General features: G+C 39.8%; 1 protein-coding gene across 1 annotated transcript; it reads right to left on the bottom strand.

The window, feature by feature from the left end:
* Nucleotides 1-9,880: 9,880 nt before the first annotated feature.
* LOC131465137 (uncharacterized) lies at nucleotides 9,881-89,568 on the bottom strand. The gene is made up of 5 exons (XM_058637503.1): nucleotides 89,266-89,568; nucleotides 79,805-79,926; nucleotides 73,344-73,391; nucleotides 18,633-18,838; nucleotides 9,881-12,548 (listed from the first exon to the last, which is right to left on the bottom strand). Exons 1-5 carry the CDS (start codon nucleotides 89,321-89,323, stop codon nucleotides 12,326-12,328), a joined length of 657 nt encoding a protein of 218 aa, XP_058493486.1. The 5' UTR covers nucleotides 89,324-89,568; the 3' UTR covers nucleotides 9,881-12,325.
* Nucleotides 89,569-144,179: the final 54,611 nt, after the last annotated feature.

Raw genomic sequence — 144,179 nt, forward strand, 5'->3', positions numbered from 1 at the left:
CCAGTGACGGAGGAGATAAACAGCTCCATGTGGCCACTGGCCAGATCAACCACTTGGTTATGAGGCTATTCAGTTGCTTTATTCAACAAACCAGAAGAAAATGTTGTTGTTTAGACTCATTTCATGTGAACCTTTGGGTCGTAGATTAACATTTCACTAACAAATTAGAAAAATGACATCATTATAATAATAAAAAAAACCCAAACAATAATAATACATTCATACCGTGCTTTTACCGAATACTCAAATACATCGGAAGATAAAGTAAAAAGATGAGATGCAGTTTTGTCACATTTATAATGAGATATGTAATTAATTTAAGCTGCAGTAAGTAGGATTTCTAGAAATATAGTTAATAAAGAATGATTTTAGTTGGAGGCTCTCTGTAATTCTCATCTGTATAATTGATGTCTGTTTTCCTAAATTCAATTCAATTCAATTTTATTTGTATAGCGCCAAATCATAACATACATTATCTCAAGGCACTGTACATAGACAACAATAATAAATCATTTCAAGTGTGAAAGTCTGAGACAAAACGAACAATTTGCTCTTGCTGGTTTGGTCATTCAGGTACTAATATAGAATAGATAGAAACATGGCGGACAATCACAGGAACATACAGCAATAGCACACATGCAAGCCAACACAAGGCAAACGACAAAGCATGGATTCCCAAGATGGCGGCCTTGGCCCTCTAGTGGGTCATGAAGGTACTGCAGGTGGCCATTTAAATTTAATTTAAAAAAATGGATGGATTATTATGGATAATTCATGAAGAAGCCATGATTTATATGCTACACTGGAAGTTCAAATGTTATTTTCCAGCAGTTTTGGAAATATGTGATCCTATAATCTTGTGTGTTGATCAGAGTCGGCTAGTTTTGATGGATCACGGAGATGAAACTATGCCTTAAGTATGCCTTGCAGTCTTACTTTATTATAGGGCCAGCATAACATGTTTTGGTTCACTATAAAACTCTTATTTCTATTAAAGGTGTGTACTTCTAGCTGTTTCATAGAACAGCCAATAGGAGGCGCCTGTTCTCTCGCTGAACAGTCCTGTGTTTGGAAACTGTCTCCAGTCACGTGGCAGATTTTCCCAAAACTGAGTCTCGTTCTCTCTCATATTTCTTGATTTATGAAAAAAGGTTATTATGAAATTGAAGATCAATATCTCCACAAATACGTTGCCAAGCCCAGTTTTAAGTCACAATTAAATATCAATATCATCATAATGTCTTTGGAATATTTGTTTTTAGCCAAACCACTGCTGCGTTAACCCTCCCGCTATTGCTATGTGTGTTTTCATTTACTGCATGGGTAGATCTGTTGAACCTGGCAGTGTCAGCGACATGCTTTGCTAACGGAGCTACACGGCACCAGACTGACGTAAATGACACACACACACACACACACATACAACAAACCCACAACATGCCTCTCGAGCTGCAGTGTCTTTGATGAGACAAAGAAAATAGAATGTGAGCGCTGCGTGAGAGCAAATCTCAATAGATTAATTTGAAGTGTTCAGTGAATTGTGATTCCTTTTAATTAATGATAGAATTAACTGCTTTGTTAATGCGCTCCTGGAGGAAATGAGCTGCTGGCAAAGTCTGCAGCAAACAAAAGGAGGACACATCTCTCTTGACATTTACACAAGTGTAACTTTGCCAGTGTCAGAGTGCAGCCGCTCATGTTGAGGGAAATTTGTCTTGAAGGAATATTTTTCCGGAACTGTTCACATTAAAAAAAAAGAAAAAAAAAGGATATGAATATTTTTGAACAGGGAGACGTGAGAATGATGCCTTTGACCCGACTAGCAACATTTTTGCTAATCTCTGTGAACAGCTGTACTGCAATGCCTCTTTTGTTCTCCACATGGACAACATATTTTTGACGTTATTGATCAATAATGCTATAATAATCTCTGATTATATCATTGTAATGTAAATAAAGTAATCCGACTGCTGCACCTCCTTTAGACTCGTTGATTTTGGACGTCGAGAGAGACAGGGCGTCTTCTACTAAGCAGAGACACACACATGTGTCTTCTATCACTGACAACAACTGCATATGCAAAGAAACCTACAACGGGGAATAGAAGCTTGAAGGGGAATGAATCAACAATAACACAATGTGGGCCTTGGGTTATGTGTCATCATCTGGTGGAAGGAGCTCAAGACAATGAGCCTTGGTGACTAAATGTTATTATTCAAAAACCTGGAAATAGTACTCAACAATCAACAATCCTGTAAACCCCAAGTTTAAAGGGGCTATATGTACAATACGCAACTAGACTTTAAACATAGTACTGCAATCAAAATTAAAAATACTGGAAAGTGTTGTCCCAGTCACCTGCTTCTCCGGAGACTTGTTGCCAGAGAGTTTGAGGATCAAATACATATTTATATAGTGCTTTTCAAGTCTTGAAAACTGCACTCAAAGGTACAGTTTTGCCATTCACCCATTCACTTCAATCAAACCCACAACCTTCAAGTTGAAAGATGACTCTCTCTCTGCCACTGAGCCAGCGTCGCCCCGTGAGGGTGTACACTTGTAGTGTGTAGTATAGATTTTAAATTGTGAATAACGGCTTTACCATTGTCATCAGTGACGCCAGTGTTTCATTTCCAGATATTTATGACTTAATAAAATACTTTTCTTACATATAGGGTCTTTAAGTTGCTCCGACACCTTTCCTCACTAAATATTGAATGTTTGCTTACAGCTGTTTGCCTGTCTTGCAACACATCTCTGACATCTTGAGTCTTGAGTCTCGTCTCTGAGTGGATTCTGTGTTTAAGAGCTTTTTTCATTTTGACAGCGTTGTACTCTGCGGATGATTTTGTGCTCGGTAAAGAAACAGAGACAGAAAATCATTGAGATTTCACAAACGCTGATATTGGAAGTGGAATTGAGTGAGTGTTACATGCCACATCTCTGCAGCTGCTTTTAACACATACTAAATTACTCTCGGTGTCCACGCCCATACTCGATATAAATCCATCAACGGTGAGAGTATGTGGTGGTTCTAGGTCTGTGTAAGACGATAATACTTTATATTTTTTCATTTTCATTTAATGGAGAATTGAAAATGCATCTCTCTACTGAGTTCTGATGTGCATCCAACTGTAAGAGCAGACGATAGTGCTCTTTAAAAGGGCATGTGACCAATGTAGCCCCAGATTACATTTAAAGATGTGGTAGGGTATTCAGTTTTGTTGCTATGTTCTTCAGGTCTGTATTGTGGTTGTAGAGCTACTGACACAAAATCTGTGCTTATTTCACTGTGGCCGCTCACAGCAAACTGGGAAACTGAAGCTCACTCCCTGAACCTCCCTGAAGTACATCAGCGATTCTACGTCGCAGGGTTGGTGATCCACTGCTGCCTTCATCAGTAAGTTGTGCAAGTGTTATTGTGTGACCCAAAATGACCAGATGTTGCCTTTACTTGGTAGTTGGGGTGTGGGCTGTGCCCGATGTCCATGTAGCATTTTTTCTGTCGCCCGATCAGCTGTTTGTGGAGTAGAGCCAGTCTAGCTCCACCCAGACTGTATTGTACCATTTTGCTATGGTAACCCAAGGGAAGGGTGCCAAAGAATGGAGCGGTTGGGGCTTCATGTCCTGGTACTATTCCGAATGGAAACACAGTGTCATATCAAACCTGACCGTTCCACTCAGTAAAAACACGGCTACAGTTTATGTAGACCCCACTGCCCACCCACTCACACAGAAATAAAACAAAACATCTGTAGTGTTTTCTGGTTTGTTGTGTATCTGTCTTTTAAAATAGTATTGCAGAAAAAAATGGAGCTGTGTGAGGAAGGAAACAGCAGCAGCAGCAGTCAGGCAGCTGTTTAGTGAGAGCTTGATTGCTGCTGGCAGGGCACACATTTTCAATATCACATCAACACATTGAGACCAAAATAAACTTAGTTACGAGTAAGGTGAGCTTTTTTTTTTAGTAGAAGTGCTGTGTGTAACTTTTAGGTGGGGTTATTAGCAAACATTTAGCATGCTCAACGTTTAAGTATATCATCACTTTAAAAAAAAAAAAAAATATATAAAAAGCCATTAATAACAACTTCAGGATGGAGGTTTGCGCCACCATGTTAGAGTTTTGGTTCAGGCTTTAAAAAAATAAAGAAAGAATTGTGACTTGTCCTTTCACATTTCAAGATGGTTCACCTTTCAGGAGGAGCAGGAGGGAACCATGTTGGTGTAAATGTCACCTTGTAGGAGGAGTGCTACCTCCACTGACCCTCCATAAAATAATAATAATAATGATAAAAAAACACACTTAACAGCTGCATATTGTGTTTAAGAGCAGGGCACTGGGGCAGCCATACGGGCATAATATCAGTTAGCAGGCGATTTTCTGCGCTGGCCTGTCAGGCATGATGTACGTAGTGGACCGGTATCTTCTCCACCAGAGCTCAGATAGTTTTGATTTTTTTATTAGCATGTCCTCAATCATAAATCATCCCGCTGAAGTGAGGCCGATCCCTTCTCTTTGCACTTCATCAGATTACAGGTGGAAGACAAAGTTATCGGACACCTCGCCACATGTCTACCGTTGAGCCGCAACACTTTGTCCCATGTTTTGCACACACGGACTCAAATTCTGCTTAAATTCAAACATTAGAATACAATATACATATAATTATGTAAAATGACTACAGTGGCTGGGAATCCAGGGCAGCACTCCGTCCTTCATCTGCGTTTATCAAAGATGAAGACAAAAAGCAGTCGGACAGGCGCTGAGTACTTCTTGCAGTGTCAGGATGTGATGTCGCTTTAAATAACCTCGGAGGACATCATTTTTTTTGTTATTGGGCATCTTGTGATGTTATCTCCTCAAAGGAGATGCATTAATGCATTGTTTAAGATCAAGGTTGTGTCCATTTGCATCACAATAGGATTTCTTTTTTTTACTCCTCAGCAAGAGAAACCGAACAGTGGCCTCGACTGCTGTGGAGTCGCTCTGCAGCAACACACATTTATTTTCATGTCATACTCACTTGCCAGTGTGCGCAAAACTGTCAGAGTCTCTTAAAGGCTCTGGATGCTATGTGTAATCCCTTTAACACAAGGCTGGGCAGATATCCTTATCATTGTTGTAATGGCGTGCTCATGCCACCCTACATCCTGTGAGCTTGCACGAGGCAGCTGGTAATTCCTTTAATTTATTCAACTCGACCCGCGGTGGATCGGGCCATGTTGACGGCCCCCGAATACACGGGCAGATGCTCGGCAGCCTTTGCCCTACAGAGGCAATCTCAAGGTCACATGTGACTGTCGGTTAGGACTACCTGCCTGTAAGGACACGTGTAGAACTGTTGTTTATAACTGATCAACGCCGGATAAATCTACTCTGCTTTGAACTAATGGCCGTCTCACACAGGGGAGGCATCGACCAAAGTGCTTCTCATTCACTTTGAATGGAGCAGCGGCAAGTGTTGCCAAACTGCATTATGGATCCATTGCTTGGCTTTGTTTGCGTTGTGTGTGTCAGAGGTTGACAAATGTTCAACTGTCCAAGCGGCAGCACCAACACTGGTTGATCAAATCACGTTATGCAAATATAGTGACAGGTGCGAGCCAATCAAATCCCATTTATGTGTTTATGCTAAAACACAACACAGGGCTCTTGTACAAGATAGTAGTTCTCGCCGTTGCCAGTGTTTTCTGTCACTGTAACTTAGGCGTTACAGTGAGGCGACTGCGGCTCAGTGGTAGAGTGAGTTGTCTTTCAACTGGCAGGTTGTGAGTTTGATTCCCTGCACTTCTAGTCCGCATGCTGATGTGTGTCCTCAGGCAAGATGTTTAATCCCACATTGCTCCTGATGGCTGTGAATGGGTAAGAAAGATGTACGATGGAAAATGTGCTGCACTGTACTGTATGAATGTTTGAGTGAATGGGTGAATGGTGTGAAGCATCTGCGAGTGGTCATCAAGACGAGCAGTACTCTGTTAAACGTCGAAAACTACCACCAGCACCAGATACTAAGCAAGCATTAAAGCATCATGTACATGAATAAAGCACATTATTATTATTATTATATATAATATACCTAATACAATTAGGTACAAGTGAAGAGAGTAACATGATCTCTGACTGGGTACTAGCATACAAGAACACGGAAGCTGGTCTACTACTGCCTTATTCTGTAAATGTGTGACTGAAGTAAATCTGAACAAAGAATTTGAAAACAAAAGTTATAGTATAGTTATAATATAGTGGAGCAACTTATCATTATACCCCCAGTATCTAATTCTCACTCATTCCAATGAATTTCAACAACTTGAACCTCTGTTACATTATGTTATATTATATAACCTATCAAAAAATAACCTATAATTGATAGGTTATTTAGTTACTGAACTAAATAACCTATCAAATCTAAATCTATCAAAGTCAATATCAGAGTAAAGTACCACAAAAGATACCTTTTGGTACCGTTGCTGATTCAAATGTGAATGGCACTCAACCGTATTTCTGTTGTCATAAGAACAAAGGCTGCCTTTGTTTGTTTAATATGTAAATAGCAGCTGCATTTTGTTTAATCCTCCTCCACAAGTAGGCAACTCTAAAGCAGATCTCCCATCACTCACAACCTGGGACATTTGGCACTCTGACACAGAGGTTCAAATCTGTGTGCTGATGCTTCAAAGCAAATATCTGGTCCACATACGTCTGAAGCCCTGCAGGTGCATTCAAACTGAATCTGAGCAGAGCGGGAGCTTTATCGCTCTCGATGGATATGGCTACTCATTATGAGGTGGACTTTGTCTAATGAGCTTTGATTTCATAAAGGCCTCAGCTGGAGTCAAATCTAATACGAGTGCAGGGCATTGAAATGTTTCTAAACATGTTTGGTGCAGGTTTGAAATCAAATACTTCTTTGACAATAATGTTGTTGCTTCACTGGTCCTCCTCCACATTAACATCTACATGTTTAAAATGAATGTTTTATAATATGGAATGTAACTGTGTCAATGGAAAATGTCAAGTTGTACTTTAAAACATACAGTATGCATATATATCTAAAAAAACAATCTGCACTGGAACTAAAGGAACTTAATAGAACAAAAAAAAACTGTAATAGCTCAAAAATGCCTTTTTTGTTCTGTATGAATTATTGCAGTGTATTTTAAACCTTTACTCATTTACTTAATACAACATTTTTTATTAAAACTATTATCTATGTCATCTTGGTGTTGGAACAGTGGGCTCCAATTTGAGTCTACACTCCTGCTCCACTAAATGAGTATTTGATGAATGAATTAACCAGTCACTCCAAACCTGACCTATAATAGGTCACAAACTATTAAAACGTTCAGTATTATTAATGCCCACATCATATAACTTGTCCTAATGTCTTACACACATCATATTTGCAATACTATCATCGTAAACACAGTTGATGACAGTTCAGAACAACAACATCATCATCACGCCGGATGCTCTTCCTGACTTAAAACCCTCTTAAATCGGGTTGAAGGGAGAGGAACTTGCAACCCTCCAGTTACAAGCCAAATTCCCTTTCCGGTTGTCCATGGGCTGCCTGAAAAACACTGTATTCATTAATAATGTTAAATTGAATGAAACAAATTTATGCTAACAGGCTAACATGGAAAATGCCAACATATAAACAAACAAAAAGCTAACCGGCTAACAGAAAAAGCTAGCATGCTAACAGAACACTCAAGCTCAAAATGGACACGGAACTCAAATGTTACCCTTTTATGTTTTGATGTCCGCAGGTTGTTGATTAGTATGTTTCCTCTCATGCTATGAACTTTGTGTCATTGGAATGATGCAGATTTACGGAAAGTGGCCACAACATGCTGAAAACTTCATTTTGTACCAAGGTTACAATGTGGTTAAGAACATCATGTGAAAATACGCTCATATTGTGGACATCTGCCGCTCAGATGGTGAAGTAGGTAGGCTATTAATTACAGGAGTGGCGTCCAACCTTCAGATCCTCTTGTCCACATTACGAAGTGTCCTTGAGCAAAATGCTTTGCCCCAAATTGTTCTCTAAAATAATGGTAATGTAAATAACACTGTATTTTCACATTGTCCTGTCAGAGAGGATGATGAGGACAGAGGAAGACACCAGGCCTGTCAGCACTCAGAAGCTGCTGTGTTGCAGGATGGTCATGTGACCTTTCAGTTTGCCATTTGCGGCGATGCCCTGTCGGTGGGTATAGATGTAAGAGAAGCCACTGGAGGGGTGCACTCTCTCTTTCTACTTGCCCACCTGCCTGTCTTACCACAGTCTGCTACACCATGTGGAGCCCCAGATGTTGTCAGCAGAATAATCCACACTCATACACTCATGAAAGTGTCCATCTGGCCCCTCATGCACACATTAAGCCCTGGAACCACACAGGCACGGGGACACTGGGAAGTCTCTGCAGGCCTGGTACTCTGGCATTTACCACATACAGCAGTGAGATATATGGCTGCTGCTGCTGCTGCTGCTGCTGCTGCTGCTGCTGCTGCTGATGCTGCTTTACGTCCACTGCTCTGTCAGAAGAAAGCCTTGAGCTGGGAGTTGCTAATTCTACGTAAAAAGCTTTTGAAAGACTATGATGTTGTGTAGTCACTATTTACAAGACTACAACTCAGTTGCTTTTATGAATATTGCTATATTTATGTCCAAACTTTAAGGTCCATCATGCAACTTTAGGAGGGTTGAGCAGTCATTTAATCTACCACGCATAAATATCTTACCATAAGTGTGTTATTGCTGTAAAATAAACAGAATAAGCCTTTATATGAACTTTAGTCGAGGGCCTTGTACAGCAGCCCAAATGTACAAACCAGCTGTTTTTAAAGCAGAAGCAGAATAATATCTTTTCTGGTATGTTTTATTTATTTATTTATTTACATTCTATCATTTTTTCTCTGGTGGGATCCGATTTGAGGATAATTTGTCAGAATATTTTTCTGACTATAGATTCAAAACAAGATGAAGCATTATCACATGAGGTGTCATCAAAATGTTAACTTTTACTCCGATGCAAGGATAATAAGTAAAAGTTATGAATTAACACATTTATGTATTCCATTTTTTGTAATTTGCATAGAACATGGAACAATTTGACATCTGAAAAAGACAAATAAATTGCATTTGTTACCAATTGCAATTTTGATTTGAGAATTTAATTTTCACCACTGTCCTGTCTCAGGTCATATGGCCGGGTAGTGGGTAGCAGTCCAAGTTACTGTATGGAGTTTGCGTGTTCTCCACGTGTGTGTGTGGGTTTTCACCAGGTACTCCAGAGGCTAACTGAACACTGGAAAATGAACAGGATGCCAGTCTATCTCAGGACCAACGACATACAGAGACGAGATCTCTGTGAACTGCGACAATGGTTTGGTGTATGGACGGCATGAGCTCTAAGTGAGAGGTGAAACAGAGATGGACTGGACAGGATCCTCCTACAGGTCGTCCTCTGAAAGATCAGACTCAGGAGTATCTTTTTACATGAGCTGAGCCTCGGGCACATGCAGATGAACAGGAGAAGCTCCAACATTGAGGCCCCGCATCACAGTGTCAAGTATTTTGTGCGACTGGTCCTTACACTTTAATAATCTCCTGACCGTGGCTCTGGAGTGGAAGCCTAACTAAGTTATTGGTAATACCCGTTTGTTCTACTATTTCATGCTGTGAAAAAGGTCTATGACGCCAGTTTTATTCAAGACCTGCTTGAGCATTACATGCACATGTATGAGTTAAAGTCATTGACAGCTTGCTACTGATTTGAGAGACAGAAAAATAACAAAACTGGTGGATACTTTTGTACAATACTGTTTCTGACTGAAATGAATTCAACATAGACATAAGACTGAGGCCTGCCCCAGTTTTTATTTGTTTCCACAAACAGTATAAAACCTTTAATACTGGTGTATATCATTATTCAGTCATTTTAACACATTTATATATACAAGACAGTTTCCTATGGACCATAATATCACTCCAATTGTATTTGTATAGTGCCAATTCATACCATACATTATATCAAGGCACTTTACATGGTATGGTCAAGATCTAACAACCTTCACACAGGTCAGTTATTTAAAAAAACAACAAAAAAAAACAGCTCCTGTGGAAATAAAGTTGACCATGGATGCTGTTGATCGATATTGTACAATATTCACCTTGTTGAATGTCACTGCAAAACAAAACAACATTTACTAATGTAAAAAACAATGCTTATCTGGGCTTTGAATGCTGAAATAAATGATAAACAAGCCATTAAATGGGAGGCTTAAAAAGGCTCTAAATCAGATTATTGTTTGCAATCAAATGTTGTAAATAAAGGTTATTTAATCAATTTGTTTGAGTAATTTGTTATTATTCAAACATAATGGGATAATGTGAAGGCCTGAAAGTCTTGAAAACACATCAGTATTTTTTATAATGAAGACTAAAGCAAAGCCAAATTGTTTTTATTTTAAACATCAGTGTCTGCACAGTGTGTGCATTTGTCAGTGTGGCTGATCACCTGTGTAATATAATACTGCTCATGCCACATATGCTCACTAGTCTACCTGTATATTAAAGGTGCAGAGTTTAACAATTAGGTGATATTGTTTTCACTTAAAATGAAACAATTATACTTAATTTTAAGTGATTGTGTGAATTGTTTTTCATTTTGGACAACCACGTTTTTACAATTGCCCACAATGTACAAACTGAACCTGGTTTGAGTTTTGATGCTCGCTGAAGGCTACATAGGTTCTCCAACACCCTTGAAAGAGAAGAGTGAGGTAAGTGAGACAGATATTCAACTGTAACTTCTCCTCTAAATCACACACTGTATCTTTAATCCACAGCTTCAAATAGTTTATTTGAAATGCTGTAAGTTTGGGGTTTAGTGGGCGTTGAAATTGTCAACACTAAAAGAAAATACTGTCTTTAACTAAACGTTCCAGTTTCTGGAACTCAACTGTATAATTTCCTGTACTTGGATTAAACATGAAAAACATTAGTCCGCTGTGAACCAAACTGAAGACGTGTTTAGTGCAGCACTGCGTCTCCCTGAAAAACACACTGTAAATGCAAACTGATAGCTGTTCCATATGAAAATAATCCACACAGGATATGATTTTAACACGACATGAAGGCTACTTGTTGGCACGTCCTCCGTACGATAACGGTTTTTATGTTTTCAGAACTCGTGGATCACACTGGGAAGCTTTTCTCTCATTTTCTGCAGCAGCGGCGGCGGCGGCGGTGGGACAGACGTTGCTCTCGCCCCCGTCCTCGTCACCACTTCACAGGCTATTCAATTAGCAGGAGAAGCATGGGAGATGGAGCCATAATGGAGCTGATGAGATGCACAAGGACAGGTGACACTAATCAGAGCGGCGCCCCATTGTCTCTGTGTGGGCATCATTAAGGAAAGAGAGTGATTTCAGCTTCTCTCTTTTCTTTTTTTTTTTTTGCTCTCTGAGCCTGATCACACTCATGAATGCTGTGTGCATTCTCCTCCTTATCCTCATTTTGTAATATGAGAGAATACGTTTGCTTAATAAAGTGCAAAGTTTTGACATTGCAGAAAAACTAGAGCATTTAATATCTTGGAAATATGTTATTTGCTAAAAAACATAATTTACTCCTACAGCCATCTTTAGCTGGTGAAGTCACAGGAATGGTATTCAGCTCTAATTCGTTTGAGGTTGAACATTTTCAACTTTGGTGACGTGACGCTAACATAACCAATTAGTGTTGAGATTCTCCGGATGATGTCACGTACTTGGAGACAGTTTGGTGTGAAAGCAGCATAACACTGTCGTTACAAGCTGCTACTGTAGCCACATATCATGGCATCAGTATTTGCTGATGCAAACATCTGGTGCTAAACGTTAAGAATGTTGAGTGCTAAAAATGTCTGACTTCAATAGCCAAACATCAAACGACGATGCAGCAGCGTTTGGCTACAATAGTAGCCGCTAACTGCTACATTAGCTGCTAACAGCAAACACAAATCCAATGGCATTTGGCTAAAATAGGAGCTAACAGTTGAATTAGCTGCCTCATCCATTTATCAAGCGTAAGTCAACAACTTGTACCCACAAAGAGAGCCAAACTATTTTCATGTGTCACCAGTAAAAGAAGGAGTTCTACTAGCAAAAAAGTGTACCACAGGCGTATTATTCAGTGGTTCATTGTCCATTTTAAATGTAAAAGCTCATTAATGCTACACAGATGTACTGATGGGACTTCTTGAATGGCTGTGAGACACAGCTAATACACAGGATTCCCTCCGGCCGTGTATTCTGTAAACTCTGGGCAGTGGTTTAGAAAAGGCTGAGAAATCCACTCTTCAACACGTCCACTTTCCTTGTGTCCACTTGACTGGTTGAGGCCGCTGCCGGTGCATGACCTGCTGTTGCTGAAGCGCTGTTGGAATGATCCCAGCGGCCCGGATGATCTCTGTCTTCCTCTGAGCTCCTGGCCTGGACTGTGAAGGAGCTGTGCTCTGCCTGCCGGTAACGACTGCTGAGGTAACTCGACAGACATCTGAGATTAAAGAGAAAACAAAACAGCCATGTTTTCAGTGAGAGTGAGCCTTCATACTTTAGGTTGGGTCTCGGCACAGGGACTGCACACATGACAGACTTTGTGTCAGTACCAATTCTTTACACAGAAGTCGACAAACCTTGCCTCTCCAAATATATGGCGGGAGTGTAAAACAGATCACACCTGTGTTAATACTAAGACTTATTATCTTCATATAAGAAATTCAGTCGTCCAGCAGAGTGTATCTGTCTTTGTGCCATCTCGTCTGTCAAGATTCATTGGGGTTCAGCAAAAATATTCCCAAACCTTTGTCCAACATTTGATGTGTAAAAATTCAAATCTCCTCCAACATTACTGTGACATGAGTCGTGAGTTTCACGCTAACCTTATAACTTTTGAAAATCCGTTGGTAGAGTATGAAGATGACGAGTGAAAAACCACAACATCCTCAATTAAATCTGTTAAAGCGGAACTTTGCAAGTCTGGTCGCTTTCTCATCTTTTTCTCTACGGAGTTCCCCCTCCAGTTTTTACAGAGGACACACTTTTTACGACACCACTGTAAACATCCATCCATCCATTGTCAACCACTTTATCCTTACTGTTGCAAAAACTCACCGCTGACGCTCCCCTCTCCCGGCCACATGCATTTCTTTTCAACAGAGCCTACGCACAGAAGCCATGGAGCCATGTCCATGTCAGTTGGCATCTATTTTGCATGCTTCTGTGTTTTTTTAATTCTCTGCATTTGAAATAAACTGGTTCAATGTTTTACTCCTGTGTGGCCTTTCCCCCAGTTTTGTCTGATTCTTTTTGCTGGCTCTGCCATGAACATCAGCTTTGAATAAAAACCTTGGCTGTTTATCTATTTACTTATCCTTTTTTAAAGATATATTATTATTGCTATTATTACTATTATAATAGCAATAATAATAAAAATCCACCAAGTAATACACTTGATTTCTTCATATTGTTGAATTAATACCCCCCCTGAATGTGACTGTATGTGAGGTCATTTACTTAAGTGCCAACTTTGCTACAGGCTACCAGAGGACCATAGAAAAGAAGATGCTCAGTATCTCCACGTGTATTTTTCCATTTATAATATTGAATAATGCATTATACCTCACTGATTGAACATGTTTACAACACAAAATCCCTCTCCCGACTGACTGACTGTCTCAATGCATAACCTCAGTCCACAAAATAATCGTCTACTGAGGCAAATCAATGCCTCAGATCAAAATTGAAGCATTCTGCTTGTTTACAACATCTATCATTTGTTCTTATCCAGTGTGATCTGAGAAATTTTCCCTCCCTTAATATAGGTTTGATGGGACAAAGAAAAAGCTCAATTCTCGGAGAATTGGAAAACGCATTTCTTTTTCGGGCTTTGTGGTAACTAAACTGTCAACAGATAAGAGAGTCCATAGTATCAACTTGTGGGTAATTTATCTTACAATTGTGCCAGTGTTGTTTTCACTTGCAGGAGCCTGTAAATATAGTTTGAGGCCTTTGCTTAAATGTCACAGTAAAAGTCTTTTCTCAGAAGGAAAATGTAAAGTACGAGCGCGAGCACCTGAACGTGCAGTGTTTGTTGTCGCCGCTTCAAAACAAAGCCCATTTGCTTGCTTGTGTGGACTCACATCTGCACATCAAGTCCGACAAGCGACTCGTCCTCGGGCATTTCCACAAACTGCTGCAGACAGCAGCGTGAGGTGAGAGGGCAGCGTAGGCCACTTTGTATCATGTCAGCGCTCGCGGTTAGACGCCATCTCCACAGTGTCCCTTGTCACCAATCACATCCTTTTAAACCACCCAGGGAGCTTGACACCCCCCCCCCCCCCCACACACACACACGCGTGCATACACACACACACTCCCTTATCTGTCAATGCTGCTTAAATAATGTAATTAATGACTTAATTAACATTTCCATAATCTATTTTAATAAATCTAACACGGCATAATGAGAGTTTCTAACCTCCAGGCAATGGCATATAAAAATTCACAGTGCAGAGCAGCGTGGTCAGGGCAGCGTCTCAGCATTGTGGCTCCTGCCATGACAGTACAGGAAGGAGAGGGTGCATATTGTGCGAAAAATGTCATGTGAATATGTCCAGTAACAGGAAAAAGATGCTTCTAGATGTTGAAAATGTGGAAGAGAAGCCAGAAATGTACAGCGTCTGAAGACAAAGTCAAAGTAAACAGCTGTAGAGAATATCTACCTGCTGAAGGATCATGTGATACTTTTTAGGTATGTTAGTATGGACTGTAGATTGCTCTACAGGCATGTCTGGAAAGGATGCTGTTTTGTCCAACTATAGAATCTTCCAAAAAAAAAGGGAACCAATCACAGGTGCTGGAGGTGGGCTTTTTTAAACACACCAACATGGCGACAACCAAGGATATCTTTCAATTTGGCTGCTCCTTCCAGTTTGGGCTTTCGGCACCGTCAGCCATCGCTCCTAGAAAATTGCAGCTAGCACGTTTGCTGACACATTTTCTGTCGCTCTGCATTCATCATCCAAATCATTGGTCTGATTTGGTGACTACACCCTTTCCAGATGTCTATGGTTAAAATGATGTAGGATTTCAATCGTCAAATAAAGTCTCCAAGATTCTTCTGATGCTACATCAACATATTACAGAGAGAATGTCCTCCCTGTCGAAGCCTGAGCAGGAACTACTAAGTCTACAACGTTCGACTTTATGGGATACAAATGCACATTAACACGACCTACAGTATTTACAACAGTGGTAACAAATAACACCGTTTACCAACTGTGAGTCAACCTCGAGAGCAAATCCCCAGTTTGATTGATAGCTTGTGCCATCCAGTAGGTTGCTGGTTGCAGGTAGCCTCTGTGAACTTTCAATATCTGACATGGCACCAGTCAAATCGCTTCAAAATGGGGCCGTGTTTTACAACTGGAAGACTACATTTATTTCTTATATACCGTCTATGGTATGGGCAAAGATTATTATAAGATATTACTTGCCTGGCTGCCTTTTTCTTCAAAAACATGGTAGGGATGGAAAACACCACCCCCACCCCCACCCCCTTCTACCATTCAACAGACATTACAGGATGTTACATCAAGTGCCACTATAAATGATCACAAGTAAACAACACAGGTCCAAGCGATAAACTGTCTACTTGTTTATCTTTGTCTCAAAGCCCAATTCCACAGACGAGCTGGGTGCATGGTGGTTGAGAGATGAGGAGGTGGTTGTGCCTCAAAAGAACTTCCCCCCTGGGGCTGAAGAGTGACTGAGATTCACCCTGACAGAGGGCAGCAGGAGGATGGCACATCCCGGGCAGCAGAGGCACCATGGGGCACAATTCTGTGAGGCCCACCAATCTCTAATAAGGGCACCCACCAACCGTTCTCCTCTACCGCTAATAATGTCCGCTTCGATTGACAGCAGACCCGTTTGGTACAGGAGAAACCTCCAATTTAAGCCAATGAATGTGCAGTATTTATGGTATATAATGACAGTATGTGTCACATATTACATAATGTACCTTATGTGGTACATATGTATGTGTTATATATATAACACAAAGTACTTGTAACGTGAAGCATAAATGACTCATACTGACATAGGATGGTGAGAAGGCCTCTTGCACTGGGAACCTTCCTGTGAATCTGGACAAAGGGTTTGAAACACCAAAGTCCCAAAATAACCTAATCTAAATTAGGTTACAAAGTGACATAAACATCAGTTTCCAAATGGAAACAGCTGTCTAACAGTGAGATGAAGTGGTGAACATAAGACATCATAGCATTAAGCTGACATTTTACCAAGTAAGCCTTTGGTTATGTGGCTAACATGTTTTTTTTCTCTGTTGTCCCATGTTTTACTGAGCGTGTGTGTCTAACTTTAAGCTTTAATGCTTTAAAACAACATAACAACAGTCATCACGTTATGATTCATGGACATTGACAAGTAATTTATGGCTGTGACTGTTGGAGAGACAACGCGACTGAACTCCTTTCAACTCTTAACAGCGAGCGAGTACCTGCAGCCAACATCTGCCAAACAAGCAGCTCCTCCGCTGTAGCTCCTGAACGTGTTGTAAACAAACCAATTTCCTGTCATAAAGTTACAGCTCATTACTAGTGTGGATAAGGGCTTCAACAACATAATGATGCAGAAGCACATTACCAGTGAAACCATATTTATTAATTACCAGTCCACTCGCCACATTCCTCGCAAAGGCGGTTAATGAGGGGAACAAAAGTTACGAGACTTGTTGAGTTAATTACAAACAGCTTCTCATTTTAGTTAAGATAAATTCTGGAGGAAGGAGAGAAACAGAACACGATGTTTTTCATTGACCATTCGCTTGAAAAGTCATGGGACGATATGAAGATGTATTTTCACGACTAGTCAGACCAAAGTAATTGAAAATGATGAGGTTTCTTGGTAAGGCCTGGGTCATATGTGTCTTTGTGTCCATAGAGCTCTGCTATCGGTGATGTACAGTAAATGCCATCATTACGCCAACCACAAGCACATTTCGGGAGCATGAAACACGATGTGGATGTCTAAGTCATTTACAGTCAATATGACACCATCATATTGACTGTAAATCAATAGGTAGAAAACATTTTTAAGCAACAAACTTGGCTTTAATAATTCTTCTTTGAAACACAATATAATCAATTGTAACCACAAGTAAAATCCACGATGCTTTAGCCAGCACCAAACATGATCTATGTATGTCACGATCTACATTTGTGCATTAGATAAAGGAAAATAATATCACTTGATTTTCCCAAAGAGTTCATGGTCTCAATCTCTAGTTTCAGCCCCTCTTCAACAGAACATGATGTCCATTTTGTCAATAATAATGTCAATTATGTTCCCATTTAGGCACTCGGTTGGTGTAGTGGTTAGCACTCTTGCCTTTGCAGTAAGAAGACCCAGTCGGCACAAGGGCCTTTCTGCATGTTCTCCCCGTGTGTGTGTGGGTTTTCTCTGGGTTCTCTGGGTTCTCCGGGTTCTCCGGGCTTCATCCCACAGTCCAAAAACATGCAATATGGGGATTAGGTAAACTGGACACTCCATATGTGACCCTGCCATTGACTGGTGAACTGTCCAGGGTGTGACCCCGCCTATATCGCCTTATAACAGCTGAGATTGGCACAGCACCCCCTACGAGCCTCATGTGAAGGATAAAGCGGTAGAAGATGGATGGATGTTCCCATCAAGAGGAAATTAGTGGACACCAGTGTGGTGGACAGTTGGTATCATCCATTAAGTTCATGGTTGTGACATGAGTAACATTCTTAAAACATTGTGTCATGGTGGCACTTAAATGGCAAATCTAAAATGTTTTGCAAAGAAAGAATGAATGTCCCTTTTTTCAATGACATCACTCTCTCGTCTGCGGCTGACGTCACAACAGACGCAGCGCAGCTTTGATGATTTCGGGGGAACTCTCTTCCAGTCATCAACGCCCTCAAGCTGCCCCCAGATCTGTTTCCAGTGATGTGCAGCCTGAATGAGTCACTGCTATAGGCAATCGCAGATTACATAACCTGTTTTTGTAATCCGATTACAAATACATTACCTATATTTGTAATCTGATTACAGTCTCTGCCATGTGCTGCTTTCTCATCACAAAGTAGATATTGTTTATGCCAGGAATCTAATGTTTTATTTACAAGGTGGTTAATAAAAACAGGCTGTTCATTTACTAATGGTTGAAGGAACCACAGGCATTGTTCCAATTAGCAATATCAAAATGGGAAAGAGGACTAAATGAAAACAAGAAGGGTGGCGGGTGTTGGGGGTCGAACAACAACATGTTTTCAGAGATGATTATCTGGGTGACACAGACACTCGTGCTATGTCTTGTTTTGAAACGCACATAAAAATGAAATATTTCCTGAAAATATTATTTGCATTTGGAAAATGAAAACACATCCAGGACCAGAACCATTATCATCATTTTCATTATTGTGCTCATTAGTATTCTGACTGTGTTGTGCAGAGATCACACCAAGGGCACTCTGACTCTTAAAAAGTACATGAAGGTTAATAAGTACGGGGTAAAAAATGAAATACTTACTTGATTAGCATGATCTCTGTCAGCAGACCGAAACAGGCTGCTGCTATTTTAAAGGAGCTGGGAGGAGGAGGGCTGATGAAGGCGGTCATCATGCAGTGAACGACATAAGGCACCAGACCCAGCAAAACAAACACGGTGATCAGCACCAGCCACGTCTGCCACCGGAAGCTGACCGACCACCATGGAGAACTCCACTGGAGCTGGTACTGGATAAAGAGAGAGAAACAGGACATGGATTTATCTTCATACCAGTGATTTTCAGAACCAGGAATCATTTATTTTGAAACACAATAAAGTCCATCGTAACCACAAATATATCCACTAACCTTTAGCTAGCACCAAATGTGTCACAATCTACATTTGTGAATTAGATAGAAAAAGAAAAAGGAAAATTAACAACAATTATTAAAATTAAATGTGAGTTGTCAAACAATTCCACATTAGCTTCTAATTGTGTTCATCAGGGGCTGACACCACTGGTTTGATGAGTAAAGATTTTTTTGTCTCAATCACCAGTTTCAAGTCATTTCTTTTGTCCATTATGTAAAAAGAATATCCCATTCAGAGGGAAATAGAACATAAAACAGAGTATGAACATACTCCTGGTGTCTATAAGACCGTAGACACTACAACAACCACAAAGACCTGCATCACAACATCACGAAAGGTTGAAACGCGCTCTCCACTGCACCCCAAGGCCTGGTTCATACTTTCCACACGACCTGACTGCAGAGAGCCTCTACACAAGGCCTCAACATGGCTGTGGATCGATGCAATACATAATAATGAGAGTCCATGTCTCAGTATACTTGAGGGCAGTAAACACAAAAACATGGACTGTTTCGGGAGCACTAAAATGCTAAAACACCAAAACACTTGAAACGCCACCCTTGTGTTTTTTAGTGGAGACGACCAATACGCTACTTTGGGAAAACGATGTCATAATCCCAGCCCTCTCTTGTGCTTGCATTTACGTCATCTTCTTCTTCTTGTTTTTGGAGATTGTTTGGTCTTTATGATAACTTTTATTTAATTTCCTTAGTTACCGTGGCTTTCTGTTTTCTGTCTGTTTCTGTGATTTTATACATTGAAATGTGTAATTACTTAAATTAAGCTTTATTACAATGATGCAGTGTTCACGAAAACTTGAAAATAACAACAAAGAAAAAGATCTTAAAGAGAAGTATATAGGGAAACTTCTGTTTCACATTCCTTTCCAGTTGTGGCAGGTTCTTGCCAGGAGTTTGTCCCCATTTCTTTGCCCTTGCAAATTTTGAGAGATGGATTGCACAGGTGTCGGGCACACATTGAGGGAGGGACGGATGACGACCGCTACATTACACGGACTGTATGACCTTGACTTAAGACGGTAACGAGGGCGTCATTATTTGTGATTGTCTGGTTACTGCTGTGTTTAAGTGCTGCAGACTTGATACATGCTGTATTTTGGGGTTTTGTTGCTTCGCTCATGGAAGTCCTTGTAATTGTAGCTGGATCCAACATTGGAGAGTAAACAAAGCCATTATGTCGGAACAACCTCACACCTGTTAAGTACCTTCAGTCCTCTTTAGCTCAGACTTGGCACTTAAAAAACCCCACAATACTTAACAGTTAACAAGAAAAAGAAAACACATGTAAACACACACGTATATATCAACAGTAAAGACACACATAGAAAAATGCACACATCGGCCCATACTTAAAAACACAGCATCAATGAAAGCACCCAGTCATTAAGTCAGCATGCAAACACTGCCTTAAATCCTTGCCAAATATGGCTTTGCTCTGGAGACAAACCAAACCACTTGAACAGCGTTTGATTAGTGTCTGGAATTCATCTGCAAATGCACACTTGCCTCGTCCTCTTTCATGGCTGCTATTCATTAATTAGATTCTTTGTGCAACTGAGCTATCCTCAGTGTTTAAGGTTACATCAGGCCCCAGTAAGTGGCTGCCTGATAACAGAATGCATCCATCTTCATTACTCAGCCCTTTCTGTCGAGGCTTGCTCCTCCACAACTGAGCTATGTCACTAGGTTCTAAGCAACTGATCCATTTCATTGCATTCGGATCCTGAACTTTTGCCTCCTTTGATTTTAGTCACTCTGATTAAATTACTGGGTTGAGGTTTCCAATTCATATCGGGTACTTTGTGGTCGTTTGTCCCTGGAGGTGGATCAGTGGTGTAGCCAGATGAAAACCATGAACCTTGTTTTTTTTCTGTCTTTAGATCACAAGCTCTTTTCGCGAATGCACACTGTCAGATAAACATAACATCTAATTAATACCTTTGCATAAAAGCAAAGAAAAATGGACAGCTTAAATAGACAGCATCTTCAAAGGTCTTTTTTTTTTTCCACAAAACAAAGATATTCAGTTTACCGTCATTTAAGAGCAAAGAAAGCAGAACATGTTTTTATTTAAAGGGGTAGTTCAGGTCAACCAGTGGCAGTTGCTGGTCTTTGAAAGAGGGGATCCTAATTTCAGGCCCACTTATTTATACATGAATTCTATTCAATCGCTTCTGATCAGCACTGGGAACCTGTTTGTAACATGGACACTGTCTCTAACTGCTAACATGGCTGCCAGCTGGGACACAAGGAAAAACAGAATTTAACCACAGCCTTTTCTGCCTGGAAAATGAACTTTGTTGCCCTCATGTACACCGCACACTGCACACACCAAATTCCATAGAGAAAATCAGTAATTATAGATTGTGGCACAGAAGAGTTGTTGATCCACGACCGTTTGGTGCGGGAGAGTGAGAGTGAGTGAGAGTGAGTGAGTGGTTACCAAACCTCACCAGAAAAGTTGTCTAACAGCAAGATGAAGCAGCAAATATATTGTTAAGATATTGTAGACTTAAGCTGGCGGACATTATTATGTGAGCTTTTTGCTAAATTCCTAAAATATGGGTGAATTTCAGGCTGGAGTCCCAGAATCAGCGAGCACAGAGGCTGATACAACCCTCAGTAACCCTGAAGTTAAATGACCCAATTTGATTGAAAAAAAAACCCCAAAAACCTTACAATTATTAACAATAAAATTGTATTTGTAATTGTAAAATTGATAAAAAAAACAAAGAAAAAAACATAAAACAACCCCCTGGATCATTTGATTTGAGCAAAAGGAGCCGTATTAGTTCGGGCTACTTTTCAAATGAATACGGTTGATTAAACCAAAAAATGTTAACTATTCCAGGATGATTTTCAACATGTCTCTTGACAGTCTACAGCTGCAGATCACATTCAGGTCATTACATTATTAAAAACTAATCTATTTCAATTAATTTGGAACATGGCAACTAAGAATTCAGAAATGATTACATCTGAAATTAGATTCTTCTCAAATTAATTATTAAATGAATGGCATACATAATCGAAAAGCTACTGTTGCATTAATGAATCTTCTTTTGCGTCCGGTTGCGTAATACAAACCATGTTTCCTGTGTTTCTGCTGCGAGCAGAGAAAAATCTAGAAGCTTATTCCATCCTTTCTGCCAAAGAAAGCCCAGACATTAAGATAAATGTCTTCACAAACCAAAACACCTGTTTTCAATCTTAGAGGAAATATGAATCCACTCAACTCCCCTGGTAACAACAGAGGGAATGCGTTGCCACACACTGAAGGCCTTCTTTTGTTATTAAAGGACATGAACCTGATAACAGTGGTCAGTGCTTGTGGCTTTTTTGGGGGGGCAACAGAAAGCAATTGGACACTCTTTGGTGACAATCCTGAAAAGGTGCTTTTAAATGAAGCTGTTAGCGTCACATCCATCAGCAAGATCTCCGCTTTTAGTCCTTTCAAGGTCAAGCCTGTTTGAATCAGGTTAAAAGCAGCTTGAGATGTGTATAGTATTCCCTGAGCCAAATGAATTATCTGTGAAGAAGCTGAGTGATGTAACCACGAGGAGACCATCGCATCTGTCTTATCTCCATGTTACTTTGCATAGATGCAGATTTTTTAAGTATTTTGGAGGCAAATGATTCAGAGGAGGAAGGAGACGCCAGTGATCCGTCTGTTCCTAGAAAAAACATGATTAAAGATGCACTATATGAGGCTATGTATCACAGAGCCTGGCAGACTTACCTGCCCCTTTTCAGGAAGCAACACTGTCTCATCAGAAATTACATTTGCTCTCAGCCTAATCTTAAATTCAAATAACACGTGGTAATCCAAGCACCACAAACGAGAGGAGAGCTATAACTTATGAAGTCAACACTCCATACATTAACCACTGGTTAAAAATCACAGTGTGTTAATTACATCTTGATGTTTTATGACTGTGACCTTTAAACACTAAACCAATCAATCAATACAGGAAAGGATGACTACTGGGAATATTTAGATCCACAGATTCTGAAAGTAGGGCACTATTTATCCAAACACAATCATTATTAATCGCTGGACAGTCAACCCAAATACATTCTGCATATTTTCCACACATTACAACTAACACATACACATACACACTGTCCAGTGTGGAGATAATTCATTAGCTGTCACATTAGCACAGCAGAAGGGATGAAGGGAAAAGTGTAGGATTATGGCCATGATGTCGTGGTCAGACATGTTTGACCTTTCATTTGAATGACTGATATAAAATCAAACACCAGCAATAATGAGACAAAGGTCTGAGTATGTTCTCCACTGACTCATTATCAACATCCCCATTAACAAAATGCTAAATGGGCGCTTTTCTAGTCTTGATGAACACTCAAAGCCGCTTTACACTACAGTTCTGCCGCATTTAGGTGCAGCTCGTTTTCTGTCACACGTCTTTCAAACCCATTCACACGCTGACAGAACAGCTATCACGAGCAACGTGGAGGCAGGAAGTGTAACGCTGGATTCAGATGTTTACGTCATATCGATGTGTGACAGTGTGCAGGTCGAATGCTCGGTGCTGGAGGTCGCTATCAGAGGTCAGCAGAGCAGTGTCTCTCATGACTGACTGTGTAACAAGAGCTGCTAATGTTGATGAAGTGATGGTTATGTGACGTCTGCCATGTCTACATTGCTAAGTGCACTTGTTGTATGGTGTACTGCACCACGCTGATGTCTTGAATGAGCCTGTCAGGCCCACACTTGTCATTCCACTCCAGCAGGCTTCAATAGTGAGGGGCTCATTACTGCCACTCGCAGGTCAGTCATGTAGGTCGGTGCGTTTCCAGAGGTGAGACCTTTTCTCACCCATCCTCCCACCAGTCAGAAGGGGCCCCATTAGGGGGGTTGATGTTGTGGTGAGGTGGGGTTTTAGGGGCTTAATTGATATCATTGCAAAACATAAAATTATGAATGGCTCTCAGGGGCCCACTTGTCATTTATGTTTTTTGGGGGCTCAATTACGGGGGTTTGGATGTAATAATAATTGGTGAGCTGCATATTAGGGTGCTTTATGGTTGTTTTGGAAAATTTAAAATGTACCTGGGGGGCCCCCCCTTTTCTTCGGGCCCCAAACATTTGCCTGGTATGCCTGTCCTGTTGGTGGACCTCTACTAGCGCCTGTGTTGGTATATTTGCCTCACCTGATTTGTTTGGCTGACGCTTGAAAACTTTAACGTGCGTCAACTAGTGCCACATGCAATGCACATGGAAGAATCAGGAGTAACACGCGGAGAAGAAAGTACAACAGAGATTAGAGACAATTCACTAAGATTTCTTTCACTTCAATCTCAAAGTGATTTCAGATTGTTGCTTTTGGTGGTTCTGGCCATAATGTTGAGCTGGAAAAGGTGCACACCTAAGGTCCAGACTGCCAGTTTAAGAAGAAGTCAGCACATTCGCCCCAATGTCATGTTGACATTTCTGTAGATTGGAGCTGGAGCCAATAAAAACCCTGAGTCTGTTGCCGTCATTCGATCTGGAAGTGAATGCCGATTGCATCTATTCACACAAAAGCCAGATGTTAGTAGGGTTTTCAAGGGTGGAAAATGGGTTTAAGTAATGATACGGTTGACTAAGTAATGATCTAGGCCTAATATTTCCCATGTGCAAATGTAATACATATAGCAATTACATGCAGTAAAACCATATGACATAAATACATTAACTATTTCTAATAAGGTATTTCTAATATACAATTACTATGAGTATGGGGTAATATCAACACATGGCTGAGAGTGCCATCATTGAAGAGTCATGAGCGCGACGTCCGACACAAGAATGAAACCGAACAACGGCGAACTGTAGATCAGTTAATAAGACTTAACAATCCCGAAACATTCGTTCATCTCCAACATTAAGCAAGGACATTTCTAAAATCTCAATATTAACAGAGGAGTCTTTTTAATCTTTTTAATTCACTGATTCTAATGATTCAGTATGAAAAACAAAGTGTCTGATACTGAACAGAGTCGAGTTGAGTCGAGTAGTGCATTTGCTGTATGTCACTATGGAGACACACACACACACACACATACAGCATATCATACTTCTTTTACCATACTGTATGTACACTTTTCAGTACGTAGATATGGGACATTGGCCTAAACACTGCTCTGTCACATTCACTGTTTGCATACAAAAACATATATAGTTTGGTACATTATCTGCATGTTTTTACAATCTTGCGTCTCGGTTTTGGAAAAGCAAAGAAACAATCACACCACCCAGGCTCCAAAGCTTGACAGAGACAGGGAAGCCACAGCCAGTGTTGGTTTGTTAAGGTATGATGACATGCACAGTTCAGGAGGAGGTTTACCCAACAGTCAAATTCCCCTTCAGATGTCAACACAACGTTATAATTACATTCCTGAGGTTTCAGTGCTGTTTCCTGTGTGGTTTGGGTCGGAGTTTTCGAATATTACTGTTTATCTTCAGTGAAATTTGGAAACAAACTAATTTGCTATTAGTAAAAGTGGCTGCTAAAATATGTGCAAACCACATATTTCTTTAAGGAATGATAATGTAGCGTACATGTACCTGCTTCAGTAGAGATCTGTTTTTATTTCCCCGAAAATGCCTCAGTCCTTAGTAACCTTTGACTGATTATTGGTGTATTGACTAACTTTAGTTAGATATCCTGAGTTCGGGTGCAACACAAATTAACTGCGTAATATGGAAATGCCAAGTGGTTCGCTCCTCAGACAGTCTCCTGTGTGCCTGCTGCTTGTTTGCCAACAACAAGAATGAAGTTCTACTTAGAGGGACCAGACCAGAAAGTCTATTAACTTATTGAGATTAAAAGCCTGATGCCTTCCCACTCACACACATCCGTCCTCCTCCTCCTCCCCCTCCTGCCCGACATCACACCTCCAAAGGAGAAAGGTGATTGATGAGAGCCATCAGGCAGCCTGGAATCTCGTCTCTCATTAGACTCCTTATGCATCTAAGCTGTTCCAACACACGCCAGGAAAGCAAGGCAGGGGGCAGGGAGTGAGGTGGTGTCCATGCACTGACTTTTCAGAAGATAAGTACTCACACTAAAATATTTACCTTGTACATTAATCTCTGGGAAATTAATTTGCCATTATACCTTCAGCCTGAGATTTCTTTTTATTTTTTTTAATTGAGAAGTGTGCTTTCCACTCCCTACTCTTCATGCTCAGTGATCTCTCTCTCTCTCTCTCTCTCTCTCTCTTTTGACTCAATCGTGGGACTGCTTAGAAATTAATGTCCCAGAGGGAGTGCTATTTGGACAGTCAGGGTGGATCCTATCATCGACCACTGGGGCTCTCTCCGGGAGGGTTACCATAGAGAAAATAGTGCCGCATATTCTGCTAATGCAGACATGCTCAATCACATTAATGGAAGTGCAGGGCAATATTATGTACTAATTGCCAATGGATAGCAGCATTACTATAATGCGTTGCTGAATGTATGTCTGCACACCCCGAGTGGGGTCCTTTCTATTCAGATAAATACCCTCATTATACCTGAGACAATAACCAAGATTAACAGGCACAAACAATGTTCTATATCAAAACAGTTCCATTTCTGCTGCGGCTGAGTCCTGATTAGCTCCTGGGCTGCATGTTTCTGAGCATACTGAAAAAGTTTTAGAACCTTTAGATCCATTAAACTAACAAAACAATGCACTGTAAATAAGAAATAATATTTGTCCTTAAGTGGTTGGTAAAACAAAATTGGCCATTTGCGTGCCACATCCGCAGTGTAGATGGTAAGAAAAACATGCCTGTGTGGCATTTAAGCTCTTATGACATAGATTATTTACCCTTGGTAACAGACGTTGCTCAGTTGGGAAGCAGTGTTGCCTCTTTCCAGGAAATTAAGCCCATGTTGTGTGAAAGGATGTTTCAGCGTATGTTTCCAATCTCACTTGAAATTGCCATTTTACAGACATTTTCAGTGCGTCCTAAATGTTTACTTGTGGTGGCTGCAGTGTGACTCGTGCGGTTTAGATACAGATATTTTTAGTTACTTTGTGTAGATAAAATCTACCAATTTCACCCAAATGCCCCCCACGCAGACCCATATGTACTGGATTTTATGCATTTTACTTGCTTTGGCGAATAATAAGTATCGCACTCATTTCATGTCATCTTAAAAGGTGTTTAATCTATATATTTTTTACCCATTCGATTCAATAGATAAACACGGCAACACTGCCTTTGTTTCCATGGGTCACTGAATACCTATTGTATTGGGTCCCATACTTTCACATTTAAATCTGTACCAGCACCTTGAATTCGGGACCAGTACCCAATAGTAAATTTTTTTTGGTACTTCATTCTCTGTGTAAAAACAGAAACGTTAGTATTCAATTTTCAAGCTGTGAAACATCTCAATTTGATCATTTAGAACAATGTTTCCCAAATGTTTCACGTCACAAAACACCAGAATGGAGGCATTATTGGTAGTACCGACATCATTTGGTTGGTACCATATAAAAAGTACCAGCTTTGGTTGCCAACCCTATCATTTAGATTCAGCTTTAGTGGCAGTCTTTTAGCACACTATCCTGTGTAGCTGTCAAATGCATTTGTATGCATTTTTATACTGGCACTAATGTTAGCTTAATTAACTTGTTAACTGTGGTTGAAAACAGAAAGACAGACATGCATACCAAGTGTCGTTAGGTGGATGGTCAATTTCAGTGTCATGGCTCCTTGTGGGAAAGTGAAACACGGTATGGGGATGCTGTCTGTGTGTGTGAGGGGAAAGACAGACAATGCATTGTGTGAAAGAGTTTGTGTCTGAGCGGGGGGAACGAGGCGAGTTTGTCTGTGACGGTTGGGGTTTTGGTCATCTGCCATCGGATAAGATATCCTGACAAGGCAATCAGAGAGAAACAAATTCTGCAGCCACACGGGTTCAACTCTGTCGTTCTTCACCCTGATGAGCTTTTGAAAAATGGAGTGCAGTTGAAATTGGTTTTGTATGGGAGGCTTCATATCTGTCTCTTGTCAGGATTATTGCCACCTGTCTTCATTGGCTGCAAAGGTCTGTTAATTAATCTGCCTTCTCCTTCTTTGTGGTCAGAGAGGAGGGGGAGGGCGCTGAACAGAAAGCCGCCTTCCTTCCAAAGCACCGGTCTGTCAGGTGTACTAATCCAAATAAATACTCATGTAATTTAAGATAAGAGGACTGTGATGTTAGGCAGCATCTCTAATCAGTATCATTAAAATACTACATCATGTCTCTCCTCTCTAATTTTATGAGTGAAGTACTTTAATTGGATATTTAATTTAATTCAGTTAATGAAAGTCCTGGGAAATGTTGTTTGAGGGACACTGATATCTCTCGTGATCAATGAAGCTGCAAATAGAGCTTTTCAGATATCCTCTTCTGAGATTACATGTCTGTCTCCATGAGTGGTACTGAGTAGAGCAGATTATTAATGGAAACAACTGCAAAATGACTACTTTCAAATGCATACATATGTAGACTGAAGTGCCTTTTATTAGGGTTAGGGTTTATTAGGGTACACCTTGCTAAGACAGTGGAACCCCCTTTTGCTTTGAGAGTTGGTTTAGTTCTACATACATACAGTCACTGGAAACATTCCATGGAGACATTATAGCATCACACATTCCATGTAGATTTGTTGACTAAACATGATGCAAATCTCTATCTACTGGATTGAGATCTGGCGACTGGGGAGGCCGTTTGAATTCAAAGAACTAATTTCCATGTTCAAGCAACCCGTTTGGGGTTAGTTAAACTTTGTGACATGGTGCAGAAGATGGGTGGGCATGGTCAGCAACAATATTCAGGTAGGCTTTGTCCCCAATGTGTGGCCAGAAATGATGCCCCACATCATTGCACCACGAGCAGCAGCCTAAACTGTTGACATGCATGAGGATGGATCCATGATTTCATGTAGCTTACACCAGATTCTGACCCTTCCGTCTGAATGTCACAGGAGAAATCGATACTCCTGAGACCGGGCAACAATTTTCCAATCTTATATTGCCCGGTTTTGCTGAGCCTTTTCAAATGGCTCCAGTTTCTTGCTCTTAGCTGACAGCAATGGCACCTGGTGTTGTTCTTATTCTGCTGCTGTAGCCTATCTGCATCAGAGTTGGAGGTCAAGTTGTGTCATCAGAGATGGTCTTCCTTTTACCTTGGTTGTAACAAGCGGTTATTTGAGTCTCTTGGTTCATTCTCCTCTGACCTCTGGCAACTGTCATTCACTGGATAGTTTCTCTCTTCTGGACTATTCCTTGTGAATCCTAGAGATTACTCTAACCAGCCATGTCTACATGCTCCAATGCACTGAGTTGGTGCCATGTGACTTGAGCCTGATTAGATATTTGCCTTCAGAAGCGGTTGAACAGGTGTATCTAATAAAGCGGCTGGTGAGTGTATATGCAGTGAGATGGGTTCTATAGGGACGTGATCCCTGATAAAAACGTGTCAGCTGATATTAGTAAGGTAAGTGGAAGCATGCAGGTAGCAGCCCCCGCATTGATTAATTTGACATGGATAGATTAATATGCCACTGGATACAGATGCTGAGCTTATCAGAGTGTGAGTGCTATTAAACAACCGTCAGCTGTGAAGCTGCAAATGAGCAGGAGGAACCTGATTTACTAAGCTGTGAATCTGCGAGACCAGAGGCAAGGAAAAAACAGCTCAATGGACTTCCTTTCTTTTGTTGCACAAGGCCCAATCACAATCCCGCAGGAACTCGCCATTGGCCTCAGCCCTGCAAAGTGTCAAATTGATCAAGTGCTAGCAGGGATTGTCTGCTGCAGAGTGTCTGCACCTGTGCATTCCTCTAAGTGTCGAGATCCCAGCGATTCCTGACGTGAAGTTTGAACTTGGCCTGCTGTTTGCAGCTCAGACGTACCCAGGCATGCCCGGCTGAGAGCGGCTTGTGTTGTACACACACACTCCTGTCACTCTCCGCTGTTTCCCTGGAATGTAAACTACCAGTGTCACACTGCCATTATACACCAGGACGGCACATTTTTGTTGCAGTGCAGGTGCAGTTTGGGGTGCAGCTCTTAAGTGCTGTGCCAAGTTACAGCATGCAACTGATAGATGAGAACAATAGCTTGTTGGACTCGACTCCACGCACAATAAAGTTTTTCTTTCCCTTCACAAGTTTGAACAAAGGAAGTCATCAGATAATGTTTATGACATATTTCCCCTGTGAATGCATGCCACAGTACCTTTAATCAACAGCACTTTACATATGTTTGATTAAAGTAAAAAATGAGCTGTTGTTTCTCCAAGGACATCTTTTTATGTGAAGAATACTTTTTCATTTAGCAGATGCTTGAGTGCAGAACAGTGTTGTTGCCGCCCACAGGTATAATCAACCAGAAAATTAATAATCATTCTGCAGGACTACAATAAATCATCATGCTTTGGACAATTAATAATGGAGGCTTGGAAGCTTGTCTGATTACAATAGTTATGATGCATATCATCAAGATTTAAATTTAACATTTCACAATGGAATTGCAGTGCACCAGTGCACATTACTGATGTTTAAATTTGGTGCTGGGGCGGGTCATGGGGGTTGAGTGATGCTCTGTATCTTCATTTACAACTCAATCAAAAATTACAGTGCAGCTCTTTTGTGGCTATGAGTTTACAGTCGATGCAACTTCTCATGAGCTGAACCACATTACACACTGCATGTGTTTAAGCTCAATTTGCCTGAATCCAGTGACCACGATTGGGCATGTTTACAGTTGAAGAACACATTTGAAATTGCCAGTCTTGAAAGGCTGCTTGGATCAAGCTCCACATTAGTCTTCAAACAAACTAGTTTCAGGCAGCACAGAGGACTGGTCAGTGGTCGTGTCATGTCAATCACGTCAATGCAAAGTAAATAAAGTCTATTTCTCTTCAGTTGCTGTAGTTGAAATATTTATAATCCTTGTCTGTTGCTTTATGTGAGCATCCAAAATGAAAATGAGTAGTTATCGCTAGCATTAGCCCATTTGGATGTTGCAGATTAGCCCTTGGGTTGTTACATTCACAATGTGTAAATTTAACAGGTTATTTCCTTTTATTATCATTATTATTATTATTATTATTATTAGTAGTAGTAGTAGTATTAACAACACAAATGTTATTATTATTATTATTATTATTATTATTATTATCATTATTATCATTCACCTGAGTTACTGCTGATCAATGCGGTTGAGATGTAAAGCTGCATCGGTTAGCATAGCATAGCGTGCTGAGCGATCAGAAGGATGTGTGTCCTGAACATCACACCATGATTTCATGATCAAACAACTGTAGTTCATCATTCATTGTCAAACACTTTATCCTCCACATGGAGGTCGCCAGTCCTCGGCCAATCCGGAATTCGAACAGTGCAGCATCAATGCTAGCCTCGACACCGCCGTGTGGTGGACTTTAGTGATCAACACAAAAACAATCTTAATTTGTTTCCCATCTTTGCCAACGCAAACACATAAATTATGAGATGTTCCTTCAGTTGACAAACTGCCAGCATGACCTGGGTGTGAACCTCAGCTTGACATCTCACAACTTCTCCAGAACGCCAAGGTTTCCAGTGTCATCGCGGCCCAGGTGTGCAGACACACTGATACACACTGTGAGGATCACTAACACCGGGTCCACTCAGTTTTGACATCCAGCTTTCAAGAGTCACAGAGGAAAAGCATGAGGGTCCCATACCTGAGCGAGGTAGTCAGCCCATGGAGTGGACATAAACTTCCCCCACCTGACATGTGGTGTGAAGAGGATTAGTTCAAAGCACTCAGCCTTGGCTGACTCACACTTTGTGGAATCACAAAGTAATCTGGAGGCACATTCACTTAGGAGGCAGCTTGATGATCCCGGGCCAGTGATTTATTCATCTTCAGCACGTTGCGAGGCTATAAGAATTTGTCAAGTTAGAATCCTAATTAAAACTGTTAATCACAGATTCCTGTTTGTTCAGCACTCGAGTGAAATGAAAAATGTGATCAAATTATTCATTGCTCCCTTTCAGACAGGTAAGTCAGCATCGCCCCAAGTGTCGGTGTGCTGCAAAAGTTTACCAAGGCGTGTGGAGACGTTCACTCCTGACTTTTTAATTTACTTGATATATAGAAAATTATAAGTTGACATCAACAATTTAACCACCTGATCAGTTTGGATTTATCTATTTATGCAGATCAGCATAAGTTGAGACATTTACAAAATCAGCTCCAGGCAGTGGAAAGCAGTTTATGCAGTGAAGTGGATCAAAGTGAAGGCTGCAGCTTTAATACACAAAGGTAAAGCAACAGATTTTCTCAACACTAATATTCAATACTGCTCACATACAGACTCCTAAAAGTTTGAACATTTTTGTAAAATACATCCAACTTTTGACCTTATTCTGAATTAATTATCAGCAATGTCTCATTTCAGGGGGTGTATTTGGAGGCTGAACTAAAATAAGACGGTCTGGTCTACGAAGGATGCAGCTGGACATAGTACAGATCACTAATGGCATGTAAGAGAGTGAGGGTCATGCTATTGTTCAGGTTTAAGCTGTTTTTAAAACTGCATACATGTTTTCTGGATGTCTTCCAATGAAGTGATTGAGAAATAATGATACTGTACGGTCATTATAGCGTTGCTACAACAACAAATCTCAGACTGCCATTACTGTACCATTATTCAACTGGCCTGATTTTAAAGAATGTTCTTGGATTCCTTTTATCATTGTTGGCTGACGTTATCTCCTTTCAAAACATCTTCTCTGGCATGCAATGAATGCACGTCAAGGGTGAAACAAATTAATGGCATGAAATGGTAAAGTACATTTCGGTGCATCCTCACTATTCCCATTAAGTGTGACATGATGAAGACAAGCTGCTCTTTCACTTTTTGGCCGGTGTTCTTTTGCTGAATAAAACAAAAAAGAAATACCAAGGCACGACACTGAGGCACAGAGATTTGCATGGAAAGTATACACTTATAGACATTAAACTTAAACATCCATTCCATTCTGTCATCATCAGTGCACCAGAACATGGTCTGGATTTTGAAAAGACATTTCATTTCTTTCAGTAAAAGCATTCTCAAGTAATTTCATACAGTTCATTCAACCTGTTTGATGGAAAGTCCTGTTGGTTCATAAACGGTCCCAGCTGTGTGCATATCTGAATATTTTTAGTGGTACATCATCAACAACACACATTTCCATTGGTCAGATGTGAACCCATTTAGATGCAGAGATACTAAAAGATTCTCCACAACATTCCTTTACTGACATTTTGACATTTTCATTGACTGGATACCGGTTTATGAGCTCACAAGTGAATTCCTCTTGGTCATATTGTCCGACTTTGACTTGCTTTGTTTTGTTTCTGTAAACCGTGTCAAAGCTTTTGTAAACCTTTTCATAAATCACTTTACGCTCAACTCCTGTTGTTTATAATGTGCTATATAAATACAACTTGAATAGGTGTGCAAAGGGCCTTTAAAGAGCTCTATAGTCCAATAATGACTCACACCTACAATATATTACGTCCAGCACATAATATATCCAATGTTCACACACCTCATAATGTCAATATCCCTTTAAACAACACATTAATACTTCAGTATATGACCTCATTCAGGTTAAGCTAATCAGAAAATGCTGTTTACATGTCAGTGTTTTCATTAGAGTATTGTTTTTTATTGGGTTTGTATAGGAATGTTCATGTGTTGCTGTCCATGTAAACATAATCAATGCATAACTGTACTGCCAAGGAAGTGTAAGCACGCGCAGCCTTCAGAAAACCCTACAATGTTGACACAACAAGTAAATCTTGCATGTGTTGCTTTGGCTGTGACCTCGACATGTGCCGTGGTCCAGTCCTGATCAAACTGACTCAACCCCTCCAGGAAAAGCCCTACATTGTCTTAGTTTTCATTATGGGGAGAGAAACCAGCAAGCAACAGGGAGCCCGGAGAAACGGCCGAGGAACACAAATGGTTGTATCGCTGCCTGCTGTGAAGACCCTATTAAAAACAACGTGGACACCAGTGGGCCGTCAATCTAAAGGCCACTAGTGGGCCCCTTTGATGTACAGTAGCTGCCTGATAGCAACTTCAAAAATGGATGAAATATTACATCAGACAGATGTAATAGACAAAAGAGTCGGCTCTGCGCAAGTGTTAGAGGAAAATCTCCACCTCGTGATAGAGGAAAAATCTCCACCTCGTGTTAGAGGAAAAATCTCCACCTCGTGTTAGAGAAAACTCTCCACCTCGTGTTAGAGAAAAATCTCCACCTCGCGTTAGAGAAAAATCTCCACCTCGCGTTAGAGAAAAATCTCCACCTCGCGTTAGAGGAAAAATCTCCACCTCGTGTTAGAGAAAAATCTCCACCTCGCGTTAGAGAAAAATCTCCACCTCGCGTTAGAGAAAAATCTCCACCTCGCGTTAGAGGAAAAATCTCCACCTCGCGATAGAGGAAAAATCTCCACCTCGTGTTAGAGAAAAATCTCCACCTCGTGTTAGAGGAAAAATCTCCACCTCGTGATAGAGGAAAAATCTCCACCTCGTGTTAGAGGAAAATCTCCACCTCGTGATAGAGGAAAAATCTCCACCTCGTGTTAGAGGAAAAATCTCCACCTCGTGTTAGAGAAAAATCTCCACCTCGCGTTAGAGAAAAATCTCCACCTCGCGTTAGAGAAAAATCTCCACCTCGTGTTAGAGGAAAAATCTCCACCTCGTGATAGAGGAAAAATCTCCACCTCGTGTTAGAGAAAAATCTCCACCTCGTGTTAGAGGAAAAATCTCCACCTCGTGATAGAGGAAAAATCTCCACCTCGTGTTAGAGGAAAATCTCCACCTCGTGATAGAGGAAAAATCTCCACCTCGTGTTAGAGGAAAAATCTCCACCTCGTGTTAGAGAAAAATCTCCACCTCGCGTTAGAGAAAAATCTCCACCTCGCGTTAGAGAAAAATCTCCACCTCGCGTTAGAGAAAAATCTCCACCTCGCGTTAGAGAAAAATCTCCACCTCGCGTTAGAGGAAAAATCTCCACCTCGTGTTAGAGAAAAATCTCCACCTCGTGTTAGAGAAAAATCTCCACCTCGTGTTAGAGGAAAAATCTCCACCTCGTGATAGAGGAAAAATCTCCACCTCGTGTTAGAGAAAAATCTCCACCTCGTGTTAGAGGAAAAATCTCCACCTCGCGATAGAGGAAAAATCTCCACCTCGTGTTAGAGGAAAAATCTCCACCTCGTGTTAGAGGAAAAATCTCCACCTCGTGTTAGAGGAAAAATCTCCACCTCGTGTTAGAGAAAAATCTCCACCTCGTGTTAGAGGAAAGGCTCATTTTATTCTGTTTTTTTTCATAAATATTTGAGTTATGGCTTGAACATGTATTTGATGTGCGGCTATGAAAAAACTACAGTTTGTTAATTAAACTGTCCATTAAAGTGCAACCACAGAGGTTCTAAATCTGCTCATCACATGAACACGAGGCATCTGTTGAGGATGAACCGCCCCTTTTGTTCCACTATCTGTGTGCTGTCATCACCATATTAGTCTATGCTGGAATACAACAGTATGACATGTGATCATATTTTTAAAATCAGATTTTATAATACACTATTTATGTGACCATGTGATCCTTAAACCATCAGAAACTTAAATAATTTGAAAAGTAAAATGTGTCCAATATTTCATGTAAACAAGGCCTGTAAAATGTATGATTTATATATAGAATGTTAGTTTAAAAATATTTATAAAATAAATGTTCATTTATGAATTATAAGCATTGTTGTGGTTCAATAGTGGACAGAAAGATTCAACATTTAGTCCTTTGATTCTTTGCCATGAGGCAAAGTATTGTATTTTGTTTCTGAACCAAGACAGTGTGTGGACAGTTTGGTCCAGATATTATATTAAAAACAGAAAAAGTGGCTCCATGGGAATGAAACCTGCAATTGTGTCATCATTTAACCAAGAATGAGAGACGTTTGGAGAGGTTTCCGCTGTCTTCCATTTACATCGGAACTCGGAACTCGAACTGGGAGTGACAAAGTTGGAAACACAAAGGTATGTCGCTCCAGACATTGTTAACAAAACAGCATAGTAACATATTCAAAATGAAACTGTTACACAAAAACGACACAAGTGCTTTTAACGTGACTAAAAGTAGCAGTGTTCGTACAGGGGCAGCCATCTTGGAATCCCATGTCGGGGTTGGTGAGTTTGCTCCTTGTTGGAAATCCTGATGAGTTCCAACTACAAATACAACGCACCAGTTATGTTAAATTAATCTTTATTTTTCTGCTGGGTTTATTGGTGGTTAGCAGCTGGCTGGCCTAAAGGTGCATTACTGCCACCTACTGGACTGGAGTGTGGATCGGTGATAAAAAAAAGAGAGTCAAAATCTGGTTACACATAATGGATGTGCCATTATGTGAACTAAATGCAATTCTTAACTAATAAGAGTTTGTAATGCCTGATTGTTTTCATCTAATCGGGTGTTGGTGAATCGGAACCAAATCAATTCAGGAAATCAGTAGCAATGCCCAGCCCAAGAAAACAGAGTGACTTTGGTAAGATTAGTAAATTAAGTGTGTTTCTCAGTGACAGTAGACGGGAAGAACTAGATGATTGATTCCTTGATCTTGCTGTTGGGAGTTGATCACTCTGCCACTGAGCACAGCAGCCGGGAATTTTTAAAAACAGACGAGAAACTGAAAACATTTTACAAAACATACCATTTCTTCCTGTCAATCAAATTGCCATCCTTCACTTTTCAACTAAATTCAGGGATTACAAGTGCAATAATTCAAATTATATGACCCTAACTCAAAGTAAAGAATATTCGCAGAATAATGATCACATGGTATCATTTCAAAAACAATCCTACAAATGGGGGGGGGGCTCATTCTGCACAATAAAAGTTGAACTGAATTTCTGAATTTAATCATCTGAATGATTTCATTTTCAAACTGTTCCTCCACATGATTTAATTTATGAATCAGTCAAAGCAGCTGTCACTCAAATCCTCTTCATCTGCGGCAAATATCCGACGGCTGTCGGCTGAAGGTTTTCCTGCCATTATTCTCTTGTGTGACAGCCACAGTAGGTGAGTGGGCCCAACTCTAAAGGCCCATCCAGACATAAATGCAGAGCACCAGTGACCTTTAATTTCATTCAGACTGTGTACAAATGACTTCAGCGTAGCCCACTTAAGGAAAAAAAAAAAAAGCCAGTGAAAGAAAGTCTTTGCAAGATTGTAGCTACTCCGGGTTTCGGCACACTGGCATTATCTACTCCCAAGCTTTAATGACTTCCTGCCGAGAGGAGCCACGGTGAGAGGCTTGGCAGTCAAGACTAAGAATAGCATTAGACACAAGGTTATCTGGGCATTACACTCACTGTAACATGCAATTAACTCTACTCCTCCATTTTCATTACACAAGTATTCATTAATGTCAATTTAATTTTATGCATTGTTCTACATGACCAAAGCCTGATTACGAGGCCCTTGCTCTCCAATATCCCACGTTAACTGGTGCCGGCTTCACTCGCAGCCCGACTAATTGCAATTTAGCCCCAGACAGCACCTCCCTCTTTAGGCTCTCCTTTAATGGAGCAACTGATTCACAGACAGGTAACGATTGGAAAGACAAAGTGCTTCTCTGCCTCTGAATGGAAAACAAATGCTCTGCTGCTAAGCTGTTTTCTTTGTGATAGCACTGAGGTCTGCCCTTTGTATTCAGAGAGGGACAAGAGGTAATACGTTTCCTTAAATCCTATTTGTCTTCAAATTCTATCTCCACACGGACGTACGAGGACCTTATTAAAATCACACAGGGACGTCTGAACAGCGGGAGCATCGTACTGACAGATAACAATTTTGCAACATCAAGATTACGGCGCTGTTAGAAAGATTTTCATTAAAAACTATCTGAAAATATTCAAGGACAAAAATGAACTGCAACTGTTGGCTGTTGTTGTTTAATGTTACTTAACCCTAACCCACTTATCTCCCCTCTGGGTCATTGTTGGATTTAGCCTCCTTTATCATAGAAAATGACGGCCTCACCAGCTCAAGGTAACATCATATGGTCACATAGAGCAGAAAATGCCATCAGAGAGATAAAGAAATGACATGAAGGCCAAATGAAAGCATGGCTCTTCTCTCTTACAGGTGTCACATAGAACAAACCGGAACAGACCAGTGGCCTGTTTAAGCTCAATCTTTTCAATGTTTCGAACAGAAGGAACTTGGAAAGGTAGCATTGACTGTGTTGCTGTGGTGTAATAACGCTGTGTTTGCACAGGGGTTTCTGTCCTATGCTAAAGTGGCCAAGGTCAGCCCAACGGGAAAAGTGGATATTTATGTTGTCTGATTGATTGAACTCATATTGGTTACAAGGGCACAGGAAGTGGGGATCTCAGGCAGGGTTTAAATAGTTTGGTTGGTTTTTTTTTTAAATCAGAAATTCTTCTTTTTTGCCCTTTTTTTTTTTTACCCTGAATGATAATTTGCTTGTTCAAGAACATATTAAAACATGTTTATAGAATGTTAAATTATTACTATGCATTATATAACATGACATCAGCACACACAGGTCAAAGTGTGAGGGTCAGCGTAGGCAGAACAATGGCACAGAAAATAATTCTGGATTTCTTTGTTTCTAAAACACCAAAAGCAACCAAACACACAGAGTGAAGGTGCAGTCGGTGCCAAGTCACAGTAAAAGGGTTTCAACTAACGTGACCAGTGTGTTGAGTTCCCGCTGAGAAGTTCAGGAGCATGAGCAACAGATCTCATTTTCTGAATGGTCTCCATTCATAGTAAAATGATGGTCTGCCTCAGTCTGGTGTTCCATGCATGTGTCCCAGATGCCACATTGTAACCAAGTAGGTGGCAGTGGTTATGTTATAAGACAACTGACATTTAAATCAAGAGGAAGAAGTGTTGAGTTGTAAACGGTGGTTCTCCACCCAGAGGCTTTTTTTTTTTCAATCACTGATTTGCAAGTAGAGCTCCAACAATTTAATCTTACTCAATTAATCACCAACTGTTTTGATAATCAATACATTTTACATAAAAACAATTTCTCTGATTTTTCAGCTTTTTAAATGTGAATTTTTTCTGGTTTCTTTGCTCCATATAACAAAGAAATGATTAAAAACTGAATCATTTTGGGTTGTGGACAAAACAAGACATTTGAGAACGTCATCATAGGGAAACATTTCTTCAGTCAAAGCAGTCTTTTCAGTATAACTTTAAGGGACACTGAATTGACCCATAAGTATGTTTGCATACATATATAAACAATTTGATACAGCAATCATTGGGTGTTTGTTGCCTTAGAATAAGCCTTTTATATGTACTTTTGGCAAGGACCTTGCTTTATGGCGCTGCTTTGTATCTACAGCAGCATGAATGGACAAACCAAGCTGAGGAAAAGTTTCTTCATATTTACTGACACATTTGAGTAAGAGAGGAGGACCCTGACATCAGCTGCAATCTCGAGCCCTTTAACATTTAGATGAGGATGGTGGGAAATAGTTCATAAATTCTGCAGCATTGTATCGAGAACTTAAGGTGGAGATTTCAATCAAATGGACAGCGCGAGATGAAATGTCAGGCAAAATGAAGAACTAATTAGGATTCATCCTCTGAGGACTCGGTGTGAGTAAACCAAATATAATGGAAATCCATTCAGTCCGTGTCCATTGTTGAGATATTTCCCATTTGGAAAATGTTGGACTGAGGTACGGGCAGAGTGACATCAATGTCCCCAGAGCCATGTTGGTGGCGTGTTTAAAAAAAGGCTGCGTCTGACCTTTTGGGTCCATCCATCTGATGGTAATTAGGTGCTACAATCCAAGTGTCTATGAAAGTCTTAACACAACAACTGTTCGGGCTTTGGCTTCCATTCTGTCTCCGTCCTCCACAGCAGGCAGCGGCGAGACGCCCGTGTGATCGCTCAGTGTTTCACTCAGGAAATGAGTCTCATGCAAAAACTACATTATAAACCACAAGGTATTTTATTTTAATATACCTGACATGAAACACATGATTACAGAGAGCACATTTGAGGTTCACCCTGGGCCAATTGGACCTGTCTTTCATGCACTGATTCACATCAAAGACTCTCAGGCGAAATCTCCTTGAGGCTTACCGTATATGATCAAAGCACTTTCCTCTTTGTAAAGTCTATTTCTTCATACTTGTTATACGTAACCATACAAATGTGATGCATAATTGTGAGGGTAAAAGACATTCTAATTCTCCCAGAAGCATGTTTTGTGCACAACACAAGGCACGGTAATGTAAGATAATGATTAATGTACTTCATTGTTGATTGACCATTGAAAGAACTCCTCTTTTATTCCGCTGTTTGACAGACGCTGTAAGTGGTAGGGCAGCAATTATTGTTCATTTCTGGACCAAGAATAATCACGGCCTTGAAAAGAAAATTAGATAATAAGAATATAAAGTGTGAAAGGAGAGAAACACAGATGAGTGGAGTCTTCAGTCCCAATCAAAGAAGATGTGATTAGCACAGCCAAAAGGATTAGAACATTTTGTTTGAATATAACAGATATAATTACGTTCATGCGAAGTGAAATGGTGTCATAACAATATATCAGAATGAGGTGAGATATGTTTGGATTATGAGTGTGATGTTTTTCTTTTTCCTGCCTCTTTTCTCAGAGTGAATCATGAATCATCAATACTGTTGTTATTGTTGTTGCTTTTATAACAGCAAAAAAAGAAAAGAAAAATAATGATAATGAGATTAATGTTTCATTAACGCTTTCATCAACTTGCGACAATAAACTGAAGGAAAAACACTGTGATGATTCAACATCTACGACGTGTGGAACAGCTTCCACTGACCTGACCAGACCTTGTGAGCTAATCAACAGGAGAGCTCTCCATGAGCTCTGGAAAATTTGCTGCCGCCTCGTTCTTCTCATTATGCCACATTCCTCTCATTGTACATGTGGCTCCTTTTAATTTAACGTTAACACTTCACATTCCTCCCCCCTTCCAGAACGGCTTTATGATGAATTAATGCAGAGCAGCAGCTACAATCAGCGTCTGCAGATAAAAGAAGCTCCTCTAACCTCTGATGGATGCAAACATGATGACTGTCAAGATTGAAGAAGCTTAATTAGGTGCTTTGAATGTAATGACTTTTGTGAGGGCTGCTACAGATGATCCTGATTGTCTTTGTGTGTGTATTTGAACTTTTTTTAAGTGTGTTAGATCCAATGGTGTTTTAGCTCCTAGAAGTAATTGGAACAATCAGAAATCCTTGCTGTATAGATAGTGGTGGGCAAGATTTGTCGTCTAAAGCCCTCGTATACTACATTTTAACAACAAAAGAAGTAGTCACCAAGAATAGTCACCCGAGCCTCAACCTGGCAACCCTCAAACCGGCCGACACCCCTGACTCCCCTGCCCGACAGGCCTTTCAGCTGTGGACCACTCAAACCAGACATGCCTGTGCATCATTCTCTTCTTCTTTGGTAAGAATGCGTCCTATTCAATGTGTCATCCCTGTACCGCCACCCGATGGTGAAGTCAGATACGACAGGACCCTGACACACAAGTATACCGGCGTCCATGATACACGACACGCACTTTGGCACTTTGGAGCTTCCTCTGACATTACTTGAAGAATAATAAAAGATACTGTTCTACTGTATATACTGTACCTAGGTATGTGATCAGAGTGCATAGAAAATGAAACGAATAACAAAAAAAAGATAAATTAAATAATAATAATTAGAACCACCTTATCGCTCGCTCCATCTTCATCTAGTTTCGTTATAATAGTATTTGTGAGGAAGAGGAGGATGATGAGTGGTGGTTCTCAAACTTTTAATACCGAGTACCACCTGAGAAAATATTGAGCTCTCGAAGTAACATCATTATCACCGACATTAAAATACAGTGGTGTAAATAGGCCGAGCACAGTCAGCCACGTCTCACAGGAGGCACATTTGTTCCCAATAAGATCATTTGCTCTCTCATCATCCTCCTCTTCCTCACATATACTTCACACACTGATCTAGCGAAAGTAGATGAAGATGGAGTGAATGATAGAGTGACTCTAAATATTATTATTTAATTAGATTTTTTTTTTTTTTTTCATTTTCTACGCACTCCAGTCAAAATCTGTCAGCTCCACTCCGATCACATACCCAGAGGAAGCTCACATCTGCTGGTGCACATACCACAGTTTGAGAACCATGGACTTAAACAATTAAAATAAATATTTTAAAGGATATTTAACGTTTCCACCTGGTGACAACTGACCGCAAACTAAGAATATATTTTAGGTTTTTTATTCTTATAATTTAGCGGAATTTGTAAGTGACGCTCTGTGCATATCGTCAATGGGGATGCAAGAAAAAATTTATTTTAAGCACAAATAAAATGTACACCTGCTTAAGTCTATGATAGCATTTTTGCAGATGTATCTCACCATTCGACAGCTTTTTTGTAAAGTTTGTATTAAACTGCTCACTTATCTAGGAAGGACACAGGAGCTGCCGCTCTGCTGCAGGTTTGTGACACTTAAGTCAACCTGAAGAAAGGTCGGTTGTGATGGTGAAGTGATGACGGCGAGAGTAGACAAGCAACGCTTGTGTTACCGTGAGCTAAAAAACACAATTTTTCTCTATGGACTTTGGTGCAAGGAAGTGAGAGATTTACAAAGCAACGCAATCTTCTGTTTCTACTTGTGTACAGCTTTACACAGTTGTGGCTGTAAAACCCAATAATGCCACTCATGAGGTTACGATGTCTGTGCTCTTACAATATTAAACCTATGTCTCTCACACTGTGACAGATCAACACTATGTCCCATGCTTCCACATTTCTCCTTCATCCTCTCCGATGGTGCAGCGTGACCTCGAAAACAAAGATAATTTAGCCGACGTAAGCACTTTAATCATGGCTGCAAATGTTGATTTAGGAGGAAAAAAGTCAATCTCTCTGCTCGCTACTCATTCCATTCTGTCAACGGATGTCGTGCCATCGTCACCCTGACTGATCGGTGGGGATCGAGTAACAGCTTTGTGCAGCCCCCTCACTCCTCCAACTTCTAATTTCTTTTTGTCTTTTAATTAAAACCCAGTCCGTCTTCACCTCCGGCTGTAGTGTAAAGCAGTTTAAGGAAAATGAATGAAGTTCAGCCCGGCGGGGGTGTTAGAGCGCTCCTCGTTCTCACTCCTCATAAGATTCCAACTGACGAGACGAAAACGCTCCCTAAAAAGATTCAGCGCCACATTCCCTTGTACAGTGAATACACACATTTGATGTTTTGTTATTGTTGTATTATTAATTCACATTATTAGACACAGATGCCACTTAAAGTGTCCTGGGTCCTGGGCATTTTTCCCCCGTCCTTCTTTATCCATAATTTAAAAGCATCTGGATAAAACCAAACATTCTTTTTTTTTTTTTTAAATACATAGTATATATTTACAGTGTCAAACTATAAATAATGTACAACTGGTTGCCTTGTACCAGTGCAAGAGAAAATATTCAAGCCCCATTTTCAGGTGGTTTGAAATGTGACTATGTTGTGCCAAGCACCCAATAATACAGCTATGGCATCACATTTATGTAAAACTTTGTGAGAGCAGTAAAACATGTTCACTAGCCACTAATATTACAGCCACCACACACTCACAAGTGAAATCTGCTCGCGCGAGTCAACCAGATTTTTGACTGTTTGGGCGTGGAAACCAAGGAGTATGCTGCATACCGACGTGTCTGTACAATTAATGGACATATGGGCATATGATGCTAATGGTAGACTGCACTCTCAGCGTATCACTTCTCCGGGGCTGAAGTGTTGAGATGGCTTGTCTGATTGTCCATTGAGAGTTGTTTACATTTCTTCCAAAGCTCCATTTAGTTTCCCCTGACAAGGTGGAATAAGTGACTTGGCCATGATGGATGGAGGCACCTGTCCTAATGGTGGCTCAAACTGTGCCCACTAGTGCACAATACATTGATAAATTGACAACAGTTGGGACATGCTCTGCTAGCGAGGAGAATGAGGCTACCAGGACATCCGGCTGCTCACCGTGTTCCCACGTCAGCATTACGGTGCGCCTCATGATATGGAGGTCCCCGAACAGCTGCATGAGAGGAATGTACGCTCAGAGGGGAATTGCACGATTAATGTTTGATCTTTGTTGCTGCCACAGAGGGAAGATGGCATAAGATTCAAAGGTATACAAATCCACTGTGGAGCTTAAAATTCCTTATGTTGACAAAACCCAAATCTGTTTTGTAATGAAGAAAATCTGATTGGATCAATTGATTTCTTTTTTCTTTTTCGCAGCGATAAATCCTCAACCAAATCCTGCCTTTAATGCTACGTCAAACGACAATGCATAACTGCATTAAAGGGATAGTTCATTATTACAGGTATAGTGTCTTACATATGGATTGTGACACTATGCTTGCTCCATGGCCAGGACAATGCAGACTGAAAAGATGGCTGCCAGTATATATTTGACCCATGTTTTTCAAACTGTGGTACGTGTACCACCACAGTGTGAGCTTTCCTTGGTGGTACTTGAAGGAAAATCAGAAATACTGTTCTACTGTATATACCAGGGTATGTGATCAGAGTGCAGCTGAGGAATTTTGACCAGAGTAGTAGTAGTAGTAGTAGTAGTAGGCAATTGCTCGTGTCCGAGCAGTAGTTTTAGTGACAGTTCCGTTTGACCTCAGCTGCCGTCGCTCAGGGGGTGCCGATGTCTGGTGTGGCTGTTCAGGCCCAAGGCAGTGTGGAAGAGCCGGGGACATTTTGAGCAGGGCAGGGTGGGTGGTGGGCGAGGAAGGAGGAGCCGCTCCCTACGCTGTTGCCTTCTGGCCTCCACCTCGCAGCATTGTTCATTCTCCATGCGGTCTGTTCCCTGGGAGATAGTACACCTCCACTCAGTGCGGTCTTCGGCGAGGGTCTCCCAGTTGGCATGGTCGATGCCACATCGCAGGAGAGTGGCGTTCAGTTGGTCGCAAAATCGCCGTTTAGGAGCTCCTCGAGATCTTGTGCCGGATTCAAGTTGAGAGAACAAGATCTGGCGAGGGAGTCGGGTCGTTGGATACCAGAGGCAGTTTCAGGAAGCTCGTGGATCATGGCCCCAAGGTAAGAATGACCTTCACGCAGGCACTGCCAGTGTGTGGCTCTAGACTAGAGACTTCCAGCTGACCGAGCCTGTCCCCGTCATCCAGAGTACCATCGCCACAGGACTTAGCAGTTGAGACTCATTGGTTCTGACACGATAGCCTTCGCTTGAATTTGTTTACGGTGGATCGAAGGTTGCGATTCTGAGACCCATGCACTTTGCGCACCCGCCTTCTCCAACAACACCATTGAGTGTGGAGACGTGCTGGTTCTGGGTGGGGTGCTTGCAGCGGGCTGCCGGAAGACAATTACAGTCAAGGTCCGCCTTTAATCACGCCAGCCCGCCTGGCGCTGCTCTCATCCGCCATTTGCGAGACAACTGCTGTTGTAGAGCTGAAGGTTCCAAAACCCTAGTAACCCAAGGGCCTGCTCAGTTTTGTGGCGCCGACCGCACTCGCGAGTCACAGAGTGATGGTAGTAACGGTCACATGTGCACTTTTTATAGGTTTTAGGTTGGGGCGCACTGATCCCACGCACAACCTCCCCACTCAGCCTGGATGCAGTTTAATATCAGTCATACCCAAGACTGGAGTGCATAGAAACCATTAAAGTGGGATGTCAAAACAGTTGGAGACAGACTAACAGCATTTTGCTGGACCCCAAAGATCAGCTGCTATAAAACATGCTCAAAGCATCTAGCAGAAGAAGACGGAGCAAGGGGAACCCACAAGCAATGACTTTTGTGGTTAACTCTTGGTAAATCATGGACTCAGACTAGATTTACCAAGACCTAATCTGACATTTACCCTTCCAAGGACTACAATGCTATCTATCAAAGCCAGATTGCGTCCATTTGTTTCCCGCCAGGCTCTTGTAAACTTTCAGTGACTCTCTGGAGTAAGATTAAGGGAAGATAATAAGGACATTGAAGATGTCAGGATACTGCAGGTCTGGAATAATGTCCTTTCTGGCTGTTTCCAAAAGCACACTGGGGCATTATACAGACCAGGTACATCCAGTCTGTCAAGTTTTGTGATATATTGGTTGATCTCTATGGATTTACACTGCTGCCTCATTTCATCCAAAGTGTGCTGGCAGCCATGTTTTCACTGCATGCATGAAAAAGCTGACTTTGTGTTGGTACTTCTTACAGTCACAGTTCAAAAAACATGAACCATCCCTTAAGCACTAGAAGAGGCACTAAAAGGAGACTGACTTACATTTGTTGTGTTGACGGAAACATGACTTAAAGAAAGCTAATGTTCCTATTTTGCTTATTCCTGATTTGCTAGTATCTCAAGCCAGAACAACTCAATAAGTTGATAACATGTCATTTTTCTGTTCACAACTTGTAGCATTGCCACCCAAGTGGCAAAAATAAATGCATACAGTTAAATAAGAAAGTGTAAACATGTCAATGAACAAACAGTAAGATCTTCATTCTTTACACATTCAGGACTTAAATTCCCCTAATAATGACTTACAAACTGCAAACGGTTATTTTAAAATCTCCAGATAGTTATGTAATCTTTAATGCTGACTATCCCTCACATGACACATACTGGGGTTGATAATGAGCGTCAGTTACCTTTAATGAGAGTCATAAAGCTTCCTTTGGCATCCTCCCTGCTGTCTTTTTGCCTTTGTGTGATATGGAGTCCATAACAATCAGCACCGCCCTAATTATTTCTGGCACTCCAAACTTGCTCTGAAGGAGAAAAGACCAATTTGAGGCCTTTAAAATGCCTTAACCTTCTTGTTAAAGAGCCAATTAGCCAGCATATCTACCCATGAAGCCTGCCGTAACACTATTTCTGTCACTTCTTTGGAGAGAAACCCATTTTACACAATTAATGAGGATACTTTACAGCTTGCATTCTCAAAGCCTATAAGCTCTGCCATTGTCTGTGCGAGTTTGTCTCTCAGAACCTCCTGCATGTATGTCAGTGCACAACAACGCGGACCCAGTTTTAAAGTGTGTTCAGTCTAATTAGTACATAAACAACAGAACTTTGAACATAAATTCATACGCTGTAACAGCATTTCCACTAAACAGGCTGAGGCGAGTCATGTTGCGCCCGGGAAAAGTCGTGAAATAAGAAGGGTCACCCCGAAAATTACCCCTGACTATCACCCCTTCATACTGACAGAGTAACTTCTGCAAATCTAAATGAAGTAATGAAGCTATTTGGGGAGCCTGACTCTGCAATTACCTCACATCTGTAAGAGTTTACTCGGGTTACACTGGTGATTAGTCAGACTCCCCAGGCCTTATGTGATCAAATCCAGATGTGTTTGTTTACAGCTGTGGGAGCAAACACATATCTGTGTAATGAACAACAACAAAAAAAATAATAATTTCACACCGTAACTGATCTGATATATTTGAAATCCTATAGAGTTTGATACAGAAGCAGCACATATGGAGAGTAACGTGCATGTGCTTGTCATTCGTCTCATGAAAATGAATGTCATAAACGCTCTCACAATAAAGCTGTTGTCTATTTGCGGGTGTGAAGCCACGTGTTCTGTCTTGTCACATGCGTCGCTGCAACCTTCTGTGCTATGGAATACTTGAGTCAACACATGCCGCATCACATTTTATACATCTTTTTTTAAATATTCATATTTGACAGGCTGTGTTTTTTTGTCAGTTTAAACTGGATTACCAGAAATAGTAAAAAAAAAACATTGTTCTACTGTTAAATGGATACTTCAGTTGATTTTGAGCGTGGTTGCCCAGATCTATTCCTGAGACACAGATGCTCGCTCTCACTGAGAAGATGGCTGCCAACAGGACTGGGGGAAAAACAGGTTTTAGCTACTCAACAATAGACTCACCAAGTAAAATCTATACTCATTTATGTCTGTGGCTTTTTCTTACCATGTGACACCCTTATGTTGCTTTGTTAACTCCCTGCACCAAAGTCCATGGATGAAAATTTAGTGATTTGACATTACAGCACACAGGAGTTGTTGATCCACTGCTGCCTCCATCAGTAAATGTAGATGTAATATTTGATGACTTTGGAGTTTAACATCCTCCGTCCAGATTTATTTAAGTGATACAATCTTACCAAATGAGGCAGCAGAAGACCAGCAGCTCTTGTGTCCCTGAGCTAAAAAAGGTTGATTTCTCTGTGGACTTTGGTGCAGGAAAAGGCTGTCTAACAGTGAGATAAAGCTGCAAATATATTCTTAAGATACCATCAATTTAAGCAGACATAGATTAGTTTCACTGATGCAAAAGTGAACTACTGCTTTATCTCACCATTAGGCAGCCTTTTCTAGCTGGAAACGTAAGTTTGTAAACTGCTAACTGTCGTGCACTGAAGTCCATAGAGAAAATCTGCATTTGATATGATGATGGAATAGCATGATATCATTTTAAGTTCATATTGTCCAACCCTGCTGAATAGTTTTTTTCCAAAAAAGTTGGACTTTTTTCTACTTGACTCCTCCTGACCAGATTACATGCTTGGTGCCCCCAAGGTCATTTGAGTTGCTGTAAAAGCTATTTTGTCTCTGAAATGAAATACACTTATATTTACACCTGGGCAGAGCTCTAAGCAAATTATTTTCCAAAAAGAATTTTACTGCCTTGCTGTACGTTGCTCCCTACATTATAAATATAAATACAGATACAAAAAGTTTCATTCCCAGATGGAGTTGCACATTATTGTTGAAATTATACTCGTTCTAATACATTTTTTTCAGTAAGGATTAAAATAACTGCAGACAGCCGTCCAATGTAAATGTGTGGATGTGAATTTCGTATGTGTGAAATCAAGAGAAAGAGAAAACGTGCTTTTTGTGGAGGTGGTGTGTGTGTGTGTGTGTGTGTGTGTGTGTGCACATCCCCTCTGAGACTAAAATCATGTATAAGCCTATTAGTGGGCTTCCTTGACTTTTGACACTTTCTGTGTATTGTCATCAGCATCAGAATCAAAATCAGAATCAGAACACTTTATTAATCCCTAGGGGATTTCATCATCTTAGGCATTTTGAAAATAAGCTTGAGAGAAGCATTAATTCATCCTCCATGCTTATCATCAAGCAACATAACCAACATTAAATGTATGGTTTAAGCTCCTGCAATTAAAAAGCAAATGCAAAAAAAAGTATTAGAATTTGAAATTGAAAAAGAAATGCAGGACAAACAAACACACACATCATATGCATGAGTGGGGTGTCCCATCCTGGAAAACCAGCACTGCATCAATCAAAGCTGGAGTGGAGGCGATTGCCTATCATACTACTAATAGCTGCAGGGCAGAAGTTGCACAGCACAGAGCTGGACGTAAAAAAAAAAACAAAAAAACAACAACACTAAAGGTTGATCTATTTTCTTGTTTGGAAGTAATATGAGTTCCTACATACCTTCTTGTGATTTAAATCAAGGTCATTAACTGTGATGTGTTGGAGGATGCAGAAATTGGGACATTAATCCTGAGGAAATAGTTATCTGCCTTGAAGAGGTGTGATCAGAATGCAATGGGTCTGGATAGTAGTGGATGAAAAATGTGACAAGTCTATGTCACCAGACATTATCTTCCACAACTTTTGCACATAACTCCTGAACTATTCAAGATGTCGTCAAGGGAGGAAAATCTAGGACCATTCCTCTTGTTCCCATGAGCCTCATTTCCTCGGCTATTTATTGTTCATTGCTGAAATTGTCCTCGTGTTCTGGGCCTACTTTTCAAGAAGAGAGACACATAAACAACAAGCTTTACTTGTGTTTTAAGATAAGATTAATGGTGCTATCACAGTATGCATGAAAGCCGTGGAACAGGCTTGTATAAGAGAGGCGATTATTTTAAATTTACCCTCTTTTATTTTATCATATTAATCTCCATGTTTCCTCCTCTGCTCCCATTTTTGATTTGTTGCTTATGGTGTTTGCTATAAATACAAAACATCCTCTACGTTCCCTGCTGTCTTGATAGATTTAACATCAATTTCATCAGTTCAGCAGATTGATGTCATACTCAACCTCAGATAGCCTGAGGCCTCAGTTTTTATTTTTCACCGTTTCACTTATTTATGTATTTGTTGTCATTTGCTTCAGTTTTTAAAACTCCAGCTTCCTGCACCAGCTAGGATAGCTTTACAGATGCACATTCAAGTTTATTTGCTTTGTAACGGGTTCAAATGCCTCTGTGAGCTAACATGCCAGCAGCAGGCAGGTTGTTTGGACTGCTAGCCTAACGCTAACTAGCTTGCTCTAAGCTAATGCGGCTAAATGTGACGCAAGAAATATTTTAACAGATACAATTCATTGGTTAGTGTTTGAGATATAGAACAATTCTGACATTTTGAAAATTATTTAATGTAATTAAAGAGCAATTAGTAGTTTGAGTGAGTGAGTTAAATATGGCCTAAAATGAAAACGCCGTTTTACTTTCAGCATTGTGAGGGGACAACAGCAGAGCACTACTGCATCCCTCTGTGTTCGGCCTCCGTTAAATTCTATAGTTTGTCGCTGAACACTCTTGGTAACCTCTGCAGACACAGACTTTGGCTGACAGCTTAACGGAAGTAGTCACGCTGGCTTATTGAAACCAATAAAGAGACCATGCGTAATAGTCAATTATGACATTTTTAGCTACCAAGCTGAAGGTTTACACCATGACCAATAGAAAGTCACTTTGAAGGAAATAATAATATATTACATAAAGTAAAATATTGATTAGTTAATAAGTTGTCTCCTTGCCCTGTCACAGACTCTTCTTGTTAAGTAAAATAACAGAAAAAGAAATAAACCAAGCTAATAACCCTGATGCTAGTTTTCTTCTCTCTTTATTCACTATTATTACAGTTCCCACTAAAATATAAGCCATCTCCAGTTTTCATTAAGGGGAAAATTGCACTTATTAATGTAATATCTACCATGCTAAAGGTTTACACCATGACCAGTAATGAGTTAATGAGTTATCTTGAAGGAAACAGTTAAAGAAAATCAGGGATGTGCTAAATGCACCACACATTTTATTGAATCTCCTTCTTGTAGCATAAACTGCTAAACTATTGGTTAGTAAAAAGCATGTGTTGATGGAAAACATGTCTTGTGAATAAGCCGTGGCCTTCTTTCCCTGTCAAAGTCTTTTCTTGGTTAACTGAAGGTAACAAGCTATCAACAATCCTAAAAAAAGTCAATCATAATTGCTAACCAAAAAACCCTAAGAGGAATTAGCAAGTTTATTTTTACAAACATTTTCCATTGTAATTTACCACATGAGCTGTTATAATTTGCTTTTTAATTACTTGAGGATGACTCGACCAGTTAATAGAAATACTATGTCCCTCAACCTCCTTGTAGTTGTGATCAAGGCATGTTGACATGGGAATCCCTTCTCCAGTTATTGGAGAGTGCTCAGATAACTTGAACTCACTAAAGACAGAGATATTTAGGAGGCATCTCAGTAACTAATTCTTGACTAACCCCAACCAAATTAAAATTAGCTATCTTTTTTTTTTCTGCTTTAAAAAAATCCCATGATTTCATGTGTTGATTAATATTCACCCTTTCCAGCTTCTTGCTCTATTATAAAGGAGAGATGTTCTGTACAAGTATTAATTAGACTGGTGCACCTGCAGCATGTGGCAAAGGTGAATCCCTTTGTAGGGAATTGGTTTGGTGAATAATATCTCACAGGTTTAAAACTCTGCAAAGCTGCTCTTGTTCTTCTAACATCTTTACTCTACACATTGTATAGCCTTTATACCAGAGGATTCTGACCTGTAATCGGGTTTAGCTTAACTAATCTCCTTTGGTCAAAATCTGAGTTTTGACATAAAGAGAAATCCAATTTCATACAAACATATCTGATCTGATCTCTTCAGTCATTTGCATAATCTGTAGGAGATTGGATGATTCACCTTTTACATGTTCCCAGATGGGATCACAAAAGAATGAACTGATGCATCGGTAGGTTTAAAATTTGCCTTTTTTTTCAACATTCTTAAGTGTCTTTTGATAAAGTCTTAATTTCCTTACTACATCATTATTAGCTTTTGATACCAACGTGCCATCTGGTAAATGTTAAAGCACAAGCAGATAAGAATTCATAATGAATATGGCTGACTCCGTGACAGATTGTAATAAAGGAGAGGGGCTGTGACAATTATCGCAGAGACAGAGCGTGAGGGCATTTGACAATGTGGCAGGCCTGCACTTGCTAATTGCAAAGCTGCTTGTTACGTCTCCACATTCTCACCGACCGTCAGAGTTCCTTTATATGCAATCACATTTTTTTTTATGTTTCCACACCTAAAATCTGACTCTCCCTCGCAGTCTGTGTATTTAAACTGAATATATTAACCAGTTTAAATGGGGTTTAGCGACATATAATAGAGGACCTATAACACTTTTCCCACCTACACATGGTGAGAATGAATCCAAATCATTCTATTTCACAGCCATGTCAACTCCTCCCCAGCACCACCTGTCATCAGGATATTTTGCAGCAACATCAGAGGAAACACTTTGGGAGATTGTGAGAGCTGTGAGCTTTCATCAGTGTCCCTTAATTAAATCTCCCTCTCCCTAGGCTGTTCCATGATCTCTGTTCATAAAAAAAAACCCACACCTAATTAAAGAAGAACAACCAAATCAGGTTCTGCCTCAGTAAGTTTGTTTATTAAAATGGTATTAGAAAAAAAAACTTGAAATTGTACGAATCACATTAACAAAAAAATAATATTAAAAAAAAATATATATATATATGTATACATAAATTAATTAGACTGAAATTGCACTAAATCGAAATTCTCAAAATTAGATAAACACACCCTGATTGTGTGATTGGGAGTTGAATTACAATTGCATTATTCTACATTGTTTTATCTTTATCTTTTAAGATTCTATTTTAGCACCGTAGGGGCCTATTGAAACACTTGTTCAATTCTTTAGTATGTCATGTATATGCAATAGAAATTGACCATAACGTTGACTTGACTTCTGGGCTAAGGGTTCTACGTGTGGTTCTCAGTTAGTGTCCCCCAGGCTTTGACCCGGAAATAACAAAAGTTGTATCAAAGAAGAGGAAAACAATAGCGAGAAAAACAGCCAAATCCAGAGCGGTGCATTTTTTGACTGTTGAGGAGCTTGAATTTCTCAATTTGAATGAATTAACAGACATGGTACAAACTAGCTGCTAACCAAAACTGATATGGTTGTTTGACTTAATAGTTTAACCACTAACAAGTTAAAAGGGTGCATATCCCTGCCCACTGGTTTGGGCTCTTTGAGAGGCTTACGGATTACAGTTGTCAAGGCCTTGCAACCAAATATAGCCTATGCAAATTTTCTGCTGCTACATTTTAACTTCAATATTTCAATCAGTGTCAACATTGTACAGTCATCATCATACTCAAGTTAATTAGATCCAAAGATGTGATTTGCAATGATTTTGTGAAATCCAGGACTTTCCAGGACCAATTCCTTCAAATTCAAGGACTGAATGTGCTGACACATCTTAAGATGGGAGGGCAACCACTTGACCAATGGCTTCCACCTTCATTGATTTGCAGCACGCACTGCATCTGGCCAAATGATTGTCCTTGGGATCTTGGGCAAGCCAGTCTTTGTAATTTTCTTTGCTGAGCCAGAATTTGTCGTCACACAACAACAAAATGGACAACAATGGAGGACATCCAGCAGCTTTTTTCCTGCTCGCTTTGTGGCTGTTTGTTTCAACAAGACGTCAAGGCACTGAAGAAACTGTCGTGGGTGGAGACGTCTAGCTCCACCCTGACCATACAATTTTACTCGGGTGGCAAAATAATGGAACGGTTGAGGTTGGGTATTATAATACTATTCCTAATGGAAACGCAAAAAAGTGCACCAAACCAAACATTAGCATGTAGTCTAACACTGATGGAGCCCAGAATGAAACCCACAGCATTCTAGTTGAAAGACGACAGTACTACTACCACCGTTGCCCTGGGATAAACTAGAGTGACAATATACACTACAACACTGATAATTGTGTTAGCTTAAAGTGGGCAACTTTGCTAGCACAAATAACTACCAAGTGGAAACCACTTGTGACATCACCCAAAATAACCTAAACTCCGGTTTTGGAACACTGAGATTTCGCGATTTGGCTGAACTGAAGTTCACAGATGTCATTTGCTTTAATATTTAATAATTAATTATAATTTATAATTATTTTAATAATTTAATATGTAATTTAATAAAACCACATCATGAGATACTGAAGACCAACAACTTTACATGACATTGAGACCAATAACTCCTCTGCACAATGTTTACTTGTGTTAAAAGGGAGATAAGCTCAACTTCCTATTGACCTCCACTTAAATTAAGTTCTTTCTGTAACCAGCAAAGTCGCCCCCTGGTGGCTATATGATATATTTTTACTCCTTGATTGCTCCACCAGCAAACCAATAGACCAGTGGTTAAATATTGAGCTCTCGAAGTAACACCAAGTACTGGTACCACCAGAGGAAACTTGCGTACCACTGGTGGTACAAGTACCACAGTTTGAGAACCATGGCAGTAGTCTATGCATCCATTTTGTGTGGACCGCCAGCTGACTAACATAATAGCAGTTAGCTATAATGGTAGCAGAGTCCGACATGCTTCATTCAATAAACAATCCCCCTTTAGTATTTGTATACTGGGACAAAGACAGTAACGTAATGGCGTAGTCGAGACTTAACTGTTGATGGAAACATACGTCAGGGGCTGGTTTGTGCAAAGGCCGTGCACTGCCGTGCACTGTAATTCCTCTTTCTCACCGGCTCACAGTCAGCGCAGGCTAAAACTCATATGTCATTAGTAAATTACACAGGTGCCAGAATGAATTTATCATCTTGAGAGTGAAAAGCTTCATAATAACCTAAGGAGGTGCTTCTAAAACGCTGCTATCTTTTAAGCTAAATGAACGTGCCACACTGATACGAGATTATCCAGCTTTAGAGCAGACACTGTTGCCCCGAGGCCTGCAGCCAGTTTATGATGCACCATTTTATTCCCCCTCTCTAATCTTTTCAAACTCAACAAGCACAAAGTAAGAGAAGAGAGAGAGAGAGAGAGAAAAAAAATGTGTTGCATGGCTGCAAAATGTTAACACTGTTATTTGAAATTGAAAAGAGGAGTTGACAAAAATGGAAGTTCAGGGTTTAGTACCAGAAACTGCATTTTCACAGCTAAATTAGTTTTCCTTTCATCCGAATTGAACTCGTACATGGAAAAAAATAAAAATAAAATATGCAACACAGATCCTTCATCAGCATTTGGTGTTTGCAGTTCTCTTGAAACTAAATTCAGAGTTGGGAACTCCATTTTAAGGAATCTTCAGGATAGTCAGCTCACAATTACCTTTTTAACTGATAGAACACTGGGAGTATGCAGGATTTTTACCCTAATGTTACAGCTTCAGAGTCCTCATGATGGTTAAATTGGAGGCTGTCTCCACTCCCTCTACTGTCTGTTAGCAGAAAACCAGCCTCGCAAGATCAAGGCCGCTGACCCGGGGTCCTCAGAATCAGGAGATCTCACAAAGTCTCAGGCCTCGCAAGGCTTGGGCTTGTCGGCTCCGTTGAAAACAGCTGTGAGTTTTTACAACAGTGTATAATGTGAAAAACAGTGGATGGATGGATGTTTACTGTCTTGTCGGAAAAATATGTACTCCTGTACTGTAGGGGGAGCTATGTAGAGAGATGTGGAGGAATTGACCAGACATGCACAGTTCCATTTTAAAATGCAGGAAACTGTGTAAAATATTCACTCTTGTTACCCAAACCTCAACATTTCAATGTCCAGAAATGTTAAAGTTAATCATTTTAGGGTCATACAGTAGCAAAGGAAACTGAAAATATTTGCAATTAAACAATTCTATTCACATATATTGCAGCCCTAATGCATACTTTATTAGTTAAGACTTGATTTAAGCTGATTCTAATTAAGTGACCCTTTATCTCTGCAAATGATTCACTCTAGGCCCAAGAAAGTGTCAGGGGCTGTGTGATTAAACCCTGGGGGCTTCCTTTAAAAAGTAAATAAACAAACAAATAAATAAATGTTTGATGAGGGCAAGCACGGGCTAATGTAAATCCTGCTGGTGCTGCAGTTCCTCACACGGCTCCAATAAATACGTTTTACAACTCTGCCTCCTCTGAGGGATAATTGAGAAGTCATGTAGGAAATGGGGAAAATAAAAATATACATTAACTATAAATAAATAAATAAAAATCACAAGTAAAAACAAGTAAAAAAAAAAAAGATTGTTGCCATAGCTCCTACATAGAACTGCTCAAACCGTAACCTCAATTATGAGAAATCAGAAATTCAAAGACACAATATTTTGACATTGCGTTCGCTAATGTTAGCTTCTTTAAATGTATTGTGCTAAGTTTGGTATGGTTTTTTTTTTCGAACGTGACAAAATAGAATATATGCAAAACAGAATGATGAAACTGAGTAGAGTCAAATTTATCTTTGAAACTAAAGTAAATATCACCAAAGGTTTGGGGACGCTGTCATTTTCATCCGAATGTGAATTTACTAAACTGGAATTGGAAAAATACGTTGCATTGGCTTTTGTTTTTAAAACTTAGAACAGATGTGCAAATGTGCACTAAATGTGCAATATTCAACAAAAAAATCAAACCAAACAAGTGGAGATAAACACTATTTATCTTAATATATCTAAAGGTGTCTCTTGAACATGTTAAAATGTTTTTGAACCCACCCTACTGGGGGCCCCCTGGTGAGCAGACACTCAGGTCACTTATGCCTCGGGGCCGACACAGAAATATTGTTACTATTATTAGATCATTCATAGCATAGACTGCATTGATTAGGCCTGTACAGATGTTGTGTGTCGTTGTGTTCATTTCCTGCTTCTTTATCTGCGAGTCAGCTGGAAGGTTCATAAGAAGAGATGAGAAGATGAACAAAGTGACCAACAAATGTTGGTTTAACAGTCGATCATTCACTCTTCAGCCTGCGGAGGTACACGTGCATATTTCTCTGAGCGATGGTCCAGCAACTCAAACACTGTCGCGTGGAGAGGGATCATTATATATTTAATCAGGATTATGGGTGAACGAGTGGAACAGGTGACTGTGAGGGAGCACAGGACATTTTCAGGTCAAACCGATGCTAAATGAATGATTTAGATCTGTGCATGCAACAATATGATATGTTGTTTTTAACATTGTTAGGGGGGAAACAATATAATATGTGATCTCTTAAAATAAGGTCCATCATAAAGATAAACAGGATTGGGAAAAATTTGGCAATATTTAGCTGTCCAGATTGCCAACATGTAGTCCCAGTGATTTATTTTGGTGCCACAAGGAGGAGTCTGCCTCTTTTCAGTCATTCCAGGACCTCCCAATTTTTAATTCTCATTTTCACATTTACACTAGGCCAGTAAGTAATAGACTAGACTTTAATGTCCGGCTGCTAGTCCACAAATCACTAAACAGTTTAGGGCCAGAATACATTAACGGCAAATTAAAAGAATATAAACCCCGTAGGCCTCAAAGGTCTTGTTTAGACTGCAGCTCACATGGGATTTGTAAGCATATCAAGTCAGAATGTGATCTTCCTGACCAACTGTGGTCAGATCTGATCTGCATGTTTCCATATTATATCTAGTCTAGCCTATGTATTTCTAGTCACAGGCCACGCCCCGTGAAAACAAGTAGTAGAAAGAAAATAAACAAACTGGACGACAGAAATCACTTCCTGTCTCAAATGGTTACGTGGAGCCAGAGCACAAACTTTCTTCTGATTGCAAGGAAGCGACAGAAAAGGAGAAGATGCTGCCATCACCGCTGGAAAGGCAGTGCACCGATCTCCTCGTCCACTCACAATCCACTGTGTCAATCTTTAACACACTTCCAATTAACTTCTGTCTCTCTGGATCTATGTAATAATATATAGATAATAGAAGGATATTAATAGATATAATGTAACAGAACAAAAACTTAAAGGATTACTAAAAGTAATCAAGTATTCTGGCTGCCTTTTTAAACACACAGTACATACAGAGGGTATAAGAATGTGTAATATAGAGCATCTCATATTCTTTTTTTCAGCACAACCCAGACAATCTGATGAAATACGTCACAGTTCAAAGTTCACTTGGCTCGCCTTTATGAACAAAAAGAAAAGAAAAAGCTCTAATGTGTGACTTCTGCGCAATTCAAATTTAGATATATTACAAACAAACTGTATGTTAATACTCTGCATTATCATTATATAACTAATAATGTTTTGTTTTTTTCATAATTGCAAATAGAAAGTCAGATTTCAGCATGAACACAAATACTTAAACATACAGTAATCCACGTGTGTCAAACTTTGCCAAAACTCAAACAAACAAACAGGAGCACCAATTTACAGTGTGCACCTGAGCCTGGAACTCAGCTTGTCAGTGTCTTGCACTTGCACCTGTAAGTCCTCCAGAATGTGACTGTCTGCCGCTCCTCTCTGCTGCAGTTATAGGAGTTAATGAGAGCAGCTTGACAATGTGAGACTACCTGGAGCCTGAGGGCCTGTCGGGGAGCGAGTAAACCATTAGCCTTTGCCCTGGGGTGAAAAAAAACACACAGCTAAAAAAGTTGAGAGTTCTGCAACACCATTTTATAACCAAAGTCCCCAGTTTACGCAAAAGCCTGACATACACTGTTGATACACTTTAGCCTCTGTCATCGCTGATGGAGACCTGGAGAGCAGATGTGCCGCGTCCCATTCTGTACGGATAAATGTCAGACTGACTGAACGTGATACAAACTCAAGTATCTGCTGATACCGATATCAGTCATTTTAGACCTTTTAAAGTCTCTTCTCTGACAAAGAAGAAATAAACAGCTCACAACATAACTCAAAAGGTGGTGGGTTCAATTCCTGGCTCCGCTACCCTACATGCCGATGTGTCCTTGGAGAAGACACTTAACTCACTGTTGCTCCTGAGTTTTAATGGGTTTTAATGGGTATGATAGAAAATGCACTGCACATAGTGCTGTATGAATGTGTGAGTGAATGAGTGAATGTCAAAGCTGTATTAAAGCAGCTTTGAGTGGTCATCAAGACCAGAAAAGTGCTTTATAAATACAAACATTTACCTTATATAGGATTTCTCTGGATTGTATCAGATTTTACATATTTATTTGTCTGATTTTGAGTATCATATGATCTCATCCCTAGTGATGTGGATTGATTTTCTCATGGGTTTTTGTTTAGGGACGATTGGTTTGAGGAGATCAGAACCACAAATGTCGATACTAGTGAATTTCAATGCTTGTACAATTACAATTAATCTGAATCACAATATAAATTGTATCAATCATACTTGGTTTCATACACCTTTTCCTAGGATCAAATTCAAGCACTTTTCAAGCACTTTTAAGGTCCATTATCAACCTTTGTCCAGCACCTTACTTACATGTGTGGTAAAACATGCATTTATACCTATACACACATACTCAAAAACATTTATTTTAAAAAAACATTTATTTATTTTGTTGGTATACAGATAGTAATATTCTATATTATATTTTATTTCATGGTAGCAGAATTATTATAAATTAAATGAAAACACCTGTTCACCTGCTTATTAACTCACACATATCTATATCATTATTTTCATAATCGATGAATCAATCTAATATTGATCTGTGTTAGCAAAACCTCAAAGTAATGATGTTCTCAAATCTGTTTTGTCCACAAACCAGAAATATTCAGTTTTAATTATTTTTGTATGTATATATGTATATATACAGTATATATGTACATATATGTATACTGTATATATATTTATATATGTATATATATTATATTATATATATATATAACCATCACATGTATTGTATTGAATAAATTGGTGAAATACAATAGATATTATAAATGTAATATTATTATATATTGATTAGCCTAAAAATACCCAGATATTATTTAAAATCCATGATTAATAATTAATTAATCTTTACAGCATGTATATCTAATGAGCCAATCAAAATGGAAACAAATGATTAATTATTAAGTGAAGAAAATAGAAACATTGCAATTTCAACCGTTTTTCATGCACTTTTCAAACTTTGAAACCACAAAATGAAAACTCCCAGCACATGTTCAAACCCTGCAAGAGACAATTAAATATCGGCAAAAGCAAATCATCCCAGCTCTACCGCACACTAATTCCACACATGCACAGGCTTTTGGAGAAAAGCAGTGAGAGTTGACGCGGACAAGAGTAATGAGTCTGTGCACCTGTAACATGATTCTGTCTTTAGAAGGAGAGCAGAGGAGGGGGGGGGGGGGGGGCAGTGTCCCTCCCTTCCGTCCTCCCAGTTGGACGCCGCTGTTGTGCTGCTCATTGTCTTTGTGTCACGGGTCAAGAAGATAAATCCTCCTCGTGCTGGGGTTTTACAAACAGCCTCAGAAAAATGATAGTCCTGGGAGCATATTTTTGGCATCATATAAATAAGAAATGGAGAAAGAAAAAGAGAAGAAGAGAGAAATTTTACTCCTGAATTAATTATCCGGTTTGTGTAAGACCTCGAAGGAAACCAAACCACAGACCTGGGAAACCAAACCATGTTGGAAGAAGTTATTTGTTATTTATTTCTCACATAAGCATTTCATTGTACAAATAATTATGTTTAACATGCCTCAAATATAAAGGCTTTATAAAGTATGACTGTTTATTCATAAAACATTTATGTACTGTCATATACATAAAAACGGTGAACAGCAAGTCTGCAATGATTTATCAATTATTATTTAATAAATCGCTAACTATTTCACATAATCTATTAATCTGTTTACGGGCGACTTTTATAAAATTAAAACCAGCACTAAAACTGAATTTATATTGGTTTTTAGATGAAAGAAGATATTTGAGGACATCGTCATTTTAAAGTTTGGGATGGACAAAACAACTCAATAATTAGCAGATTTCTTGATTGTGACAATAAGTGTTAGTTGCAGCCTTTGTGATAAACATAGATGCATTAAAAATAAAAAATAAATACTTATACATGTAGTTAAATGATACAACCAACTACAAATATGACATAACGACAATACAATAACATGGGGTCCATAGTTGCACTGAACAACTTTGAGTAAAAAAAAACAAATAACGATGCTCTCTATATTAGTGGTTCTCAAGGACTGGGACAGGACCCACAGATTGGTCGCGGGGCAAGGTTTTTTGGGACCTCAAACAAATTTCCTGAATATTTCAAACCTCTTAGTTCAGATACAGTATATGTATATATGTCCAAAATAACATCCATAAAATGAAGTTTTAGTTTCGCTTGTCATGACTGAGATTGTGATTTGGGTGGCGATGGTTTGCCATGTTGGTTGAAGTCTGAGATAAACTTTCCAAATCTTGAATCCACAAAGGCTAAAAAAAAAACAGTGGATTATCACCACACTGTGGGTTCTGTTGAGTTTAGTACAATTACTTTAAAACACGTGAAACATCTGCAGATATGGAGGTGATTGATGACACGAGCAGCGAGCAGTTGAGAGAAGCACAAAGGGAGATTGTTTGAAGATTATAGTGATGAAATAGTCAAATTTATTATCTTGACAGCTGGATATTCCAATTTCTTTGCCGCTGAGCCATGTAGATTTTCCAGAGTGCAAACACGTTTAAGTACTTCTTCAGAGTCAATTAAATCAGATACTAGTTAAATTACCATTTTTATTAACCTGCAGGTTCAGATATTTTCTGTAATTTTAATCACTATTGAAAGTCTATTAAAACAGCTTCCCTATGAAGACAGTAAGTAAGAGGTCATTTTGAGAGCGGCAGAATTAATCACCCCATGTCACTTCACATCTACCTTTCAATTCACTTTAAAGCTTGCTCTGAGATTTACACGTGCATGGAGAAATAATCTGTGGTTAGTTGAAGGAGAGCAGAGGAGCAGTGATGAGCTGTGACCATCCTGAGCTTCCAGAGAGTTTGGTTGTTGAAATGAGGGTTGGACGGTATTTGTGAAGGCTTGACAGTAAAGACAATTCCATATCCAACGTACTCCGACTTCAACAATTCTTAATTTGGAGTTGAAATGAATGTCGGATGTAAATTCTATTTTATTTCTTGTTTAAACATATTAAAGTGTTTAGTTGTCTTGAAAAAACGTCATATTTCTCATGCTCATGTAACAACAGCCACATGGTGTAGTGGTTAGTGCTCTTGCCTTTGCAGCAAGAAGATGGGTTCGTGACCCGGTTGGAACAAGCGCCTTTCTGCACGGAGTTTGCATGTTCTCCCCGGGTTCTCTGGTTTCCTTCCACAGTCCAAAAACATGCAATATGGGCTTTAGGTAAATTGGTCACACTAAATCAGGGGCCACATGCAGCCTGCAGGTCGCTGTCCTGTGGCCCTACACTTATATAATTATACATAAGCTTGTCTAGTGTTTTAATTACATTTGTCTACATGTATATTTTGATTTAATGTTTTAATGTTTCTGTTTTATTTCTGTCAGTTTGTTATTTACAGTTTCATTTTACGTCATAAATGTGTTTGTTTGTTCTGAGCTATACATCAAAAACACTTTTACTCTGAAATGGTGTTCAGTGTCATCCTAAATCTTTGTAATTGCAACAACATGATGGATTATCAAGATATCATTTTAATTTCTGATCATTAAACTGTTAAATTTTCCCAAATTGTTGGACTTTTTTCACATGACCTGGCTCCATCCTTACCAGACTAGAAGTTCACTGGCCCCCAGGTCATTTTGAGTTTGAGGCCCCTGCTATAAAATTGGATGGTTGTTTGTCTCTGTGTGGCCCTGTGATGGACTGGCGACTGTCCAGGGTGTACCCCGCCTATCGCCTTATAACAGCTAAGATTGGCACAGCTCCCCCCGCGACGCTTTGTAGTGGTAGAAGATGGATGGATGTCAAAGCAGATGTAGATATATATATTTTTTTAATTCTGCAAAATATATAAACATAAACAATATAATAGCTCTATAGGACGCTCACATAAATGGTCATTCACCCATTCATACAGTCCATCTACTGTATGTGCAGTGTCTTTCTTACCCATTCACATGTAGCCAAGGCCACATCATTATGCAGACTAGCATAGCTGGGAATCAAACCCACAACCTCCCAGTTGAAAGAAGACTTTCTCTACTACTGAGCTACTGTCACTTAGCATAGAAGAATATCATAGAATCAAATCAGCCGATAATATCGTGCACCCCTTACATATACAGTAGTTTATACTTTGTTATACAGTATAATTAGCACAGCGCCATCTGTAGTTGGTTTGTTTTTCTGGGGGAAAATGTTTGGAAGTTTTCGTTAAAAATGAGGCATTAAACGAGCAGTTTCTCACATTGGAAGCTGCCATAGATGCCCCCTCCCTCGCAAAACCTGTGGCATCTCCCCCTTTTCCCCCCACTGTGGGTGTGGAGTGGGCCAGCCTCTGGAGACGGTAAATAATCCACCAAGAGAACATTAACCTTTAGTTGTGGTGTTAAGATGGAACCTCAATTAACAAGAGTAAATAATCCTTGTGATTACTTTTAGCCGCCCTTTATCTCATACATAACCTCATTAAATGGACCATTCAAACATAAAACCACAACTAATCAAGAGCTTTGCTCAGGCATCGCAGTGTGGCTGTGTGGGATTTTCAAACACACACACACACACACACACACACACCCACACACACACACTTAGATTAAAGACACTTAATGGATAATAAAGAGTTTTTGTTTTGCGATAACTTTCTCACGATTCAGTGAATTAATTGCAGAATGATTTTATTTTAAACATAAAGTGGTTATTAATGGCACAACATTAAATGATAAAAATGAAAAACTGATAGCGATTTGTAATGAAAGTAGTTAAGTAGGCTTAGAACAATATTAAACAGAAAAAAAAAATCACGTTACAATTACCCTGACCAAAATAATTGTGGTTTGAATATAGAATACATATATTTGGTATAATTTCCTTTTATTTTAACAGTTTTTGGAATATGGTAATTTTGGTTATTTGGCATATTTATTTTAGGATGGATCTGATCTGAATACATTTCCATGGTAGATATTATTTTTCAAAATGTCATAAAAAATATTAAATTTCAGCTTCCAGTTTGACCGACGCGGATGTAAAACACCAGAAAGTGCACATCCTGAACCTCTAAAACCCTCCCTCAACTGTTCATATTGGATTCGAGGGGCGCTCACTTGAGGTCTCACTGAGCAGTAATATCAGATTTGGTTTCATTGTGTTTGCAGGTTGAAATGGATTTAAATAGACCATATAGGAAATTGACTCCATTTAATCTGGACATTGAAATGTAGACCGTGTAATCAGTTCTCGTTCACATGTGGGCCAAGATAAGACTGGTTTTATTTGTGTGTAAATCTATCCAGAGAGGCCTCATTCTTGGCTGTGGCTGTGGTATAAGCCATGCCTCCCAGCTATGAGTGTGTGTGTGTGTGTGTGTGTGTGTGTGTGCACACTGCATTTGTGTGGACATAACTGGTCCTTCTCCTGCGTCCCCACCCTCTGCCTCGGGATCCTTGTGTAATTGAGAGACGATCTGGGCATCGCACACAAAGAATGGTCACACTGCCTCAGGAAGTGAGCACAATAATCTTTGTAACAAGGCGAGGAAGCCTCTTTCTCTCTCTCTCATGGTGGAAGTAAGGAAATGTGAGGGAAGGGAGATAATATAATTCCTTAAGTGTTTTGTTCACTTACAAACAAAAGAGAAAAAAAACCCAGAAAACTAAAATCTAAACAGCTAAGAGCGACACTCGGGTCTGTGTGTGAACAGTGCACTCTTTGTTTCAGCAAAAGTTGCAGTGTAATACAATACGTGTGTGTGTGTGTGTGTGTATTCCTCATCATTCGCATCCACTGCTGCTGCTTCAGCCTGGTTCAACTTCAATTGTCACCTGAGCCTTGTTGCCTTTAATTACTGCCTCTGCGTGGACAGAAGTGCATACAAATGGCGCATTGGAAGAGTAGATGAAAGGGAGTTCATTTGGAAGACTACAACAAAACCATTTGTTCCCGCCGCAACAGCACGCGCCGCGTGACAAACTACGCGTCGCTCTTATGAATAATTCTGAAATTCTGAGCAATCAAGTTTTAAGGATATCGTAAATCCCGTTTAAATGGCCTCATTCATTACGCGGCAGAGATGGGAGGGACGCTAATAAAGTGTCGCGTCTGAAATTGTCAGCGACTCCATGCGTCGCTGGGAGATGCTCGGCGCGGAGCCGCTGATGTATGGTGCGACCGACTGTGTGGTGATGGAAATGTCGACGCGGCCTCGTTAGCATTCTGCTGTAAGCCTCGGGCAGCGGTGTCAGATTCTCTCAGAATTTACAGCTCAGTTTGGAAGCAGAAGAGTATACGTGTGTGTGTGGGTGTGCGTAACGACTGTGGGGGGGCTTTATGATGACTATACTGATCGTCAGCAGCAGCGTCTGCTCCAAGGAAAATGTTGATTAATGAACAGCGCCGTATGTAAGGTTAGAGTCTGTAAGTCCACCATTTTCTGCCGTTTCTTTTAATGTACATTATAATAGTCAAGTGGAAGCGGAAAAAGAACTTGGCTTGTGACTGAAGGGTTGCCTGTTCGGGTCCTCACCAAGCCCAGGGCGGGGGTACCACCGGGCAAGGTACTCAATCCCCATTGCTCATCGTTAATTGGACACTCTACACTGACCCCAGCCACAGAGGCCACATCCAGTGTACTCCTAGCCTGGATAAATGGGAGGGATGCGTCAGGCATCTGGTGTAAAAATCAAATATGTGGATCATCCACTGAGGCGACCCCCAAAGAGAAAGCAGCCAAAAGAGAAAATGAAATGCCAAAAACTGTTTATACTAGCCATAAGTATGTTTTTTTCAATTACATTTTAAATGATTTAAAATAAAAACTGTTTAAAAGGTTGAATAAAACCTTTTATATGTATACTTTAAGCAACAGCATTGCTTTATGGAGGCTACCATATCATCAGGTTTCTACATGAGCCTGAATGGACAAACGAGCCAATATGAAATATGAAAATCCTCCTTCTTTACATGTGAAGGCCACTGGAAAACCAGACCTACGTCAAGATGTCTGGTCTGGGCACACAATTGGCAGGGCTCAATCCAAGGGGCGGGATAAACACTTGTCTTTCAATTCATTCCTGCACGCGATAGGAGAGTTTGGATTTTGCAGCTCACGAGCTAACTTGGAGTTTCTAGACGGAACCCTTTGCTACCGTTGAGGTGCGTCTAGATTCATAGTTCCCTGACGCACTTGAGAAAAAGAGAAGTGAGAGGAGTCGTCCTCCTTTTGTTACAATCTGCAGTCTCACCATTAGATGTCACTAATTCCCTCACACTGGACCTTTAATGTCTTGTTATCTTCTCTACTTAACTGTAGGCGAGTTGAGTTTCAGTTTAACTCAAGCAAGTCCAGTCGCCCACAGCTAACTAGAGAAGATGACTATGACCTGGATGACTGAGAACCTACAACTGTTCAATGAAGTCACATCTGACATCATAGAGGTTACACAAGCAAATATCATTATAAAGAGAACACTACTAATGTTGTGCCACACTGTTTCAAAGTAAAGTTTGTTGTTTTTGGGGTAAACTGATTGAGAACTTTGTCATACTGTTAGCTTGTAGCCTGCTATTGCTAGCTTCCCCACACTTACTGACCCTAACTTTGATTGTATCTCTGCTTTACCTTTAGATAAGTCCACATGGCAGTTTCATGGTCATATGATGGGATGGAAATATTGAAAACTGGATGGATTCACGGAGCTAATTCTTTCCATGTTGGACCTACTGCATATATCAAAAGAAAAAAGATTTGAAACCAATAGAAACGACGTAAACAAGATAAATAACAGACAGATTTGTATTTTTGTTTTGCTGCCACCATGAATGCTGCCCAGGCCTTGTGAATTTGAAACAGTAAGTTCAGTTAAATGAAGACAGGCTTTCAAATGTTCCTGCAAGACCACATTGACTCTCACATCCTTCTTTAGACCGTCTCTTTCCTGGAGCACTCTCCTAAGAAGGGGAGAAAATGTGAATTACAACTAAGCTACTTAACCACAATGAATTAAGGCCTAACATTTGAAAATTTGATACTGAAATGACTGTCATTATGGTGCATTACGTCTGAGTATAATGATTGCTTTGGCGCTGTTTGAAGACAAAGAAAGACTCTGGAGGGAAGAACAGTCACAGGAAAAGTTGATTTCGTGGCCGTTAATGATATGTGAACTTCAAACCTTAATTTTAGCAGCAATCATTTCCTGCCATTTCACAACTCATCCTTTGTTAGCTACCTAAGTAGTAACGCCATCTGCAAATGATTTCTTTTTTTTTCCCCTGGACAAAGAGCCATACCCACACACAGAGAAACAGGCTTGTTTTTCATTTGTAAAACATGTGCTTCAGTGCAGGAATAAATAAGTGGGAAGAATGCACACTCTATTTTTAATCTTTTGCCACAGATTTATGGATTTGATGGGTTTGGAGAGACGTAAACATATCAAATCTGTAGGCATCTTGTTGCAAAAGCAGGAAATTAGTAAGATATACCGTCCTCATTCTGATGTGTGTTTTGCCTCTGCTGTGTTTTTGTGGGGAGAAGATTTGCACCAAATGTCTCAGAGTGTTGACAAAGAGATGAACTGCATACCAAGAGTGAGGACCACACAGTCAGTGTGACCACATTTTCCTCACAGTCATATTATCAAAAGTACCAAAAAGAAATTTGGAAAATGGGACAGACTTTGACTTCATTTCTTTGTTTTTGTATGTGTGTGTGTGTGTTTGTAGGTTTTAAACAATGTGGTGAACGACTGAAGCTGTTATTAATTCTCCATCAATTTCTGTTTGGATGCCTGAAAGCTAATTAAAGGGGAAGTTAATTGAATCACACACAAGAAGCTTCTAAACAAATGAATTGTGTTTAGGGACGGATGGCAGTTAAAAGCAAGGAGAACTTGGAGATTAAATGAAAAGGTTGAAATGACCAAAGAGTAAGTCTGTTTCATGTACTGCCATATATGGATGATTTACTTTTTCCTTTGTGAATTAAAGGGTTGGTGGTCATCTCATCCTCTGAATGGGGCAACTATTTTTTTGTATTATGTATATTTTTAGTTTTGTATTTCATTTCATTTGACTTGCCACCTTGTTTAAAAGTCCGTAGCTCACGCAATCTGTCAACACCCACCGGCTCTAGACAGCACGAGACAGCGTTTTCACGCTGTAATTCAAAAACTACATATTTACTGTAAATACAAGAAAGATATGTTTCACCAACCGGCCAGAGAACGAGAAGAGAATGCTGTATTTGCAAGAGTGTTGTTGATGTAGTTAAGTCAAATATGATATGGTGTTGTTGTATCGGTGTTTGACTTCCTATCCTGCTCGTGCTGAAATCTGCTGAATAGAATTGTTGTGTTTCATAAACGCTAGTTGCTGCAATGTTGTGAATACAGAATCACACATTTCCTTTACATCAAAAAAGGATTTGCCATTTGTCCACAAAAGAAAGAAACGATTTACACCAAGACTAGGATCAGTATAATCTCAGGTTATGTTTTTCACCTTCATGGCTTTCAATCAGTTTTAATATAATGACAATATATAGCCAAACATTGTACCCAACCACACCTTTTGTATTCATTCATTCATTCATCTTCTACCACTTTATCCTTCACATGAGGGTCGTGGGGAGCGCTGGTGCCAATCCCAGCTGACGTGGGGCGAAAGGCGGGGTACACCCTAGACAGGTCGCCAGTCCATTGTAGTGTTTCCATTATTGAAGAGCGCACACACACACACACACACACACACACATTGTCATAATTATATCCATTTTAAGATTTGCATTGGACAGCCTATCAAGGCCTTATCCCTAACCTTAACCACTTAATGCTTAAACTTAAACTTGAACTTAAACTTTAGCTTAACCTAACCTAACCACAATTCTAAGTCTAAAATAGTTCCTCAGAAATTAGGTTGTGCCTCATTAGGACCAGGTTTGGTCTTCTTAGGACTACAGGTCCTAAAGTTCTAACCCTAACCAGACAAATGTCCTCACTCTATGGTTTCTAAGTGTGTTGGTCCTCACAGAGATGCCCATACAGGAACACATACACACACACTACCTCAAGGCTGTGTTTCATTGTCCTGGAAAAGCCATGAGGAGGAATTCCTTTCATGTGTCATCTCCTGTCACAGCTCCGTCCTGACAGAAGCTTAGTGACATACAAGAGGCCTCAGCAGAACGTCCTGCTTTTAGTCAAATGAAGAGCCTGGCAGCTGCTGTATTCATCAAAATCAACGGATAATCTCCTGTCCATATAAAATCCAGTCATGATTAACATTTTTTTCCTCCTAAAGGGGGGATGGGAGTGTGAAACAGGCACCTTTAAGGAGACACTTGAGCAACGTAGGGTGGAGAAGGTTTGGCAACTATGTCAGGAGATTTAAAGTTGCATGAGTCATGTAGAAACCATGCATGCATTTCATTTTTAAGCTGATATTCACTGCACTTTATATGCATCTGTGATGTGGAATAAAACAAGCAAACCACAGGAAGCTGCTATTTCCTGTTCTTGACAATGACAAAGCAGAATTCTTTCAAACACCAACACGCTCATGATTAGTTTCTAGCTCACTGTACAATGGGAGTTGAGGTCTGAACAAATAATGCAGAAAGTGGACTTTCCAAAAGAGTGACATCCAGTGATGCAGGCCCCTAAACTCAACTTTTCCCTTTGGCTTCATAATTATTATTATTATTATTAGATAATTTGGCCAATATGATAAACACTAACTAATATCTTACATTGATTAGTTTACATTAGCTGGAGAAGTTACTTTTCAAGATGCTTTTCAGCATGTTTAACATAAGGCTGCAGCATAATACCAGTTTGAGGCTGTGTTCTTCTTAAGGTGCTTTCACACCAAATGTTACATTGAATTTTCTACCTCCTGTTAGTCGGTGGATTATTTGTGTTTACTCATGACTAAACACAACCAGCAACTATACTCTCATGGTGCTAATGAGGTAACTACTTTCATAGTAAAGGGCAAACAGCTTTAATCGTATAACACTCAGCTATTTTCTTCTTCCCTCACTTTCTGCACAGCCAACTCGTTCTTACTCTAACATTGGAAGAATCTCACCAAAACAACAGAAGATTTTTATAATTAGACTTCTGATGTTTAAACCATTTAAAACCAATGTCCACCAATTTTTTTTTTTTTTATGAAGCGGCCATCATTGAACACGCAGTCTTGTCCTCCTGACCTCGGCTCTGTGTTGGATGAGGTCTAATCAGAGACGAGGAAGGGAGCTGGGAATCTCTTCCTCCTTCACAACTCCTGAACCAACCAACCCAACATCCCCTCCGTGCTCCAATCAAGGCAGAGCGGTGGCCATTAGGCAGCTCTGGACCTCCTTTTCTTTATAATTACACCCTCCTGGATTGACTGCGCACCAGCTAGCCCTTTACTATTTGCAGTAATTAGTCCAGAATGTGAGCTGTCAACATGCAAAAATCATGCCAGTAGGTCCACAATGCCACAGCCACCCCCACTGAGTTCAACAACAGGCACCTAACCTCGGCCACTGGAATGCATTAACTTATACCCTCTCTCTCTCTCTCCCTCTCTCCCTCTCTCTCTATGTGTGTGTCTCCCTCTCTCTCTCTCTCATTCTCTTCCCCCCTTTGGCGACTCATGTCAAATCCAGGTCCCTCAGAACAAAATCTTAATAATTAACTGGCAAATTTTAACATGATTGCTTGTGACACACCTACTCTGGTAATTATTGCTTTGAGGCCATGTGCTAATGAAATTAATGCATTCATTGCCCCAACAAATTAGCATAACTCATACAAACGGCCCACATTTGAGACCCTGTATGCAAAGAAGGGAAAACAGCAGGCAGGAAAAACACATCATCATAATCAACAACAACAACAACAACAGAAATAAGGTAGAAAATTAAACGACTGGAACATCAAACTGGAGACTGTGTGATGAGCAATACTTGCTCAAAGTCTTAATAGCTAAAGCCTCTTAATGTTAACCAAGGGTGATTGCAGTAATGCATTACAGAGTGATAGCATTGCAGGACCAAATGATTATCACTATCATCATTATAGTCATTGCTGATCTACATATACATCTCTCTGTGGACAAATATTAAATGGCTGTGCCGCCGCAGACATTAAAATGTTATTATACTGATGCATTAACTCACTGCAGCAGAGTTCATATCAATATACAGTAGAAGCTTCCCAACAATCATTTTCTAAATGGCACAGCTGCCACTTGCAGCAATCACCAGTCCTGCCACTAACTCCTGTCCACGGCTGTTTGGTCTCTCAGTGGGATGTCTCTCGGACATTTACTGCTCGCCATTAATAATTGATGGCGATGTCATTGGTATAATGGATGAAGACGAGTGCAACAGTCAGTTGGAGAAGCTGCAAAAAGTGCGAGAAATGTCCCCTCGTAGGTAAGAGAAGAGCAGATGTGGTTGGAACTAACAAATGTGTTTGCCTGCAGCCAAACAGTGGCAGGGAAACTGAAAATGACTTAAATTCTAACAACACTGACTTACATTATTATGGTCTGGGGAGAGTCTGCAGGTTGGCATGACAGCTGCTAGTAGTGTTTCCACAAGTTCCCTTGAAATATCGCGAGGAGTTAAATCAGTAAACTAGCACGCACGGTTATTAAAGTTCAAGTATCTGACACAATACAATAGTTTGGGACGTCACAGTATCAACAGTTGCTTTAAACTTCAAGTTCAAATTGTAAATACCAAAAAAAAAATGGACTTAGTTTGCAAACCCTTTTGTTTGAGAGCCCCAAAAATGAAAAAGTGAAAACATTGATGAAAAAACTAGTTAGGGAGTGGAAGATAATACACTAATCGTATTAGCAGTGTGTTACTGTTGTGATGTTCACAAGATGGCTGTTGTTAGCATCAGCTTCAAGAGAAATCTGTGTTTTTTTTATCAGATGAGATTAGCTTGCAACATAGTTCGCAGTTCTGGCTTGCTTTTCTTTTACAGACACTTACAAATATTGGTAGTTTGCAGGTTGTGGATTTTTTCGGTGTTTTCGGCTAAAGTGTAGGTTCATATTTGGGCTAGTTTCCAGCTCCATGAGTTGTCAAGCAGATATAACAGCTCCAACGCAGGAGAGTTTGTTTGCTTGCAACAAGTCTCATAGCAACACTGGTACATCTTATCATCATCACTCTGTACCAGCGAAACTCTGTCCTCTATAAAAGACAACATCACACTGAGTCAATGTTTTTGACCCCAAATGAATGACCAGAAATTCCTCGATGAATAAAACAATCAAAGGCTTCATTGAACTTTCATCAGTGCATGTTTTGTCCGTGTGTGTTTTCATGATTTCATGTTTAAAACATCTTAAAATCCCGAAAGGTCGTTGTCAGAGTTACTGTGACATTTCCCCCCCTTACAGCGTGTATCACTTCCATACATACACACACCAGAGCGGACGGTCGAGCAAAGCTGGCGACAAAACAATGAATAAAACCCGCTGTCGACAGCTTGTGCTGCTTTGACCCACGGTGCAAGCATGAATACATACAACACATCAACAGCATACTTCCTAATCTGAGATGGTTAGTGATGTGGCGGCCTTATCCTGCGTGTAACCCCAGCTGTGATGACACATCAGCTCCACCGTTTCATACAAATAAACTCGCAAATACGAGACAAAATGTGTTGATGAAAAATTTGCATTGGGAATGTAGCTGAGGAAAGCACGATTAATTTCTGCTCATGAAACGAATACAGATTTTGCCATTACACGGCTCCTATCCTTTGCCAAATATTGTAATATTTTCCCCTCCTCAGACACAGTGAGTGTTCTGCTGCAATAATAAGGAATAAAAGACAGCTTACATCTCATAAGCAACACAACTGCTGCTAAATCAGCTAAATCACAGAGCAAAACAAAGACCTGATTGCTCATTAGTATTATGGATCTGCTCCGTTTAAATCTGATTTGTGAGATGCAGCTATTGTTTAATGACTTAAATGCTGTTGGTTGCGATGCTCGCTACCTACATTTCACACAGGAAGATTAAAAGATAGAGACATCAGCAAATATGTCACTTTACAAACACACACACACTCGTACCTTGGCTTTGCAGATGATACACCTCAGTCTGTCTTCAGTCCCTTGTCCCTGAAAGAAAGACATATTTAATTTTCTGTTTCACCACAGAAAACAACAAGATGCACTTCTTGTTACTTTGTCACTTGTTTTGAACAATAAAATAATTATGTTTCATTGGAAAAATCATTTCATTTTTAACACAAAGCTGCACTGCACATAACAATACAAATTTAATTACAGCATCACACACGTTTGTCTATATACGTTAGCCTTAAGGTGCAAATCATAACAGCACAGGACTGAAGACAAATTAAAGCAGTTAACCTTAGTGATTTCTAAAACATCAACCAATCAAAAATTCACAAAACAGAAACTCAACAACACAACCAGAGACGTTTCAAAAATGCATCAAAAACAAAAACAGTAATTAAATATATGGACTCAAAACAAAACAGAGCATATTTTGGATTATAACTGAACAAAGTAAGAAAACCAACCAAAAACAAAACATGACAATTAATATAAAGGAACAAATCAGGAAGCTGAGAGAAAAATCAACAAAAATGAATTTTGCAAAACACAACACGGAAAAACCTACAAAACAAACACACACAAAAGAACAGTGTTGTGTTTTCCTCCGAGGCCACTACATGTACCGCTCAGTAATCACCAGCTAAACATACATAACTGCATGTTGTTTTAATGCAAGCACTAAATGCACAAGTTGACATGAAACAAAACACGCAGGCCAATAATCTTCAAGCTGCCGCTAACGGACTGTAGACGCTAATAACAAGAAAGACATTTGTACAAACACTAAGTGCCAAGTCCACTGCTAATATGCGAGACATTCAGGAGCACATTTTGATAGATGTTAATGGCATATAATTATAGAACACTGCTATTAGGCAATGTGATTTTATAGAGGGCCGTTTCCCCTGGCGCTGCAGCCTGATCGCTGTGAGTGTTGAACTAATGAATGTAAACCAACGACAGGGTACAAGTGTGTCTGTAATGTCTGTGCATGTGTGTAATTAAAGGGAAATGCAGACACACACAGGGAAGCTAACATACACACATCATCATCATCATCATCATCATCATCACATTGCATCAGCCTACATGTAAACTCATCGACTTATCGTGTTTTTCATGTGTTCACACGCCACTGCTTAAAGGCCCAGTTATACTCTACGCTAGTGGTTCTCAAACTTTTTATACCAAGTTTGAGAAAGCTCTCAAAGTAGCACCATTATCACCAACGTTAAAATACAGTGGTGTAAATAGGCTGAGCTAAGTCAGCCATGGACTTCTCACAGGAGGCCACTCATCCATCTTCTACCAGGTTATTCTCCACATGATGGACACAGGGGTTTCCAATTTGCCAAATCCCCAAATCTACATGTTTTTGGACAGTGGGCGGAAACCGAGAACCTAGAGATAACCCCACGCATGCATGGGGGGGAACATTCTAACTCCATGCAGAAAGGCCCTTGTTCAGGCCCAAGGGTGCTAACTCATCTCCAGTCTCATCACATAGCCTGGTTTATACAGTAGAACAGTAGTTCTGGTTTTCCTCCTGGTACCACCGGAGGAAGCTCACATACCACGTACCACCATTTGAGAGCCATGGGTGGAGCCTTTTGTCCACACTGTGTTCATGGTATTGCTCCATTTCGTCCATCATCGTAAGATCTCCTGTGATGGCACAGTGACTGACGAAATGGAGCAATACCACCAGGAATTGTGGGGGGCAGCATAGAGTCAATAGTCCAACCAGCGTCTCTGCAAGGTCTCTGAGGACTTGCATCTTGTGGTCTTGCATTCCACCACTGTCACATCATATGATTGTTGATGCCGGCGACTTGGCAATTGGCACTGTCCTTCACGGATATAATGTTTGGGACACACGGACATAAAGCACACAGAAATGGAGTATAATTATATGATCTGAGAACAACACCTTGCAAAGTGCACGGTCTTATCTTACTGCAAGCATCCTGGAGTTCATTTCAGCCAAGGAACTTCTAAATACAGATACAGCTTCTAAAAGCTTCTAAAAAACGACTGTCAGCACGTCTGTTTATTTTTTTTTTATATCTTTCTATCTATCTTGATGTCTTTCAATGGACAGGGTATTTAAAATCCACACTCAGGTACTGCTGCAGCAACAAGGTGAAATATCATCGTTGCTGTTTTCATTCATCTTTTTATTTAATATCACATTTAAAATTTCACAATGTCCAATAATGGACATTTTGCTATGGTGCTTTCAAATATGAAATACCGCATGATGTGGATCAACCTGACTACATTAGCTGGCTAGTTAGCGAATGTAGCTGTAATGCTACCAGGGAACAGTGTTCCATGCACTCTGGTGTGATGTCATTCCAGTTCCAACCTCTGACTTTCCATGCAACTGGAACCCACTAGGATTATATTTCAGATGGATGAGATTAATAATTCTCAAGAGCATGTTTGTTTTTAGTGTTTTTGCTGAATACCATTTCCATTAGCCGAAAACCCTAAAGAGTGAAAACAGATGTATAAGAATACAAAAAGAAAGAATGTATCCGCTGATAACAAATTAATACCAATCTTCTCCACAAGCCTGCGTCGCTCTGTATTCTCTCAAGCGTGTTTTCGGCCTGGGCGGCGACTGAGACACACCAGGCTGTTCCCGGCTGGTGTGCGGTGTGAGCCGTGCATCCTCCCATGCCCTTGTACTTTGTGCTGCGAGGGGCTTCACCCCTCCAGGAATGCGCTGCCTATAATGAGGGTCAGGGGTCATAGTGCTGCCGCGCCTGGAGGCCGGGATCTCCTAGGCACACTCAGTCACTGACTCTGTCCCTATATTTAAATCCTGCCTCAGGACATGTTTTTTCAAAAGGGCATCTCCTAACTAGTTCCTGGTTACTAATTAGTTTTGTGCCATGCTATTTGTCTTTGGGAACCTGAATGAGGCGGGAGAGAGGGGAGGGCGGGCATATGGTTTGCCTCAGTGCAGATGATAATCCCTCAGATACAGAGCTCTGCTGCAGAGTTTGCATCTGACTTTGGAGAAGGTTAAATTTGCTCTTTTGAGGCCTCGATTGAAGAATAGATAATATGATTGGCTTGTTCTTCAGGTGATGTCACCTTTCTACTTTGGGTTCATCTGCGTGGAACAGATAACGCGGATCATTATTGTGTCATGTTGACTCAAAAGTCTTCATGACTACAGTTGTTTGATTTAAATTGAATTTGTTTGAACAATGTTTTACTTACTTTCTGCTTTGTTTTTTTTTTATTTCCCATTAGTTGTACAATTATGGTTTTATTTCAATTCATTTAACTTCCCATGTTGATTATATTCTGTCACTGTCACTATGTTTTCATGCACAATTAAGTCGAGCTACGATTGTAGATTAACTGCACCGTTTAATTGGACTTCTGTCCTTGTCTCCGTGTACAAGAACTCGCTGGGAATCGATTTATGGAACAAAGTGTGTCCACTAGGTGGCGACGTGCTCCTTTTAGGCATTTTTCCGGCTGACGGACTAAAATAAGCTGGCAGCTCGTTGGTAAAAGTATCATTCTGTGTCTTTCTACCATCCATTAACTGAACAATATTTAATTATTTAAGCTAACAGAGCATACATCCAGTCTCCTCATTAGTCCAAAAATGCACCGATGTGGATTATACCATGTTATGCTCACTGTTGTCTTCTTCCTCTGTGTACCAGCTTCTTCAATTATTTCCCAGTGAAAGCCCAGGGGGGTGGGAACAGTGGAACATGTACCAGTTTGGAGTCCAGGTGAATGTTTACATGCAAGAGCAATTTTACTCCCACCCACATTATCTGTGTGTGTGTGTGTTAATCCAGCTTTAAAAAAACAATTCTATTTAGTATCATCAGTCATTCTAACATGTCTGACTGATATGATAATTGTACAGTGTGAGACAAACGACGCGGTGTAATCCTGACCATATACTGAATTAAAAAAGCAGTGGAAATGAAGTGTAGCGGCTGTTTTGTGCTCACTGTTTAGTGACGACATCTGTGTTGCACTGTTGTTGTCTCTGAAATTAAATAACGACTTGGAATTTGCCCGTTCCTCTTTGTTCAAGCTGCTTTTAAGAGTGGTATCCTCCCCCTCCCTCCCTCCCTCCCTCCCTGTCTCTCTCGCTCTCTCACTGGCAAGTCAAAATCATTATTGGATTACATTTTCTGGCTTCATAAAATGCGGTTAAGAGGCACTTTAGACATATGTGCATGACCTGCTTTCCAGAGATGGCTATCAGAGGAAAAGTGACAGGTCAATTGCTGATTTCTGTTCCGTAAAAGGGAGCGGGGCTCCCCTCCCGAGCACTCTGAAAGGTCACACTCCCTCTCTCTCCCTCTCTCTGTCTGCGTCTCGCAGTTGTGTTTGAGTTGAAAGCGAGACTCAACGTGTGTGTGTGTGTGTGTGTGTGCGTGTGCACATTTCCCTGCTCCCTGAGCCTCAGCATGTGTGTGTGTGTGTGTGTGTCTGTATATAATTGTATAGTGGGAAGACACACACTTAATGGAAGTGGCTCTTCACTCTGACAGCTGGGTGGTGCAGATGAAAGGTCTGATGTAGCATGTTGTGCAGCACTTGTGGAACGTCTCACCGACACGTGTTTCAACAGCAGACGCACTTTTATCTTTGATTATAATGTACGATGATTGCATGCCACCACATACGGAGCAGACGCCTGTGTGTTCTGATACAGAATTAGATCTACATGGGATTATTTGGGGCTGCGGCTCGTGTGGAAGAAAAGCACAAGTGCAGGTGCTGTACTGTTAAAAAAATGCATTAGTGACACAGATTAAAAGGGATTTCAGTTTATATGCTCTTTGGCGCCAGAGTCCAAACGAGTCTTGCACAATTTAGTGTTATCACTGTCATGAAGCTGCCTGAGATTTAAAAGATAATAGTCCAAAATGGCTGCAGCAGATTCTGAGATATCATCACTTTCAGAGAACGGATCAAGATTCAAAATGTGTGTAAAGGCTCTGATTCGTCCAGGTCATAAAACTGGACTTGCAAAGTTGTAGAGGCTTCCCCAATTCTGATCAAGATTTAAATATTTGAACCTAAAATCTCAATAATGCAACCTGTTTGGTAAATGTCAATGTTTTGAAGAAGACTTGCCGCTCAGGCTTTTCTATTATTACATTTTAAGGAGTTTCTGAACATTTATTTGAAGCCACAAATGACATTTTACGACGGTTTTCTCTGGGCTAAGGAGAATTTCCCATGACGGGTAAACTGATTAGGAGAAGGATAATATACAATTTTATTCTTCGTCATATATAAAACTTGACATGATGTGAAAAACTCCATAGAGGAAATTACTCAGAGGTTGTTGATTTCCTCCATCAGTAAGTTAAAATGTTATTTTCTGACTTCTTACTGTAATGAAGCATACCATGATATACAGTTGCAGTATTTCGGCTCTCTGACACTCTACACCATTTCTGCTTATACTGTTTGTTACATGCAACAGATGCAGGATAAAATCATCACCTTTGCAGTTGTTGCATAATTTATGTAGGACTGCAGCTTCTGAAAAGTAATGCTGAAAAGAAAAAGGTACATTCAAGCAAAGCCTTTTAAATAAAAAAAACAAGTGAACCAAAGTATAATATGATTAAAAACAACAGTGTATAGTGCAACATTTTGAACGTGCAAACCTGCAGATATTAATACAATATGTTGTCTGCCCTTGAGGTCTTGCACAGAGTGCTATTTAGGTGTTAAAATGTGCACTCTAATATTTATTTCCACATCAACTCTTCAGCCTCTTCAGCTACTTTTCTTTTTTTTCTGCTTTTGCATTTTTTTTCTGTGAATTTTTTTTTTGGCATACTTAGATAATTATATATTCTTTTCTGTTCTGGCAGCAACAGTAGCTGCCGCTGCTAGGGAATAATGGTGGGAGAGTAAATAGCATGAAGAGCAATAAGCACCATGACAGAGACACACACCACCTACAGAAATGTACATTTCATTACCTGAGAGCTCTGACTACTCTACAGCAGAGAGTGCTGCATCAGTACAACTGCTGGTTCAAGCAGTGCTCCAGATGTTAATGGGTTATTTTGCAGTGGGTGACAGGTGTCAGGTGCATGATGGCTTCCTGGATTCCTGCCAGTCCATTATCAGGCACTTCTCACCATTTCAGCCTCTGTGTTTCAGCCGTATAACAATGACGCATTATCATTGTTAGCAACCCTCATTAAAACTAATTGGTATTGCTACTTGAAAGGTAGCTCATTACCTTGAGGCTAACAGCAACGTTTTGTCTCAATAAGGAATGCTCACATGGCAAACACATTTATTCACCGCTGTTCGAAAATCCAGCAATTTATGCCTTTCACATTCTGACAAAATGGAGGGTGAGCGAAAAAAAAGAAGCCAAACTGGAATTTAAAAATATGGAGGATTCCTGCGTGGAAAGTTGCTCTTACCGTCTGGATCCATGTGGACAGACACGTGTGATGGGCGAGTAAGTTTTTGCAGTCACAGAAATTCCTCAGTGGGTCAGAGGCATGAAGTTCAACATCTCGGCATATGAAGCACTCTGGGGTCTCTGAACAAGACAAACAAGATGATGTGAATATAATAATAAAGGTTAATGATTTATATTTCATATTTGTTGCTTGTGAGGACACTTTACAGGACTTTGTCTATCTTTATAATGTGAGTGGATACACTGTATCTATGATGCACCTGCTGGACTGGACTGAAGTCAGAATTGGTGTTTTTGTGGTGGTAGAATCCTAATTCGGGGTATGGGAGGTTGCACTAATACAGAGATATCTTGTTTGTTCAATAAACCCCTCAATGTTACACACTGGACCTTTAAGCACAGCCACATGGCAGATCCCTGACATTTCTGCAAGAATACCAGTCAAATAAATGGTGATGAGGAAAAAGTCGCAATAGTGATGAAAATGTCCCGACAATTTAATGACAATTATCTATAATAAATTTGATGAGAACAAATAACTGTGATCAAATATTGTAATAATCGTGACACCCCTAGATTTGACACTGACAATTAGAATTAAAGTGACTATACCTCAGCCAACCAGCACAACCATCTCACTCAAGGATGTGTGGGTTTAAAACATATCCCAGAATGCAGTGGGGTGTCCTCTTATGCTAATATGACAATTAGAATTTCCCCTGATACCTCTATATTCCCTGATGAAAGAATAAAAGATGTTGTTCTGCAACAAAAAACAAAAATGTAGTTTTTAAATTGCTGATGACATCAAAACTTAAAAATGGCCGCTTTAAACTCCAGTGAGTGGAGCAGTAAAATCGTAGAAAACCTCCGCTGCTCATGTCGTCCTCGCCGTAGGGTTCAGCTGCGCCTCAATTCTTTCAAGCTCCTTTGTGCTGCAAACACTGACTGTGATTCATCAGCAAACTTCATCAACATCTCCGTCAGTGATGAGGAGCTTTGACGCCGAACGTCGGACAGTGTAGCCGGGAGCCATGAAAACATGGAGGGTTGAGCAGCGCGGGCAGCTGTCATGTGCACGCAGGATAAAGTGCTGCCTCAGAAGCGTCCGTCTCTTAAGGGGCTTCTGCTGAGCTGATTGCTTCAGGTGAAAAATCGCTCTTCAGTCGAAACACCTTTTAATCAGTGGTTTAAATGTAACCCATCAGAATGTGTGTAAGCAGATTTTATCACTGACCAGGCACTTACCTCTGCGCACATTCACATCTCACAGTAAAGCTGCAAAACTGTGAAAACACTGCAACTTTTCTCTTTTAAATAAAATCAGGCCTTTTTAGAGAAATCCCAGTTAGGACTTTACTTTCGCTCTTAAGGGAGAGTCAATAAAGTACTAGTGACAGTCCCAAGGAAAGGCATCCAACGCACTGTGATGTGGAAAAATATGTTGCTTCTCCTTCTGTGTTTGGTCTAATTTGACCAATTTTTTCAAATGTCCTAAAGTACAAATCTGGTCTTTGCCTCAGGACCTCATGATATCCTCCACACCAACAATCTCAACAAATACAATTGCCGATCACCACCTTCATCGACTTGAGAGAATGATGTTCCCAGACAAAGATAACCACTACTGAAAATGTGTGGCTCTGAACACAGGTGTCAAACATGCGGCCTGCGGGCCACGTGTGGGCCCCCAATCGATTACATGTGGCCCACCAGGTTATATCACAGCAGCCAGTGAGGTGAATAAATACTAAACGTGTTTGTTAGCGGAATGTTCACAATAGTAACAATAAAAGATGTGGTCATAATTGTCAAATATTTAACATTAAATTAAATATAAGCTTGTTTATTATTTAAATCAGTTTTTTCGATTTATTTTGCATCATAAATAGGTTTTTCTATTTATTCCATATAAATGCTTTGACTTTGAAAGTCTGTGAAATCTTAATGATGATGATGGAGTATTGTGTTATAATCTTAAAATCATATTGTCCATCCTCTTCTGAACAGGTTTTTTTTTTCACTTTTTCCTCTAGACCCACTTCCTCTTGACTCCTCCCCCTCATATTTCACTGCTCCCCACTCTCCCTCACTCAGCTCCCAGCCCACTTCTTGGCATTTTTTTGAAATTGGGCCATGTTAGCCTCAGAAGAGTGTTAGATCCCCCTGAAGACAGGATCCATTTACAGAGTGCCTTGACTGCCTTTCTGTGTCTGGAATGAGTCTCCTTTAGGATTGAATGATAATGATGATGGTGAATTTATCCATGATGAAGCCCAGGTTTCTGCTGATATGTTGCGCTCTGATGCAGCACTCTCCTTTGTTTGTCTCATTTCCAGATAAACGCCTGGTGTCACTTGTTTTTACCACCACATTTCTGACACCAGTGGAAGTGGAAATCACTCTGCTGAGACTCTCTCCAAAATGCTAGTGTCAAACTTCATCTGTTTGCTTGCTTTTTGTCTGTTTTGACTAACAGGAAATCAGATTTAGTTGGTTTTCACTCATTGTCAAAATAACTGTGTGTGTGTGTGTGTGTGTGTGGAGGAGTTTGAGGAGAAAATAATGAAGCCACACAGACACATACCTATAGACTGTGACAGCCGAAGCTAACAGGCTCTCTGCACGTTTCAGCAGCCCAGACCAAGAATATTTCCAAAGTTGCTGCAACGACAGGTTCACCAATTATACCCACGAGTCATTTCTAACATTTCACTCCTCCAAATCGGTGCTGCTTTTTACGGTCATTATGGCAAGCCCCCGAGGCACTTGTGGGGATAAATAACGGATTCACTGCTGCTGCTTCTGCTTCTGCCGCTGTGAAAATAACTCGAGAACAACATTACAACAGAGATGTAAACATGAGCGGCGTCAATCGACAAGTCTACGTGATCTGTGACTTACATAATTAACTGTCAGCAGCGTCAGTGTGTTTCACATGAAGGCGAATGTTCGACTAACGGGCTGAAGTCGCCCTCTGTGCACGCTTTAACAGTAAACAAAACTTCCTGTGAGCAGCAGCGGCGGCGGCGGCAGCAGCAGCGGCGGCAGCTCCAGGCTGTGTTGTTTCCACAAATCTCTGATGATGTACTGAAACAAAGTTTGTCAGTTGGAGGCGACACTGATCTGTCGCTATCACAGAGGAAAACACCTACAGCAGCTCCATCAAGCAGCTCTGTTTATACTGCTCCACTGCAGTCTGAAAATGATGGAGCATCCTAAGTCCCCCAAAGTGTTATATTTTTATCTTGTGCACACAAGATAATTTTCTTGTGCACACGCACATATATGTGTGTGTCTGTTCACATCCTCACAGCCACAAATTCCACTTCCATAAATGTTGCAACTGCAATAAAAACTGAAATCTGATGAATGACTTTTAAACAAAGACTTTTGTGTTTGTTTTCACTGACAAACCTACTTGAACGACTAAAACAGCAGACTTATTATTATTTTCAATGTTTATTTATTTTGCACTATAAAGAAAATGTATGTGATGCAACATGAGTCTGCAAAATGTTGTCTGCATTTCCCTCCAGAAGAGCCCAACTGCAGACCAACCTCTGCAGTTGGGTGCAGGGAAAATCAGTTATTGGTTATCAGTTATCCCAACAACTCCTGATATATCGGTATATCAGGTATCGGCAAAAAGTCAAATGTTGTGAATCCTTAAATAGTATTTGTAACACACTCAAAAAAGTTGGAACTCTTTGTGTGACTGAAAAAGTGACACAATAAAGGTTATTATAGTAAACACAACTATAATTGAAAAAAACATTTTCGTTAACTGAAATAAAAATTAAAACTAGAGTTGAAACAAAAATAAATAACCAAAACTGAATTAAGTTTCTGTCTCTGTACATTTATTTCATGCATAATCATTTTGGGTTCATATGATGTGTATTTATTTTTTTGAAAGGTTTTATTTTCATTCATAATAAAATGTGTTCAATTTGTTTTTGTTTACAATGTGGGACATAAGGCTCCATTATGTTTTAACTTACACACTAACTATATTATGCACATTTCTTGTAGGCTGTTATATTTGATTCAGGGATGGTTGTTCATTTGTCCTAACACATTTTTAAAATGGCATATTTTGTTGGGTTTCTATGAAACAATACTTATTAAGACCTTTCGTAGCATAGGTATATATATTTGGTTTCTATTGGGATTTTGCTCAGAAACACCATGGCCTCTTCAGAAGGACAATAGCCACCACTTCTCATGCACGACTGACAACAGTGTGGCTTCATGGACATAAACTGGCTACAGTCCAGATCTGTCTCCTATGATGAAAAGAAGAATCAGACGATCACCACGGACACCTCAGCTCTTGTTTAGAGCAAGAATGGACAAACGTTCTACCTGTAAAGCTGCAACAATTAGTATCTACCGTTCCCAAAGCTTTAAAAAGTGTAATAAAAGATAAGTTGATGTGACCCTGTGTTAAACTTTCCTCTGTTCCAACTTTTTCTGAGTGTGTTGCAGGCATATGTTTCTAAATGTGCTTATGTTTAACAAAGAGAAATTAAGTGTGTCAGTGAAAACACTGAATACAAAATATTTCCTTTGACCCTCCGTCTGTTAAATTAAAGCAAATTAACAAATTAGAGATTTTAGTTTTTTATTATGTTTTCAGAAAGAGAAATGTGGTGTTTTTTTTTGTACCACAAAATGGAGAAAATTCAGCTAATTAAATTGTATTTTCACATCAAAATGTCACATTAGGACATTATTGCTTTTCTATCTCTGAGACACAGGGTTGTCGAAATTAAATAGATTTAAAGAATAATAACTTTGTGGAACTTTAGAAAATGACTTGCACTTTCATTTCCATAGCTGAATAACAGGGAAGAAACTGATGAAATAAAGATCTTCTGTTGTGACAACAGAAGAGGTCGAGCTGAGAGATGCTTATTTGATCGGTCTAAAAAACGCTCTGCAGTCCTTTACAACGAGGGAAATGCCAGATTGGGATAATTTAATTGTCTGCTGCATTGCTAACGACCTCATTAACAAAAGAATGATGGGAAATCAGCATGGTCTGGGCGAGGAACCGCCTGTGTGACAACCATCTGGCTACGACGGGAGGGTGGGCTGCGTGGGGGTTGGGAGAGCGGTGAGCCAACACCACGCGTGGCCGACTGTCAGGCGCAAGGCGAGAGCACCTCGAGATGGAAGAGGGGATTACAGTGTTGTGATGAGTTCACCTTGGGATTTTCCACTCGTAACATGGTCCAAGTCACTAAATGAGATTATAGACATGACGAGGAGTGAAAGTTAGAACACGTCATCGTGAACCTGAGCAGCAGAACACATGTTCCACTTCTTACTTCCAAACATTCCTTTCCTTCTCTTACTTAAAGTATACTGATATGAGAGGAGGGCAAACATGTCAGAAGGGTCTGGAATCCATGTCTGAAAAAACACGGGACATGTACCAGCTCTGGGTAGAGTATTATGTCTCTATATTATCATGAGTATGTTTATGTAAATGTATTTTTGCTTCATAAAAGTAGTAATGTAATGAAATGTAATTTATTTAAGACAGGGACAATGCACAGTAAAACATTAATCTTGTACAACAAGAGAATATGTTGTGCCAGGTTTTAGCAAATTGCTATTTTCCACCTGTAGTCCCTGGGCAGGTTGATGGAATAGTACATTATAAAACATTATAATAACAACAACAAATAAAATTACAGAACATGGACTTGGAAGCAGATTCGACATAACCACTAAGATTTAAGGCTAAACTGCCCCCCACCAGGCAATAATCCTTTTTTAAACAGCAGTAGTGAACACACACAAAGCCAGGCACAGGAGCAATGGGCAACACTTACAGTATCTGTGGCCGGGGAGCTATGGGGATTGGGTGCCTTGCTCAAGGGAAACCCAGCCCTTGACCCTTCCGTTAACAAGCCCAATTCCTTTCCTCTTGACCATGGGCTGTCCATGTGTACTTTATATGCCCATGTACTGTATGTACTTTACATGTTTGTGGCCCAACAGGCAAACCATCCACCATTTTTACATTTTGAAGCGGAAGGTTACTAACGAGGAAGATCAACATCCCTCGGGCCACTGTACTTGGCAAAGGGAGGGGGGGCAGAATCCATTATTTGTTACAATCTGCAGTCTCACCATTAGACGTCACTAATTCTAACCTAATAGACCCTAAAAGTGACAGAAATAACATATTTTAGTCTGATAAAAAAACACACTTTGTGTAGCAGACGCCATCATACTCTGTCACGCAATGTGATTGGTAGTCACCGCGTACATTTTATCTTCAGCTGTCACAACAAACTACCTTCTCCCCGTCGAGCTCACATCCATATTTGCACTGCCATTATCCTCTCAGGAAAAAGTAAAGGTAAATTAACAATGTCTCCATCCACTGTTCAATCTTCATCAAATCCATCGATAATCAAGGCGAAGAAAAAGTGTCAGATATATGAAACAAGCCCACATTTCTCAAGCAACAATTATCAAATACGTCACACGATGGAGAATAAATCAGGCGTAAGAGATATTGACTAGTGGTCACCAAGCAACAGACGTCAAGTCTTATTACTGGCGTAGTGTGAATATTTTTTTATTACACTGACATGCACTGTTATAAGTTTGTTAAACTATATATATATATATATATATATATATACATATATATATGTATATATGTATATATACATATATATATATATATATATACAGTTGGTTCTAGCTTGGCTCTACTTGGTTTGGTATCAGGCATGTTGACACAGGGAGAACATGCAAACTCCGTGAAGAAAGGCCCTTGTTCCAACCGGGTCACGGACCTGGGTCTTCTTGCTGCAAAGGCAGGCGCGCTAACCACTACACCAACCGCGTGGCCCTTCATTAGAATCAGTGAACTAAAACATCAGCACTTCCTGCATGACCGGAGAGCAGACGCCGCCTGACACAGTCACTGAACTAAAATACAGTTGAACGGGTTGTGATTAGGCTCACGATCGCCAGCTTTCAGCAGTCGCTAAATACACCAGACTCCTCTGTTAAAAATAAAGATATTAAACTATATAGTTTAACTTCACTTCCCTGTGAAGTTAAACTGATGCTCCGTCTGTTTAGTGTTGCACTTTCTTACAGGCAGGTGGAAACACGAGCGCGGCGGTCGACAGCAGCAGGCGCAGAGATGATCTGACTTCAGTCTCAAGAATATCTGAAGCAACATCAATCAAGAATGACATCATCATCGTGACATCACCATCGTGACATCGCACTGGAAATCTCCCTCCTGAGCCGTGGCAGATATTAAACAGGCTGGAGGGGATTTCCTGAGTAAACTGATGCTGATCAGAGGTCAGAGGTCAGTGTATTGCGTTCAGTTGTATGTTTACTTAAAATATGCTGTTTAATGCATCTTAAATTAAAGTCAAAGACTCTAATGATACGTGACCATTTTGGGATGTGGTGATGTTTGTTTGTAACATCCACAGCAAAAAAAGAAGTACAAATGAAAGCAGACAAGTTCACTTGACAACCTGAAGCCTTGTAGTACTTCCAGTGTCCACTATGCTGCGCTGTGTTGCCATAACAATGTCACAGTATTGACGTGTAAGTGTCCTCACGCAGGGACAGATTGGATTCAAACTAATTAGCCAATTTATTTATCACATTTGCCAAACAAAAGTTCCTCTTCCGTGGCAAAACTCGCCATGTTGCCACGGCAACACCTTCTGATCAGAAACTCTCCAGTTTCACAACACGCCATCATCAATGTGTGAAAGTGCTTTATTACTTCACTTGCTCACATGACTGCAAGCTACTGAGCGGTCAGTATTACTTTTGTCATTCTCATTCTCTTTGTGACGTTTGTCTTTACTTTCGTTTGTGTGAATATTGGCTGCACAGTGGTTTGAGTGAAGTTCTCTTTTGTGTGTATAACACTCAGCAGTGAGGTTATGGCGTAAAGTGCCCAAACGTCCCCATATTTACTGCTTATTTTTACATTTTCTGTAAAGTTCAAGAAGTGAAAAATGAAAATGAAAACAGAAGCCGAGTATTAACATTTGCAGAGAGGCTCATTTTTCTACTTGTTTGCTGTTGCTTCCTTTTAATTTCACATTCACAGACAACGTCATTTGCAGAAGCTTTAAATAAAGTGGTGGGAGTGGCTTGTTTTGTGACAAGAAAACTTTAAACATCAACACTTTAAAAAATCAATGTGAGTCATTACATGTGTCTCAAATGAATTGATTCACGGTATAATCTTACTGTCTCATAAAGAGAGTAACCAGAGTTTAGATGTTGTACTGTTCAACTAACATTGACCGGCCACTTTATTAAGTACACCTGTTGAACGGCCGGTAACACGGTTAAATAATGAGCCAATCACAAGGCAGCATCTCAACACATTTAAACATGAGCTGTTTAAGTTCAAACCGAGCATCAGCATGAGGAAGAAAGGGATTCAAAGAAGAAGAAGTCATTGAAGTGACTCTGAAGCATGTTTGTTTTCAGAAACTGCTGATCTAGCCATTTTTCTTGACACAGAATCACTTCTGGGTTTACAGTGAATGGTGCAAAAAAAGGAAGAAAAAAACCTCCAGTGAGCAGCAATTCTCTGGCAGAAAATGCCTAGTTGATGCCAGAGGTCAGAGTAGAAACAGCCAAAATTGTTAAAAATAACAGTAACTCAAATAAACACTTTACGTTACAACCAAACTATGTGAAAAAGATCATCTCTAAACACACAACACGTCAAACACTGAAGCAGGAGAAGCACAGCAGACCTGCTGCACGAGGACATGACAACATGTCCTTCATTTTGTTTGGATGATTATGAAAAGCATGAGCTGCTAAAGCAGATTTCATTAGAAAGAAAGCAGAATAGTTACTTAAAATGTCCAGAGTGTAATATTTTTGGAGGGTTTATTGGCAGAAATTGAATCTAAAAAAAAGGAGGTTTTTATAAGTGTATAATCACTTTAGAATTAAAATAATATGTTTTTTTGTAACCTTAGAAAAAGCCTCTGATGTGTGTTTTACGTAAAGGGACTTGCTGAGAAGTTTATGGTCTCAAATGGTAGATTCAGGTCTTTTTCTTCAATAGAATATGATGTCAGGTTTGTAAATTATTTCACGGCACATACAGTATGAGTGGACACCATTAGAAACATTTGTACCCATTTAAACTGTGTTTATCCATTGAAAATATGTGTTTTGACCAGTGAGAATGGGCTCACAGTCAACCCTCAGGTCCTCCTCCTCCTCCTCCTCCTCCTCCTCCTCCTCTGTGGTGTCTGTGTGTTTTTAGCTTCAGCAGCTTTTCCCAGGAGAGAGTTTAAAATGTTTGACAGTGAGGCCTCACAGCAGTAACAAGAACTGTGGCTTGTCCACACAAGAAGAAGAAGATCATTAGCACGTACAATGAAGAGCATGCTGCTCGTACATCAACAGAAACAAACTCACCGTTGACAACACTTCTGCACGACTCTGCTGCAGAGAGTGGATGGTAGTCACTGCTCATGTTTTCCTCTTTGTTGTGGCTGAGAGGCAACCTCTCTCTCTCTCTCTCTCTCTGTCTCTCTCTCTGTCTCTCTCTCTCCTCCTGAGTAATTCCAGATTCCAGCAGTTTCCTCCACTTCCTGTTCACATTCCACTGTTTTCTCCTGTCGGGGCTTACGCACACATGTGGGCGACAAATCAACGTGTCAGAGAGTTAAACGTTTGTACTTTGCATTTCCAGAAGCGGCTTCATCAGCCTGCGTCAGCTGATGCCTCTGCACTGTTTCTGTTTTTGAGGAAGTCGTGAGCGCGAGCAGCCAATCACAGCGTCAGGCTGGAGGAGCGTCACAACAGGAAGTCAAATATCATGCGTGGGGCAGAGAGAAAAAAAACTAAAACAAACAAAAACAAACAAAAAGACAAGCTCGGTGCTGGACACATGCACAAAAACTGACAAAGCTTCATCTTCAGCCACATGTGTTTCTATTTACAGTAGAATGAAGGAGAAGCAGCTGATGGGAAAGAAAAAAAGAGTGTCGCAACAATACATCGTGTTTGCTCAAAGCTCAGCGTTGACTAACACTTTTTGGAAATTCCCGCACATTACAGTTGAGTTGTGGCAATTATTGGTGTCTTTATCAGTGGATGTTGTCATCGCTGTCTTCTCTCTTATAAACTGGGCTCAGGCAAATGTGTCAAACATGTCGAAATAAAATGAGATGCAGGAAATCACATAATGAAGAAATCATAATATAAAATGTACAGACTTATCGCACTTATATTGAGAGTATTCATTGCATGACTAACACAGTTTCAAGTATGTTTAAAAAATGTCGCATACTATTTAACGTCATGCATTATGTTTTTCTCCACAGTTAGAGCCATATTTAAAACATGTTTAAATGTTTTCACCAAGGAATGAATCCAAAGAATTTGCCATGATTCATTTTTCCCGCGGTAATAATTCAATATTTTGTGATTTTAACCTTTTAGAACAGACCTGGACACGACACGACACGACCCCCGCGCCACATCCGGCCCTTTGGCCATCGCTGACCGGCACCATGAATGATAATTGGAAATAAGAAAGTAAAATCATGCAGGCTTTTATTTTGAAGCCAGATTTCTGTCTCCATTGTCACACATATTAGCACGCTTGTGCTACACTGTGTTAGCGTACGAGAGATACACAAACTGTAACTGAAGTTTTTCCTAAGCTAACTTACATTTTTCTTTAATAATCATTTATTATTCTTACCAGTTTGTCAAAGCGATACAAAGTTCCACTTTTTAAAAAGTGATAATATTAATATTGAGCAAAATTGAGTCTATTTTCTGTTTCTCATTTGGCTCCTTGGGTTAACTGACGTCTGTACATCCTCAGAATTCCAAACCAAAAGTAACATCATAAGGTTATATAAGAACTTCTACCAGAATGTAAGTTTAAGTGTAACTGTTAGAGCTGAATGATCAAAGGTCAAGGTCAACAAACATTGATACAGACTGTGGCTGTTAGTGTTAATGTCTGAACACATTTTCAGACATTTTATGGACAATGACATGGTTGTTTGCAGCCATAATTCAGTCTGTCCACATTTGACTTTCTCTCCTTTCTTTTCCAGGTCAATAGCTCGGTTGCCATTAACATTTTTCAACAATTTGAACTGAATTGTCAAAGATTTGGTGAGAGAAAATGCACATTTAAGTTGAGTTAAGAGATGAGTGGTAGGCAGGTAAAAGTCCAGGTCACCACAGATTAAAAATAAGACGATGAAACTTAAATAAAGTAAATAAAGAGCGCCAGTAGCTGCTGATACATGGTTATGTTTTGTTACTGTTGTAATGTGTTGTAATGTGTCTGTTACAGCTGACGAGAATCTGTTTCCATCACATTGATTCAATGTAAACGCGCTCATTCAGGTTCACCTTGTATCAATACGTCAACTTTTCCACCTGCTTCAAGCGTAAAAAACTCACTCCGCAACATGTCATGATTCTTCTTTTTCCATGTTTCCATGGAAAATGCACATAAAAGGAGGCGGGTGGAAACACACCTCATCATTGTGTTGCGTTCTTTTAAAACCACACGTCTCACATGTTTCTGTGCGCACACACAGACCCCAAAATAAATCAAAGCACTCAACTCCAAATATATATATTAAAAGAACCTTGTGTGGCGATGGAATAGGTCTACTCCGCCTAATTAAATGGCACATCTCCTACTATTCATGAAGAGCACTTATTAAAACAAGCATTCACATTCAATCCACTAGATGAATGACTGCACACCAAGTGCCATGAAACCCATTAAATTGCTTATTCAGGGGATGGATCGGGTCCAAACACACAATCAAAGGATTTGACTGGGATTATCTCAGATTAGAAACACTCGGGGACAAATGAGGAGATGACAGGAAATCATACATTGAAAGGATAAATTAGCAGGCACATACCAGACCACATTTGTGTTATGGAATAAAGAGCAAAGGTTGGACAGATTGAGTGGTAAAAAAGCGAGGAATGGCTCTTTAGTTTTCAGGCCAGTGATACATGGCCAATGTAAACCACAGTAAAAAGCTTTTTTGATCTCACTCTGAAACTGTCTGCCATGTAAATAACGTCCACAACCGACACAGAAACAAGAGCGAAAACTAATAAATGGACAAAAAGTAACTGCTGAGAGATTTATCTGCTGGTTTATGACCTTGTGATGTGACTAAACAGTATTTTTCTTCACTTAACACGTTCTTTTTTATAGTGTGGCTGTACGAGGTACTGACACATACAGTACTAAGCTGTGGCTGGACTGTGTGTGTGTGTGTGTGTGTGTGTGTGTGTGTGCCCCATCGCCAAGAAGACAGACACGCTCATTTTAGCCACTTAAAATTATCACCTTATAAAATATATTCCTGCTAGACATACAATTTCTTAATACTATGTTTTTGCACCTTATTACACTGACTTTTCTGACTGGAAACTGAAACTCTCTCTGCCACACCAAAGTAGGTATTTTTAGCTCTTTGGGACACGAGCGCTGCTGGTCTACTGCTGCCTTGTTTCCTTAAGTTTTGGTTCTGAACATAAATCGAAACTGAGGATTTCAAATGCTTTAGTCACAAAATGCTTGTTTGAACGTATTGTTAGAGGCAGCTGTGGACGTGTGCTCTGTTGTGAATGAGTACATTTACAAACCTCAGTTTCAGGTTGTCTACCACACCTACACCTACACCATCACCCTCTCATAAAACCTCACCACTATTACATCACTTCTCAAACCACAGTTCACTCTCACGATATAAAGATATTGCTCAAAGAGGAAGAAGAGTTACGAAACCCAGTGAATGCATCACTTTGTGAGCTTTGAATTGACATGATTATGCACTTTCACCATGTCCTGCTGATAAAGGAAATGTTTGTTTTTTTCATAATTAGCCAATATGTTTGCTAATCAACATGAATTGACACTTTTCTTTTTTCTTTCTTTTTCTGGTCAAAATGATTTGCCTCCAAGTACCACCGGAAGAACCTTGTGTACTACTAGTGGTACAAGTACCCCAGTTTGAGAACCAGGGTATTGATCCATTGTGAACCCGTACATTTCCATCCATTCATTTACCCTTTAGCTCATTTTCACAAACAAAGAACAAACCACAGTTAGGCCAGTTACAGTTGAGGGTAAGTGGATCCCAAATACTGTTAATAGCAAGTACAAATACAGTATGACCAGTGGGTAAAGGAGTGAAGGATAATAAATCAATGACAGTTTCAATGGAAACAAGAAGAGCAGAGAACATACAAACACAAGCAGAGATGCAACAGATCAGATTTCAGCTGGTGAATTATTCCAGTCTCTTGGAGCTTCAAACAAACCATCTTTTGCCAATAGATTTTTGCATGCGTGGGACATGGAGGTAATATTGAGCAGAGTTTCCTAGTTAGATGTGAATTGTACAAGATGCTGTTTTAAATAAAGTGGATCGCTGACATGAACGCATTTAAATATAAACTGAAAGCATCTTCTGTCAGTTAGACACGGACTTTTGATGCAGAACTTTCTCCACCGAGCTCAGCCTTCAGTTTCAGAGTCCATTTATAACGACACCACTCGAAACAGCCATCAATTGTTTACCGCTTTATCGTCACTGCTAACGCTCCGCCTCCCTTACCCTCTCCTGGCCATGTGCATTTGGTTTACAGTAAGTGGCGTGTTGGTCGACATCCATTTTGCATGCTTCTGTTTTGTAATTCTCGCCATCCGCCAACGTTTCCTCGTCCTCGCTTCCTCCAACAACACTTTTCTCTGCTTCCTAAACGCCTAAATTAAAGCTATTATGCCTTCATCGTATAGCCGGTACCTGGCTAGGGCGTGTATGTGTAATACCGTGAAGCAATTTGTGTTTCTCGTGAGACCCGAGACTTCACAAGATCTCCTGATTTTGAGGACGGTGGTCTGGTGACCCTGATCTTGCAAGATTGGTTTCCCGCTAACAGACAGTAGGGGGAGCGTGAGGCAGCCCCCAACATCACACTGTGATGACCCCTAGAGAGGGAGGAGCCAAAACAAGACACATTTATTTAAAATGTTTCCCACATTTTAAGCATCTTTTAGTTTTGAGCCAAAAACAAAAATTATTTTCAAACTACATAACTTTTACAGGTTTTTTTTTTTATAAAATAATAAATCTAAACATTATCTCATCAAACTCTCATATACATGAGCTTCTTGGGGAAAAATATTGATTGCAATATAGCTCTGCCTTGGGCAATTCTTTTTATAAGAAAAAAGTGCAGCCCTGCAGAATTTCAATCAACGAACCGTCTTTAACCAAACATGAGAATTGAGAGCTTCAGTTTAGAATGTTTAAGAGCCTCTTTTCTGTACGGCAGACATTTTCATCCTAATTTGAATATTTTAAAGCAAAGTAAAGCAGCGCTAGTGCTGATAAAACACTTTTCAAGAGGATAAATAATGTAGGCAGTGGCTCATGTTAGCATGTTCTTCTTTGCATATTTTAAACCCGATGAGGACAAATGTTCTTTGGCATTAAACCCGGGATTTCACGTCTTGTCACACAGCAATGAAATATGTTATTTCTGAAGGCTTCGCGTGACCCTTGAACTCGACATGATCTTCTGTCATAACACTCACTACCTGCAGTGTGTGTTCAGAGTTGAAAAGCTTTGTTCATGTCTGGTCTTTCATCTGTTTCATCGTCTTAAATGATGAATGATGTGACTTTTGTGTGAGTGTGTATGTGTGTGTGTGTGTGTGTGTGTGTGTAAGTCTTATTTCAGTCTCTCCACTGTCAAGTTCATAAGTTCATGGACAATCTCTTAAACTCTGGCTATCTATGTGAATATTGAATATATAAGTAATATAATATAAGTATGACGAGAATCTAAAGACTGAAGAATGATGATGCAGGTACATATATATTATATATGAATACATATATATACTCACATATAACTGGTCAATTGATTCCTTAATTGTTATTTCCCCAAAAGAGTCTGTATTTGTATAGAGCTTTTCCAGTCTTGATGACCCCTCCACTCACTCACTCACTCACATTCACTCTCACTCATCTTTCATATCTATTTACACGCTGCTGGCACAGCCGCCAGGAGCAGCTGGGAATCAAACCCACAATTTTCAAGCTGAAAGACGCCTCCCTCTACCACTGAGCTACCATCGCACCGAAAAACCACCAAAACAATACTTCACTCCCACTCTGTGAGGTAGAGTAACAACAAACCTCTAAAGTTAATAAATGCACGCAACGATTTTCATCTTTTTTTTGTTTGTTTTCATTTTCTGCATTCTTTGCAGAAAAGGGGAAATAAAAATGGAAATAAAAGCTCTTTTTCTTTTTGCCTGACTCTGAGCTCCAAGTGCTCTACTTTTTACTGTCTGTCTTTTAAAAGAGTTGTTTTCGTTTGTATTGTATTTGTAATTGACATAGAGGTTGAGACTTGTGAAAACAAGGAAAAGTGCGCTCTTAAGAGTCTGTCAACAAGTTTTACTAAGATCTACTCGGATCCCCTGCACTGTATCACGACTGTACGCGATCCTTGTCATGAAGATCCTTACTTGGATGTGGGGATAAAGCAGCGTGTCAAGAAATGATCCAGAACCACGTCCTCTACTTAGGGTCAATTGTCATTAAAGCAGGATTTTTACCATTTAATTTGACAACTCCGGAGTCATTGTGATGGTTAAATTGCTTGTTGTTAGCGTAAAATCAGCCATGTAAGATCAAGGCCGCCGAACAATCCGAATCTGGAGGACTTGTGAAGTCTCAGGTCTCGCAGGAAAGGGGAAGGGAGGGGGAATAGTGAGGATAAAGCAGTAAACAATCGATTTATTTAGCTATGCTTGAACTTTTAAAGGTAACATTAGTGATTAAAATTTCCGATATAGATCTTAAACGTTTACATTGTCTTTGAGTTGTTGTTTTAGCCCTGAGGAATTCAAAATGGCCTGAAATTAAAAAGACATTTAAATGTAATTTAAGCATCATGAGGGGACAACAGCAGAGCACTGCTGCGTCCCTCTGAGCACAGCCTCTGCTAAATACTCTTGGTGGCTTCTGCAAACATAGGACATCACTGCAGCTTACAGGCTTATTGAAAACCAGGAAGAGACTGTGCTTCTAGTCAATTAGTGTCTTGATTTTTATAGCACCGCAAAGGCAATTTTCCACATTGTGAGCAATAAAGTTTAACCTCAACCTCAACCTTCCATGTAGCATTTTCACTGCAGCGCTTCATTCTGTACAAACACTGCCACAAGATCATTATCTCTCTGGTAACAAAGAAAAAAAAATCATTTTAATTTCAGTCTAACCCTTGTGACTTTATATCCGCCGCCACAGACACACGGTGCAGCTACTGCTGAAGGCCTCTGATCACTGCACTTGATCACAGCTCCAAGATGTCAGCGGCGTTTCAGAAGACTTTGTCATTGACTGCTGACAACTTCCCCTCTGTCGTCCAACTTTACTGCTCTAATTCACAGCAGAAGTTTGCGATTTGAATGCGAACGAGGGCGTTTCGCAGACACATAACTCGCTATCAGCGCCTCATAAACAATAAACCTCTCAAGTTAACAAATGTGCACACACAAAAAAGTTTAACATCTGAAGCAGAGTCACGTGTTGAAGGTGGCAACCCTGTTTAAATATTCAAACTGGACAACGGTAGAGCTCGTAGAGGTAGAGAATGTTCACACCATTAGAGAAAGGGACACATGTAATTATGAAAATGAGATAAGGGAGAATCAAAATGACCTGAATGAAAAACGAGGGGAAAAAAGTCCTCCAGTGCAGAACTTGGTTTGATTGATTCGGAGCAGATGAGCCCAAGGCTCCACTGTTGGCAGCCTAGGGTTCATGCTGTAATGATAGCTTTATAATTAAGATTAAAGACCACAGAGCACAGACAAGACACTCGAGTGGTGTTGGGGGCTTCTCCAATGACACTGGGAATAATTGGAGAGAAGTACCTACAGTCTCTGCCTCCCTGAGGATGAGGAGGCTGGGTTTCACAATATGCAAACACTGTGAATGACAAAGGAAAGGTGGTTTTAATATGACAGAATGTTCATTTATTTCACACTGCACATTGAAGGGGATATATGAAAAAATTTAACAACACTACGCGGCGGAGTCGCGGCTAGCACTGTTGCCTTACAGCAAAAAGGGTTGGGTTCGCAACATTTCCGTGTGGAGTTTGCATGTTCTCTCCATGTCCAAAAACATGGAGTTAACTGGACCCTAAACTGACTGTCGAATGGTTGGCTCTGTGTGTGCTGCCCTGCGATGGACTGGCAACCTGTCCATGGTGTACCACACCATTCGCCCAATGTCGACCCGGGATTAGCTCCAGCTTCCTGTGACCCTCATGTTGAGGATAAAGCGGTTGATAATGAATGAATGAATGAATAAATGTGCAACAGTAAGCTTCATCCCAATTCCAAACGCTGTTACTCCAAGCAGCAGCAAATCATCAGTATGTGATGAGAGCAGATGACAAGGCAACAATAACGGACTGTGAAACATTAAACAGGGTTCTCACACATTTTTAACAATCAATTTTCAAAACTTTTTCCCAATATATTTTACCCAACTTCCATGACTCAGTGGTTTAACAAAGGGAGGAGACTTTAGGGGCCAGAAATAAGGCTCTTACTTTGATGAGCTACGTCAGTAAAAAAAACATGGACTATCTTCGTCAACATCCACAGTCGACTCTGGCTCTCTTGAGTCATGACTTATATTATTCATTGGCAAACCAAACATTAGATTAGCATACAAGTCAGTGAGTCTTATGCCACAGATTTTCATGTCACGCCGCCAAATCACTGCATTTTCTTTGCAACATCAGTTCAGTTTCTTTAATTTTCTTCTGTTTGAGACATTTTTGGGAGGTGTACTGAGGCTTTTTAGGTCTGGTAATGTTTATCATTTCCCACCCATAGCTGCAGCTCGCTGTGTTTAAGTAACTCTACTAGCAACCCAGGTGTGCTACAAGCTGTGTTACTGGAGAGGTGGTGGTGGGGGGAGCAACGGACCAAACCAAAACATCAGTTATAGAGTTTACGATCCAGAAATGAATCTTTTTTATATATATATTCTGGCTGCATCATTTTTTAACAGTGAAGAATTTAATCATCACATCATTCTATCAAGCAATGCTATGACAATATAATACACTTCTTACATATATCACCTATAAATCACAATCATAGAGTCACTGCGGGAGCTGAGAAAAAAACAGAAAGAAAATGGATGATTTATGTATTACTGTAGTGTATAATTTTTTTTTTAAATTGAAGCAAAACGCCATGTGTTAAACAACAGATTATGTGTGATTATGATGATTCACTCCTTACATGGGGCAGATTGGAGAGCCATCTGGGCGGCAGTGATGACAGAGACGGTCCGACTTCTGTTGTTAATGAGTTGGACAGCATGAAAAGAACAACCACTGACAGCATGAGCAACTTTGTTCTTTTACTTTTAAAGTGATAGTTTGTTGTTGTTGTTTTTTAAAGTGTGATTGTATGAGGTACTGACATGTATTTTTATACTCACTGAAATCATGAGCCAAAAACCAGCCTGAGATAAACGTACACTGAGTGAGGAAAACAGACTGAAGCCACTTAAAGGTTCAGTGTGAAGTATTCATGAGAGTTTATTGGCAAAAATTGAATACACTACCCATAAGTAGTGTGTTTGTATAAGTGTGTATCACTGTAGCATGAACATACTTAGAATTCCATACAATTAGAATAAGCTTTGTTATATGTACTGAACAGAGGAGTCCTCTGTTTTGTTTTGTTTTGTTTAGTAATTACAATCTGCATTCTCACCATTAGATGTCACTAATTCCTACACATTGAGCCTTTAACAAAATCAAATCAAATCAACAACTGCTTCACATGCTCACAGTGCTATCTTACCGTCAGACAGTCTTCTGATTGGAAACTGACATTTGTAAAATGCTCACTCTTTCACTCGTTCTTCTTTTTTTTTCTTCTAGCTGCAGGAACACAGGAGCTGCTGGTCTAGTTTTGCTTTGTCGGGTTAGTTTGTGTAACTGAGATAAATCCAAACACTCAAAACACAAAATAACATGTGTGAATTTAATGATGAATGCAGCAGTGGATCAACAACTCCTGTGTGCGATTCACAAACTTCATTTTCCAGATGGAAAAGACAAACTAACCCTTTTAGGAGACAGATACACGTCTAGTCCAACGTCTTTAAACATTTCACATGGAAATGAGGAAGAAAAACCTCCTCCCACACATGAGGTGTGGAGTAACATTTTCAGTCAGACGCCTGATTCTCTGTGTCGTGACGGCCCGTGTTCAAAGTGGCCATCACTCCTCACCTTCGCTGACATCTCCAATCTGATGAGGGTGAAGTCAAGTCGCTTAGATGACTAATAATCACATCAAAGGTGCCATGTCATCCAGCACATTTAAATAAGAGGGTTTTCCGTGAGCATTTGCATGCATCTGTATGCCTGGGCTAAGAGGCTAATGTCATAAAGTACGGCACAGACATGATTTAATGTAATCTGTCATGTCATATGCTAATGTTGAGACCTCTCAGCAACATACAGCATGTTAGTGAGGGGAGCGTGACAGTAAGGAAGTGGTGGTGAACAGTCGTGTGTGTGTGTGTGTGTGTGTGTTCTTGTATTTGTTCTTTCTTCAGGACGTTTTCTGGCATAAACACTCTGAGTGTGTGTCTGAGTCTGAGAGAAAAACAAACAGCATTCAACAATCCGTTCTGATGCAGGAGTAATGTAGGTATGTCAGTCCCAGTGAGACTAGCTCAATCTTACTTTGACTAACGTGTTTACATGACATTAAGAAAACCGAACAATGGTCTTTGTCTGAGTAAAATCTGACTTTTAACATGCATGTAAACACACTGACTGACCTTGTGAGGACCAAAACCTGGTCTTAATGAGGCATAACCTCATTTCGGAGGAATTGTTTACGATTAGGGCTAAGATTTTAATTTAATGAATGAATGAAAGTCAATGATAGTAAATCAGTCATAAACATTAACAGTACTATTTACTTTGTATCTGTGCACATGTTGCTATGCTGTATGGTTGAGGTTATCGCCTGCTATTGCTAACATGTTTTGTCCTACTTCACGTGATGAACTCGGAGGTTGGCGTCACACCCAGGTCTGACTTCTGATGTAAGTTTTTCTATGATAATAAAGAGAAACTGAAAGTGTAAATGTGGCTTTTTGAACACAGCTATAATTCAGAAACAATCAGGAAGCATTTATGCAGAACTTCAAATAAAAATGAAACCATTTTCAGGTTAGTGTGGACAGATGTGGATGTAGCCTTCAGATGACTTCTTCCACTGAGACGCCATGATTAGTTTGTACAGTAGCCCAGAAGGAAAAATTCTGCCAATTCGGTCAACTTCAGCCCTTGGTGTCACTAAATCTTACACAGTGGTCCTTTCATTTTGCACTTATTAGACACTACCTGTATGTAACTAGCCTGTATACATGTTATATACATGTTTTATTGGTGTTGTTTGTTTGTTTTTTACTGTTACATTTTAGTTTTTTCTTGTTTTTATGCCTGTTCTTTGTTTTACTTTTATTGTGTATTTTATTTCTGTAAAGGAAATTGAATGACTTCTAATAAAGTCCAAGCAAATAAGTGTTTACTTACTAACTAACTGTGACAGATTACTCTTTTAAAAATGCAGGCTTTATTTTTCAAATACTTTATAATATACTTCTATATCTGGTGTAAAACATTTTTAGTATCAGAAAAAAAAAAAACGAGCAATTAAAGGAGAATTGAGTTTTTATGCTCATGTAAGATACGATTAAAATGATTTCTTAAAAGTGGTGGTCATCATTTCCTTTGAGGTTGAGATTATTTCATATTCATTACATCAGATGTTATTTTTAATGTAGAGCCTTTGAGTCTAACTGGTCTTTTGCAGAATGTTGCATTATGGGTTGTGTGTGTCCTCAAGTGTTTTCAGGTCAGTCTACGTTAAAGCATCAGCAGTCAGACCACTTGTATTGTAAAAACGTCACATGGGCGTCCATCTTGGTTTTGGATCATCGCGTAAAATGACTTCAGGGGGAAAATTAAATTTTGCTAATGGGTCACTGATACTCAGAAATCATAATGAATCCTAAACTCCTACAACGTCGTGGATGCATTTGGACATTCATCTATTGCTTGTCGTGACCTTTTTCCTGATGGGGTTAACATTTTCTTTTCATGAAAAAAAATGCAATGCAATTTCATTAGTTTCACTGGCTCGCAGTGTACACACACACACACACACACACAGTCACACACACACAGTCACACGTGGCACCACTGCCAAAATACCAAACAATGGAAAATAAATTCATCGCAGGGAAATGTCAGGTAGGAAGCTGTGAGCAGGACTGTGGAGGTCTGACAAGACACAATTACACAGCGGCCTCCCACTGAGGACTGCGACGTGGTATTTTCATGTCGGTATGGTCTCTCAAATAAACCCACAGCAGCACGGCACACCCCACTTTGATCTGTGAGGAGGAGGCGTCTGATGCATCTCCTCTCTCACTGTTGATATAGTGTGGGAATGAATTGGACACAAAGATAGCAATGAATAGGTTTATTTGGAATACTAAAGGTGACTTTTACAATATTAAGTCATGTAACAACCATCAGAGATGAAGGAAACACAGATAACAAGGATGCAGCTTTTTATTCACAAAAGACTTTTTTTTTGTTGCTCCACCCACCTCCACCTCCCCGATTATGCAGCTTGTAGCAATTTGACACCCACGTTGCCAGTAGAGTTACTCGAACACAAGAAGGTGAAGCTATGGGTCAGAAATGCTTAATGTTACCAAATGTAAAATAACAAAATGTAGCTAATATTAGCTAATGCCCTTTCAGTCATACACATGGTGGACATACATATTATGTCATATATGTTCAGTATAACACTTTCAATCTCTGACTATTGCTGACGTGAAAATGGCCTATCGCTTTATCCTCCACACGAGGGTTGCAGAGCTGCTGGAGCCAATCACAGCGGACTGAAAATGATCAGTTTTTATTAAAAATAAAACAGCTATGTACATGTATGTGGGAGTGTGTTGGAAACATGGTAACCAATTCTCTACAATGTTTTTAACTTAAAGTTTGATGTTGTACAGTGTCTTCAAATAAATAAAAAAACACAGTCAAAAAATAATAAGTCAACCACACGTCAGCAACTGAGCGCATTTAGTCTCCAGATGAGCAAAACGAGGAGTTCAAACTGAACAGCAGAATGAGAAAGAAAGGTGACTATCGCTAGTGTTTACAGAGAAGGATCTGAAGACAGTGAGCAGCAATTCTCTGGCCTTTTAGACGCCAGAGGTCAGAGGAGAAGTTGTTTGAAATGATGGAAATGTAACAGTGACTCACATAAACACTCATTATGACGACCATCACTGAATGAACAGCTCATCGAAGCACAACACACTGCTGCCACTTGATTGGGTCTAGTGTGTACCTAATAAACAGAAAAGTCTCAGACTGGGATTCAAACTCAACACCTTATTGCTGTGAGGCAACAGTGCTAACCACTAACCCACGAGTAATTGAAATGAGAATAATAACAATGCATAAAAAACGAATTGTGAGCACTTGCTGACTTGTTAAAATACTCAAAAAGGAGAGGGAAGAAGAGGAGAAACTCTACCTCCACCACCTCATGTCCATAAATCATCGACAAGCGTCCTTATCATCATATGCACACTCATGCACCATCATACAATATATACAATATATGAAATTAAATACAAAAATGTATTATATATATTACCCCAACAATAATTAGTTTGGACGTTGTTGAAGTTCCATATAAGTCTGTTCCATCGTCTCACTCCAATATATATTCACTGATATGCAAAACAGCGAGATTCCTCTCTGTTGCTGATGTGAATAACTGTACAACACTGGAATATAAGGTTATTGACTGTATCATATATACTTTTTAATGTATATCCCATATTACCATCAAAATGCTGCATATACTGAGATTCTCGTCTAATAATCTTTCTAATTATTCATACCCTGAAGACAGGCTGATAAATTGCCTGTGGTAATTAGAATGATTAAGTGAGAAGTGCAAAATGGTAATTTATCCTTGCGTGACAGAGTTAAGTAAACCTGGTTATAAAACCTGCCTAATTAGCTGTCGTAAAGAAAATGGAGCAGAGTGGTAAACCGGTGAACAGGTAGTTAGACTCTCCAGATGGCTCCCTCAGTCATTTCTCACCTTTTTTTGTATCTAAAATGTATTTAATTTATTTTCAAATATTGTGAAAACTGTTTTTTTATATAAACTGACATAAATATAGAATAAACGCTTTAAAAAAAACTAACAGTGTAGCAACGGAACAAAATCTGAATCTAATTGTAATATACTCATACTTTAATTTGTAAATAAACATGTTCTAAAAGATCAGTCGTTTTTAACAGCACACGTTCCCTGTTATATAACATTCACAGATTAATTCATTCAAATTAAAGCTGCAGCAGGGGTTTTATCCAAGGATCAGAACGTTTCCTGATGACCTCGTGTTTAAGAACTCAGATTCAGTACAATTGCCAATTATTTCATTTAAAATCTAAGATTGGGACGTTGTAATTTAAGTTGACATTTATTGACATTTGTTGACATTATTATTATTTGTCACAAACACATTTGCGTTTTTGTGATAGAAAAAGTACCAAGTACCACTGTGTGTTCAAGGTTCTGGAACTGGCCTCAATTCAAATTTGAAAGATACACAACCCTATTTGCAATAGCCATGGTTTTCTGCATCCATATGTCATTTGGATATGTCACCTGTTCATGGATAAAAGACTTCCTCACGAACCGTCCACAGACTGTTAAACTTGGTAACCACATCTCCTCCACCCGCACACTCAGCACCGGCTCTCCACAGGGGTGTGTGCTGAGCCCACTACTGTACTCCCTCTACACCCATGACTGTAGCCCAACCCACCTTGGTAACACCATCGTCAAGTTTGCAGACGACACCACTGTGGTTGGACTAATCTCAGGGGGAGATGAGTCTGCTTACAGGGATGAGATCCTAAAGTTGACAACGTGGTGTTCAGCGAACAACCTGGCACTGAATGCCACAAAGACAAAGGAAATCGTCATCGACTTCAGGAGGCACCGCGCAGACCCAGCTCCCCTCTACATCAACGGTGTCTGTGTAGAGAGGGTCCAGACCTTCAAGTTCCTGGGCACCGTCATCTCGGCTGACCTCTCCTGGACCCCGAACATCACGGAGATCACCAAGAAGGCCCAACAACGCCTGCACTTCCTGAGAGTGCTCAGGAAAAACAACCTGGATGAGAAGCTGCTGGTGAACTTCTACCGCTCTTCCATAGAGAGCCTGCTGCTGTACTGCATCACAGTGTGGTACGCCAGCTGCACTGAAGCAGACAGGAAGGGTCTTCAGAGAGTCATCAACGCAGCACAGAGGATCATCGGCTGCACTCTCCCCTCCCTAAAGGACATTTACCACTCTCGCTGCCTGAACAGAGCGAGGAACATTGTTAAGGACAGTTCCCACCCCGGCTTTCATCTGTTCGACATGCTGCCCTCTGGCAGACGCTACAGGTGTGTCCGAGCTCGGACAAATAGACTTAAGGACAGCTTCTTCCCCAGAGCCATAACCACACTGAACATGGACATGCACTGACCATCCTACCTCTACCACATACTCTCACACATTCTGGCATGTGCAATACTCTACATTTCATGCTGAAATGCTTATTTATTTAATAATTTACTCCACACTATGCAATACTTATATACTGTGCACTACTTATATTGTATATACAGATTTTTATCCTGCTTAAATTACATTCCAACTGTGCAATATCTGTATTTTTAAATGGTACCCTGCTAAAATCACTTTCATACTGTGTAAATGTTTATATTTCTATCTTTATATACTGCAAAATTACATTTCACTCTGTGATATTTATATTCTATATGCTGCTAAAATCATATCTCACACTGTGATATTTATATTTCTATATTTCATATACTGTTAAAAAAAAAAAAAAAAATACACTTCATACTGTGGAAATAGTCTTATTTATTATTTTTTATACCCTGCTATGGGTCACGTCTCATAGAAATGCACTTTTTATATTTAAACCCTGCTACAGACCTGCTATTTCATATTGTGCAATAAGAATTTGATGGCTGTATATCCTTTTAATGTAGTACGCTGCAACTGAAAACCCACCTCACGTTAACTAGGGTCACTTTTTCTTTTTAATGTCCTTGACCCATACACTGGTTGTTGTTGTTGTTGTTGTTGTTATTGTTCTTCGTTGTTAGCTGTATGCACTTTCAAGGTGAAGTCAAGTAAATCTCGTTGTACAACTTGTATAATGACAATAAAGGCATTCTATTCTATTCTATTCTATTCTATTCTATTCTATTCTATTCTATTCTATTCTATTCTATTCTATTCTATTCTATTCATTTGTTGATGAGATGATTGTTTAAAACTTCCAGTTATTCAGTGTTCATCCAATACATCAAATGCTGTATGAGAGAACAAAAATACCTCATAAACTCAGCTGTCCGTTGTTATTTGTCCTCTTAAATATCCGGTCTGTCATTGTCGCTTGCCGTTGATAGGACGTTACACAGTAACGCTGACAAACAACGTGAGGCGGCCAGTGTTCAGCTCCCGGAGACACGAGCACAATAACCTTTCCCAACATCGGCCGTCTCAGCAGCATTGCATGTGACACTACACTCCAGGGCAGATTTCTCCCAAACAGGATTTCAGATGATTGAAAGCTTTTTGATTTGGAAGTGTATTCTCTTAAGCTAAGTGCTCTCAGAGACCATCAAGGAAATTTAATTGCCTCACTTAGAGAAAAAAAAGCAGGTTTTCTGACCCAAATGATATCAGATCTTAACGTCTCAATAGAAACACATGGAATTGGATGGTCAACTGGGCGCCTAATGTCATTGGGAAATGCAATTTTCTGATGGCATTTCCTAAGTCTGTCTCACCGAAAGCACAAGATTGATCAAAATCTTAATCAGCCATTTTCTGAAGTGGACCTTGGCTTTGGCTTTATGGTAGATGATGGAGCCAAACAAGCATGAATGTTGACCTTATAAAAGAAAAGTCTCTATGTTTGAAAAGCCGTCAGACTGACGTGATTACCACGTCACAGCACACGAGTACAAAGGCTCAGGATGATTGGATTATACTAACCTGCCACTTTATTAGGTACACCTGTTTCACTGCTTGTTATCACACATACTCAATAAGCCAATCACACGGCAGCAACTGAGTGCATTTAGTCTCCAGATGAGCAAAATGAGGAGTTCATTGAGTTCAATGAGAAAGAAAGGTGACTATCACTAGAGAATGATCTGAGAAAAGTGAGCAGCAATTCTCTGGCCTTTTAGACGCCAGAGGTCAGAGGAGAAGTCGTTAACAGTGACTCACATAAACACTCATTACGACCAAAGTATGCAGAAGACCATCACTGAATGAACAGCTCATTGAACCTTGACGCTACAGCAGCAGAACACACTGCTGCCACTTTATTGGGTTTAGTGTGTACCTAATAAATTGGCTGGTGAGTTAGAAACAAAAAAAACAAAACTTTGTTCTTGGAGGAGTTACAAAGCCTCTTTTTTTGCATCACATTACTCAAGCAACTGTGGTTCCTGGATGATATGTTTACTGTAAAAGTCACCGCGAGTAACCAAACTACTTATCGTGGGCTAATGCTAGCAATAACCAACCAACAACAGTGCGACCGACTTCTCTAGTTCTTCAAAACTTTGGGCTTCTGTACTCCATGAACTGTTTATATGATTGGCATGGTTGTTCTGCTGGAAAGAATAAAGTTCAGTTTCAAATAAATGGTCAGCAACAGCTGAACGACCTAGCTTCAGATAGCTAGCTCTACGCTACAGTAACTGGGTTCAGCACTCTCCAGGTGCTGAGACCTTTCCCGTACGCTTTTTTCCCCCAAAATGTCAGTTGTAGCATTTGGTACATTTTCGGAACATAATAAGACTGTGGCTTTGGTAAATTTCTTTTGTTGAAATATAATGTTTGTGTCCTGAATGTCAATTTGTCTCGAGCTTTGTAAAAGGGTTGAAAAGTGCACTTAACAGCTGCCATCATTTTGATTCTAGTGACTAAAGCATATCATGTGAAATTTGCATCTGCCACTTTGGATGTAATCATATGAAAAATTCATGTTCCTTTCGGAGTGAATGCTATTTCAGGGGTGTCATGGGAGGAAATACTCAACAACCATGACAGTCACTCATAGATTTCACAATAATGTTCACTGATCTGAGCTAATTCATCTGATTGTTCCATCTTTGTCCAGTTTTCACACAACTAATGCTTAGTATTATTATTTTTCTGTTACAAATTAGTTCACAAGTATTTGACAAATGTTCTTACCTGGGGTTTGAAGGGTTGATGAAAGGTTGCTTTGATAACATCAAAAATTCTTCACCCACTGATGAGATGGACCATCAAGCTGCCGCTGCTGGATTCTCACTCATGGTCACAGGTGGTGCCAAGCTGAGGCGGAACATCCCATCCTCTTCAAACAAGATGGAAAAAGAGTCAAGAGTCTGGCACATGGCTGAAAAAGTTACACACAAAAAAAAATAATATTTGCATCGACGACAAAAATAAATGTTGAACCAGCTCATAATAATTATGCCATCGATGGTTCGGGGACATATATAATTCACTCCATTTGGCCATATACATTCAGGGTTGTTGACATGCAACTAATTGAAAGTTGCTCATTCCAACAAACCACTCAAACACTCAGTGCCATTACTCTCCAGCTTCATTTGGCTCCAGAAAACAGGAGAATAATAGTAATGCTGCTGCTGCCCATTGAAAACATCACATTTACAATTGATCACATTCACCTCGATTCGATGACTGTTAGAGAATAGTGTGACAACCAAGGTCTCCTTAAATTCAACTGCACTTTTGTTAGTAACTCTTAAAACGAATTATATCTATATGTGGGTTTTTATTTTTAATCTATGCTGTTTACAGTCTTCCCTGCAGATGAAGATAAGCAGGGAAGTGCAATCTAAGCAAGTTTATCACAGATTGTCCTTGAGGCTTTGAAACAAGATCCATTTAGATTGTATGGCAGGGTAAAGGAATATGGCCTATAATATCTGCAGAGGCTTTGTAGATAAAGATCAAATGAAGAGGTCTTAGCAAAATAGCTCCAAACCTGGTGCTGATTATGATCCAATAATACGGCACAAGGAACGTAAACTAAACTTAATTTAATTTTTCGACGCATTTCAGAGACCGTGGTACCATGAAAATGTATTTGAATTCTAAAAGAATCTTTTGTTTTTGTATATTTTTTTATTTAACTTTTTGCGAAGCCTCGCTCGTATGAATCACAGACCAAGGTGCATTTATTATATTAGTATTATTATTATATTATTATAAGTTTTCCAAAGCCTTTTTTTTCCTATGATGTGATATTATTTATTTATTTATTTGTTGTCTGGTGCTTAATGTGAACAGTGAGAGTGAGTTACTTGAGCATTTGTAGCAGTTGTTGAGCATTAGTTTTTGCATATTGAAACTTTAATACTGAGCACATTTGGCCGAATTATGTTGAGCTAAAAGTACAGATAACTACAGAGGCATGAAATGCAAAGAAATAAGAGGGAAGCATTAAAGACAAGCCAAAACTGAAAGCCACATCTCTCAATGGCAGATTGTGGATGTTTCCCAAAAATGGAAACACAAAGGTAAATCTGTAAACAATTATTTTCATAATGTTAGCCAAACCTCATAATGAAGATTTCTTTTAATGATTTCTTTGTTATTTGGGGCAAATAAACCATATATAACAAAATATAATATAATACAATATAATACATATATAAATAAACCAATATTCACATTTAAAAAGCTGAAAAAACTTCTTTATATCGTTAAAAAAAACAAAAACTGAGATGAGAGGACTCTTCACACACCAAGAGCACAGTCTCAAAAAAATAGGATATGGATAAAAATCAAAATGAGGTGTAACTAATGGGACAGCGTGATTCTTTTAGAGCGATCAGAACTGTACAGACTACCACAGTGTTTGTTTGCCATGTAGTAATGAACTGTCGAGCCGGAGCCACCTCCACACTGTGACAGCGGCGCTCACAGCTGCCGGGGAAATAAGATAAACTTGCTTGCGTCTTGTTTGAATCAGGAACTTGTTTGCCTGCGCACACCCTTCAGGAAGCGCACGGCCGCGGCTGGTACCGCGGAAAAACGCCGCCAAGACACCGAGCGGTGCAATTAAGCCCCGGCGTGTCTTGGGCAGCCATTATGTATGAAATCAAATTACCTTCATTAACCTGCCAAGTTGGCTGAGGGGCGTCACTACCCACGGCTTCCTTCCCCACCCTCGTGCAGGAAGATGAATGACAAACCAGAAGAGGTGTAGCATGCTGATCTCCCTGTGGAGTTCTAATACAACGTCCCCTCCCAAAATTTTCTAATGCATTCATGCTCATGGAAACCAATTCTGCTGCTTCCTCCACCACGTATGTTTTAATGTTGCAAGAATGAAACGCGTGGCTTGAAAACAATATCGCGCCACACGAGATAATTAGCTCCCCCGACTTGACAAATGGACCAATACCTATGTGCATACATGCTTTTAAGCGCCGCAAATGTTGCCTTCATGAATAGGCATTGTGCTGCGTCCCCAGCTGTAATACATATATTAATGGCTCTAACTATTAATGCCTCAACAAAGGCTGCAAAGCATTAAGAATACATCTAAACTGCACCACACTGATGAATAAAGATATGGGATCACAATGCAAGATTATAGCCACACTGCAGCCACACTGAGACATTTTCCTTTTTAAAAGGCAAAGCAATTTGCCTTATTTGTAACGCATATGCTGCATATGAGTGCCTTAACTACCCCGCCCATCTTTATCTGGTGGATTGAGCTGGTTCTGCAGCAAGAAGACCCGGGTTCAAGCTCTGATTAAAAAAAGTATAACTTAGTTTAATTTAATTGCTGACACACACAGACAGTATCGAAAAATGGAACTTTGTGAAGCCTAAGTTTGACGCAGTTAGCAGTTAGCCACCAATGTTGCAAAAAGAAGTCTTAAATTAAAGGGAATTTAACAGGAAAATTTGCTTGATTTATACCCTCAGTAAACATTGTTTCTGAAGAGTTAATGGCCTCCATCCAAAGTTTCATCTCTTCATCAATACAACATAATGTCGATTTTGTAAATCAGACTCCCGTTTAGAGGAAACAGACAAAGTATGGCACGTATGAGTGGACACCAGTGTGATTGACAGCTGGTAAAGTGGCGGTTGCTGGTCTTTGAGACAGCAGCTCATTTCAGGCCTACTTATTTATACATACATTTTACCCCCTTCTTCATCAGTCATCTGCTCCATTGACTCCCAGAGATGGTGAGCTTCCCAAGAAGTTAACATTTTTTTTCCTCCATTCATCCAATCACCGTCCAACTCAACGCAGTGAAATAAGTTATTCAGTGCTGTCATAGAGATCAATTGAACCTGAGCTTCTACTGGTTTTTATGCAAAACACGGGATGCGGGAATGTATGAGAGGTAAATCACATCAGATGACCTGTGCGAAACAAACTAGTCATACAGGTGAATGCGTTTTAAAACAGTAATGAAATGTAAATACAGCTGGACATGTTTGACCAAGCTTCCCTTGCTGTCAAAGAGCAATCGCCTCTGATCCATTAGGAGCCCGTTTGACGACTGTGAACTGCAGGTTTTAAAAAACTGACATGTCGAGGCTTCAGAACAGGAGTTTGTTTGTGCAACCAGAAGACTACATCCATTTAAATAAACAGTCCAAGCCTTGAACAAGAGCTTTTTAATGTTTGCAATATTTATAAGGTGGTGCTATACGCAGATGTGTTCACAGCCTTGATGTGGCAGTTAAAATCCAGCTCTAAAATCAATCACTACGCCAAAGGGTTTTAGTCTCCACTGATTAGGATTCAAGATGAGAACAGAAAAACTACAACTTGCTATCCATGACCTCATTTTCCACCACGGTGCATGTTGAACAGTGTTAGATTTACACTCTTTAAAAGAGGGGGAAAATCCCTCCTCAAATGGTTATTTCTCATAGGAAAACAAGAATCAAGTTAACAGCAAAATGCAATTCTGTCTGGTTGCGCGCATAATCATTCGGCCTTATGTAAAATTGCCTGCAGAGGCACCGGGGGGAACTGATACTTGTGGTGACTGGCTATCAGAGGCAGCATCTGAGGTAAGTGATTCTATTTAGATAGATAATAAATATGCGGTCATGGGGAACCTATATCCAAAACCCACATAATGACTTTCTGCTGTGGCTGCAGGAGGAGGAGGAAGAGGAAGAGGGGGAGGTTGCCAATCAGTCTTTACAATATTTACAGCAAATTGCTCTCCTTCATCCTTCTCTCCGTGCTAATTCTATTTCCTCCTCATTACGAACACCATATTTTCGATGAGAGAGAGACAGAGAGACAGAGAGAGAGAGAGAGAGAGAAAGGCCCCTATTCCTGGCCTGCATGTCGCCTCAATTCTCGTATTTATCAATCACACAGAGGCTTTTAGGCTGGAGACATGCGGGTATCACATGGTGAAATCAGTCTTGAATTCCACTTAGCCGCTGTACTGACTGATTGGGGATTTAGCTTGAATGCTATTTCTGAGTGATGGTTATTTAACAGGTCAGAGGCACCACAAATATGAATATGAGACTGTGTCCTCATATTCTCACATGCTCTGTGAGCCACTCACTCCCCCTGCACAAAAGCCCATAAAGGAAAGCAGTGATTTTAAAGCTCCTGTATGTGACTTCTGTCGCCAAGACACAGCTCGTGTCACTCCCCTCCCGGACTTGACCCACTCCTCACTACTCTGACGACTCTGTTCTCTTTTAACATGTTTCAGAGAATCAGGGATGGAGATAATACCATCAAACCGTGGTCAGCAACTGGCAACAGGTGGGCCGAACCTGGCCTGCTAGCATCAGTGTTACACATAACACATAATTAAAAAATAATAATAAATAAATAAATTCTTAAATGATTTGCTTGTCTTCACAGAAAAAAATATGAAAAAATATGACCTGAAAGATAATTTAGTTCTGTTGCTGGAGCAATTAACTGACATCATTATATTTGGTTTGAAAATAAAAATAAATACTGCAGTTTTATGTCAGGCTCAAAGAAGAAGCAGTGATTCTCAAAGTTCAAATGATGCACATTAATTATGAACAAATTAAAAGGGAGAATATAGTTTGTGAAGAGAATGATTTGACAGTGATTATTCTCAGCATCTCACACACGTTTGTGTCTTAAAACAAAGACAATGTCCAAATTATCACCAGGCGCCTAATGTTAGCTCACAAATATATGTTTTTGGTTCTGACTGAAGACGTTTTAAGACACTAGTAAAACTAATACATGAACTAAATGAGTCCTTTTTTTGAACAAGATTGGATAGTTTAGATTAAGTTAGTAGAACAAAAACATCAGATTTTGCCTGATGTTATAGGGCATTATTGTAAAAATAAACCTAAGCTAAAGTTTCACTGCAGTCTCACTTTATGAGGATGTATGTGTTTTAAATGTGTAGCTGCCTCTGTGTTCCCTTAGTTAAAATCACTCTTCTTATTTTATTGTTCCTTTGCATGATTTTGTGATTTTTAACATTATGTGTTATTTTAAACGCGAACACCCAAACTTAACAAACAAAGCAGCACAAGTTAAAATACAGATTTTCTCTACGGTCTTTGGTGAAGGAGATTGAGCAGCAAGTGTTTTTTAACATCAAAATAAAGCAGCTAACATATTCTTATGATACCGCGACCTAAGCAGGCGTAGATTTAATAAGGTGAGCCTTTTGATAAGTGGCTAAAATCCGTTTTCTCCCTGGTGTCCCTGCTGGCAGCCATGTGAGAGCAATCATCCGTGTTACCAGCCACTGCCAAAAAAAACCTGAACTCTTGTTTTAAGAGATAGACGAAGATATTACTGGATTTGCTGTTTTTTTATGCAAATTAGATTTGGAATCCTTGAAAATGGATAGATTATGTATGAAAGACAACGATACTTTATCCGATTTGAGTTACTGCTAAAAACACATTTTGCGCTTGTGCCACCTGGAGCTGGGCGCTGAATCAGTATATTATATCATCTTCATCAAACCAAAGTGGATATTGTCTGGGATTTTGGCAATGTCATAACACAGCCCACATTTGCCTTTCAGTTCATGGTACCGCTTTCATTATTAGACTGAGTGAAGTGAAACACGGATTCCTCTGCCTTCTCCATCATCATCATCATCATCTCTGAAAACCTTTAATATCAGATGAGAGCACCAATAGCAATCACAAAAATCACTGTCGCACTAATGACATCAAGGTTTTTCTATCTTTTAGTCAATATCACAGAGTGGAAATGCCACGCCGTCTCTGAGCAGAGACTTATTATGGGTCGACTGTTCAGATAAAAACAATCCTACAGGCGTAAAATGTGTAAGATGTTTCTGCAGAGGATCATGTAAAAACTGCATTACTCCATCAAAAGCTTATCTGCAATGACATTTGTAATATTCCAGTGACAGTAAATGTGGAAAACATTCTCAGGACCTATAAATTAAATGTTTTTAAGTTAAAAAGTAAAAATAAAACAACAATTTGGGGGGAGGAAATAAAGGCTCTGCTTATGGCTTATCATCTGTACAAATCAAATTGTCAACTTTGTTTGTCATATGTTGCCATTGTTAGTGTGACGCAATTGGTGAGTTTTCCTTCCAAAATAAGGTTGAAAATCAACTTTATATAAGTCGTCCTGCCTGCTCTGGCTGTGACATCAATGCACAGGGACCGTCTAGACACTGCATTGAATTATGATGATGATTTGAGGTAATATTCTGAATGAAAGTCCCCAGAAGATAAGAAAAGTATGTTTTTTTTCCATATAGATATAGATCAGGGGTGTCATTTCCAGAGGGGCCGAAATTAAAAACTAAATCCAAGTTCGAATTGGATACTTTTATCATAAAATAAAAATAAAACCCTTGGAAAATCCTCAGAAGGGCTAAATATCAACATTGGACGAGTGCTCACAAAAGAACGGAAATGTAGAACAGTGGTAAATATTACGAGGTAAATCATTTATGAATGATTTTCCATTGAAATCAGCAGTATAATCATGCAGGTTCCAATCATTTGTGTTGTCAAAGTGGTACTCATCAGTGTATCAGTAGAGCAGCAGGAAAAACATAATGTATTACCTTAAGGGCTGAATACAAGTGCGCGTCGGACCAGTTGTGGCCCGCAGGCCTTGCATTTAACACATGTGGTGAGTTTGACACGTGTAAAGCTCTATAGATAGTATAATTCAGAGGAGACTAACAAAGTGTGTAGTCATTTTAGAGACACAACACTGTCTTATGGTGGAGAAAGTTTGCTTTTTTTCAGTGTTGCAATTTGTAGACGGTCCCTGCTCGCTGGCATCACAGCCAGCTGTTCAAAGAGTTGAGATGAAAATGAGGTTGTAGCTGATTGGAAGGAAATAATCCACCACTTGTGTCACAACAACAACATATGACATTTATTCTTTCTTGTCTGACAATTGAATTGTCAATAAAGTTATTAGATAAAACAATAATATGCGTTATTAATGCCTGGCCTCGTGTTTTTCTTTTGTTTTTACCCCCACAGATATCACCTCTCCGGCTCCAGAGTTAAGGGGTTTAGTTACACTTTAAGAACACTTTAGAAATTAAAAAACATGAGGAACACCACATAATGCATAATAAATGAATAAATAGACAAATTAAGTCATGAATTGTTAAATATACTGCACGATTTAGTGTTTTCCTCACCACTATTAGTGACGGCCAAACAGCTATTCATGCATTACTAATGCATTTTAATGTCTGTTGTTTTTGTTCCTCCATAAGTTGACGTGAGATCAGTGCTCCTGACTGCACTCATAACTTTAAATGGTCAAAATCCCCTCGTTGCTTTATTTTGGTCTCCACCGACTGCCATGAGGAAAAATAATAAAAAAAATCAGTCTGTTTAGCTGCTAAATGCTCCATTATGTTCATCACCTAGTTGCTGCTCTGAGCAGTTGCCAGGCAACCAGCTAAAGCTAGACAAGGCTACAGCTGTCAGCCAAAACAAATAGTCCACCATGTTGTTTATCATGTTTTATTTTTCCTGATTTAATCCATTTGAACATGTTTCTGACTTAGTGATCGACATTATGTTCCGGCTCCGTTTGTAATCCTGGAAAAACGGTCGTGTTGTGTCTTGTAAATATTTCTCATTCCACTTTGTATCCACAGTATTTAAGCTTTAAATGATGTTTTATTGTCTCTTTCGCTCATTCTTTGAAGTTATTTAATCCCCATACTTTCTTAATCTTGATTTGACTGTGATGTTGGTTGTTCTGCACCAAAACATTCAAGTAAATTCCCTGTATGTTTAAAAAAAAAATAATTCTGATTCTGATTTTAAATATAAGCAGAATTTGATAGTTCTGAGCTGTGAACTAAATCATCTCACATCTCAAATGATCTGGGTCATGTGACCTCGTGATAACTCAGGAATCCTGGGTTGTGTGTGTCATTGATGACTCTAATAGGTTACGACAAATCAATGTTTTTTCTTCCCCCTCCGCTCATTAATTACACTCATTTATTTAGGGGACCATAACTCTATTTGCGAACGAAAATCTTGTTCAAAAGACAAGAAAAATTAGCCATCGGTCGGTGGATTGTTGGAAAAGGAAGAAAATGAGGTGTCTAACCCAAAGTGACATTTACAAATTACCTGTTAATTTCAACTGGGTTGAGGGATGATAGGACTGAATTACAGTGACAGGAGGGTAACTGGGTAATGAGAGCCGAGTCTGTAGTGGCCAAATAAGTAACCTGCACTTAGAGGGAAAGTGGGTTTATTCCGCGTGAGTATTTTCTGCTCTTGTCTGAACTGTATTCTGTCCACACCCACCTGAGCGGCCCGTGCCCCCACACACAATCTACTTTTGGTCCAATTAAGTGGAGGCTGGATGATGAATAGTTACAATCAGCCTTGTTTTAGAGGTTCATGCTCAGGAGGATACATGGCACGCACAGGGGGAGAGAGAGAGAGAGAGAGACAGAGAGAGAGAGAGAGAGGAAGTCCATGTGTCAGAGTGCAAGGTGAAGTGGTGAGACTTGTACCGGTGTCACCTTGCATCCATCCCCCCGCTAATGTCTGCGAGAAAAGTGCTTCCCGCCACTGCTCAGACAACAACATGGCACAAAAAAACGGTGTCCGTCTGTTCTCCCCCCCCCCCTCCCGGTCTCCCTCTCTCCCTCCCTCCTACGCCTGAAGCAAACATTACAGTGGGGAGGAGGAAACAGAACCGAGTGGAAAACAGGTGACATTTGAATTGAATACCTCAATAATGGATGCCATCTTGCAGTAACCTCCATTTAGCTGGCAGAGCCGTACGGCGGCACAAAATCAAGCCGGGATCCCTCAGGTCAGTGGAGACAGAGGACGTTGGTTAATGAGGCCTGGACGACTCTGAAAGCTTCATGCTGGATGCAAAGGAGGGGGAAATATGCCTGCACCTATTAGCAGTGAGGAGGATGTATGGTTCTTCATGTTCCAGCACCCGTGCATACAGGGGTGATTCCGATAAGAAAAGAACCTGCCCCACACTAGAGGGTTTTCAAATCTGATTTGATTTAAAAAAAAGTGGGAGACCACCGACACAATGAATATTGTAATTGTTTTTCAATGTTTTAAACCAATGTTTTAAATGTTTTAAAGCACAGACTAGACGATCCAGTCAGGACGCAGCACCACACATCATTCATCCAATGATTTCAGGGAGGAGAGTCCAGGGATTCTGGATCTCACAGAAACTTCAGAATATAAACAGACATGGAGGCGGACTGTTGGTGTCGTCAGTAAATAGCTGTTATGTGTGCGATGATTTGTGCATAAAAGAAATGCATAAAAATCTGTGGGTGGAGTCATGCCTGAGAAGACGGAATCAACTTGACTTGGCTCTAAACATTTCCTCACTCTCACTGGTTAATTACAGGGTTCCTCTCACACTCCCACTTTATGTTCAGTCTTTTTTAATACTTAGGATTTGAAATCGGGCTTTAGTCGGTCTTTGTCTAACACTATATGAGGGTTGTGAGTGCCACTGGATCCAATCTCATCTCATATAGGGCCATAGCGGTGACAAGCAACCATTCACTCTTACAATCACATCTACGGTCGGTTGTCGGTGGGACCGAGTCCCAAAACTCTGGTCTTTTTGCTGCAAGGCAACAGTGCTGGCCACTACTCCACCAGGTGGCCGACTGAACTTGTACTAAATCATCCATCCATCCATCTTCTACCGCTTTATCCTCCACAGGAGGGTCACTGGCGGTGCTGCCAATCTCAGCAGACATAGGGCGATAGGCGGGGTACACCATGGACAGTTCACCAGAGCATCACAGGGACAAACAACCACTCACTCTCACACCTACAGTCAATTTAGAATGTCCAATTTACCTAATCCCCATATTGCATGTTTTTGGACTGTGGGAGGAAACTGGAGAAAACCAACGCACACACGGGGAGAACACGCAAACTCCATGCAGTAAGGTCAACCGGGGCTTGAACCCCGGTATTCTTGCTGCAAAGGCAAGAGCGCTAACTACTACACCAATCGTGTGGCCTGTACTAAATCAAAATAACATACCCCGAAAATGTTACCGGGAGTCGAGCTACTGCTGAATGTATAAGTTTGGTCAAACCAGACTTAAACTCAACCTGACCTGGGTGCTCCGTGAATGAACCACAGTTACCACCAACGGCTAATACGCAGAAATAATAGGTTCATGTTTTGGACGGATGCAGGGACTGATTTTGTGCTCTGACACTTAAACAACCAAAAAAACAATGCAGATTTTAAATGTCATGGATGAAGACTCTGAGTGAAACTCAACATGCTAGCAATTAGCTGCAAGCTACAACACCACTGCCTAAAACTAACAAGCTGAAATGGGGTGTATCGCCACCTAGCATAGCAGAGGCGGACACACTTCATTAAATAAAGTGATTCCCCTCTAGTGCTCTGGGGACAAGGACAGCCATCCAGCTGAACGGTCCAAGGAAAACGGGACACCAAGATCCATAGAAGTGCACATGTTAACTGATGAGAGCAGCCACACTGCCCACATGGAAAGTTCAAAGTGGGAAGAGACTCGCCAACATTTATAAATCCTGTTCCTGTTTCAAAATAAAAGCGCTTTATTGCATTCATTCATTTTTTTCCCCCCAGCAAAGGTTTATTGTGAACGTGCAGCTTCCAACTGAAAAGGTTTGGCATTTACTTGAGTGCAGAGTAGTATTTGAAGTATAAAAGTATATTTGTATGAGTTTCTGAGTCAACAGCTCAAGACAGCGTGAAGACACACTCCCTCAGCGCTGCTCCTGCCACACAGGTGTGAACCTGACCTCAGTTGTACCAGTTCATTTAAAAAGTTCAATGAAGTGGTTAATATTCAAAGTTAATTTTGTAATTAAGCTCACAGTTTAAAAAATATGAAAAATGATATCATTTATTTCATATTAATAGACAGATATTCTATTCTTAATTAAACGCTTTATCTCCTGACTTCAGTAAATTTAAGTCAATTATTTAAATGAAAAAACATTAATGAATCCATAAATAAACTGCCTCCCACAGTGTCGACCCTTAACACTCAACGTTAACAATTAACAACTTTTTAAAGATCCTCATATCTCAACTGTGTCCAAACATCTGAACGTAAATCCTGAGAAACTGTCGTCAAACTCTCTCGTTTACGTCTGATTGATGCTGATATTTAAATATCCAGGGCCCCTCTCAGCTTTGGGCCCCAAACCATGGTGCGAAGCCCCTGCCTGCATGCACACTTAATAATGCCGATTGTTACTTTTAAGCTGTCATGTTTTTCAGCTTTCTCTCTTTGGTCAGTACTTTAACTACACACGTGTGTGTGTGTGTGTGTGTGTGTGTGTAAAAGGCAGAGAAGGAGAAAGGGAGATAAGGTCAATTAGGACTGTGTGCTGCTTTGCCTGAAAAAGGTCAGTGGAGTCTTCACAGTTCGCCTCCTGTTGTAAGATACTGACTGTAAAAAGTCCTTAACAATCTCTGCTGCAGCTGCAGCGAGCACTCGACTCCACCCTGACCTCTTTAGAGAACGGCCGGCCCCGGCTCCTGCCTCACTTTCGTCTGACCGGAGAAAACTAATGAGTGAGAGGCTGTGGGTAAAAACCTAATGGGGCTCAGTAGTTTTTGCTCCGGGCTGACTGCTGAAAATGAACATTTAACCACAGCTCAAGTAATTGAAAAAATGACAAGTGGTACATGCAGGCCACCACCTCACCACACACGCACACACACACACACACACTCTTACAGCACCCAAATTTTTCTGATTATTTGCCACCTCCAGATTAGAAGCACCTCTCCACGCTGTCACTTACAGCAACAACCAGCAGCGGCGTCAGAACACACAGAGAAGACGCCGAGATGTGGAAGTAACATCAATTAAAATGAGAACGCCAGCCTCTAGTTATGCCTGACACGCAGTAAGTAAGTAAGTAAGTGAGAGAGTGAGTGAGTGAGTGAGTGAGTGAGAGCTCAGGAGAGGCACAATCTTCATGTTACATAAACACACTTTAGTGTTGTTAATAATCTCCATGTATCTGTGAGGAGCTTCACGGGGAGGGCGAAAAAAGAACACCAACACATGCATGTCTGTGTGTGTCTGCCACTAACTAACTAACTAACTAAATAAATAAATAAATCAAATAAAATGCTTAACTTTGCTCACAGCTCCACCTGCTTGTCATTTATTGACATTGACACTTCTAAAAGTCAAGCTGTGTGTGTGTGTGTGTGTGTGTTCTTGTTACCTCTTTAGGACCTTCACCGGCATAAACACTCACCTTGTCGGGACCAGCAGTTCTCATGGAGACCAAAACCTGGTCCTTATGAGGCAGGACCTTTGTGATTAGACTAAGTTAAGGGTTGTGCGTCAGGTGAGGTTATGGTTGTGTAAACTCTGAACTCTGTTTAAAACCAAACCACCGATGCTAAATGAGAAAAAGAGTCTCAAATGATGCTGAAGATTGTTTCAGCATCAGAAAATTAAAATAAAAAAATAACCAATATTAGTCTAATTTGAATTGTGGGGTGTAGATTAAACTTTAAAGTAAAGACTTTAATGGAATTATTCAGTACGACTGGCCTTTTAATTCATCTTCTGTTAGAAGTTAGAGTGGAAAAATGCAGATACTTCAGATTGTCTTTGTTTAGTTGGGATTATTTATGTGTTTAGGGAGATTGTACAATATACATACTGATCTCAGAAAGAGGGGACATGTTTTGTACTGTATTTACTAATCAAGTAATAAATGTAAGTAGTAATACTGTACTACAAAAATGAATTCTTAATGTTCGTAGAATGAGTACTAATGTAATTCTGTCAGTACCATTAAAAGAACCATGTTCAGCACTATTGGGCCACAGAAGGCCTTTAATTTCATCACCAATTCACCACATTAACCTTAGAATACTACACAAATAAAGCATATTATAATGCATTTAAGTATGAAAATAAATCAATATATTTTGAATATAATATTAATCAGCTATGATATTTCTTAATACAATCCAGAAAAACAGCACTTTGATATTTGATAAAATGACATTTGAGTTTAGAGGTTAAGAAAAAATCCCAATATGACATAAATCTAAAAATAAGATTTGTATAATACTTTAAATAGAATACTAATAGTGTAAATGAGTGAGTGTGATGTGTTTTCGTGGTTGCACATTTAGTCAAAGTAAGTGAGGAGGTTCGTTAAATCCCTGAAATGGCGTTTCCTAATATATAATATGAGACAAATTAAAACTAAATTATTATCAGAGACATAAAGCAGATTGAACACGAGCACTAACACCGTGATCCATCATATCGGACCAGCATTATCTTAAATGTCCAATGGCTATTCCACTTATGAATTTTATGTTTGATGGATGACGGCAATTAACGAAATTCAATCTCCAAAGAGTTCTCAGAAGTCCCCCCACCAACACCACACACACACACGCACACACACACACACACACGCACACGCAGACACACACAGACACACACATTTGTAGGAGGTGATGCCTTGTTTGGTGCCGTCCTCCAGTAGATTTACCATATCATTTGAATCGTGCTCTCGCTGTTACACAGGAATATTCGCGCTTTCAGAGCCATTTTTAAACATTATCTGCGACATATCTGATTCCCTTGAACCCGTGAGTTATTTTAAAGACATGTGGACGGACCTACATTTGTCATTAGCAGCAGCTAATGGAGGCAGTTTCATGTTTCACACCTCCACCCCATGAAAACATCAACATTTCTTTCGACATGAAACAAAAGGCCTTTGATCGTCTTCCTGCTGGAATGAAACCTCAGCATGCACATGTCCTCCGTGTGTGTGTGTGTGTGTGTGTCACTGTCCACAGACACCGGAGGTGCACTGTCTGAATCTGAAAAATAATGCCTGATACTAATGCTTCTGTCACATCGTCCCGATTTCTAAACCAGACGCAGAGAGCCACCTGAGTACTTGTGTATCTTTGCCTGACGCCATTGTCATTTTGATACAGTAGATCCACTGGTGGGGGGCAACTCACAGGACGCTGCAATGTCCGTACGGGGGAAAAACATCATGTACTGCAGCTCTGTCACGTCTCTCGGCGCCACATTACAGACAAATACAGGGTATCCTTCCATGTCTGAAAGAGACGCACCGGGCGGTGGATTTTAGAGCAGCTGCCCTGTGAGTGTCCATCTACACTTTAACCCTTACAACACAGAGCATGTTGGCTGCTTGTTTCCATTACTATTATTTAAACATACAGTTTATACAGCGGGTATAAGAATGTGCAATATACAGTGTCTTATATCCTTAACCTAGACAATATGATGAAAAAAAAAAATTTAATTCACCAACTATATGCTCAAAATGTTTAAAATTGTATTTCATTTGGGAGATTTGGAAATATGTCACAGTTCAAAGTTCACTTGGCTTGTTTTTATGAACCAAAAGAAAAGAATAAACGCTCCATTTTGTGACTTCTGCTCAATTATTTCTACTTTATATCACGACTAAAAATGTGAAATCAAATGATATCATAAATGATATCATAGGCCTTTTATAGCCTGAATATGTGACCTATAAACAAACACACACCCCCAGGGTGTCCAAATAAGGAGTTGTGTGTTATTCCCATGGCAGTTTACCATGGGTGGAGCTCTAAGTACTAAGCAGTCAGTGACGTGGGAAAAATATATCCAAATCCAATCCACTTTATTTATAAAGCACATTTAAAAACAACAGCAGTTGACCAAAGTGAAGTCGTAAATAAAGGAATAAATAAAAGACAAATAAATCCATAAATACTAAAAACACGTGTGTAGACTCACACTGTCTGGAACCAGGTTACAGTTCAAATGTGTCATGACAGTCCATAATACAACTTAGCGGAAGCTCCGATCCCCACTGAGCTCCAGCTGCGATGTCGGAACAACTGAGAGCAGCTGAGGCTGCAGCAAGTCAGAGAGGTCGGGGCGGGGCAACGCCATTTAGACACTTATACACAAATAAAATCATTTCAAAATCCATTGTGTGACACACTGGGAGCTGATGGAGGGAGGCCAGGATGGGGGAGATGTGCAGGAGGTGAGCAGCAGGATTCTGGAAAAGCTGAAGGCGAGGAAGGGGGGGGGGGGGGGGGGGGGTTCTGGCTCACCCCAACATAAAGGGGCAATATTATAGTCTGGATGGGTTGTAATAAAAGTAATGATCAGAATTTCACTGGCTCTTTGGACTCTTTTGCGTTTGCGCTCCGAACATAGAAACTGTTTCTTTGATGATGATGAACTTTTTTCAGAATAAGACTATGTTTATATTCCATTCACTTTCCAGAGAGTATTGTGATCATAGGATGTTATAATCTATAATAAATAAATCTATAATACATTCAGAAAATGTTTGTTCATTATTGTCTTAGTCCAGTTCAAATCTGAATACACAATAAAATAAAATTATTATTACAAATAAAATGTATTATTATTATTATTATTGTTATTATTATTGCTGTCCACTATTGCGTGATTGAAGGCTTTAGTGTTGCTCAAGAAAAATCGGATGAGTTGGTCCCCCCACATTTGAATCATTTGTGACACAGTAATAATTGTGAGGTAAATGTATAACAGTGTTGTTGTTTTTGTTATATTCTGTTGACTCAGAGGGAAATCAGCTTATTTGTGTGTTAAAAACGGTGTCGCATCAGAACAACCTGAAGCTACGGCACTATCTACTGCCACCTGTCATCACTCTGCACCTGATGCTGGAATGGAAACTTTCACAACTGCATACACCGATCATTCCCTCAAATGCAGAGGTCGTACAGTTCTGCAGATGTACAGTATTTTTAATTAATAACCTCGACATTGCCTCTTTTCATTATTCCACTCTCATATTGACCTTCTTCCCGGCGCACTCCAGCTGTTTCTGCTCTCCACCACTGCAGCCTTTCCCCCTGGCCTCTGTGGGGTCTTCATTACCACAGCATATAGATGCTGCTGCCCCGACTGCACACTGTAATGAGGGAGAACCTCCACACATGGACGCCATTTCAGTGCAGATTTACAGCCACTGGAGCTGCTTTTTATTCTTTCTTTTTTTCTTCAAAGAAACGCTTCCATGTACAGTAATGACATCGAGGTCAGGTCAAGTGATCGGGTGTTGGGCCTGCAGCAATGTTCATCATGATTTATTAAAATACAAAAAAACTTGCAGGTTTTTACAGCTGTCAGTTAGTGAGGTGTAAAATGATGTGTTATTTTCATTGGACGGAAATTGAAGATAAAATATACTTTTTAGTATAAAATCACCTGGTTGTGTGAGTCGTTGAAATCTTTATCTCATTTTCGACCACATGAGCAGCGTGTTAATCCATCACTATGCTTGAAGACTGTATAATTATAATTTTATTCAGGAATTCATAGTCTGGCTATTGACTGTGGCGACACTCAGACTACCAAAGTGGTAAATGTCACATTTAGAGTGGCAACAATTTAGTTTTTTGGTTTTAATTTTTTGCAAGTTTTCCAAACCAACCCGAACTGTACCATGATTGAAACACGGCATACGGTTACTATTTTGTATCTTACTTTCGTCGAGTGAACCATTTATATGTCACTCATAAGATGAAATAAAAAATATCGAGCGCTGTACACAGCTGTACAAAGTAAGTGCGCGTCACATATCGTGGACCGTGGTGTGCATGCTCGTCAGGGTCCTGTAGTATCTGACTTCACCATCGGGTCACGGTACAAATCTGGATGCCGGGAATAGGACGCATTCCTACCAAAGAAGAAGAGAACGATGCTACAATTCACTGCTACACAGTCACTGGCCGTTTCTCAATATCCATACTTGTGTGTACTTGCGTACTCCCGTACTTGTGAAAACGTCATCAGCCTCAGTCCAAGTGCTGTTCCAATTCTCAAGTAAGCGAACAGCGAGGACGGTTCTCAAACCCGGAAGTGTTCTCGCTCCGCCCATTTTTACCAAGTATGCATCGGAGGTGACTTAAGCGTACTTGGGATGGCCATGTATCCCAGAATACATTTCGGCGGAGCATAGCAGCAGATAATAGAAATATAAATCTGAAATAAATATCCCGGAATTTATTTATAACGGAACAAAGTTTTAACATCATTTGAGGCGAGAAATGAGTCATTTAGAATTCAAACATGTGTGTTTGTGTATGAAGATCTGACGTATTTATAGTTTGTCGGAGGTGATAAGCTCCGCCTCTGTGGACGCTCGGCGCTCACTGTGCCCGGCACAGAGCAGCGTGACCTCGGCCTGTCCTGATGAATGATCCGCTGGCTCAGACGTCGCTGTCTTTACATGTACGGTGTGATCCATAGATTTGTTGTTGACGTGTTATTTTGTTTTTAATGGAAACGTTTTGACCTGACAGTTTGAATTTTAGATTTATATTAAAATCGCACGGTCATTGTATCTGTATTTAAATATAATATGTAAATATTTGATATGTAGAGTAGTATATATTTGTACAAGTTATATATTTATAGAGTAGTATATATATATATATACATATATATATATACTACTCTACAATCAGAATCAGAATCACCTTTATTGTCATTATACAGTGTACAACGAGATTAAAGGACAGCTCTAGTAGTGCAAGTGAAGAGATAAAAGAATAAAAGGAGAAACAACAAAACAGTGCACCAATACCTTCGATAAAAATTAGAAGGATATGTAAAGAAGTATTTCAAGTATTTACAGTGGGAGCCAGTAAGGGAAATATGCAGTATATGATAGTGCATACAGTACATTGTACAGCAGAGTGGATGGATGTTATTTTATATATTGCACTTGGTAAAAGGAGAGGAAAGTTGCACGTTGCACGTTGCACATTTACAATACAGTACATACAATACTGTAATATCTATTGTAGTATCATTGTATTGTATATTTTAATAGAAATGAATTAATAAATGAAGTTAAATATTTAAAATGTGAAAATAATAACAATATATATGCATTTATTAAAAGTATTTCATATGTTCATTTATCAACACTGTACGTGGCGGTAATGAGGCTGCAGCACTTGGTGCCAGCCACCATTCAAACAGCAGAACAATACATACATACTGGCTTACTTGAGTATTGAGAAACAGCCACTGACTGCTTAGTACTGGCTTGAAGCTCACAGCGACACTTAAGTGTGGATGGACACTCAGGGCAGCTGCTCTAAGCGTCTAAAATCCACCGTCCAGTGCATCTCTTTCAGACATGGAAGGATAACCTGTGTGTCTGTAATGTGGCGCCGGAGACGTGACAGAGCTGCAGTGTATGACTTTTCTCCTCAGTGCCGACATTGCAGCCACTTGTCAGTATTGGGCATATCCATAAATAAAGCAGATGAAGAAGAATTAGCATGCACTGCCGAGTCATTTGACCTGGGAGTGAACGCTGATTAAACTGTTTTTTTGACCACTGGGAATGAGGTAAAGCCTGTTTCACACAAAATGAGCAGTTACATAAAAGATGCTTGAAGCTGCATATGCCTGCTTAAAAGGTAGCACCATTATAATTGCAGTGGTGATTTGTTTTTGTTTTTTTCTTAGTGTGAGTAGTGTGTGTTTTTTAAAAGTGCAGTTACTGTTTTGTATGTTTTACTTTAAGTTAAGATACGTTTTTTTAAAAAGGTTGTGAAACCAAGTTGTGAAATGCAAGGTTTGAAAAAACAACCAAAAAACATTCATAGATAACTTCTGTGCTAATGCTATGCTAAGCCCTGAAAGAAGTCATGGAGTTGCACCAAAAAATACACAGAAATTTGCAAGCAGACGTGTGTTCATACTGCCTAAATGAGTTCCTACTACTTCCTACAAATTCCTACTCATAGCCAAAGCCATTAAATGCATGCGTCATTTGACCCAAGTATAAATAAAGATCAAAAAACCTGGAATTAAACAGGTTTTTTATTAAACATTTTTATTTTTGACCAGTGCGAATAAATGTGGACCAAAAATCAAGAATCTGCTCGTTTGTAGAACAGCTTATTTGGATAGAAAAAAAATCACACATTAAATGCATGTTCCTTCACAGAGAGGAAAGAAGAGAGAACTTATCTTATTATTTCTGACACCTCCACGTATAATGATTTCGTTTTTTCGGAGGGGGAAGACAGTGGAGGGCAATCCTTGCATGGATATGAGACTCCATCGTGAGTCTGCTGAGAGGATCAGATGCACGTTGTCTTTCAGACGTAGCCTGCAGCTCCTGCAGCCGGGGCGTTGAGGGGTAAAGAAGAGGTAGAAGAAGACACTAACAAGATCATGCAATATTAATGAGGTGCTGAGATGTAGGACATGCAATGCAAATTGGCCACTGTGTATGTATGCAGGGAAAATAATATCATACATCAGCAGCAGGACTTGCATTCGGAACAGTGAGTAATTAGCGATTACAAGCGGAAAAAAAGGGACACGGCAGAGTGTGAGCACATATTAACTGGAAATAAGTTTGGTTTTGTCCTTTTTTTGGAAACAGAGACAATAATTATAACAACAGCTGCAGAGAAACAAGCTAATATTCATGAGAAAAGAAAAGTAGTGAGTGTTGTTTCAGTAACTGGACTGTCCGATGTTGTCAACTTGTTGGGATTTTCTCAAAAAAGCAACTAAAGACATGTCATTAAAACTGACTTGATACAAATATTTCTGGTCACATACTGTCAGAATGCATTTAGCATGAAGAAAAATTCCTTATTTTATTATTTATTGTAGTCATGAGACAATACACACACATAATTTCATGATTATCCCGACATTACTATATTATTAACTATTATCGATCGTGATAATGAAACCACATGAACATACATGCTTGGAAAGGGTAAGCGACCATTTTTTAACAAAACATGTGATACAAATATCAGTCCATCGCTAATTGACCACGAAAAAGAAACTGAAATTATTCAACAATATATATATAAATAATGAATTGACGCTTTATGCCAAAAAAGGTTTTTGCATAATTTTCAGGCCCAAAAAATAAAAGCCTTTTCACTTCGGTGAGTGCACTGACCTGGATTTTGTGATGCAAAAACCTTTTTTGGCATTAAGTATCCATTTTATTGTGAGTAGTCTTCCCATTTAGTTTTTGCAGATTTAAATATTTAATATAAGTATTTTATTTGCCTCACTTTGACTGTGAACAGTCTACAAGTCTTTTGTTGCTCTTTAAACATTATAGTCGCCTCCAAAAATATCAGAAGACAGAAAACATTTGGGTTTGACATCAAAAGACATATAAGACAAGAGATCAGTATTTCATCAGTAACTTAGAGGATAGATAGCCTTGTTTGTAATGGAACACTAAATGTTAAGGTGAACAAAAGTATTGGAACAGTTAGACCTGAATTAGATTTAAATGAATTATAAATATTTAGTGACAAATTCTTTGATGTGTGTTCTCGTGGACTCGCAGAGCACAGGTTCTAGTCTGCTCTACTTTTGTTGTCTTGACATATCTGAAAGTATTAACCCTTGTATTATGTTGAAAAAAAATTACATTGATTATGCTGCGGGTCATTTTGACCCGTACTGTGTAAATCCACTCAAAACAGTCAAAAAACAGGTTATACCAATAACAACTCTATTTTAGATTAAATAAACATTCATAAAAGAGACATAACAATACATTTTTAATTTCAACACTATATTTAAGAACTATTTTGTTCAAGTTTTCCCCTTTTTTCATTTAACTTGCCCCTTTTTCTCACATTTTCAATGCTCTCCACATGATGGACAGAATGTAACTGTGTGCTTTCTGCAGATGTAATTCTTGCATTTCACACAAGAGGTACTTGTTTTACTGTCATCTCGGGTGGGACAGACCTGGCATCTTTTCCGTTTCTTTACACCCGTGTCCACTGGATCCATTGCAGATTGGTTGGATGACATGACCTGGACCTTTTCAATGACAGCTGCAGCTGCTGGGGATCGAGCTGGCCTGGCTCGCCTCTGGATCTTGGGAGTGACAAGTGCTTTGCCGAGTTCTTCCAGGAAAATCCGACATCGGTACAATTTGCCGGCATTCCATTGCTGGTTGATTTCAGTCCACAGGACATAGGCATTGTGAGCAGACACATCAACAATGTTGTAGAAAATCAGTCTTGCGCTGGCAGCTGTATGTTGCTGTGACTTTGTCCAGATTGTCAACTCCTCCTTTGGTGGAGTTGTAGTCCAGGATCATTTGGCTTCCATTTCTAATACAAGCCTCCCCTCCAAGTAATTTTCTCTATTGCTGGGAAATCTTGTAGGACCGGGAGTCATTTTGATGACATTGGAAGATGACAGTCTACCTCGGCTTTGGTGTGGTTACCATCTTTAGATGCCCATGTCCCCTCTGTGGATGATGATTGCTGCATTCCTTGGCTTTCATCCGATGGAGACACAACGGCAGGCTCATCCTGTGAATCCTCCTCATCGTCGGAAAATTGACAATCTGGATCATCAATTACATTGTCCTCGGTCTCTGAAATCTCTTCCTCTGCATCACTATCCCAGTTCAAAATCTTTGATAAAGCTTCTTCAGCTGTTAACCTTCTGGAGCTAATTTTTGGTGTGTTTGTCAAAGAGATGGCATGAGAAAGGTGACAAGGGCAAGGGAGAGAAAGTCCCTCCTCGACACACACCTGGGTCTCTGGCAGTCAAAATAAAGTACATCAAAGAGGCATGTTTGTTTTGGATTTGTACAGCTACTTACCCACATAAATGGGTCCGGGTCAAAATGACCCGCAACATCATCTTTGTATGTATGTACTCTGCACATACATTCCACTACACATCAAACTGTCCAGATTTTACACACCAGTTCATGACCCTAGATGAGGAAAAGTCACAAAATTTCATGGAGAAAAAGAAAGGATAACTCGTACTTTGGTCAACACAAAAACCGAAATGGGTCAAATTGACCCTTAACATAATACAAGGGTTAAGAGACTACTGACAATGCAACACATCAGCTTATTGCTGCTTGTATCTCTAGTATCAGTATTGATGCATCCCTGGTGAAAAACCAGTGAAAAAACATGTAGACACTGTAAAGATGGTTCAAACTGAGCGTCAGCATGAGGAAGGAAGGTGATTTAAGTGACTTTGAATGTGGTGGAACCTGGTTGTAGGTCAGAGTATTTCAGAAACCACGGGTCTGCTTGGATTTCCATGCACAACCCTATCTTGTGTTGAGAGTGAACAGTCCAGAAAAGAGACCATAATAATAGAGAAAGGAGAAACTTCCTTGGCCTTGACTGGTTTCAAACAATAAAAATGTAGCAGTGACTCAAATAACCACACATTACAACCAAGAGAAGAAGACAATGTCTGAACACACAACATGCCAAAGAGCACCAGGAGACCACACCAGGTGTCACTCCTGCCACTTTATCAGACGTGTCCTCTGGACATAATAAAGTCACTGGTGAGTGTATATTTATAACAATCCCTTCTTCTGCAGTTTTTGGTTGGAGAAATACCTCTGACTCCACTGTGAGTTCGGTCCCCTGAGTGCTGGATGAATTTGGGGTAGGGAGCTGGTTTAACTTGTGCCATTGGTGGAATGAATGGAAAACATCTGCTGCAGCCGACTTGACCAACAACCTACTTTCTACAAGGAAGACAAAGTAGGTCAACAATCCCGCTAATTGGTCCAACGCTTGGTCCATTTCTTCTTCATTTGAAATATACAGGTGATCAAGATGATACATCCCCACACACACACACACACACACATGAAAACGCCATTAAAACGGTTGTAATAACTGTTAAAATATATTCATTCTTTAACAACATTAGTGTAAAGCTGGTGGAAAGTCAAGCACTGCAAGTCTTCTGCACCTGAATGCGACAGTCCCAGTGGGGGAAATGAGACCATCTGCCCCTCTGCAGGTGACTATCCCCGGATAGAGGATGGAGTTAAGCTGAGACAGCGAAAGAGAGCAGCAGGGTAAACTGTCCTGCTATGAAGCTGCTGTAGCAGGCAAATAACCGTAATGGGCCGGACGATAAAGCCTCCGTACAGCTGGCACCGCCTCTCTGAAAACTACCACTGTTGTTTCCGGACCATCAGTGATAAATTTCACTTATAACTGACCGCGTGGTTGGCTGCAGGTGTCCCGCCCAATGACTTCCTCCTGAGCGTCTCACCAGGAGAGACATTAGTGGACACGGATTCGTCACAGGCTGAAGAAAACGGGCAAATGACCACATACAGAGACGACTCCATCACAAGAGGACGATCACTTCCACTGATGATGAGGAGAAAACCTGCAGCAACCAGAATCAGGAACCGCATTATCGTTTTTTTTCTAAATGAGTATCTGATTACAGTGATGGACTGGCTAGAGCCAGGGTTCTCAAACTGTGGACCGTGTACCACCAGCGGTACGAGAGCTTCCTGTGGTGTCGGAAATCAGAAAAACTGTTCTACTGTATATACCAGGGTCAAGAAGAAGAACATTTAAAATGCACGAATGGCATGAGCGCTGTGTACAAACCTTTATTTAAATAAAGCTAATTTGAATAAGGACCCAAAAGACTGAGACTGAGACTGTCACTGGTTAAATAAAACATTATTAATCTCATAAAATCGACACCTGTTAAAGTCTATTGCCGCGTTTCCACTACATGGTCCCAGCTCACCTCGTGTCACCTTGGCACGGCTCGACTCTATACGGTTTAGTTGATATTTCCAATAACCATAGTACCTCCTCAACGTGGGCGGGGCATCACAGCACGGCTTCATGAAACTGCTGTGACTTTGTTTTATTCACGACACAAACTAGTGACTTGTAAACAGTTGTTTTCAGTGTACTGAATCATTAGAATTCAGTACTTCCTGATAGGTAAAACCGAACAAATGATTTCAAACACCAAAGTGTGTAACAAAATAACACAAGATATTGACTGAATGTTTGTAGATTTAATTATGTGAACTTTTTCTTAGGTGACTAAGGTTTAGGTTTCCCTTTGTTTCTACCGTGTCCAACAAGGGACAAACTCAGCCTTAAATCCCATGCCTTTGAAAAATTTAACTGATATCTATTCTGTTCATATTTGAAAACTTAATTTCTCAAACTCTACTAATCATAAACTTAATTATTCTCATAAAAGCCATGAAAAGTAAGGAAAAAGGCAGTTTCTAAATCGATTTGAAGAAGCCATCACAGCCTCACCTCTCTGCATTTAGCTCAGTCACACATGGCTCCAACACCAAATGCTCATTATGCAAATAAGTAGCCTGAGGTAATGCAAAGCCAAACAGCTAAAACAAATGAGACATTACAACTTGATAGAGTTGAGACACTACAATTAACATCTAACTTAACAATCTCAGCATGTGTGGATCAAAGTGTTGCGTATCACGAGCTAACGCCTTTTTGCTTTCATGTTCAGATAACGCTGCCTGGACACCAAACATCTTATTTGTCCACGGGGGGAAATAGCTCACCTAGCATCGATGTATCAGCAGATCGCGCTGATTTGACACGCCTCTTTTGTCTCTGAGGAAGAGTCGAGCAGCGACGTAAAGTAGGACAAATGTGGGATCCTCAAGCTGCAGGATTAAAGGTGCCAAGATTAAAGAACGAATGAATCAGGTTGGGATTAATTTATGGAGGCTGTTCATGGTAAACAAACATGATTCACTCATCACATGATTAATGTGTGATTTGATGGCGCGGAACTCATGCTAATATGGGATTCCAAGATGGCTGCCACCTACAAACACTGCTTCTTTTTACCATTAATGGCGCTTCATTTGTGTTTGTTTGGCTTCATTTTTAACCTCAGACATGTGGCTATGCTGTATGACTGGTGTTACTATAATTATTATATATATATATATACATATACAACTCATTACTTCTAAAGTCCTTCATCTACAGCTTGTCCTTTTCTGAGGGAACCAGCTCCAGAGAGGCATGATGTCACACCCTGGATGAGATAATGAAGATAATAGTGATGATGACAACTTGTGTTATTAATGTTATTGATTCTTGAAATGCACTTGCTACACAACCATTCGCTGTCTCTATCTCTCTCCTCTATCTTCTTCTCTCCTTTTTCATTCCATTCTCCTGCCAATGAACTTTCTTTAATGTTACGCACTGTGCCTTTAAGGATGTTTTCATTTTGCAGTTTAACACTGGCTGACACACTAATACACCATGTTCTGCTTTTTGTGGATGAATGAAACTATTGATTAATCAGGAAATTCCTCTCTGGCCAAAAACACAAGAAAGTCTAAAAAAATGTTTGTTAAAAACTTAATAAAATTGGATTTCAGAATCATTTTAACTTCTCACTTTCTGTTGCTCATATACCAACTCCATTAGCTAAAATAGTGTTTATTTCTCTGTGCTCAACTTTTGAATACAATTTGTTTGAATACACTGACTGTAACATTACACAGTAAAAATGAAGGTGTTAAAATACTTAAAATATTTCAATCTTTCATTAATAGTTAAATAAATTATTAATTGTTGATGGGACTTTTTTTGAGTTATAAGAACTATGCAAAATTAAACTTTTAGGAAAACTCACTGTTGATTTTATAGCTTTCAAATAACTAACTATAATATTTTGTCCTTTTCATTTCCTCTCATAATATCAACTTCCGTTGACATTCCAAAATCCACAAATTCCACACTAAATAGCCTAATGAAGACTCATCCTTCCAATTCCTTAAACCCAGAATTCTGATATGATAAAAAAAAATCACATCTCTGATACCAAGCCACACATTTTCACAAAAACAGAAATCATCAAATAACACCTTGATTGTGTTTCATGACAATGCCATGAGGAGATGATATTTATATATTTGGTATAAATGCAACATGAATCTTCAAAACAACAGACCAGTTTTGTGTCATCTGCTGATGGAAACATCTGTCAGTCATTACGAAAACCTGGACTAATCCTTTAGAATTTGATTCATTTAAGAGTATTGTTAGTTTCAGTGGTTGAGCCCTTATTATCATGCATTTAGGAAATGAGGCAAATAGAAAAGGCATAAGAACTCAATCAATAGCTCTTTTCATTTTGCCTTAATGGCCCCATCTTTTTTTTTCTCTGTGGACTGAAAAGAGCACAGGGGAGGTTGGTGTTACAAGCATAAAATGTAATTTCTCTGCAGGAAAAGGAAAAGAAAAAAAGAAAACATCATAATGCCTCATATCCCCTTTCTGCATATTCCTATAACATTCGGCAAAATTGAGTATGGATTTAACATCAAAATGTTACATATATATATATATATATATATATATATATATATATATATTTTAAATGAGATATTAAAGTCAATATTTCAATCAGAGGATGTTTCAGTTCAGAGGCTCAGTGTGCTCAGATGAGCCGCCTCGCAGGCACTGCTCCAGTTTTACTCCATGAAATTAACTTGTGAGGAAAAAGTCAAACTCGGGGATTGAGATGTCAAACATGGCAGGAAATACAAAGACGAGTCCAATTTCATGAAGGGGGACAAAGAAGAAGCTATGAAACAGGGTTTCATTGTTCAGGAAGCTTAAATTCCTGCAATATTCTTGTTCATAAAAGTGGGCACACTAAGGTTTAATGTTTACAGAGGATGTCAGTTAAATCAAATGAAACAGAAATAGCTAGCTTTCTTATCTGATTTTGTATTTTATCTTGTTTCAGCATTTTAAGTTAACCAAACAGCCAACGCAGATGCCTTAAAGACGACATGTGTCAGTATTTATTGTATAAATGGCTTGTGTAGGATCCATTGTGTTTCACAACACCATAAGTAACATTGGTGCATTTTAGCTGATGCTTTTAATGCACATTAATGCAAGAAAACTAGCTATAGATTGACCATTAAGCTAATATCAAGACTGCATGTAAAGAACTTTTCATCGGAAATGTCAGAATTCCCGAAATCAACATAACGCTATAAAAGAGGCCATCGCTAAAGTCTTTGCACACCAGACGCGATGCGAATATATACGAGACAAAAGTGCGGATAATTCGGATGCAAATTACGACGCATGCACATCAAGCACGATGCGGAGAAATTAATAACAACACTCAATCTCATTGGTTAGCTTTGGATTTGTCGGAAAATAGCTTGAGAAAATTGACCACAGTCCGAAAAAAAAACTGTTGCAATTTCACTCGGTGAAATTACGCGGCCTACGTGAATGCTGTGTTGATTGGTCACGTAAAGGCCGTCTGCACAAATGTAATATAACATGAAATTTTCTTTGTGAAAATAATACAATAAATTGTGACTGCAGGTTTAGTATGATTTGAACTAGATACTCAAGGTTGTGATATTGATACCGGTATCAGTAAATACTTGAGGTTAAGATATTGGTACCGACATTGGTAGATACTCACAGTTGTGCTATTGATACCAGTTTCGGTAGATATTCGAGGTAGCAATTTTGATATCGGTATTGGTAGATACTCGAGGTTGTGATGCTGATTCTGGACACAAAAAAGTGATATTGTCTCATCCCCTAATCAAAGGTACTTTTAAGGAAATACTGTATGTATTATCAGTTTGAAGCTTTTTCACGATTAAAACAAGATTTATGATTGTTTAAGCTCCTTAAATGTGAATATTTTTTGGTTTCTTTGCTTCATATAACAAATAAATCATTTAAGAGTGAGCCATTTTGGTTTGTGGACAAAAGAACACATTTGAGAACATCATCATTTCCAGGTTTGACAAGCGACCAAGCGATTACTCGATTAATCGTGAAAATAATCGACAGATGAATTGATTATGAAAATAATCATTAGTTGCAACTGTAAATGGAAGCCTTTGGGAAAATGAGTTTCTACATTTCTCTTGATTTATGAATGTCCATAAACAGGTTTCTGAGGAGTTAATGGTCTCAATCACTAGTTTCACATCTTCATCAATTGAACATACTATGGATTATGTAAATTATGTTGCCATTTAGAGTAAAATAGATGATAAAGTATGGCACATATGAGTGGACTACTGGCTTAACCCAATAGCGTCCTTGTTGCAGGTAACGTCTGTGAACTTCCAGTGTCAATATCACAAGGGTTCAAAACAGGAGACGACAACCATTTAACATCTTTTTATTTTAAAGTGACCAGTGTGTTGTATTGCTGTTACACATGTACAGTAAAAATTAAAGTTTTATATAAAGAAATGATTTACAAAACACACGTAGACAGTCAAGAAGCCATGAGTGGACAGAGTGGCTGTAAACTGGGTCACCTGATTATAGTAACACATAATACAAAATAGATCACAGTATATAAAGGACTGTTCATAATAAGCTCTTGATAACAGTAGTTTTTAAACCAATGCTCCACTAATGGACTCGTCACAGATGAGATCGTTATTGTGTGAACAGGCAGGAGTTAATCCTGTCGAGCAAATCGCACTCATTGCTCCCACATTAACAGCTGCATTTCCAATCGGGCTTCAAACGGCTAATTAAGAAACAGGAGCTGATTCTGGCAAAAAAAAAAAGCGATTCAGAAGAAAGTTTTACCTCCTCTCATTCGGTGTGGGGGTAAATCTTGAGAGAGCAGGTCGCGGCTGCCCCTCTTCCCCAAAATCCTCCACGCCTCATCCTTCATGTGCGGCTGCTCGTCATGTCCCGTCACCAGCACAGTTACACCTGAACACTCCACTGCTGCCAAACACCTGGCTCCATCTCCCACTGTCCAAATGAAAAATAAGCATAATCTGCCTTTCTGAGTATCCAGCAAATGAGGGATTTCATGACAAATTGGGTGGAGGTTTATTATGCAAAAAGGAAGGAAAAACAGAGACAGAGAGAGATAGGAGCCAAAATAAAGGGATAGGTTGTTGGAAATAGTAGACATTGTGGTAGATTACTGTTTAAGGTCATACCTTTTAATGGAGAAAGAAACTAGGAAAGATTGCTCTCTTATAGTCAGGTGTTTTTGTGCGTTTGGCTGTATGAGGTATTGACATATGGTCGAATATAACACAATTTTATTCATTAAGCACTTTTAGAAAAAACACAGTTGGTTGAACTGCTGTACAGTGACGTTAAAATCCGTAAAAGACATACAGGAACAACGGAATAAGGCGCTGACTACATGGGTTCTTTCTCTGAGAAACAATGGCTGCCAGTGCAGAACACGAAGAAAAACAGATTTTAGCCACAGAAGAATCACAGAACAAAATAAACACCAGTCAAGAATGTGTTTGATCTCTTAATTTCACAATAAACTGAAATGTGTGTGAGCTGCTCACTCCCTGTGCCAAAGTCATATTGGAGGAAATCATAATGTTTAGGTCACAGCCCACAGAAGTTGTTGATCCACTGCTGCATGAGGAGGTATTCTAGACGTAGGCTTGTGTAGGTTTTATTAAATGACTCTTTATTATATGACAGAAAAGCCCAGTTAAGCCCTGACTATGTCGGTTCCTCGTACAACCACACTTCACACAACATAAATGACAAATTGACATGTGAATTCCAGCATAATTTCCAATATACTTTTGAACCTACACTATTTATACAACCTCGTAAACATCTTATAATCCAGTTTATGTGGGGAGCTGAGAACAATGATGTTTGATATAAAGTGTGTGGAACATCCTGTGCAGAAATTCAAATTCACGGCGCAATAGAGAATTAACTGCCTCAATAGTTTGATGGATGTGTTTCTTAAAACTTAATTAGTGTGAAGTTCTCTCGGGATAAGTGGGTGTTCAATAAATGTCACACAGTTCAACACAAGTGGCGTTCAAAAACATTTCAAATCACATAAAATTAAGAAAGAGAGAGGCGGGACACCGTTTTTTTCTTATTTTTGATTCATTACTTTACATTATTATTATACATCTCCTTACATTACATTACTTACTCTAACCACCTGATGTCTGGTGGCAGAGTGCTGTCTCGGATGGTGGGGGTGGGCTGGGCTGGGGTTGGCTGGGTCTCCTTACCTCCTGTTAGCGGAAGGGTGAAGTATTTTAAAAATAAAAGTGGTACAATAAATAAATAAATACATCTAGAGGCTGAAAAAACAGCGAACACAAAATATATAACTGCATTAATACATGCACCTGGCAGTCATTTCTATATTTCTATATAATGCAGTCACAAAATACACATTAGTCATTAACACAGAGGAAATAGGAAAGCATTGAATAAAACAACATTACTATTAGAGACGATTTAAAATTTCCCAACACAATTATCCTGAAAATAATTGGGATTCATGATATTATTGGCATGAATGAAATAAAAAAGGTTTTTAGATTCTTAAACCTAAGCAGGCGTAGCCTCTGTCTGCACTTATGGTGACAACAAGCAGAACAGAAGCAGACAGTGATAAAAATGTCAGGGGGGCATATTTTAATGAAAAGAGGAAAAAAAAGCACAATAAGAATCAAAACAAAAAAAAACAGCTGATGCGGATTAAAGTGGTGGGCGATCGATTAAAGATCAGACATGATGATCTGTTCTGAGCTGTGAGAGGGAGACACAACACACACAGGGTGAGAGAGAGAGAGAGAAAGAGAGGGAGACACAACACACACAGGGTGAGAGAGAGAAGAGAGAGAGAGGGAGACACAACACACACAGGGTGAGAGAGAGAGACACACAACACACACAGGGTGAGAGAGAGAGCGACACAACACACACAGGGTGAGATAGAGAGAGGGAGCGAGAGAGGGAGACACACAGACACAGGGTTAAAGGGAGAGAGAGAGGGGGACACAACACACACAGGGTGAGAGAGAGAGGGAGAGAGAGGGGGACACAACACACACAGGGTTAGAGAAAGAGAGAGGGAGACACAACACACACAGGGTGAGAGAGAGAGAGAGAGAGAGAGAGAGAGGGAGACACAACACACACAGGGTGAGAGAGAGAAGAGAGAGAGAGGGAGACACAACACACACAGGGTGAGAGAGAGAGACACACAACACACACAGGGTGAGAGAGAGAGCGACACAACACACACAGGGTGAGATAGAGAGAGGGAGCGAGAGAGGGAGACACACAGACACAGGGTTAAAGGGAGAGAGAGAGGGGGACACAACACACACAGGGTGAGAGAGAGAGGGAGAGAGAGGGGGACACAACACACACAGGGTTAGAGAGAGAGAGAGGGAGACACAACACACACAGGGTGAGAGAGAGAGCGAGAGGGAGACACACACAGGGAGAGAGAGAGAGGGAGACACAACACACACAGGGTGAGAGAGAGAGCGAGAGGGAAACACACACAGGGAGAGAGAGAGAGAGGGAGACACAACACACACAGGGTGAGAGAGAGCGAGAGGGAGACACACACAGGGAGAGAGAGAGAGGGAGACACAACACACACAGGGTGAGAGAGAGAGAGAGGGAGACACAACACACACAGGGAGAGAGAGAGAGAGGGAGACACAACACACACAGGGTGAGAGAGAGAGAGAGAGAGAGAGAGAGAGAGGGAGACACAACACACACAGGGTGAGTGAGAGAGAGAGAGAGAGGGGGAGACACAACACACACAGAGAGTGAGAGGGAGAGAGAGAGAGGGAGACAACACACAGGGAGAGAAAAAGAGAGAGACACACACACAGGGAGAGAGAGACACACAGAGCGTTGCCTCTTGCTGTGACAGTATGATGTTGTTTCACAAGAGTTTATAAAGACATGATTGACTCAGTCATCACATGTCTCACCTGGTGTGGAGAAGACATGTGTCCACACTGATGCTGACAGATCTGCAGCTGCACACAAGAGCATGTCCCAGGTTTATATCCAGTCATCTGGGCCAGTCCACTCAGCTGTGGGCCACTGCAGATTTTTGCTGAAAAAATGATTCATTTAATAAAATCACCAGGATCTCATCACTAATTACTATGTCTTCTTTGCTCTCTTTAACTTACCCAAAGAGGATGTTTGTAGTGTTTATATTATTATTCTTACATCAATCATAATCAGCAAACAAACCTGGTTTATAGACTAGTACACAATACATCTAAGACCTGAACTCTGAGTTAACTTCAGAAAATACACAAAGCATTGTTTGTTCCACAGACCAAAGCAGACGAGTGTAATGAAGTTAAAAAACAAAGCAGTGCTGCAACCAGAGCCTGTAACTGTGTTGAAAACACAAACACGACCAGAGATGAATAAATATCAACATAAGGACGACCGGGGACAGGGGGGTGGGGTGTGTGTGTGGGGGGGGGAGGCGGCTTCATTCGCAAAATGGAACATTTAAAAAAGAAAAGGAAAAAAACGCTGACATCTAAGAGGCAATTGAATTTGCATACCACAAACTTTCATCTGGAGGATGTGAAGACAGACTCCACCACAGGAATCATTTAATATTTAATAAATTAGAAACAGTAGCCGCGGCTAATTAGAATTTGCACGTTTACAAATCAGCCCTGATAGCAAAACAAATTATGAAATATAACGGGTGCTGGGCGGATTACCGAGGGAAAATCAGATGACAGACAAAGCAAATGGAGTATCACTAACAGCATACTGTCAGAACACATCACACGGCTAATCCAGTTAGAGCGCGGGACGCCATACACGTTTTGCTTTTAAATATTGATACGCCATTTCGTAAAAAGCTTTTCTTCTTCTTGCTCCCCCTCCTTTTTTTGTTGTTGTGGTTCTTGAGTACATTCAATCTAACACTTGCTTATTGCTCATGGGTCATTAGCCTCTCATCCTGTGCTGCTCGGCCGGCTTTGCTTTGAAAGAAAAAGGGCTGGTGATTAAATGAACATCTTTGCTCTGGTACTCCATTAGAGGAGGTCTGGATGCTCGCACCGCCATTGTTTATATTATAGCTACAAAAGGCAGGCGGTGTGTAAACTGCTCTTGTTTCATTATTAGATTACTTCCTGGTGCCGTGGCTTTTGGTAAAAGCCATGGAATTCTTGTAAGGGGACTTGACATGCACTCAGAGGGGAAAACATTCATCAAATGATGATAAAGGCCGAGGCATATTCCAACTTGAGTAGCTATAGAGTGGATGTTGTGCGAAATGTGCATCAATAAAAGTCAAATAAAGAAATGTGGAGCAGCGCGGAGAGGATTATGGCTGTTCTGCATGTCAGGCTCCAGGCTTTTAACATAACAAAGTGAGCCACTATTTATCATAATGCAGCCAACACTTAATGTAACACTTTAACTCCATCTTACTCCCATTTAAAGATATTTTCTCAGGTTTTCATTGCAGTGATATTTGCATGCGTTCTCTTCACTCTTCACATAAACATTTTCTGCTTTGACAAAATTAAACCATAGTAAATAAAAACAATTGACTTTAATTTATATAATAATAATAAGGATGATAACAGTATTCCTTATACTTTCTTATACGAATTGATCCACTATTCGGATTATCCTAAAAACCTGTTCAAATTTTACAGCCTGGAATTGCACCAGACATTTTGAAGTAATTACAAATGTCTCCTGCCCTATTGCTGATCATAAGAAGACATCAGTGATGTTAGGACCCAAAATAAGCTAAACCATCTTGAGCAGATACGACACCAGAGCATCTAAAAAGTGGTGTCTCAGCTGTTAGCTTAGCACTTAGCTAACTGGAGCTCGGGCTCCAAGGGCCAGAGTTATGGTGCTTTTGCATGATACAGTTCTAGCTCTTCTGGACTTCTTTATGGTACCTCCTCAATGTGGGCGAGGTCATCATAGACACCGTTTCATATGCGTAAAATAGTGACGTGATATGGGATAATGGGATAAAATATAAATCACAACCCAAAAATATTCAGTTTACTGATCCATCCAAACCAGAACCAGATCGTTTGCGTTACTTAGTTTCTTACAACATTAGGCAGGCTCATATAACGCATTCCTCGTCTGCAGGAAGACGCTTCACTTTGCTTTGGGGCAACAGTGACTCAGTTGCAGTTGAGTGAGGCGTCTTTCAAATGGAAGGTTGTTGGTTCGAGTTCTGCTAGTGTACATGCCCTTGGATGTGTCGTTTGACAAGACACTTAACCCCACTTTGATAGATGATAGAAAAATGTGACAAAACTGTAGTGTAAAGCAGCTTTGAGTGGCTATCAAGACTAGAAAAGTGCTGTATGAATAGAGACCATTTACATGTCAGTTTTGCATGCACACATACTCTATCTCACATTCCATCCCTGTATTAGCAATTTCTTACGTGGAAATTGGCCTCTTTAGTTTTCCTTGGATTCTCTGAATGTTGATTTGTACATGTGTGGCTAACCGAGGACTCCCTCACGTTACCCGTTTACCAAATTCTTCATTGTGTCGTTGTCTACGGTCAGTGGAAATGAATGGCTGGAAAGCAGCTACGAAGCTAATGTGAAGTGGTCAAGATGTTAGCAACAATTAGCGAACATTGGTTATCACGGTAAACTTTATTATTCACTGTTAAGTGACGTGAGGTTCACTACAAGTGAATTATGTTAATCCCATGTATATCATGTCATGATCGGCCCAAGATCAACTAAGACTGAAAAGCTGTTATTATTTACTGTCTTTAGCTTTTCATATTATTTTATAGTATTGTGGTGATATTTCAGGTGAAATAAGGATAACGTGATGTTTCAGTAAAGGTTTGTTGTTTTGGAAAAAAGCCTAGCATAAATACCTTGTTCTTCTTGACAACGGGGGGTCAAAACAATGCCCTTTAACAGAGATATGTGTTGTGACACTGTCAGCAATCTGGGGCTCTGCTCTGAGCCTGCTATAGAGGAGGCAGAGCCACCATAATTGTGCCTAATCACAAACAAAGGTTAACACTTTTTATAATTTCACATTTTCCCACAAAGAGGCTGTTGAGAATAATAATATTAAGAGCAACAACATAGAGACTGTTGCCATTTGTTAAAATAAGAACAGTCTATTGGTCTATTGCACGAGTCCACACTCGTGAATTCAAATAAATGTCTGATATGAAATGTAATCACGTAAATATTCGCCTTCATTGCCCAGCTCATTCTATTGTAAACTATGGCAAATATACATTTTATTTATATTCAAATATTACACCAACCACAACGTGGTAAGTATGATTAATATGAAAACTGACTTGAAATCAGTTCAGTCATGTCAGCTCTCTGCACTGAATCTAAGCTGAATTTTACATAAAGGAACTTTGAAAAGAACAGTTAGAATCTGAAATAAATATTAAAAAAACATATCTAACATTAAGGATTCAAATTTTTTATTTTATATTTAATACATTACAGGCTATTGCTTGTGATATTAGGGCTCGATGGGACAGTGAAGTGATGCCTCTGTGACATTTAACTGTTCTCTTCTGCACAATCCAACGCAAATGTATTATCATCTATGCCAGACATGGCTCTGTACACAATTGGATGGACCTACAACCTATATTTTGGATGACGTATGCAGAGTGGCGGAAAATGTGTCAACAAACGTGCTTGTTGTACTTCTCTACGAGCAATGATTGCCTATAATGTAATGGTTGCCTAAAATGACAACTGCTCTTCAGTGGCCACCATATTGGATGTTAGCCATTTGTGATTGGTTCCCTTTTTTTTTTACAAGATTCAGAAGTTGGCCAAAACAGTGTCCTTGCCAGACGTGTCTGCAGAGGGAAACAATATGGCCAGGGTTCACCCAGACTATAGTTTCCCAGTCACAAGCAAGTTTCAAATTCAAGTGCTTCCTGAAGTTGGAATTCCATGTCCGACTCTTTTGAACTCCTCTTGCTCTGCGTTCACAAATCAAGAAGGCTGCTCAGAGTGTGAGAGGTGCAGTTTTTCCTGTGTTTTTGTGTGCTATTTAGTCATGCATACAATATACTGTCTTGCTTGTGTCTCTTTAAGTGTTTACTTAGTTTACTTAAAAGTTTACAGACACATACATCCAGATACTTATCCTAACCCTAACCTCAGTCTTTTTCTTTGCCCTAACCTCATCTCTGACTTTTATTTTATCCCTTCTCTGCTTTGACCGTCTAAATGTGCCACCAGTGGTTTTAATTTAGATTCAATTGAAAGCCCAGGGTCTCTTTCCGATGCAGAAGGATACCTTATGTGTCTTTAAGGTGACGCTTTGACAAAGCACAGCTGTATATGACGCTCTTGTATGAGAACTTGTTGGTTTTTCAAATACTACTACAGTAGCATGCTAGTTAACAAACCTAGTTAAAACTTATGAAGCTCCGTTGAAACTGGAACACACTTGACTTGGTTGTATCATTATCCCCATTTTGACTTCATGAATTATGAGCTAATACGAACATACTATTATCCTAATCATCTTTTGAAATGTGAGTATTCTGTCCAGGATGTCATCTTGTGGCTAACTTTAGTTACTTCCTGTCTGTTGCTGTTAATAGCATGAACCTCCCTCCTCAAAAACACTTTTTGTTTGAAGGCATGTCATTAATTCACCGACAAACAGCATGACCTCACAGGTAGGTCTGCCTCTTTGTGGAGTTCTGCCTCTTATATATAAAATATTGTTTGATACTGGAAAAGTTTCACCTAGATTAACTGTCAGAGACTAATGGTATAACTAGATCAGTGACAGAGCTGTCA

Source organism: Solea solea, chromosome 9 (assembly GCF_958295425.1).
Source record: "Solea solea chromosome 9, fSolSol10.1, whole genome shotgun sequence".
Classification (NCBI taxonomy): Eukaryota; Metazoa; Chordata; class Actinopteri; order Pleuronectiformes; family Soleidae; genus Solea; species Solea solea.

Coding starts and splice junctions, on each gene's coding strand:
- LOC131465137 (XM_058637503.1), bottom strand. CDS start 89,323: ATGAGCAGTGACTACCATCCACTCTCTGCAGCAGAGTCGTGCAGAAGT. Junction 79,927..89,265: donor GTGCAGAAGTGTTGTCAACG/GTGAGTTTGTTT, acceptor TGTCTTGTTCAG/AGACCCCAGAGTGCTTCATA. Junction 18,839..73,343: donor GTATCATCTGCAAAGCCAAG/GTACGAGTGTGT, acceptor CTCTTTATCCAG/TACCAGCTCCAGTGGAGTTC.